A 144,179-nucleotide genomic window follows, 5' to 3' on the forward strand; every position below is an offset into this window, starting at 1 on the left:
TAGACAACTTCTGAATCTTTATAGAGTTTAAGATAACTCCCACTGAAGGAATTATCACCCCAAATATGTCTCCTACTACACCAGCAGCAGTCTCTCTTCTCTGCCTATTTTAATGTAATTCAGACAATTTCGGAAACCTTTTCAAGGCCTCGAAATTGATATATCTTTGGGAAAACTATCCCTAAAAATCATGTCCCATACCATCCCTTTGGAATACGGTAATAAGGATAAAGTCCACATATATAATAGATCCCAGGGATCGCTGGATCCTGTCCATTTAACATGAACGTCCATTTACTCTGAAACAAAAACACATGCTTGCATTCACTCGTTCCCACAAACACATTGACATAATATGACTTTGGTCGTGTTAAGCAAAGCTTCCCTTCGTGGAGTGCATCTAAAGCTAATTTCCATTGTTCCCTAATTGCACTATAACGCTCACTACTAGCAAAAGCTCGCTGCTGCAATCCTTTCTCTAACTTCCCCTTCAAAGCCATCCTTCTATCTTCCGGGTGATCTAAAAAGATTTTCTCTAAAGATGTAAGCAAACATGTCAAATTATTGCGGTGTGCATAAGATGTACTAATTGTTAATGTTGCCTCAAAGAACCCCTTAGCTAATTTGATGCTATGGTACTTAGCTACACTATTCAAATCCTCTATGATAGGCACATAAGAAAACACAAGGTCATGATTGGAATAAAAATATTGAATTTCTTCCTGGTTATAGAATCTTGTTAGTAACAGACTACAGCTAATTCCATGCGTTAAAGACCTCCACACACAGGCATCTCAATAAAATTCAATTGTATTCTGCTAAATGGACCTCCTGTTCTCCCAATGTGGCTCAACTTCACCACGCTCCCTTTCCCCGTATTCATCTGTTGACAGATGATACACCTGTGACAGATCACTTCTGCAGCTTGTCTGAATTTCGGGTTAAACCTGATCATAGGCAACCCCCTCTTGTACCGAAACAAGAATCTGTGTACACACATAACAATCTTTCGCATCCATAATGTCAATATACTCACTCAGCAAGCGATAGAAAACGTTAGTTGATAATTCCCCTTTAGCATTAGTTCCCTCATGCAAATACTTCGTATCTTGTTCAAACCTCTCCCAAGCTGTTAGTGCAGCGGCGGTCTCAGGAATTGTAGCATTGTTAGTTCCACTCTTATCCACAAATGGCATTTCCACAATCACAACTATGATGAATATCAAACATACGACACCAAAACCGACACCCAGGCATTTACAACGCCTACTTCCCCTATTATCCTCTCTAGTGTTAGCCATGATCTGCAAAGAATCAGAAAGTGAAGAATTATTAGTTCAAACAACAACCAACAGAGGATAGTTGAAACTTATTATTAATAATATATATATATTATTTTTTTTTCAAGCAAAAGGCTTTCTTCAGCAGTTATTTACAGCTTTCACATTCACTCCCAGGATCCTTGTCAATTCAGGTTAGCAGCTTGTCAAAATCAGTTCTCAAACATCAATTCAGGTTAACAGTGTCACATCCGGTAAGTTATCAGTCTCTTTTCTCAAATTCTCTTAATACAATTTAGTATCAACACAGTCTCTCGGGCCAGACTCAGGTACAAAAGTACTGACCTGGGACTTCTTGATCAAAACAGAATGCTAAGAACTCCTGTTGCCATTCAGCTGACATTGCGTATGCCCATTCAGGACCTGCGTACCTTCTGTTTGCTATACTCTTTCTTTTAAACTTGCGATCACCTTGCAACTCTCCTTCACTCAGATCTTCTCTCCTTGTTGTATCGACCTCCTCCTCTATTGTATCTTCGACAACCACTTTTCCCTTATTCACTTGCAGTTCTGGCTACTTATCTACTTTCAGTGTCTCTTTGGTTTTTGATCTTCCTTGTGGCAACACTCTATGGTGTTTTCTCTTGATGGACCTGCAATTTGCTCAGGAGGAGTCTGGACACTCTGACTCCCTTGTGCTTCAACTCCTTCGTCTTCTGGGTCTGTCAGGGGCTCTAGTCCTTGTCCATATTCGTCTACTTCTGGGAGAACCTCCTTCTGACTCGGTCCTCCAGGTGCCTCAGTTGAGATAGGCTCACCGTCGCCTCTCTAAGTCTCTTCTCCTTCGTCTCTTATTGGAGTGATGAAGCCGTCCTCAACGGGCTCTCCTTCAGTCTCAGTTTCCCTTTGATTACTCTCTGGCCCTGAGACTTCCTTCTCTGTTGTTGGTACTTTCGACAATTCCACTTCCTCATCAGCTGGACACGTCACCTTTTTTGTATGACTGGCATGGATCCAGTTTGGAATTCCCACACAATTCACAGCAGTAGCAGTTGTCAGTATTACTTGATATGGCCCCTTGTCAGTATTACTTGATATGGCCCCTTCCAACGTGGCTCCAAACACGACTTCCTCAAATGTTTCTTGATGACAACCCAGTCACCAACTTTCAGGTCGTGACCTGGGTAACTTATCGGTGGCAGTGTGGTAGCTTCCACCTGGTGAGACAAAGAGCGGACCACATCAGCCAGACCCTTGCAGTAGTCCAACACCATATCATCTGTGATATTCACAAGAGCAGTCGCAGGCACTGCGGGCAGTCTCATAGCTCGGCCCATGCGAATTTCATGAGGAGACAATCCTGTTTTCTTGTTAGGTGTATTTCTCATTGACATTAGCACCAAAGGCAATGCATTGGGCCATTTCAAATCTATGGCTGCACACATCTTTGCCATGCTCGACTTCAGAGTACCATTCATCTGCTCCACTAGTCCTGATGCTTCAGGGCGGTAGCTACAATGCAACTTCTGTTCAATGTTCAATGCTGCACACAATAGCTTAACCACCTCATTGTTGAAGTGACTTCCCCTATCTGATTCTAAAGAGATCGGAATCCCGAAACGTGGTATCAATTCCCAAAGCAGCAGCTTCGCTACTGTGAGACTATCATTCCTACGTGTAGGGTAAGCTTCAATCCAGTGACTAAACATACACACAATCACCAACACGTATCTCAGACCTCCACACACAGGCATGTCAATAAAATCCAATTGTATTCTGCTAAATGGACCTCCTGCTCTCCCAATGTGGCTCAAATTCACCACGCTCCCTTTCCCCGCATTTATCTGTTGACAGATGATACACCTGTGACAGATCACTTCTGCAGCTTGTCTGAATTTCGGGTTAAACCTGATCATGGCATCTCTCCCAATATGTGCTTGCCCATAGTAAAACCTTGCAAACTATGACAGGAGACTGTTCGGTAAAACCATGTTCCCCTCATCTGAGACCCACAAGTCATCTGGTCTTTGTACACATTGCATCTTAACACAAGAATGCTTCTCGTCCTTGCAACAATCTCAATTCCTCCAACGTGTCAACCACCCTAAAAGCGTAACCTGTGCATGTCTCATTTTCTGTTTCAGGTAACAATTCCCACTGATCCTTAAACGATATACAGTTCAATGCACAAAACCTTGCGACTTGATCTGCATATCCATTTCCCATTGAAACAAAGTCTTGCGATTTCAAATGACCACTGCATTTCACCACAACAATTTCATGAGGTAACTGAATCGCCTGCAACAACTCCTTAATTCTTTCACCGTTTTTCACTGGGGAACCAGAAGAGGTCAGGAAACCCCTCTGTGACCATAGTTGGCCAAAATCATGGACAATTCCAAATCGGTATCTGCTATCAGTATAGATAGTCCCTCTCAACTGGGCAGCAGCATGGCAAGCTCTAGTGAGAGCAACCAATTCAGTCACTTGAGCAGAATATACTCTCTCAAGCCAAGAGGCTTCCAGGATACCAGAGATAGTACATACAGCGTATCCGGCTCTCAGCACTCCTACTGAGACTCTTAAACATGAGCCATCAACAAAGATGATTTTGTCATTTTCTTCCAATTGGGTATCTTTAATATCAGGCCTCGGTTTGGTGCACATTTCTGTTACCTCAAGACAATCATGTTCTACATCTTCAGCATCTTCAACTTCTGTGTTTTCATTTGGAAGCAAAGTTGCCGGGTTCAGCACTGTACATTTTTTCAACATTACATTTGGCGACGCCAACATAACCGTTTCATATTTTGTCAGTCTTGCATTTGTCATGTGCTGCATTTTTGTACGGGTTAACAAGATCTCAACTGAGTGTGGGACCATAACTGTTAAAGGATGTCCCATCACTATGCCTTCACATTGTGCAAGGCTTTGACCAACCTCTGCTACTGCACGCAAACAACCCGGTAGGGCTGCTGCAACTGGGTCCAAAGTAGCTGAAGAATATGCTACTGGTCGGTTTACACCTCAATGGACCTGTGTCAGGACAGACAAAGAACATGCATCACGTTCATGACAAAACAGAACAAAAGGCTTTGTGTAATCAGGCATACCTAAAGCTGGAGCCCTGCACATACACTCCCTTAGCTCAGTAATTGCCTTCATTTCTTTCTCTGACAAAGTTATGACATCTGGCCCATCCTCAACCGTCAGTCTCACCAATGTCTTGGAGATGACTGAGAAATTTGGGATCCAATGTCAACAGTAGCCCACCATTCCCAGAAACATCCTAACGTCTCTATGTGTCGTTGGGGGATTCATCTGCAACAGGGCAGTCACCCTCTCCCTGGATAACTTCCTCGACCCTTTCTCAATTTGATGACCTAAGTATTTCACCTCCTTCTGGCAGTATTGTAGCTTCTTTGGGGACACCTTATGCCCGTTCTTTCCCAAGTGGTTCAGTAAGGCAATCAAATCATACTTGCAGTCATCCTTTGTCTTGCAAGTGATCAACAAATTATCAATGTACTGCACTGGAGTTGATTGAAAAGGCAATTCCAGTGACTCCAAATCCTTCTTCAGTATCTGATTGAAAATGGAAGGTGATTCCGAAAACCCTTGAGGAATTCAACACCAATTCTAAACCTTACTCAGGAATTTGAAACTGAAGAGAAATTGGATGTCCTCATGAAGAGGCACAGAAAAGAACGCTTGGGACAAATCTACTACTGTGAACCACTCTGCATCACATGGAACCTAGAACATAATCACAGCTGGATTTGGCACCACTGGGCAACATTTCAGCACTATGACATTGATCTTTCTCAAGTCTTGGACGATTCGAACCTTCCCACAAGGCTTTCTCAATCCCATTATTGGTGAATTACATTGACTGCTTTCAAAACTCCCTGCTTCACAAAGTTGGTAATTAATTACGCCACCTTGATAAGGACATCTTGCGCCATGTGGTACTGTGGTACCTGGGGAACACATCATTTGGCTTCACACTGACTTTGACTGGTTCTACTCCTTTTATCAGTCCTACTTCCTTTCCTGTCAAGTCTCACACTTTCTCTTTGACTGGCCCCTGCTAGTCTGCTTGCAGATCAGTCACTGTGAACATTGGGAAGAAGTTAATCAGAGGATACTCCTCATCTGTCGTCTCAGTTTCAGGCTCTGAAACCTGCCCTTCATCTCCTTTATCGTCACTGTTTGTCTGAACCTCAATCCCCTCATTCGAACAGGTGATCGAACACCTTGTCTTGCACTGTTAGTATCTTCCCAGTAGGGACACAGGACTTGAATCGCAAACTACAAACCTGTGCAACCCCTGGAAAGTGCCAAGCTCAACCTGAACCAGATCTGTGATCGGGTTAGTCAAGAGCTGATTTGCCACTCCTACTACCTTGACTGTACGTCCAGAAAGGGGCAATTTCGGAACCTCTGCACTTCTAATTGTAGAGTGTGTAGCTCCTGTGTCAACCAAAAATGAGACCTTGTGACCCATGTTCCCTTGCACATAGGGCCCTCTCTGATCTACTTCTAGGGACGCTGCAAGCCTGCACTCCTCACTATCTGAACTCTCATCCGACCATTCATCGTTTATTCCATTCTCACCACGTAATGGGAACTGTTGTACTGTGTTATTTTGACTCATTCTTTGACCTGTGACCTGTTGAGGAAGCATCACCTGTTGCTGTTCCATTGGTGCTAAGGGCAACTGCATTTGCTGTCTAGGTACCACAGGAACCTGCTGTTGCATTTGCTACATCTGCACCGGTTGTACACGTGGCATCTGCACTTGTTGCATGGGCTGGACACCCTGCATCTGAACCATGTTATTCTGAAAGTTTGGATTAGGACCTCTCAACCTTGGCCCTTTAACATTTTGGAATGCATTAACATCATTGCTTGGTTGAACAACACCCTCCTGCACCATAAGCGGGCACTCCCGCTTCCAGTGTCCAACGCCCCCGCAAGCATGACAAGGTAACACTTTCTTCATCCCCTGCACATCATTTTGAACCACTACAGTATTCAGATCTGGACCACAGTTCACAAAACCTCCTCGACCTCTGCCTCTCACTTGTGCCTGAAACATCGTGTTTCCTTGCGGCTGTTGCAGCATCTGCTGTACGCAACCTACCTGCAACCCTGAGTGTGCCTCTTTAATTTGCATCACCATCACTTTCTCCTTCAACTTTCTCTGTTTCAACTCAATTTCATCACTACAGTACTTCGCATACTGCAACATCTCGTCAATCGGCTTCACTTGCCAACAGATCAAATGATTCTTAATCATCTGACTAATCTCAGGTCTCAATCCTTCAACAAATCTGAACACAAGGTGATTCATGTCCTTCGCCACTATAACCTCTGTACCACTGTAGTGCTTGAACACCTTAACAACCCCTCATAGTAGGCATGTATCAACTCCTTGGCCTCCTGCGCTGTTCGATCAATCTTTTGCCAATCAATATTCTGCAGCGATACCCTTTGTTTCAAGAACCCAATCACCTTATAGTAGTACTTCATCACCTCAGGCGATGGTGCTCCTGTGACTCTATCCCATGCTGGTTCCACAGCCGGCCAATCCACACTCCTCTTGCACTCAAGCCACAAATCAGCTTGAACTATGATCTCAAAAAGAGTATTCAGGTCTTCCCAAAGACACTTCGCAAGCTTCACAAACCTGTCCGTCTGCTGATACCACTCTATTGGCTTCTCCCTCAGCCTGGGGAAATCATTTGTGAATGACAGAATATCACCTCTGGTCCACGGTACATGGACAAGAACCCCTCCGGCCGTTTCTCTCATTGGTAACATCTGTATTGTACCGGTATCCGGCACGGCTTTCGCCTGCTGCTCTATGCCATCACTCTTCCTTTTATCTCTTTTCTTCGCCTATCTGCCTTCCCACTTCTCTAATGCTCCCAAAACTTGTGCACTCTGCAGTATCTCTTTGAGGTGTGCCTTCATCGCAGTAGACCTCATGTGTTCAAAATCTTTGGGCTCAAAATCTAACCTATAACTTCTCTTCAGATGTTTGGTATTTTCTAAATCTATTCCATATTTATCTGCCAGGTTCGCCAACCTCTGGTGCACCCTTCTCACTTCTTTGGTTATTTTGGGGCACAAATACCTCAATTCTGCTTCAGTGTAAGACTCTCGCCTGCTCACTCCCATGCTCCCTTCAACTAGTTCATTTGCCTCCATGCCCAACCTCACAAAATTCAGGTACTCTTCTCTTTCCGACCGCTCTGTTGTCGCAGGAGTGGTCTGTGGTGAATTTAACTTGTCTAACCATTCATTCAGTTGTTGCGCAGTTAGACCTTGCAATGAGATATTTCCGGCCTGCACTATTGGTGTTTGCGGTACATTCACACTTGAGATCTGTGGAGTCAGCAGTCCCAAACCTGATTGTCTCATGGTATCTGGATGAATCCCAATCGGACTGAAGTCTAACAAGGATCTAGATCTTTCGAATGTCGGTTCCACTGGAGATAATCCCTTGAGAGCTCCCTACGAACCCTCCTCTTGTCATTTCTTGGGTCATTATTCCCTGTTCACATACACTAGGCTTCACCTGTGCATACAATGGTACTGGTGGACCCACTGTAATAGGCAAGGATATGGCGGCTGGCATCTGCCTGCTTCCCAAAACCTGTGGAGCATTAACTCCCATATTCTGATTCATTCCTGATGCTATGGCTGACTGCGGTCCTGTGACCGAAGTGTAATTCGGAATCATCTGTTGCTGCACCTGAGGCAGTAAAAGTGGAGTTGGCTCAGTCTGTATCAGCTTTGGTGTCGTATATGCCGGATCTGACGGCACCATCAAATTCATAGTTGTCTCTAGTACTGGGACATCAGAGTAAAGCCTCTGAACCTGTGGTGGCTGTAACTGATGTTGCATCTCTGGAGCAGTGGACATACTAATACTATTCTGCACCGGGACTGGTGTCGAAACAGTATTAACCTGTACCGTATTTGTTGTTCCCTTATTTTGAGTCAAATCTATAGGACCTGCGCTAGTACTTGGTCTATTGTCATCTAGGGTGTATGGCAGTGGTCGATCATTTAGCAACTGATTAAGGAACTCATCATCATCTGAGTCATCTGCCTCTGCCCAGGACTTCTTAGTCTCCTTTTCTTTGCTAGAACCCTTGTCAGTATTACAAGTGGCTTTCCGTCCTTGGGTTTCGCCTTCTTGAGTTATTGCTGGAAACATCCTAACTCCGTCTATTGTTTCTCTTCTCCAAACCCTCTGTGCGCTATCCCACCTAGCCTCTGCTAGTGTCTTTTCTGCTTTCCTCATTCTCCTCTCAAATTTCTGTTGCTGTTGTCGTGTTGCTATCAGTTCCCAAATTGCTAGCGCCTCAAACTGTGCTGACCTCAGAGGTGGCTTTAGCTCATTCAACACCCTCCGCAAATTTTCCAAAATCCTTATATTGAACATTCCGTACTCCGGAAACGCCAAACACCCTTCTTTCTCTGTCACTTTGCACCATTGTTTTAGCCAAAGACATGGCGCGACTCCCCTCTCCTCCATTACGGCATAAGCCAGTGTATCCTCTGGCGGTGTAGGTTCACCTACACTCGCAGTAATGTACACATCTCCCCTCAAAGCGCTCTTTAAAGCCTTGAAAAACTTCATTTTTGCGTCTTTTATTTTGTTAACAATCGAATCAGGAAGTGACTTTGATTCCCAGAACTCTCTTCGCTCACCTTCTCAACCAATTGCCTCTCACAGATGGCTGCCAATCTGTGCGCGACCCTTTTCACTAACCGACCTATCCCAGCGCGGCTCCAATGAAGTCACACTCACACACACTGCGGCTGACAACGTCTTGCGGCTTATCTTCCTCACTCTCGATTCACACAAAAACTAAGGCAGTGTATTGCGAGCACTATCAAAACTCAAATTTGACGGTTTACTACAGGAAAGGGTAACACAGTCGCTTCAGAACTTTACAGAGATTTTGCTTAGTCTCGTCCGCTACTCTCTCCTTCTCAGATCGCACACTCGCAAGCAAAATTTGACCCGCAAATTTTACTCTCGACTTATCAATGGGTTGTCCTAGTGCACTTTAGGATTCACCAAATCTCCATTGAAGCTTTCATTCACTCACTTTGACTCAAACTCGACTCGTCAACCATGCCCGATTGACCTACTAAACCGCGCAAATTACAACATAAACCAAGTGCCTCATACACTTATCAGTATACTCCGGAGTCTTAGACCACGCAGGGTCCGTACATCATCAACAACCATGTGGACAATTTTTTAGCACAAAGTGCCACAGTCACATGAAGTTCGCTGACTTCCCTACTCTCATAATGCGGAGTACGCACACTCCTACTAAAACATTACCTGGCCTAAAATTCTTACAAACCTCACAATTCACCTGTGGTATGCATAAGCTGTACAAGTGCAAACCCTATTTTACTCACACTATCACTAGGACGCCGAGAACATACCCAACTCACTTCAGCAAGGTCTGAGATTCCGGGAAAGTCATTCAGGACTTAGGGGCACATCGTCCCTCCAACTTGCATCATGCACCAAAACTGATAACGCGTCGGAACCTTGATAAGTAAACTTACAAGGAGACACGTCTAGGCCAATGAACCTTTTGACCACGTTTGGAGACTTCCCAGAACGAGATATCTGTTTAGCATTGCAATCAATATGTCAATACCTCCTTCAATATTCACAATAACTAATCTTTAATCTAATCAACAATATTCAATATAGATCAATACAGCGAACGCACCATGACCTTTCAGCCATGAATAACCACTCACATCTAATTATAAGTTAGGATATTTATTCCCTATTAGTTACAGTCTAATATCATGTTTATTAGTTTCAACAACAACAAGCACATCAAAACCACTATAACTTGGCAATCAGAGCAAAACTTTATCAAAGCATAGATCATGAACATTAAAGTGAAGCACAACGTCAACATGAATGAACTTTAGCAGATTAGCATTAGTACATTATTCAACAAAGCAAGAATACAGTCATTTGTCTATTTGCATCCGATATTGGTGAATTCCTTAACTAACTTCGAATTAGCATCAGCATGTTGGGCTTCATGCAAAACAATTCGGCAAACACATATTTAGAAAAACATCAAACTATGACCTCTATCAAAAGAGCAGTTGGTACCTAGAAAGAAAAGGCAAACAGACAATTACAATTATCATCAGATAGTTACCCCTCCAACGTATCAGCAATCAGCGTCAGTGTTCGTCCTCAGGATATCAGTCGATTCACCATCAGCAAAGATAGGACGGGACAAGTCTCAGTATGGCATAGTTTAGAATAGGCTCTTCCCTCATAAGGAGGAGAAGTCAGTATCAGGTAAGGATTCAAAAGAGGATGGTTAAGATATCAGAACAGCGGTTGAGTGGCAAGGGGCAGTGAAGAATGGCGTGGAATGTCCCAATAATAATGGCTGGCTTCTCCTTGAGGTATGAGATTATATTAAAACAGTCAAACTAGTCCTTAATTTCTCATTGGATCAATTTTGGTGCATCATTATCTCTGTCCAATAATTCTCCACGCACCTTACTAGAATTTTCCACAAAACACAGTTCTCATTCAGTCGATTGGCTCCTGTGATTGAAGCCTTCAACGGGTGGAATGTCAGGTAAGAAAAGTTACACTTTACGCTCCAGTCAGTAGTCCCATTGTCTTCTCCTAGTCCAGGCGGCCTTGCACCTGTTCCAAATTACACTGTTGCATTCGGCAAGAATGTCTCCTTGAGCGAGTCGGGTCCCATGAGACAGAATTTACTACGGCTACACACATATCTCTAGCTTCTGGAAAAGTACAGCTTTGTGTCCTTAAGGAAAGCAGCACATTGCACGTTAGAAAAACACAATTAAGATGAGACCAGGCAGCTAGGTCCAGACCCTTGCTAACTAAGGCCTAGTGATTAATTTAGCAAAACCCCTAATACATAACTCTTAATGCTAATATAAAGTCATATATTAGTACATTGTTAATTCATCATTAGTCAGTTTCATTAATCATCGTATACATTGGCAGCCACTCCCCGTGGGCACATCTCAAACGTGTACATTATCTTCTATGTTAACATATTTTCTATGCAGCTTCATTACAGAATATATTGCAAGCTTTTCATGTTTATATTAATTTTGAAGGTCACACTCCAATAAGGGTGGTCTGGGTTCCTATTATTCATGAGCAACATTACAGTTTATTAAACCAAACACAGGAGAAGGTTTTGCGAGGCGTACATCCTAAAGTCATGTATTTTCAATGTGATAGTATATGTGAGAATTTAAAAAAGTGGGAAAGTATAATAAAACAATTGCCTAGGATCACGCAACTTGGTAAAGTGAGGAGGCTGGGACTGAACCCAGGTTTTCTGATTTCACATGTTGCAATTCAACCACCAGATGCTTTGATTGCCCCATACCCACCTTACCAAAGACTACCACCCTGCTGGCAATACTGTGGCCCACACCACATCACAGACCAAACTTTGGGGTCCCTGGGAAAATGTTTGGTAGTACCCATGCAATAAAGTTTCATTATAAATGAAACTAGATATCAGAAACAGGGGATATTGAATTCTTTATTGACTCACCAGCCATCTCTTCTACCAACTGCAAACCTTGCCCATGTAAAGTACTCTACTAGTAGGGGCGAAGCTAAGGCTTCCAGGAAAGCTCTTTTCCTAGTTCACTTGAAATCTCCATGTTCAAATGTTCCAGAATGGCGTGCAGATGGATTGGGGCAGGTTGGGAGGTATGATGTGGCACTCTAGGCTTTACCACATCCACTTAAAAAAGCATTTCCATCCCCACTATAAAATACCCAAGAAGACACCGGGTCTGAGTGCGACAACAGAGAAAGAGTGCCCAGCTGGAAGGAAAAGCTACCTGATGCCACTACAAGGAAGGACTGAAGCGACCTCTGACCTGTTTTTGGTCTAGAGCTCGCCCCCCACGTCCGCAGCACCACCTTGCTGTCTCGTGCTTCTGACCCCTGCCCACGCTGCTGCTAGCATGTTCGAGGCACTCCTCCACCCGCAGGCATCCTCCTGCGCCTCATCCCTGGTGTCTAGTGGGCTCCGGTAAGCTTCGCTAGACCCGTGTGCTCTCTGCCGCTTTTCGCCGTATCTGTAAGTGTTTTCTACTTTTCAGCGCCTTGCCTCCTTGCGCTCTTGCCCCCATTTTTGCCCCCTCTGATTGCTGTATTCCGATTGTATTTTGTGCCATTTACCGTATTTTGTGACTGTTTTTGACATGTGCCTTATTTTTGTCATTTTGTGCCTTGTTTAACCTGGTTTCGCCCCTTAGGCGCTCCCCCTTGCCGCTTCCCCTGCCGCTGCCTCCCTGTGGCCCCGCCCCCCTCGCACCCCCATTCGCCGCTCCCTCCTGCCTCCCAGCTGCTCCTCCCTCCCCCCTCCCTTCTTAATGGCTGGCGCTGCGCGTCGCGGGTGAGCGACCTCTGACCTGTTTTTGGTCTAGAGCTCGCCCCCCTACGTCCGCAGCACCACCTTGCTGTCTCGTGCCCCTGACCCCAGCCCACGCTGCTGCTAGCGTGTTCGAGGCCCTCCTCCACCCGCAGGCATCCTCCTGCGCCTCATCCCTGGTGTCTAGTGGGCTCTGGTAAGCTTCGCTAGACACGTGTGCTCTCTGCCGCTTTTCGCCGTATCTGTAAGTGTTTTCTACTTTTCAGCGCCTTGCCTCCTTGCGCTCTTGCCCCCATTTGTGCCCCCTCTGATTGCTGTATTCCGATTGTATTTTGTGCCATTTACCGTATTCTGTGACTGTTTTTGACTTGTGCCTTATTTTTGTCATTTTGTGCCTTGTTTAACCTGGTTTCGCCCCTTAGGCGCTCCCCCTTGCCGCTTCCCCTGCCACTGCCTCCCTGCAGCCCCGCCCCCCTCGCGCCCCCATTCGCCGCTCCCTCCCGCCTCCCAGCTGCTCCCCCCTCCCTTCTTAATGGCTGGCACTGCGCGTCGCGGGTGAGCGACCTCTGACCTATTTTTGGTCTAGAGCTCGCCCCCACGTCCGCAGCACCACCTTGCTGTTTCGTGCCCCTGACCCCCGCCCACGCTGCTGCTAGCGTGTTCGAGGCCCTCCTCCACCCGCAGGCATCCTCCTGCGCCTCATCCCTGGTGTCTAGTGGGCTCTGGTAAGCTTCGCTAGACCCGTGTGCTCTCTGCTGCTTTTTGCCATATCTGTAAGTGTTTTCTACTTTTCAGCGCCTTGCCTCCTTGCGCTCTTGCCCCCATTTGTGCCCCCTCTGATTGCTGTATTCCGATTGTATTTTGTGCCATTTACCCTATTTTGTGACTGTTTTTGACTTGTGCCTTATTTTTGTCATTTTGTGCCTTGTTTAACCTGGTTTCGCCCCTTAGGCGCTCCCCCTTGCTGCTTCCCCTGCCGCTGCCTCCCTGCGGCCCCACCCCCCTCGCGCCCCCATTCGCCGCTCCCTCCCGCCTCCCAGCTGCTCCTCCCTCCCCCCTCCCTTCTTAATGGCTGGCGCTGTGCGTCGCAGCAGGCGCACCAGAGGCAAGCCCGTCTGCGCCCGTCCGCGCCTGGACCGCTTCCAGCACCATCCCTCCTGGCCCACACGTCCCCCGCACCACCAGCCTTCGCTACTCGGCCAGCGAACTCCTCGCCCTTAACCCTGGCTCCTCCACAGCCTGCTTCCAGGCCATGCCGAAGCACACCAAAGGACCCTTCTCCTGCCGCACCTGCAACTTCACCTGCAACAGAACAAGGAAGCCTGCAACTACCAACACCAACCACCTCCACTGCATCCTCATCAACACACGCTCCGCACGAAAGCACGCCATCGAGCTCTGGGACCTGCTCGACACCACCGCATCACCGACCACCAACCTCTCCAACCTCAGACTCAGACAAATGGTCAACACACCCACCCACATCGCAGGTCACACCCTAGACCCACTCTTCACTGCAAGCAACCACATCTCCTTCAGCCACACCACCGAACTCCACTGGACCGACCACCACTGCGTCCACCTCACATTCAAGAAAAACACCGAACACTACCGCACCCCACTACTGCCGCACCGCCGCTGGGGCAAAGTCACTGAGGACCAACTAACCAGCACCCTCGCCAAGAACCCACCGACCGACCCTACCGACCCGGACTCCGCCGCCATCAACCTCCAACAGTGGATCCTCAACTGCGCCAACTCCCTCGCACCACTCAAGAGGCCCACCGTCAACCAAGAAAATAAAAAAGCAGCCTGGTTCACAGACAAACTGATAACCTCCAAACGCACCTGCCAGAAACTTAAGAAAAATGACTTCTCAAGCGCACACCCGACAGCCTGGCAACCCACAAGGAAGCCACCCGCAAGCACCACCAACTTATCCGACTCGCCAAACGCTCCCACTTCACAGAACGCCTAAACAACAACGCACACGAAAGCAAGGAGCTCTTCTGCATCGTGAAGGAGCTCTCCAACCCCAGCGCCAACGTCAACGACGTCCCACCATCCCAGAAACTCTGCGACGCACTCTCCACCTTCTTTTACCAGAAAATCGCCGCCATCCATAACAGCCTCAACACCACACCTCCGTCAGACCCCACCCCGACAACTCCTCCTACGCCGACCGCCTCACCACCTGGACCCACGTAGATGACGCCGAAACCCGAAAGACCATGAACTCCATCCACTCAGCATCCCCCTCAGACCCCTGCCCACACCACGTCTACAACAAAGCCGACTCCACCATCGCCCCCCAACTTCGTAAGATCATCAACCTATCCTTCGATACTGCGACCTTCCCGGACAGCTGGAAGCACGCCGATATCCAAGCCCTCCTCAAGAAACCCAAGGCTGACCTCAACGACCTCAAAAACTTCCGCCCGATCTCCCTCGTCCCCTTCCCAGCGAAGGTCATCGAGAAGATCGTCAACGCCCAGCTCACATACTACCTCGAAGACAACTCCATCCTAGACCCCTCACAATCCGGATTCAGCCACAATCACAGCACCGAGACTGCGCTCCTCGCCGCCACAGATGACATCAGACAGCAAATGGACAACAGCGAAACTTCAGCCCTCATCCTCCTAGACCTCTCTGCTGCCTTCGATACGGTCTGCCACCGCACCCTACTAACTCGTCTCCACGAAGCCGGAATACAAGACAAAGCCCTCAACTGGATCTCCTCATTCCTCTCCGGCAGAACCCAGAGAGTCTGACTCTCACCCTTCCGCTCCGAAGCCACCAACCTCATCTGCGGCGTCCCCCAAGGCTCCTCACTAAGCCCAACACTGTTCAACGTCTACATGGCCCCCCTCGCACAACTGGCCCGTCAGCACAACCTCAGCATCCTCTCCTACGCCGACAACACCCAGCTCACCCTCTCCCTCACCAATGACCAACACACCGCCAAAGCCAACCTCCACGAGGGATTGAAATCCATCGCCGAGTGGATGAGAAACAGCCGCCTGAAATTAAACTCCGACAAGACGGAAGTCCTCATCCTCGGACACACCCCCTCGGCCTGGGACGACTCCTGGTGGCCCACCGCGCTGGGACCCCCCCTTACTCCAGCCAACCACACACGCAACCTCGGCTTCATCCTCGACTCCGCCCTCACCATGTCCAAACAGGTCAACGCAGTCTCCTCCTCCTGCTTCAACACCCTCCACATGCTCCGTAGAATCTACAAGTGGATCCCGACGGAAACCAGAAAAACGGTGACCCAGGCCCTCGTCAATAGCAGACTTGACTACGGCAACGCACTCTACACAGGCATCCCAGCAAAAGGCATCCAATGACTCCAACGCATCCAGAACGCATCCGCCCGCCTGATCCTCGACATACCCCGCCGATGCAACATCTCCCACCACCTGAAGGACCTCCACTGGCTCCCCGTGGACAAGAGGATCACCTTTAAACTCCTCACCCACGCGCACAAAGCACTACACAACGCCGGACCCTCCTACCTGAACAACAGACTCAACTTCTACATCCCCTCCCGCCAACTCCGCTCTGTCAACCTCTCCCTCGCCATCGTTCCCCGATTCCAACGCAAGACCTCCGGCGGCAGATCCTTCTCCTACCTCACCGCCAAGACCTGGAACTCCCTCCCGACCCCCCTGCGCCAGACCCAGGACCTCCTCACCTTTAGGAGACTCCTCAAGACCTGGCTCTTCGACCAATAGCAGCTGCCCCCCCCCCTCAGCGCCTTGAAACCCTAACGGGTACATAGCGCGCTTTATAAATTTAATGATTGATTGATTGATTGAAGCCTTTAACTTCAGCTGGCACCCAGGACTAGGATGGGTCTATCTCTCTCTCTAGTACCAGTGATGCTGGCTCCCCTTGTAGTGGATCCTATTTAATTTGAATAGGAATCAAGAGTTTAGCTTAGCCTTTGGCTTGTAGGCCTGTTGCCCCGTCACCTAGTGACTTTTAATCTACATAGCTTGCTCTAATTTAGCACATTTATTTAATTATTTATTCCAAGATGGCTGCCATGTGTCTAGGTAGGAAGATATTTTAGTTTCACATTATCAGTGCCACTCTGTAAAGGCTTCACTATCAGCATCAAAGATACATGAGATACGTAGATATTTACATCATGTACTTTTCCACTTTTGTGTGACAGTAACATAATGTACCTCTTCAGGGAACTGTTCATATAATTGCCACCCCAAGCATGTTTTATTATCTATTGTTTGGGAACATACCTGTGTCAGAGGTCCTACAAGATGAGGTACTGCTTGTGAGCAGGGAGGGTTGGGCCGACTGTTGCGATATGTTGTAGGATTGGCCTAGTCGCCTACAAACAAAAGTACTGTCCTCCTTAAGCAGTCTTGCCTAAAACAAGAGTCAAACTACAACATGGCGCCACCAACGATGGTGTTTAGGCACTAATTTACAGATAGCCTGACTATCACTAGCTCACATACAACAGGTACCCTAAGTACCATTACACAGAGACGTCCGTGGGCTCGGGGAAAATCCTCCTCAGCTGAACAAGGAGCACCTAATTAGGCTGTAGGTTGTTTGAGCTCGAACTATTAAAAGGTGTTTCATCTCTTTGCCCATTACATAATCTGGCTAACGCCATAGACATTTCTGAGAATACCAGACAAGCCTTAACACTACACCTAGTAGTGCATGGCTTAACAGATGAGGGTGGGGATGTCACATTCATAGTAGAAGCTAATGAAGCTTACCAAAGAGAAACATTTCATTCATGGGTCACCTTTCCTCAGGAAGACCAAAGATCATATACATTCCACACATACAGAATTGCAAAAGTACCACAACAGTACCACGCATACCAGTATCTTGAAATACAGATTACCTATCAAGAGGTTTAATGGTGCCCTACCATACGTAATACAACCTGTGAGATTATGGCCCTCATTACAACCCTGGCGGTAAAGTCCGCTAAGCACTGTGCGGACAGCTGGCAACTGTTACGGTGGGACGGTGATAGAAGGACTCTAAGACTCAGGTAAGTGATAAGGTGTATTTATTTAAAAGGTTCTTATAGGTGTCACAGTATCTCGGTGTTCTCTTAATCTGTATTCTCTCTGTGTCCTTTTCACAGCTCCCTGCTTGACTGGCAGAGGTCTTCTGATGCGTCTCCCGACGTACCGGAAAAGAATGAAAGGGAAGGTAAGTCGGGGTAGGTATTTATAGGGAGCATATGAAACAATAGGGAATAGGGACAGAAAGGAGGGAGAGAGAGAGAGAGAGAGAGAAAGAGAGAGAGAGAGAGAGAGAGCGGGGACAGGAATGAATGTTAGATCGTGATGGTAGTCACCCTCAGTGGTGATTCAGATCCGTATTAATACGTAAGGTCTCTGTATTGTTATTACAGACAGTATAGCTGTTCTTCTATTTTAGTAACTCTTTTGTTCCTCACCTCCCAGCCCGTTCCCACTGCTCCCCTCTCCAACCCCCTCCCTCACCTCTCTACCCTCTCTCCTCCTGCCGCCCTTTTCCCGTTTGAACAACTGGCTATCCCTCAGAAGGGACCGTACCTTGGTGAGCCACGCCCCTCCTGGGACGTGGCGGGTTCTTAGTGTATCCTCGCTCGGTTCCTGGTTCCTCAGGCCTTCCGCTGTCTTCACGCTGTCAGGATTCTCCGTTTTCGCTCTGGGCTGCTCCTGGTCGTTCCTCTCGGTATCCGGGGTTCCGATCAGTTTCAAAGCTTCTGCGTCCGTCTCCCTCGCGCCCTCCTCCCGTCCGTCTTCTCTTTTTTAATTCCCCCGAACCCGGAAGTCCGGGTGCGCGTCACTGACGCCGGCCCCCCAGTCGTCATGGTAATGAGAGATGCTGTTCGCACGGCCACGCAAACATCGCCATTTTGTTGCGGGAGCCACGTCGCCGGACAGCCGGTTACACCAACATACCGTGTCCGCGGTGGAAATCCGCTATGGGTATTATGACTCACACTTAGAAATCCTCCACAATACAGACACCCACAAAAGTCCGCCACACCAAAGGTCTGTGATAAATTGGTGATACCAAAACCCACACCGTTACACCAACAGGAATATGCCCACACTATCATGACCCACGAATCAACGCGGCGGTCATTCAACTGTGGTAAACCATTGGTGGTACACACTGCCGCGCTCAAAATACACACACACACGCTTACAAAACAGAACCACATTGGACAATTCAAAATACACACACCTGACACACATACACACACCACACCCACACACCCAATCCAATATAAAACACACACCCACATTACCCACAACCCCTTACAATGATATTTTTGGAAGAAGCAGAGAGAAAGAAAAGCAAAGACCACACCAGCATCCAGAGGCACACAACACCATCACTCATATACCATCCACGCACAAAACACCACACACCCCAAAAAATCACCCCACATATCACCTCACACCACATCATGGCACCTCAAAGACACCCCAGGTTTTCTGAGGAGGAGCTCAGGGTCATTGTGGAGGAAATCATTTGGGTAAACCCGCAGCTATTCGGATCACAAGTGCAGCAGACATCCATTGCTAGGAAGATGGAGCTATGGCAGAGAAGTGTCGACAGGGTCAACGCAGTGGGACAGCATCCAAGAGCACGGGATAACATCAGGAAGAGGTGGAACGACCTACGGGGGAAGGTACGTTCCCTGGTATCCAGACACCAGGTAGCCGTACAGAGGACTGGTGGTGGACCACCAGTCTTGGCGATCTTGCATTCTGAGGGCCTCGCAGGAGTAGCAGGAGGACTGGACTCTGGTAAGGCAAATCTTTACTACTATATCCCCCACCCTACCTGCATGCCACCACAAACACCTACCCCAACCCTCACACCCATCACTCCACCACCTCACATATACCCCACTATCACAACCCACCCATCCCAATACCAAGCCCTGCATGCAACAACAATGCATGGGCACCTATCACAGACCTGCATGGACACCCATCACCAAAGCATGTCCAAGGGAGAGACTCACCAAGGGCACACAATCACCACTCACACAAGGGCCAAGGCGATATTGCAAGCACAGTAGTAGAGGGAAACACACCCATTTCACAAAATGGCACACACAAATACAATAACAATGCATTTACACCCCAACAGGACCCCTATACAACGTCACCGGACAGGAGTCCCCCCACAGAAGAGGTCCATAGTGACGACAGCAGCTCTGCACGTCTGGATCAAGATGACCAGCCCGGCCCATCAGGGACCTCTGGACAGTTGGTTCCCCTGCCACAGTCCCAACCCACCACAGAACCTCCCCCCTCAGGAAACACCACCACAGCACCCACCCAGCGGGCCCATGCCACTGTCCCCAGGACATGTCAATTAGCAGTGTGTCCACCACTACAGGGAACCCAGGCAAACCCACTAACCCAAGCAAATCAGGGACCTGGGGTCAGTGGCAGTGGGCACATGGTTCAGGGGACAGAGGCACAGGATAACAGGGGAGCTGGGAGGGCTGCTGTGTCACAGGGGGAGGAAAGGCCCAGGGAACCGACCTTCCATAAGGCACTATCAAACATCATGGGAGCATACCACCATTCCCAGGATACCATGGGCACGGTACCGCCCAAGTTTCAGGAGACCCAGCGGCCGCAGGAGGGACAGTGCCTGGGGATCATGGAGGACTTGTAGTCCATTAATACCACCCTGGTCACCATTGCAGGGGTGCTGGCAGACATGGCCAACACCATGAGGGAGACAGTAGCATACCACCGGGCACCTGACACCAGCCCGAACGATGAACAGCCTTCCACGCCCGCCGGTGCTAGTGGACAGGAGGTCCCGCCACAGGACCAACAGGCCACCAGCCCTCCAACCCCTGCAGAAGGAGAACCACCCCACAAACAGTCCCTGTGATCCAGGCAGAAGACAGAGAACATTGCCAAGACCCCGCCAGGAAATAAGACTCTCCTGATTGTCACCCTTCTGTCCCACTCTGTCACCCTTTCAAACTTTAACTGACATTGCTCCACTTCCTATGCCCCATTGGACAATGCACCTGTGATACCGAGAGACTGGATTCTACTATGGACCTTCCTCCACCATCACCCCAGCCCCTTACACATACCCCTATACACATTAGCCCATAAATAAACACCCTTGAATAACAAACCAATCTGGAGTCAGTCTGTACTTTCACAAATGTATAATTACAACTTCTTCCACAAATATCAATGTAAATGTTCATTTGCACATACCAATGTATGACAGTTGTTGGGCAGCAGTAAATATAGCAGAATGAGGTACCCAGATCTGTGAAATGGAAAGCCAAAGTGAACTGTTAGTGTCCATACACAGAGGTTAAGAGGCTGACTTATAAAATGTCCTACAGTAGTCAGATATGAGATGAGCAGTGCCAGTCTCTTACCTGTGTCTCACTGGAAGTACTGCATGATGATGTTGTTTCGGTTGTCAACATAGTCTTCCTCTGCCTCCTCTTCCTCACTGTTCATGGGCTTCACAGCTGCCACAATACCATCATCAGGCCCATCCTGCAGAAAAGGCAACTAGCGTCGCAATGCCTAGTTGTGCAACATGCAGCATGCCACGATTATCTGACACACCTTCTTCGGTGAGTAGTATAGGGAGCCACCTGTTAGATGGAGTCACCGGAATCTGGCTTTCAGGAGGCCGAAAGTCCACTCAATAATACGCCTAGTTCACCCATGTTCTTGATTGTAGTGTTCCTCTGCCCTTGTCCTGGCATTCCTCACTGGGGTCAGTAGCCATGAGAGGCTGGGGTAACCGGAGTCACCTGCAAATGTCGAGGGAAATCTGTTAGACACACACACTAACCCTTAGTGACTACCCCATGCCCAGACACCTATTCATACTGTGTGGGGACCTTGGGCTCACCTATTAGCCACACCCGGTGTCTCTGGAGTTGGCCCATCACACATGGGATGCAGCTATTCCTCAAAATGTAAGCGTCATGCACAGAGCCAGGATACTTTGCATTCACATGAGAGATGTACTGGTCTGCCAAACACACACACCATCTGCACATTCATAGAATGGTAGCTTTTTTTATTTCTGTACAACTGTTCATTTCTGCGGGCGGGGGGACAAATGCCACATGTGTACCATCAATGGCATCAATTATGTTGGGGATATGTCCCAGGGCATAGAAGTCAGCTTTCACTAAGGGCAAATCCTGGAGGAATACAATGTAGCTGCGCATGTGTTTCAGCAGGGCTGACAACACTCTGGTCAACACGTTAGAAAACATTGGCTGTGACATCCCTGATGCCATGTCCACTGTAGTTTGAAAGGAGCCACTTGCCAGGAAATGGAGCACTGACAGGACCTGCACTAGAGGGGGTATTTCTGTGGGATAGCGGAGAGCTGACATCAGGTCTGGCTCCAATTGGGCACACAGTCCTTGGATTGTGGCACAATCAAGTCTGTAGGCGATAATGATGTGTCTGTCTTTCATTGTCGAGTGGTCCACCAGGGGTCTGTACACCGGAGGATGATGCCATCTCATCAGGTGCCCCAGCAGATGCGCCCTATGGAGGAGAATTGTGAGCAGAGGGTGATGTACCACATAGGTTGCACAAGTGTTTTTGCTGTAATGTGAGTAAATCCGTGTGTGGCGTACTTTGTTCGTATTTCTGCCAAAATGTGCTGTGATGCAGTTAGGTGCCATGCCATGTGCCCCTCTGGCATGGTAGCTGCCTGACCTGTAAGGAGGGACAAGGGGAAATGAGGTAACAGAGCTGGCGTTGTGCAGCGTCGGGTAAGGTGGTCGAAGATTTTCTATCTGTTCACTCACTTGATACCTGACCTTCAACAGGAGAGGACATACACTGCAAGTGCTGCTGTAACCTCAGTCTGTAAGCGACAATGACTCATGTGCCTGGGGAAAGGGCCCCTGCCTTCATCACAGAGGAGTTGGGCAAGCTAGTGGATGGGGTCCTCCCCCAGTACACGCTACTCTACGGTCCTCCAAACAAACAGGTGAGTACACTGTGAGCATGATGCGTGGGAAATGTCTGTTTTGAGTGGTGTGGATGGAAGATACATGTGGGGGGGGCTGAGGACTGCAAGTGAGGATGGTGAGTGTATGTGCGTCAGGGCATGGGTGGGAACTGGTGGGCAATGAGTATGATGGTTCGGACGGATGAGTAATTCCATTTCCTCCTGTACCTTTCCTCTAGGTCAGCGCCCACCAGAAGAAGGTTATTTGGCGTGCCATCGCCAAGGAAGTGCGGACCCTGGGGGGGTCTATCATAGACGGAGCACCCACTGCCGCAAGAGATGGGAGGACCTCTGCCGCTGGAGCAAGAAGATGGCGGAGGCCCAGCTGGGGATGGCCTTCCAATGTGGAAGGTGTGCCCATCGCACCATGACCCCCCTGATGTTCCGGATCCTCGCAGTGGCATATCCTGAGTTGGATGGTGCTTGAGGGCATCACAGCAGCCACAAGGGGGTGAGTACAGTCTCATTCAGCTGACTCTGGGCGATTTACGAGGTGTCTGGGTGGGGGATGTGGGCTGTGGGCTGTGGGTTTCCCTAGGCCAGGGTGAACTTGGTAGGGTAGGTCCATTGTTAGGCAGGCTCTGAGGCACTCCAACCCCAATAGTGGTGGTGGGCATCTACAACTAGTCAGGCTCCTGTGGGTTCCAGGTGTGCAGAAAATGGTGTTGGGCATAGTCACCCCATGGGCAGGTGATTTTCATGCTAACTGCTAGTGCATGGCCTAGTGCAAAGGTCTGCTCCCTGTGTGTTGTGTCGGCCAACAGTAGTGGTGTTGCTGGCATTGACCATGTGTCTCCTCTGTCTTTCCCCCCTTCTTGTTTTGTCACCCTGTCCTTGTGTGCATTAGCATCATCTGGCGGAGGACCAGAGGCACCGGAGACGGAGGGAGCTGCATCCCACATGGCCCAGGAGGGTGACTCCACGGAGGGTGAAGGCACCAGTGGACAGGACGGCGAGGGGAGCTCCACGACAGGGACAGGAGGGGACACCAGCGACATTGACTCCTCCTCTGATGGGAGGTCCTTTGCAGTGGCGGGTACCTCTGTGCACACCACAACAACAGGTACAGCCGCCACCCCCTCTACCAGCACCGCCGTCTCAGCTGCCCCCCAGCGTGTTTCCCATGCCTACCCACCCAGGAGGGTGGGCATCTCCTTCGCCCAGGCACCTCAGGCCCTGCCCCAATCAGCCCGGCTGCCCTCAGTGAGGAGGCTATTGACCTCCTGAGATCCCTCACTGTTGGGCAGTCAACCATTCTGAATGCCATCCAGGGTATCGAGAGGCATTTGCAGCAAACAAATGCATACCTGGAGGGCATTCATTCTGGCGTGGCGGCCCAACAGAGAGCATTTCAGGATCTGGTCTCAGCACTGATGGCAGCCATTGTCCCTGTGTCCAGCCTTCCCCCTCCAACTTACACTATCCAGACCCAATCCCCTCTACCTCAGCCAATCCCAAGCACAGCATCAGGCCAGATGCACACACATTAACACAAAAAAGTGGCTCAGGTAAACATAAGCACCACACATCCCACAGGCACTCACACAAGCACCACACCCATGCAGACACACCAACATCCACTGCCTTCACTGTGTCCCCTTCCTCCACGTCCTCCACCTCCCTCCCAGTCTCGTCTCTACTCACACCTGCATGCACTACACCCTCAGCCACTACCTCCATCACCTGCACGTCCATCACTACACACCGCTCACTTGCAATCACCACCCCCACTACCATTCACAGTGTGTCTGTGAGCCCTCCTCCCAAAGTACACAAACGCAGGCACACACCCACTCAACAGCCATTCACCTCACAACAGCCTCCAACCCATGCACCTTCACCCACACTCAGCAGACGTACACCTCCTACAACCACTACCTCTTCCTCCACTCCCAAACCCCCTCCATCTTCCCGTCCAGTGTGTCCCAAAACATTTACCTAGCTAACGTGGAGCTCTTCCCTACACCACCCCCCCGTCCTTCTCCTAGGGCCAGGATGTCTAGATCCCAGTCCAGCACCTCAGCCACCAAATCTGCATCCGCTGTGGTCCCTGCTACTCCAGTACGGTCAAAGGGGGAACCCATCGGAGCTGCCAGGGTTCCACAGACAGAAAAGAAGTACCACCCTATTCCACCACCTGCAAAGCTCAAAAAGGGACCGGCTTCAAGCAGGGGACAGTCACACTACCCACCCAGCAAGGCCTCGCACAGACTCAGAGTGGACTGTGCCAGAGTGAGGGTCTGCCTCCATGGAGTATCATGCTACCTGTTCCGGGTACATTGCGTGGCTGTGACACCCAGGTGAGACGAAGTCAACATGCCACACCCCAGGTGCAGCATCACTGGGCACAAAGCCCCCTCCAGAACCAGTGGAGAAAAGCATCCACTAACACAGTCCTTGGCAGGATGAAGCACCCTGGGCACAAAGCCCCCTCCAGAACCAGAGGAGAAAAACATCCATTAACACAGTCCTTGGCAGGATGAAGCACTCTGGGCACAAAGCCCCCTCCAGAACCAGTGGAACATGTTACCGACTTGAGAGACTGTGGCTTTGCACTCCCCAGGACCAAGCAGTTGGCAGTGCACCCACTTGAGAGACTTGAGAGACTGTGGCTTTGCATCCCCCAGGACCAAGTCGTGGGCAAACCACCCACTTGAGAGACTGTGGCTTTGCACTCCCCAGGAGCAAGCAGTGGACATGGAGCCCCCTCGAGGAGCAGTGGTGTCGTACCAACATCTGGCTGACGTGCCCCCCTCCCTTTCCCCCTGAGGTGCCTGTTTTTTTTCAACCTGATGCCCCTGCAATGTTCTCTCCGTTTTGTGGCAGGTGTCATGTGTGGGCTTCACCCATGCTTTTTGGGACTGCTGGTCCACGGACATTTCATGGGACAGTATACAGACTTGTGTACTTGCTGAAAATATTTGTGTATACTGATTATTTACTGTTCTCTTGGGCTATCTGATAGTTAGAATATTACACTAGTTAAACTCATTTTGTTTGGTCCTTGCGTTCTTCCAGGGGGTGACGGGGTGTATTTGATATGTTATTGGATATGTGTGTGTGTGTGCTGTTGGGGGGTGGGGGTGTTGCTTTTTGTGTGTGTGTGTCACTCTCTTTTCCCTCCTCCCCTCCCCTGTGTGCTAGGTGCAGTACTCATTGTGGTCGTCACCGCCGCCACCTTCTTTCCACTTCGTGGTGTATTAAGAGATACAGCAACATGTGCAGAACCTGTAGTTCGGGCTCCATGTCATCCTGGTTCTTCGTTGAGTGTGTGACGTGAGTGGTTTCCCTTCCAAAGACTGTTTCTGCCGTGCTTTTGATGGTGTTGGTGCCGCCCCGGAAAAGCTGGCGGATTGGTGCCTTGTAATAGTGTGGGCGGTACATTGTGTTCCACCTGTCTGTTGGCGGTGTCCACCGAGGTGTTTGTTGCTACCGCCGTGGCGGTCAGAGTGTTAAAGTGGCTGTCTGTGTTGGCGGTTTCCGCCATGGTCGTGATTCCATTTTTTTGACCGCCGACCTGTTGGCGGTATTACCGCCGCTTTATCACCGACCGCCAGGGTTGTAATGAGGGCCTATGTCCCTTAGGCAACGAAGGAGCTCATTAACTTCAGAAACACCACCTCAGCTTGGGACGACTCCTGGTGGCCCACATCCCTCAGCGCCCCCCACTGAACTGACCGAACACGCCCGAAACTTAGGAATCATCCCTGACTCTTCCCTATCCATGAAATGCCAGGTAAAATGAGTCGCCTCCTCCTGCTGGCACACAGTCCGCGAACTTCAAAAGATCTTCAGATGGATCCCAGCAGTCTGTCGTAAGACAGTCACCCATGCCCTAGTCATTAGCAAGCTCAACTACGGCAACGTCCTCTATGCCGGCACCTCAATTAAGAACATCAGAAAACTTCAACTCATCCAGAACGCTGCCGCAAGGCTCATTCTGGACATCCCTCGCCAAGAACACATCTCCCAACACCTGAGGACCCTCCACTGGCTACCGTTCGAGAAGCGAATCACCTTCAAGCTTCTCACCCACAGGTACAAGGTCATACACAATGCAGGACCTGCCTACCTGACCACTGCAAAGCAGACACTGAAAATCGCGACGGGTGCCACTGCACCCGTCGCACACCAGCAACTCCATTCGGAGCCGGCTTCATCGTTGCTGGGGCTTTCCCGCTGGGCCGGCGGGCGGCCTTTTGGCGGTCGCCCGCCGGCCCAGCGGGAAAGCCAGAATGGCCGGTGCGGTCATTCGGCGGTGACCGCATGGCGGAATGACCGCCATAGAGCGCACCATTAGTGTGATATTCTGGGATGAACTTAGTTGTGATATCCTGCTGGCTGACAGGGATTAGCCACCCGAGCACGTCTGTAAGCTCCCACATGGGGAAGATGTCATTTTGCCTTCTTTCTCTGATCTTGTTCAAGAGGTGATAAAACAAGCCTACACTGTCAAGTGAGCTTTAGCACAGGCACCTGAGCTATACTGCAATGATGTAGGTTGGGACTAGGATTCACCTTGCTATGTAGTACCTATTAGGTCTACACCCCAGCCTCAGCCACAATATCCTGTTAAACACGAAGCAAAAGCTCCAGTGAGGGAGATTCTCACTCAGCTTAAGTATCAGGGAGTAATTGAGCCCTGTCTCTCAGCAACGAATAACCTGTTATTCCCCATTGCAAAACCCGACCATTCATACTGAATAGTCTTAGATTACAGACACCTGATAAATAGTTATTCACGCACATACGCAAGACAAAATTCACACAGTGCAGCACTAATAAACATATAGGGGCATATTTATACTTTTTGATGCAAAACTGCGCTAACGCAGTTTTGCTTCAAAAAGTATATTGCCAGCTTGCACCATTCTACAGTGCCAGCCAGGCACCATATTTAAGGAATGGCGGAAACCGCTACTAAGCTTGGGCTAGCGTCAAAATAAAAGACGTCAGCCGGGTGGGGTGGCAGTAGAGAAGATGGAAGTTGAGCATCAAACAATGGCTCTAGCTGGTGAGAGCCAAAAAAATGCATCTAACCAGCCTAGCATCATTTCCTGATGCACAACCATCCATAACACATGACTCCTATCTTATAAAAGACAGGAGTCATGCCCACCACCCCAGTGGCCGGCACATGGGAGCAGTGTCCCCTGGGCATAGCCATTTCACCCAGTGCCATGCAGCAGGCCCCATGTCAGGGCCGCCAATGGCACTTACAATTTGTTTACAAATACTTACCTACACTTAACCTACTTACCTGTGATGGGGTCCCCATCCTCTATGCCCCTCTGGTGAGGATGTGAGTGTTCCTGTGGGCCCATTCAATGGTGTTAAGCGATGGAAATGGGTCTACATGTCCCCTAATGCCTGGTCTGACCTAGGCGTTAAATAATGGCGCTAAGCAAGCTTAACGCCATTTTTTGGTTCAGCCTCCCACCCGTGCGTAATTTTAGCACGGGAATAAATATGGCACTATGGGTATAGTGTCATTTTTTCATGGGAAATCCTACCTTGCATCTCATTGATGCAAGGTGAGTTCATGCATCCAAAAAATGATGATAACTCCAATATTTTGACGCTCGAAGGGCCTAGCGTCAAAATATAAATATGGAATTAAGTTTGCACCGTTTGTGCGCCAAAAAACATGACACACAGATGGCAGAGAGTATAAATATTCCCCATAGTGTGTAAAAAAAAAAACAACGTTGAATATCTCCAATGTTTTTTTTGCCAGAACATAGCACATGAAAGTCGTGACCTGAGTGCATTCTCATTTGGCTCACAAAAACTCTTCTGCCATTTGCCCCAGGGCTGTTCTCAGCCCATGTAATATCAATATTGCATGATACTGATCCTGAGGCGTTGTCCTATGTGGATGACATCTATATCACAGATGACGACCTCAGCATTCATCTTGCCAGGGTCGATCAGATCATTCTAGGATTTGCAGCCCTTAGTTACATATTAAATTTTAGGAAATCTAAAATAGCCTTTCTCAGCGTACTGTTCCCGGGATATGAGCTATCAAACGCGTTCTAGAGCAATGTGCTCAGCTCCAGAAACCAAACACAATCAAGAAACTTCAGGCTTTACTTGGTTTCTTTAACTTTGGCAGAACTTACATTCCTGACTATTCACAATGTATCAAGCCACGCTATGACTTAATACCCTCTAATTGTTTTAGCAGACACTGGACAGTAGAACACACACACATCCTTAGATGACTGCAGCAGAACATGCTAGAAGCAAAACACTGACACACCCATGGCAACAAAATAAAATTTGGTCATCAGAATAATTTCTTAGGTGCCATTGGGTTCACTTATGTGACACAGTGCCCATTGCAAATAAATCACATTTATACTACAATGCAGAACGTTTTGCACCCACTAAAAAAATTCTAACTGCAGTTCAAATAGCTGTCATTTAGGAGAGGCCACTTGCCCAAGGGAAACCCATCATTGTTGTTACTCCGGTGCCAGCCTTGAAGGCCGTCGCCAAAGCAAGCGTTCCTAACGCTAAAGTATTGCATCCATATTGGATTCAGTGGGCAACTTCCCTGACTGCCACTGATGTTGATTACATCTTTGATCCAAACCTTCAGACACAATAAATTCTCCAATATGAACAGGAGTACCCCTCTCATCTAGACATTTTGCCCCTTGACAGATACCATACTGTCATTTATACTGATGGTTCAGCTCAACCAGCTGTGGGTACCAAGCATCAATATTCAGCCGCTTGCGCAGTCGTGAGTGGAGTGATAAACAATGGTGTATTCCATCCTCACAATACCTGGGGGACTGCAAAGCTCAACTGGCAGAACCTAAAGCACTTATCTTAGCTCTAGAACATAAGGGCCCAGGACAACTCACTTTGATTGTCTGTGACTCACTAATGTGTCCAGTCCTACAATGATTATCTTAATCATTGGCGATTGAACGGGTTCAGAGACTCCAAAGGGATCACCATAAAACACAGAACTCTGTTGGGGAGGGTGGCTGATCTTGAGGATAAGCTACTGAGTTATTGGCAATAACCTGGCTAATGAAGCAGCCAAATCTGCAGGAGCTACAGCTTCTGTGGCTGCAGTGACTCGTTCTCAGATGAGACTGTATAATGACATTTTGGCTGCTGTGAAAGCTTCTGCTGACGGCAAGTCTCTCCCAAAAGCATACCCTACAAAATACTCATACAACATCAGTGCAGAGAATGTTGCCTATGCAACACTCCCTGGGGTTGGAGATCGAGTGATCTCCAACCAAGACCAGACATTAGATCTAATAAAAGCAGCGCATGAGGGTGTCATTTCTGCACATGCTGGTATTGCAACCCCAATAACACTCCTAAGGAAATGCTTCTGGTGGCCAGGCCTCTACAAACAGACCAAGCATTATGTCCTCTGTTGTGACATTTACCAGAAGATGAAGGGCTCAAACATCAAACACCCTCTGCAGACATCCCTCTTGGTGTCCAACAGGCTACAACAATGTGTGTACCTGGACCATTGTGGTCCCCTACAATCTGATGGTGCATACAAATACATCTTACTCACTGTACATTCTTGTTCTAGATTCCTGTGGGTATAGCCTCAGTGACTGGCTGACGCTCAAAGTGCTATAAAAGACTTGTTGACCTTTATCGGTACATATGAGGTTTCAGCATTCCATTCGGACCAGGACCCTGCCTTTGCCTGTAAGGCATTCAGGGACACCATGGGACGATGGATGTTGAACTCCGTTACTCATCACCCTGCCATCCCAAGGGAAATTCGGTTGTGGAGAGGAGTAATTGAGATCCAAAGCAGTCCTTAACAGCTGGAGGTTTAGGTTCTAGCCGCAGCTGGCTTCATCACCTATGTGGGGTCCAGAGAGCACTGAATAATCTGCCACGAAGGTCCGTAGGGGGACACACTCCCTATGAGGTTCTCTTTGGGATACCTATTTATGTCCAAGATTTAGATGTATCTGTTTTGGTGGCAGCAGATACACCTTTTGACATAAATGAACGTCTCACTGTTTTACAGGAGCTTCAGCACTTTTGTGATGATAAATCATCCGCCAGTGCTGCCAGCTTACGAAAAAGATTTGCCAACAACTTTTACTGGCTGGATTCCTAAAGTTGGGGATCTGGTTTGTGAGAAGATTGCTGTGAAGAGGGAGTTTGGCCCATCGTACAGAGCGCTGGTCCAAGTCCTGGGAATACAAAGTACCAGAACTGTCATCCTACCACTGCTGCCTGGTTCCAAAGCAAACAGATATGTATCCATTGACAAACTCAAACTCCATCATGTGGCTGATCCTGCACAGTAGACACAGAGATTCTCTGGGTAGTTTCTGGTTCCCTCTCACTACCCAACAGGACATACCTCTTCAAAGAAGGAACAACTACACTTCTAACTACACTAACATGTCCAAGGATACTACAAACGCCTCCTTGAGCATGGGGAGGTCAGAAAATGAGCTCTTGCTGATTCCTGTTACCCCTTCAATGACAACATTTGTCCAAGATGTGGCTGTCTTCTATTCCAACACCACACAAACTGATGACATCGTCCACTATGAGCCTCCACGTGAAGTGGATCCATCCACCATTAATGCACCAGCTCCTGTGTTTGCAGAGACTGCTTCTGGTTATTTCATCGACATTGATGAATTTTCTTCAACTTCATCCGCACCTGCTATTGAAACTATCTCAAAAACATGTAAGCTGTACATATGGCTGAAAAATAACGATTTAATTTACCCATGGAACTATCTGTGTTTGTTTCTGACATTGCTTGTATTTTTTCTTTACATTGGTTTTGGGAGTGTTTTCTTCCTGCTTATAAATGGTCATTACATTCCTGAATGCTCTTCTGTTGAGCCTGTGGATGAAGTCCTAACTCCATAGCTTTCCTTGTTTAAGGTCCAAAGAGACTTGTCCCTTGTGAACATTTCAGCAGTACCTGACGGGATTGTGTAGTATAAAGTTCCATTTGATATATACGGGCCTTCTGAGGTCATTCAAATTTCATATGTTTTAAAAATTTCAATGACTGAAATAATTACACCTGGTGTTGTATCTGATTACTGGGATGTCCAAAAAGTTGATTCCATGTTAGACAGAATGAAGAATTATGCTGTATATGAAAGTGATGATATGTACACTAACACAAAGAATTATGGGGAAATGTTCTGCTATAACAACTGGGGACATTACTACCTGCATCATGCAACTAGACACAGATCAGTATTTAATTACACACAGTGGGTACACTGTTCAACTCCACCTGTGGGGAGCCCTAAGCATTATTCAGACAAATTCATATATTTTTCTGGGCATGACATTAAGAATGCAGAGTCATACTATTTCAAATTACCACCTTCTAAAATTAGAAACATTTTGCTAAGCAACACAAAATGTATTTCGTCAGAGTCCTTTGTTTCCCAACTTGCAGTTGAAGGCTATGAATAATGGAAGAACACTATTGATGTGAAGAGTGCATGGGGAACACAAGATTGGCAAATTCAGTGGAGGGAGGCTTTATTTAGAGCGTGCCTTATTCCTGTGCAAATGACCTTTTGAAATGACACAATTCAACAGACATCCTGTCTAGGGTTAGCAAGGATAAAGGAAATGAATGAGACCAGTATCCCCACACCAGTGAACTTCATCAATTGGCAGTCCTTCCTGAACATAACCGAGGAAGAGCTAGATGCAAAGGTTCAGGCTGGTTCCTATAATTCTTCACTTTCCACTCCTGGTGGGTTGTTATTGTGGCCAGTGGACACGAATGAGTGTCAGGCACGTTTTGTGAATTCCTCAGTAGATTTCAAGATTAGAAGGCCTGACCCTCGCTTTGTCGCAGGTCAACACTCTGGTATAGTTATTATATACAGTGTGGGTAAATTGTGGCAAGAGTAGTTACAGACTAACACCTAGCAGCAGTTAAGGAACATCTTAATACTCTTTCTGAAGATATAGACTTACAGGACTTCTTGTTAGGTCTAAGAAAGCCACGCTCTAGAAGATTCATCTACGTCACCTACAATGAGATCTGGAAGCTTTCTCAAATAGAAGCTGCTGCTCATTGAAGGCAGATAGATAAAGAGAATTTGGAAAAGGCTGTTGTTGATAATGCCATGAACACTCCGTCCAACAGGATTTACTCACTTAATAACATTGTGTCATCCACGATTAACATCATTCAGAATGACATGTCCTTTTTACACCATGGACAAAGTCAGCTGCGTTCCATCATGCAGTTAGTTTGGACCCTACAGTTTCTGAAAAACGGCCGCATTCCATGGAAGTATATTAACAGTAGTGACTTGTATGCTGCTTTCTAATTTATCCAGGGAACAACAGACACTGGCTAAAAGGGAAGCAAGTTTCACCATGCTTCATATAGAGAAGTTAGAAAATTTGCCTTTCACAGTTGCAGAGAGTCCGTCGACAGTTTGGTTCATACATGGTATTACAAATCTGCCCATTTCCACTCTCCGTTTTTCGAAATGCTTGAGACATCTTGCTGTAGGCAGATACGGGCAGCTAGGCGATAGCTGTATTAAAGAAGAGTGGGAGTTACAATTTGAATATAAGTGAAACAAAGGCATTTCTTAGCAGAAGCGAATGTGAGACTACTGTTAGTCATTCAATAATTTTCAAACAGGCGTCCCTTCACGGCCTTTGCAATATGGGGGTCACAAACTTAGCCTGTTTTCTGTAGGGTACTTCAGTCTCTTTGATTCATCCTGCATTTCATGTACTTTCAAATGGAAGTTATGTGGTGCCAAATGACCAAAGCTGTTGCAGTATGCGACCAGGAATTGCCAATGCAATTTCAGTCTCTAAGATCGTAACATGTAGCGGATATGTTTCCCCCCCACACACACAAGAGATTAAATAGCAGAAATGTGGCCTCACATTGATACTACTAATGTAAATTATGACAAGCTGAGCAAACTAAAGGCACTACTGTTCCAGTAAAAGTTGCATTTACATCGGCTAGTGAGACGTATGCTCTCCGGATATCATGATCATCAGCCGTGATACCATCCCTATTAAATACCAACTTGCCCAAGCATTTTGGAGAGCTGGTATCCAGAATATTTACTGCTTCAAGCACTACAGGGATTGTGCATTTCTTTAAGACTGTCAGGTCTGGATTTGTGTCCATCTTCCAGACTTCGGAGTCATTCCTTTAGCCATCCATTCACTCTTTTCCAGTGTGTTTGGCGGGTTCCCTGTTACTTTGGCACTGATCGGCGGGATACTGTTGCTGTTGTTCCTGATATGCAGTAGTTGTCCCTTCCCAGCTAAGCAGAGTGATAAAGCTACTACCACCAGCCCAGGTGTGCCGTGATCGCATGGTACAGTTCTTTGGTGCTCCGGTGCTGGAAGAATTGGAGCATGATTTGTCACTGTCATTCCGACCAGTCCTTTGGTGTTATGTTATGTTATGTTATTTGTACTTATAAAGCACCTGACTACCCGGGGGCCTCACAGTGCTTGTGTGCAACACGTCTTTCATTGCACCTGGTCCCTCTTAGAACATCTACCATCAGTGTGCCTTGCTGTTCCGCCAGTGCCTCCTGTGGAAAAAGAACTGCTGATGTTCCAGATGAGGGTTCATTCAAGGTCGTGCCTCCTGAGACTAAGGCTGATTAGCGCGGCCACTTACAAGCCGCCTTTGGTGGACTGTCTGGCTCCTGTGGGCACTTTGGATGGTGCTGCTGTCACAGGACATCCTGCATCTGAGTCTGTTGCTCACTACTGCTCCGTGGACCCATCTGCCCCATCTGCCAATCCTGTCAATGATCTAACATCTGATGATGTGGCTTCTTTCCTGCATGCCTTTCCTTTTGATGGCTTCGAAGACATTATTCAAGATCATGACTACTGCTAGATAAATGTGACCATTGGTCTATTCTAAAGTTTTAAAGTTTGCCAACATTGCTTTAACTTTGGCCTGCTGTGCTTGTCCTGGTTGACATTGTGTCTTTTAGTATGTTTTAGCTATTTTTAACAAGTTTTTAATTATATTTTAATATGATTTTAGCTTGTTTTTAGTCCAGAGCAATTTTTGCTTGGGTTCATTCACTTTCTCTGGCATCTTCATGATGGTGTCATACTTGATCCAGCAATGGGGAGTGTGTTGTGGATCCTATTTAATTTTAGTGGGAATCAGGAGTTTAGCTTAGCCTTTGGCTTGCAAGCCTGTGCCCTGTCACCTAGTGACTTTTAACCTACTTAGCTTGCTCTGTTTTAGCACATTTATTTAATTATTTCTTCCAAGATGGCTGCCATGTGTATAGTCAGGAAGATGTCTTGTTACACGTTATCAGTGCCACTCTGTAAAGGAATCACTATCAGCATCAAAGATATATGAGATACGTGGGTATATACATCATGTACTTTCCCACTTTCCTGTGACAGTAACATAATGTACCTTTTCAGGGAATTGTTTATATAATTGCCGCCCCAAGCATGCTTTCTTATTTATTGTTTGGGAACGTACCGGAGTCAGGGGCCCTAGAAGATCTGTATGAATACATCTCACACAGACAAGATAATCAGAGTGATTCTTACCAGTATATTGCAGTTTTGTTAATAAAACCTATTGAAAAATGTACTGCATATCTTTCATTGCCCGTGTATGACTGAGACATATTGCTCATGTGAGAAAACGGTAATCTCCGTTTAATCACGCCCTCCCTGAGATGTTGCACTTTTGAGTCCATGCATAAAGGCTGCCACAAATCATCTTTTACTCTTTTGGGTTTTTGGTGAAGTACTGCTTATGAGCCGGTAGTGTTGGGTCGACTGTTGTGATTGGTTGTAGGATTGGCCTAGTCGCCTACAAACAAAAGTGCTGTCATCCCTAAACCAGCAGTCTTGCCTAGAACAAGAATCAAACTATGACACCGTGTGGCCCCAGAGGAACAGCTGGGGGCATAGACCTGCTGTGCGACTCTGGATGGATCCCTTGAGACGTTTGTGGGCCAGCCCTTAATTCCACTGACACACAGGTGTCCTTCAAGTAGGCAGAAGGATGTGGAGCCTGGAGAGTGTGGCCGGGAGGGTGCTTGGCTTGCTGGCTGTGGGGAGGCTGTGGAAGACACCCTCAAGGAAGGAGAGAGCATCTGGAGCTCAGGAAGAGGACAGGTCTGGTAAGGGAGCAGCAAAATCATGCTCCTTGACAAAAATCCTCTTTAGAACCCTGACATACCTGCTTTTAATGGTTAGAGCTCACCACTAGGAGCAACCCAAGACCAGCATTGTTTAAAACAGCAAGCACGGCCAAAGACCCTGGTATTTCAATCTCCATTCCTTGAAGGGACCTGGTGGGAAAACAAGAGTGTAGCACTCCACTACAGTTTTCAAACTTTCCCCCAAGTATGTTCAAACTCTAGAGGTGAGCACATCTTCATTTTGTTAAGTATTATGAAGAAAGGGCATGTATGGAGTCCCCTCTTCAAATCCACTTTTGGTCCTACTCATACAGAATTGTCCTGGGGATCTCATCCCCCTGGGACCAAGATGCAAGGCGGGTGCTCTCGCACCCACTTGTGCCTATGTCTAGAGCAGGAAAGCATACCCTGGAGCCATTCCTGCCCACACTCCTCAAGCAGGTGCAGTGTAGTGTTGGTCGGGCAGAGAGCCAGCCGGGCAGCATGGAAGTGAACTCCCCATTCTGCCCCAACCTGACACTATATGCTGGGTTCCCATTGAAGGGATGGGTCTCCCTGACTCTAAAGAAAAACTGAGAAGTGGAGGTGCGAGGCAGCCTAACTAAAATAAAAGCTTTTTTATCCTTTAGAAGTCTTTAAAAATAGCATATCTTTCCTTGTGGTACCACCACCAAACTTGCTTTTAGGGTGTTTGAATGTGCTGCAGGAAGTCCAGCTGCTTCCCTGAATGTCTCTCAAAAGTCATCCTAACATCTCTTAGGGCACTATAATTGTGGCCCCAGCAGAGGCTTTCCATTGTGTTAAAGCACTCCTGGAGCTGGGGCTTTTGTACCTGGGCTCGGGAACGCGGGGACCCCTGCTGGTCCTAAAGCTGCAACACCATAGTAAATGTAGAAATAAGACTCTGGGACACATGTTTTTTGATATAATACTTTATTGACAATGTTGATGGTTGACAATGTAAAGTTCAGTGTTGAATGTTGGTGCTGTCTTGTTAATGTCATTGGTGTGGCAATTATGGATTATGACATGTTTTCTGCTTTTACTAATGAGGTGAAACCCTGACAAAGTCAGTAGGTTTGCCTTATTGACTATAACACCCCCTTATACTGTGATAATGCTTCTAGTATAGGTAGGGGTATTGTAGTAGGGTTCAGAACCCACCAGGGATGTAACATGTTATGAGGGTGTCACATAAGGTATTTCCATTTAACTGATTCTATATATTTGTAATAATGCATGCATGCAATAGAAAATATTTTCCCTTTTTATAGGAACAAACACTGGCTGGGCAATGATTTACTGAGTGTACCAGTGAAAGGAGAGTACTAGTCCACACTACGTCCCCTAAGTATGCCTTAGATTGCAGTGCTTTGTTACCCTGAGAGAGTCAAGTGCTTCAATGGTGACAAAGTTGCAGATGTATTACTTGTGAAGGAACTATAACCTATTTCTTAGAGGGCATGCTAAGCAGTACCAAAAGGATCCTTCTCCCTGCAGCAACATGGCTACACCCAGCATTGCAATGCTGCCTGCAGTTCCTTCAGCCTCCTCCAAACTTGTGCTCAATCCTCCCAAGCAAAGTGAGCATAGTGATCTGAAAGAAAGGAGGCAGCAGGACTACCCTCATAGGGGTTTGCAGTACAGGCAAAAGGGCATTCACACAGGCAGAGGACACAAACATGTTTAGCCACCTCTGCAGAAAGGTCTGACCCAGGTCTACTCACTACTTATTCCAAAGGAATAGTTAAAAAAAAAAAAAAATGCAACTTGACATATATAATCAGGTATACTCTCTGCTCCATATCATGCAAGATACTTTTCTTTGAAGGCCCATTCTCTACCCTTGATCTAGAATGACAGACCTCTGACAGCTATGGATGTATCACTGATGCTTGCCTTCTCAAGTTCTTGACTCTCTGGATCCCTCTCCCAATGGCATAAAAAAGCAAAATAAATGATAAGCGAAAGAAAAATGGGTACTGTATATAATCCAAAATATTTCAGGTCTTGATGAGCTGAACAGCTTGAAGACCTGGGAAACGAAGGGAAAGTAGATAGTTCACTATATATACAGGTAGTGAGGAGATACAATGATTACTACCTGAAGTCTTCTGCTAGCTAAAGGTGCTTAGACGTATTATTCCTGCCTAGAAACTAGGCAGTCTATGCTGTATATTCTTCATCACCTGACACCAAGCAACATAACGGGCTACAGTCACATTCTGATGCTTCAAATCTTGTGAAGAAGGGCCACCCATTGTGTTAGAAACTGTGTTGATATTTGATGACTGAGGTGTGAGCCCTGATCAAGTATTAACCACAATCCTAGTCAGGGTAAGGCACAAGCAACTCCAAATTAACCTGTGATCAACCCCCTGGTAGCTTGGCACAGAGCAGTCAGGCTTAACTTAAAAAGCATTTATGCAACATTACAAACAGTAAAACAGTAGAACACCACACAAAAAAGACTCTAAACCAAGTTAGAAAAATATTGTAATAAATAATAAATTAAACAAGACCCAGATGACAAAAATACAACAAGCAGAACTTGAGTTATGAATTTGTAAAGAATAAACTATAAAACAGCACTTAGAAACAAGAAGCACCAACCATGGTTGTCTGTAGCACTGGACTGGGACAAAGTCAAAAGTTTAGGCCGACAGATGTCATGAGGCCTTCTTGGACCCACTTTGGTTCTCCGTTTTAGCTTCACATTTTACACGTTTTAAGCTGACATTGTTTTTAGCAGTAATATTTTACATATTTAAGCTTGTACAACACTATTCTGAGAATATATTGTACATGCTCCTTGTTTTTAGTAAGACAATGGCTAAAAGGGAAGAAAGTTTTACCATGCTTCATATAGAGAAGTTAGAAAAGTTGCCTTTCACAGTTGCAAAGAGTCCATTGAATGTTTGGCTCGTACATGGCATTATAAATCTGCCACTTTCCGTTTTTCAAAATGCTTGAGACATCTTGCTGTAGGCAGATACGAGCGGCTAGGCGATAGCTATATTAAAGAAGAGTGGGAGTTACAATTTGAATATAAATGGTTGAACAGTGAAACAAAGGTCTTTCTTAGCAGAAACGAATGTGAGACTACTGTTAGTCATTCAATGATTTGCAAACAGGTGTCCCTTCATGGCCTTTGCAATATGGGGGTCACAAACTTAGCCTGTTTTCTGTAGGGTACTCCAGTCTCTTAGATTCATCCTGAATTTCATGTACTTTCAAATGAAAGTTATGTGGTGCTAAATGACCAAAGCTGTTGCGGTATGCGACCAGGAATTGCCAATGCAATTTCAGTCTCTAAGATCGTAACATGTAGCGGATATGTTCCCCCCCCACACACACAAGAGATTAGAGTAGCAGAAATGTGGCCTCACATTGATACTACTAATGTAAATTATGACAAGCTGAGCAAACTAAAGGCACTACTGTTCCAGAGAAAGTTGCATTGAAATCGGCTAGTGAGACGTATGCTCTCCGGATATCAAGATCATCAGCCGAGATACCATCCCTATTAAATACCAACCTCCCAAAGCATTTTGGATAGCTGGTATCCAGAATATTCAATGCTTCAAGCACTACAGGGATTGAGCATTTCTTTAATACTGTCGGGTCTGGGTTTGTGTCCATCTTCCAGACTTCGGAGTCATTCCCTCAGCCATCCATTCACTCTTTTCCAGTGTGTTTGGCGGGTTCCCTGTTACTTTGGCATTGATTGGTGGGATACTGCTGCTGTTGTTCCTGATACGCAGTGGTTCTCCCTTCCCAGCTAAGCGGAGTGATAAAGCTACTACCACCAGCCCAGGTGTGCCGTGATCGCATGGTACAGTTCTTTGGTGCTCCGTTGCTGGAAGAATTGGAGTATGATTTGTCACTGTCATTCCAACCAGTCCTTTGGTGTTATGTTATGTTATGTTATTTGTACTTATAAAGCGCCTGACTACCCGAGGGCCTCGCAGTGCTAGTGTGCAACCAGTCTTTCATTGCACCTGGGGCCTCTTTGAACATCTATCTTCAGTGTGCCTTGCTGTTCCGCCAGTGGCTCCTGTGGAAAAAGAACTGCTGATGTTCCCGATGAGGGTTAATTCAAGGTCGTGCCCCCTGAGACTAAGGCTGATTAGCGCGGCCACTTACAAGCTGCCCTTGGTGGACTGTCTGGCTCCAGTGGGCACTTGGGATTGTGCTGCTGTTGCGGGACATCCTTAGTCTCAGGTTGCTCACTACTGATCCGTGGACCCATCTGCCAATCTTGTCAATGATCTAACATCTGATGATGTGGCTTCTTTCCTGCATGCCTTTCCTTTTGATGGCTTCAAAGATATTATTCAAGATCATGACCACTGCTAGATAAATGTGACCATTGGTCTATTCTAAAGTTTTAAAGTTTGCCAACATTGCTTTAACTTTGTCCTGCTGTGCTTGTCATGGTTGTCATTGTGTCTTTTAGTATGTTTTAGCTATTTTTAACAAGTTTTGAATTCGATTTTTGTTATATTTGAATATGATTTTAGCTTGTTTTTAGTCCAGAGTATTTTTAGCTTGGGTTCATTCACTTTCTCTAGCTTCTTCATGATGGTGTCATACTTGATCCAGCAATGGGGAGTCTGTTGTGGATCCTATTTAATTTTAGTGGGAATCAGGAGTTTAGCTTAGCCTTTGGCTTGCAAGCCTGTGCCCCGTCACCTAGTGTCTTTTAACCTACTTAGCTTACTCTGTTTTAGCACATTTATTTAATTATTTCTGCCAAGATGGCTGCCATGTGTATAGTTAGAAAGATGTCTTGTTTCACGTTATCAGTGCCACTCTGTAAAGAAATCACTATCAGCATCAAAGATACTCGAGATTTGTAAGTATTTACATCATGTACTTTCCCACTTTTGTGTGACAGTAACATAATGTGCCTTTTCAGGGAATTGTTTATATAATTGCTGCCCCAAGCATGCTTTCTTATCTTTTGTTTGGGAACGTACCGGAGTCAGGGGTCTTACAAGATCTGCATGAATACATCTCACACAGACAAGATATTCAGAGTGATTCCTACTAGTATATTGCAGTTTTGTTAATAAAACCTATTGAAGAATTTACAGCATCTCTTTCATTGCCCGTGTATGACTGAGACATGTTGCTCATGTGAGAAAACGGTAATCTCTGTTTAACCACGCCCTCCCTGAGATGTCGCACTTTTGAGTCCATGCATAAAGGCTGCCACAAATCATCTTTTACTATTTTGGGTTTTTGGTGAGGTACTGCTTGTGAGCCGGGAGTGTTGGCCCGATTATTGCGATTTGTTGTAGGATTGGCCTAGTCGCCTACAAACAAAAGTTCTGTCATCCCTAAACCAGCAGTCTTGCCTAGAACAAGAATCAAACTACGACACTGTGTGGCCCCAGAGGAACAGCTGGGGGCATAGACCTGCTGTGCGACCCTGGATGGATCCCTTGAGACGTTTGTGGGCCAGCCCTTAATTCCACTGACACACAGGTGTCCTTCAAGTAGGAAGAAGGATGTGGAGCCTGGAGAGTGTGGCCGGGAAGGTGCTTGGCTTGCTGGCTCTGGGGAGGCTGTGGAAGACACCCTCCAGGAAGGAGAGAGCATCTGGAGCTCAGGAAGAGGACAGGTCTGGTAAGGGAGCAGCAAAATCATGCTCCTTGACAAAAATCCTCTTTAGAACCCTGACATACCTGCTTTTAATGGTTAGAGCTCACCACTAGGAGCAACCCAAGACCAACATTGCTTAAAACAGCAAGCACGGCCAAAGACCCTGGTATTTCAATCTCCATTCCTTGAAGGGACCAGGTGGGAAAACGAGTGTGAAGCACTCCACTACAGTTTTCAAATTTTCCCCCAAGTATGTTCAAACTCTAGAGGTGAGCACATCTTCATTTTGTTAAGTATTAAGAAGAAAGAGCATGTATGGAGTCCCCTCCTCAAATCCACTTTTGGTCCTACTCATACAGAATTGTCCTGGGGACCAAGATGCAAGGCAGGTGCTCTCGCACCCACTTGTGCCTATGTCTAGAGCAGGAAAGCATACCCTGGAGCCATTCCTGCCCACACTCCCCAAGCAGGTGCAGTGTAGTGTTGGCCAGGCAGAGAGCCAGCTGGGCAGCATGGAAGTGAACTCCCCGTTCTGCCCCAACCTGACACTATATGCTGGGTTCCCATTGAAGGGATGGGGCTCCCAGACTCTAAAGAAAAACTGAGAAGTGGAGGTGTGAGGCAGCCTACCTAAAGTAAATGCTTGTTTATCCTCTAGAAGTCTTTAAAAATAGCATATCTTTCCTTGTGGTACCACCACCAAAGTTGCTTCTAGGGAGTTTGAGGGTGCTGCAAAAGTCACCCTAATATCTCTTAGGGCACCATAATTGTGACCCCAGTAGAGGCTTCCCATTGTGTTAAAGCACTCCTGGAGCTGGTGCTTTTGTACCTGGGCTCAGGAACGCCGGGACTCCTGCTGGTCCTAAAGCTGCAACACCATAGTAAATGTAGAAATAAGACTCTGGGACACATGTTTTTCTATATAAAACTTTATTGACAATGTTGATGGTTGACAATGTAAAGTTCAGTGTTGAATGTTGGTACTGTCCTGTTAATGTCATTGGTGTTGCAATGATGGATTATGACATGTTTTCTGCTTTTACTAATGAGGTGAAACCCTGACAAAGTCAGTAGGCGTGCCTTATTGACTATAACACCCCCTTATACTGTGATAATACTTCTAGTATAGGTAGGGGTATTGTAGTAGGGTTCAGAACCCACTAGGGATGTAACGTGTTATTAGGGTGTCACATAAGGTATTTCCATTTAACCGATTCTATATACTTGTAATAATGCATGCATGCGTTAGAAAATATTTTCCATTTTTATAGGAAAAAACACTGACTGGGCAATGATTTACTGATTGTACCAGTGAAAGGAGAGTACTAGTCCAAATTACGTCCCCTGAGTATGCCTTGGATTGCACTGCTTTGTTACCCTGAGAAAGTCAAGTGCTTCAGTGGTGACGTTGCAGATGTATTACTTGTGAAGGAACTATAACCTATTTCTTAGAGGGCATGCTAAGCGGTACCAAACGGATCCTTCTCCCTGCAGCAACATGGCTACACCAAGCATTGCAATGCTGCCTGCAGTTCCTTCAGCCTCCTCCAAACTTGTGCTCAATCCTCCCAAGCAAAGTGAGCATAGAGAACTGAAAGAAAGAAGGCAGCAGGACTACCCTCATAGGGGTTTGCAGTACAGGCAAAAGGGCATTCACATAGGCAGAGGACACAAACATGTTTAGCTGCCTCTTCAGAAAGGTCTGACCAAGGTCTACTCACTACTTATTCCAAAGGAATAGTTCTTAAAAAAAAAATTAAATATGCAACTTGACATATATAATCAGGTATACTCTCTGCCCCATATCCTGCAAGATACGTTTCCTTGAAAGCCCATTCTCTACCCTTGATCTACAATGACAGACCCCTGATAGCTATGGATGTATCACTTATGCATGCCTTCTCAAGCTCTTGACTCTCTGGATCCCTCTCCTAATGGCAAAAAAATGCAAAAAAGTGATGAGCGAAAGAAAAATGGGTACTGTATATAATCCAAAATATTTCAGGTCTTGATGAGCTGAACAGCTTGAAGGCCTGGGAAACAAAGGGAAAGTAGATAGTTCACTATATATATACAGGTAGTGAGGAGATACAATGATTACTACCTGAAGTCTTCTGCTAGCTAAAGGTGCTTAGACTTATTATTCCTGCCTTGAAACTAGGCCGTCTATGCTGTATATTCTTCACCACCTGAAACCAAGCAACATAACTGGCTAATGTTACATTCTGATGCTTGAGATCTTGTGAAGAAGGGTCACCCATTGTGTTAGTAACTGTGCTGATATTTGATGACTGTGGTGTGAACCCTGATGAAGTATTAACCACAATCCTAGTCAGGGTAAGGCACAAGCAACCCCAAATTAACCTGTGTTCATCCCCCTGGTAGCTTGACACAGAGCAGGCAGGCTTAACTTAGAGGAAATGTAAAAAACATTTATGCAGCATTGCAAACAGTAAAACAGTAGAACACCACACAAAAAGACTCTAAACCAAGTTAGAACATTTTTGCAATAAATAATAAATTAAACAAGACCAAGATGACAAAAATACAACAAGCAGAAATCGAGTTATGAATTTTTAAAGAATAAACTATAAAACAGCTCTTAGAAACAAGAAGCACCAACCATGGTTGTTTGTCACACTGAACTGGGACAAAGTCAAAAGTTTAGGCTGACAGATGTCATGAGCGCTTCTTGGACCCACTTTGGTTCTCCGTTTTAGCTTCACATTTTACATGTTTTAGGCTGACATTGTTTTCAGCAATAATATGTTACATATTTAAGCTTGTACAACTCTATTCTGAGAATATATTGCACATGCTCCTTCTTTTTAGTAAGACTTTCTTGTCATGTAATCTGTATAGTCTGTTCAAGGCTAGGAATATAGAACAAGATATCTTAATGCCTTCGTTGTCCATTTGGAGACAGCTCTTAAATCTTAGACATGTCATTGCATCACAGCTGTGCCTAACACAGTGTGGTTTTGATTATATGAACGGTGTCCTGCCCTACACGGGTCAGAGGAGCACTCCAGGCTTGATTGGCTTGGAACATGTTCTGTGTTCATTATGTAGCTCTGCTGATGCTGAACTTTTCATCCTGCAGAGAAGGATTGCCAAATTAATCTGAGATCTGCGCCCTGGCCCAGCTATCCAGGTATGGGGGGATCAGAGTGTCCTTCAAGGTCTGGCAGAGGGTACACCTGCTAGTCTTTCAGAAAGTAGGTAGTGATAGCTAGCGATATATAGAAATAAGATTGTCATTGTTGGATTATTTTGTTCACCATGTTAGTAATGCTGGTCACAATGCTTTCTTTCATCTTTCACTGAAAATTTTTATTTGCATCTTTATTGTGTTTACCCTCGGCATGCATGATTAAACAACAAAATGTTAAGATCTGTTACAAAGATTGCTTGGGGATCAGAGTGACCATGTTTGAGGTTGTCAAAATCATCTGTTACCCTGGGAAGGTTAGGGGTTCACGTGAGGAAATCTGAGCTAGCTAGGAATTGGGCCAACATTTCTTGATGATGTCTACGGAGCCAGTCCCTGCATTCTGAAGTTTCTGTCATCCTAATATGCAGTCCCATCTTTTAGTGGGAGCTGTATCACACCTGGATGGAGTGTGGGTCGCCTACAGGGACCCAGTGAGGTCCTCTGAACCTAGATATCCTAAATCCTGGTTGCAGAGCATATCATCAGTTCTGAACCACGCAGTAGAGGTGATGTGTACATTTTCTCCATGCAAACGCAGCAATGTGTCAGCTGTGAGATGTGGCAGATTAAGAGGGCAAAGTCCTGCTGTGTCCATGTTGAGTATTCTGGAAGCTTGGAAGGTGAACACTGGTGTTGAGGATTTGCTGTGCAGTCAAGGTGATGGATCTGTTCTGATGAGTGCAGAGGCCACAATGTGGAGATTCAGCCTCACCGTTGAGGCTGCCATTGATAGGAATGCAAGGACCTTGCACTGGGAAAAGTGTTGCAATTGCACCTCTGATGGTGATGTGCCGGTTCCATTCCACACAACAGCGGCAATGCATCGATTTTGCTCCTGCATCAGAGGATGTATCAGTTCCGCTGGACCAAATACCTTAGTCCCACTTCCAAGGATCCAGGACTGGGGTGGCACTACTTTGCAGGGTAGAATCACAAATGGCAGAGATCAGGTGCAGGAGCAGGGTGGTTGGAAGTCTTTCATGTCCCTGAGATTTCAGATAAAGAGGACATCCAACTAGCCCTTAAAGTCACTCTGGTTCTGGGTTGGAGAGTTGCAGTTCCAGTCCTTCTCACTCGCTGATAAGAAGGCAGCTGGCATAGATCAGCGGAGCAAAGTGGCATGCTTTCAACAGCACAGGAGTCCTTCCTAGCAGAGTATCCACAGGTTCAGAAGTGTACTGAAGTGATGGTGCCTGAAGTCCAGTATTTATACCTTGGTGTCCTGACTATGGAAGAGGGAGAAACCTCTATACAGTCACTTTGAAGTGCAAGGAATTCATTTCTTACCCTGCTCTGGCTCCAAGCTAGCTGGTGTGATACTACAGGGTCATTAAGCTTTTTGTGTGTGGACAGGACACAGCCTATTCAGGTGTAATTGATACTGTGTCCAGCTTCTCCCTCCCATCCTACCCAAAATGACCCATTAACCCCTTTGCTGCCAGGCCTTTTCCTCCTCCTGTGCCAGGCCTTTTTTTGCCTATTTGGAATAATTCTCGCTTAGGCCCTCATAACTTTTTGTCCACATAAGCTACCCACCCCAAATTTGTGTCCTTTTTTTCAACATCCTAGGGATTCTAGAGGTACCCAGACTATGTGGGTTCCCATGAAGGAGACCACGAAATTAGCCAAAATACATTGAAAAGTTAGTTTTTTAAAATCAAATTGGAAAAAAAGGGCTGCAGAAGAAGGCTTGTGGTTTTTTTCCCTGAAATTGGCATCAACAAAGGGTTTGTAGTGCTAAAATCACCGGCTTCCCAGCTTTCAGGAACAGGCAGACTTGAATCAGAAGACCCAATTTTTCAACACAATTCTGGCATTTTACTGGGACATACCCCATTTTTACGATTTTTTGTGCTTTCAGCCTCCTTCCAGTCAGTGACAGAAATGGGTGTGAAACCAATGCTGGATCCCAGAAACCTAAACATTTATGAAAATTAGACAACATTCTGAATCTGAATTCAGCATTGGGAGATTTGTGTAGATCCTACAAGGGTTTCCTACAGAAAATAACAACTGAAATAAAAAAATATTGAAATTGAGGTGAAAAAAACAGCCATTTTTCTCTACGTAACTTTTTCCTGCGATGTCATATTTTTGAAAGCAATATAACGTTACATCTGGACTCTTCTGGTTGCATGGATATATGGGGCTTGTAGGTTCATCGATAATCCTAGGTACCCAGAGCCAATAAATGAGCTGCACCTTGCAGTGGGTTTTCATTCTATACCGGGTAGACAGCAATTCATTTGCTCAAATATAAAGAGTCAAAAATAGGTATCAAGAAAACCTTTGTATTTCCAAAATGGGCATAGGATAAGGTGTTGAGGAGCAGTGGTTATTTGCTGATCTCTGAAAGCTGGGGTGCCCATACTAGCATGTGAATTACAGGGCATTTCTCAAATAGACGTCTTTTTTACACACTGTCTTATATTTGGAAGGAAAAAATGTAGAGAAAGACAAGGGGCAATAACACTTGTTCTGCTATTCTATGTTCCCCCAAGTCTCCCGATAAAAATGGTACCTCACTTGTGTGGGTAGGCCTTGTGCTCGCAACAGGAAGTGCCCCAAAACACTATCTGGACACATCAAAATTATCAAATAGAAAACTACCTGTTTTTGCGGGGGCACCTGCGTTTTTGGTCCTGGGCTCAGCAGCCATCTAGGGAAACCTACCATACCCAGACATTTCTGAAAACTAGACACCCAAGGGAGTCAAGGGAGGTGAGACTTGCGTGGATTCCCCAATATTTTCTTACTCAGAAAGCTCAGCAAACCGCAAACTTAGCTAATAAAATCAAAATGTTTGTTCCTCTCAGTCTCCCGTTCCTCTCAGTCTCCCGGTAAAAATGATACCTCACTTGTGTAGGTGGGCCAATTGTTTGTGACAGGGAAAAGCCAAAAACACGTCAAAATTGAGGGGGAACCAAAGTGGGTCCAAAAGGGCAGTTTGAAAAAAAAACGTTTTTAGGCTGACAAGTGCAGCAGAAATTTTATCGGTATAGATGAGCCAATGCTGGGTGGTAGGAATTTAGTGGATTACTGCAGATTTCGGAAGGTTCCATCACAAAAATGTGGGAAAAATGTGTACTTTCCAGCAAAGTTGTAGGTTTGCAGGGCATTGTGGGTAAGGAAATGGTGCGGGTGCATGTGAAGCACACCACCCTGGAATCAACTAGATGTTTAGATTTCAGATGTGCCTACATGGCAGCGTCCCAAAGTAAAAATAATTGCAGCCCTCACCATTCCAAGTGGGACGATTTGAGAGTTACCAAAATGTAAAACAAAAACAAAAAATAATCAAATGTCCTCTTGCTTGCCATGGGGATAAGATGTTTTAGTGTGCGGGGGAGAGTTGAAAACACTGTTAGCCCCTTCAGTGCGGGTGGGGGCATAACCAGGCCTATGCTGGTTGGTAGCCACCACCCCACTATTGTCTTTAATTTGTTTTATTCCCTGGCATCTAGTAGACTTTCTGTCTCCCCGGGGTGTGGATCGGGGGTAATTGCCCAATCTGCCCACCGGTGGGCAGAACAACTTTGGCCCCATTTATTTGGGGTGGGGGTATGGCCATACCACCAACCTCTTATTTTGAAAAAAAATCTTCCCTGGTCTCTGGTGGGCTTTCTGCCCCCCTTGGGGGCAGATGGGCCTTCCAAAATAGGCCAGTCTGCCCCCAAGGTGGGCACTTATGGCCAACAGTAATGTGCTCCCATGGGGAGAGACCCTTGCCCAAGGGGCTGCCCCCTCCAAACAAAACACACACATACACACACACCATTCCATGGTGTCTAGAGGTTTCTGTTCCCCCCCCCCGTGGGCAGAAAAGGCCTAAAAATATTTTGCCCCCCCCCCCCGGGGAGTGGCCCTTGCGAAAGGGGCCACTCCCCTTATGCGTTAGTATTAAAAAAAAAAAAAAGCCTTGGTGTCTTGTGGTTTCTGCCGCCCTGGGGGCAGAAATGGCCTAATAATAATTTGCCCAACCCGGGAGCGACCCTTGCCTAAGGGGTCGCTCCCCAAACATAAAAAAATAAAAGGAAACAAAAAAAATTATCCCTGGTGTCTAGTGGTTTTCTGCACCCCCGGGGGCAGATCGGCCTAATAATATTAGGCCAATATGCCCCCGGGGGGGGCAGAAATGGCCTAGAAATAATTTGCCCCACGAGGAGCGGCCCTTGCCCAAGGGGCCGCTCCCCTTACTTGAAATAGCTCACACAAAAAATATTTTCTGGTGTCTAGTGGTTTCTACCCCCCATGGGGCAGATCGCAAGGGCAATCTGCCCCAGGGGGTGCAGAAATGGCCTAATAATGATTTGCCCCCCTTCCCCTGGAGTGACCCTTGCCCAAGGGGTCGCTCCCCAAACATAAAAAAATAAAAGTAAGCAAAAAATATTATCCCTGGTGTCTAGTGGTTTTCTGCCCCCACCCCCTGGGGACAGAAATGGCCTAGACATGATTTGCTCCCCGAGGAGTGGCCCTTGCCCAAGGGGCCACTCCCCTTACTTGAAATAGCCCACACAAAAAAATATTCCTTGGTGTCTTGTGGTTTCTGCCCCCCTGGGGGCAGAAATGGCCTAATAATAATTTGCCCCACCCGGGAGCGACCCTTGCCTAAGGGGTCGCTCCCCAAACATAAAAAAATAAAAGAAAACAAAAAAAATTATCCCTGGTGTCCAGTGGTTTTCTGCACCCCCCCCCCCCGGGGGCAGATCGGTCTAATAATATTAGGCCAATATGCCCGGGGGGGGGCAGAAATGGCCTAGAAATAATTTGCCCCCGAGGAGCGGCCCTTGCCCAAGGGGCCGCTCCCCTTACTTGAAATAGCCCACATAAAAAAATATTCCCTGGTGTCTAGTGGTTTCTGCCCCCCTGGGGGCAGATCGCAAGGCCAATCTGCCGCCAGGTGGTGCAGAAATGGCCTAATAATGGTTTACCCCCCCCCCCCGGAGTGACCCTTGCCCAAGGGGTCACTCCCCAAACATTAAAAAATGTCAAAAACAATAAAACAAATTATCCCTGGTGTCTAGTGGATTTCTGCCCCAAGGGGGGGGCAGAAAAGGCCTAGAAATGATTTGCTCCCAGAGGAGCGGCCCTTGCCCAAGGGGCCGCTCCCCTTACTTGAAATAGCCCACACAAAAAATATATTCCCTGGTGTCCAGTGGTTTCTGCCCCCCCCAGGGGCAGATTGCAAGATCGATCTGCCCCCAGGGGGGCAGAAATGGCCTAATAATAATTTGTCCCCCCGAGTTACTCTTGCCCAAGGGGTCGCTTCCCAAACATAAAAAAAGAACAATAAATAACATGTTCCCTGGTGTCTAGTGGATCGGCCTAATAATTTTATTAGGGGGGAGCAGAAATGCACAGAAATAAATTGCCCCCCCCAAGGAGCGGCCCTTGCCCAAGGGGCCGCTCCCCTTATTTGAAATAACAAAAAAAAAAATCCCTGGTGTCTAGTGCCATTTCTGCTGCCTGATCGCATCGCAATCGGGCAGCAGAAATGCTCAGAGAAGCCTGAAAGGAGAGGAAATACGTTTCCTCTCCTTTCAGGCTTCTCTGCCCCCTCCACGTGATCGGAGGAGAAATGCTTTGCATTTCTCCTACGATCGGGCGCTGGAAGCTGAGCTTCCAGCGCTGAGGGGAGCTGACATCATCAGACGCCACAGGGGGATCACGGGGGGAGAGGGGGTGAAAGGGGAAGCGATTCCCCTTCCATCCCTGCCCAGGGGAGGGGTGTGCCTGGCCATAGGGGCAGGGGTGTGCCTGGCCATAGGGGGGGAGCGCTAGCGCTCCCCCCGGGGGCCCATAGCAGGACGAGGTGGTCTCGTCCTCGGCACTGGTTCGAGATCACCTCGTCCACGGCACACAAGGGGTTAATTCACGCCTAAGCTCCCATTGTGTGTAGCTATCAAGGTAGAATATACAAAGCCCAGCTGCCATCTGCACCCAGTTGTGTGACCAGAGGCAGGCTGCAGGCACCAAATGTCTAGGGCAAGAAAATGCTAACTTTCTAAAAGTGCATTTTAAGAATTCCAATTTAAAATCCGACGCCACCATAAGTTAGGATTTTAATTTGTGATTCCAGAGACGCCAAACTTGAACTGTGCATCTCTTCCCATTTGGAAGTTACACATAAGTGGGACCACAGATTGCAGCTACCAAAGACTGTGCAAGTGCTTCGCGTATCAAGTAGTTTTAGATGCTGGTTGCATTACTTGTGCATACGTGGCTGGTGGTTTGGGTGCAGAAACAATTTCTTGGTCTGTCTCATCACATCCGTCATGTTCTCACTCGATAAAGAAATGGCCTTCTTATCTGAAGTGGTTTTTACTAATCACATGATCAAATCTATTTTAATGGTGAAGGTCTATAATAACTCACTTGTTATGATTTGTGCAGGGGATTGTTATGTACTACCATTCAGGTCATAATTCTGAACAGGTGTTCCAGTCCACCAGATCAAAAGCTTCCTCTGCATTGTGGGACAGGATAACATTTTCCTAGGTGTCATTGTGTACCTGCGCAGCAGTGTTCTTAGATTGGTTCTCGGAGACCTTCCAGACACAAAGTCAACTTGGTGCTGCTAGAGCAGGAGTTTTTAACAGAATTATTAATGAATATTCATGTATCCTGAGTGTTGAATGTGCGTAGAAAATATAATAACTTAGGAAAAATAATGCATGCATTTGAAAGTACGACCACGATGAATGTCAGCCAATGTTCACGAAATATACTTATCAATGGCTTATTAATATGAAATGTTGAGCACATGTTTGATTAATGTAGTAATATGCCATATTTAGGGCTATGCATTATGTATTAGCTTCATTAATTGAAAGCCTTAACTTAGCGTAGGTCTTGGCCTACTTGCACGGCTTCAATGTCAAGCTGCAATTCTTCTGCATTTAATGAAATGTCTGCTTAGAGAATTAAACTGTGTTTTCCACTGTGCTGACCTAATGTGCTCGTAGCTAAAAGTCTTTCTCATGAGAACTGCTTGCTAGAAGATGTTGTTACTGTGGAATGTAAAATTGTAAATGTAACATTTGTAAGACAGACTTTCTCAGGAGAAGAACAGTGACCATACTGACTGGAGTACAAGCTACAACAATATTGTTACATGATGAGCCGGATGAATGAGAAGACTATGGAAGGAGCCAATCATCGACATGTGAACCGTGTACTAACGGAAATGTAGATTTGATGTTTTAGTTCTATTGGACAAAGTGTGAACTTGCTAACCCTTGACCAATAGGGATTTGGGAAGTAATTTTAGGAAATCTAACTTAGCGGGACTGCACCAAGAGGAGAGAGCCCATTCTCTCTATTCTTTAGGAGATACCGCCATTATTTTCTTGGGCTGAGATGTGCTTAATTTTAATGCTTAAAGACTTTGCCTATTCTGAACTCTGCCTGATGCCTTGCTGACCAGACAGATGTCCTGAGGACGAAGACTGACACTGCTTGCTGATCCATACTGAGGATAGGTATACTACTTGTTATGATGTTTGTTATGTCTATTTGCTTTTGTTTCTAGGTACCAACTGCAGTATTTTGAGAGAGCCATAGATAGATGTTTTCCAAATTTGTGTTGACTAAATTGCATAAAGCCCCACATGCTAATTCTAATCTGATGTTATTTAGGGAGTTCACTAATGAAGTTCGCTATATGGAATAACATTTGAGGTCCTTTCTTTCCTTAAACTAAATATATGTGATATCGTTTGTGCAGTTATTCTTACTATTAATTTGCATTGTAATACTGGAATGTGTAGTAGCTCAAGCTTTGATTAGATTAAGTTTCTTTCACCGTTTTGGCCAGCCAGTGTTGTTTCTGTATGTTTATGATTTGATTTTGAGATTCATTTATGTGACATTAGCCTTGTTAATAGATGGAAATAAATATTCTAAATTTTACACAGAGGTGTGGTTATTAATGACTGCAAGGTCATGGTGTGTCAATTACTGACTCCTATTGATTATAGTTGATACTTGATGTTAATATTTGACAATTAGTTATTGATCGACATGGGTGCATGGCATGTGTGGTGGGAAGATCTCAAGCGTTGGTCAAAGGTTTATCTACCTATTCGCGTCCCCTTGTAAGTTTACTTATTAAGGTCTGACACGCCAACAAGTACTTATGGATGAGTGATGGAATTATGTTTTTCAAGTGGTTAGCAAGAAACTTTGCCAGGACTTTTATGTCACAATTCAGAAGCAAGTTTGTGACTTGTGGAATGTCCTACCTGGCTATAGAAAGTAAAGTTATATAGGTTTTTTTGAATTCTGGGAGTCATGCTTGTTTCAGCTGCTTCCTTCAAAACCTTAGTAAGCAGGGATGTTGTGGTCACTGATGTAATTTTGTTAAAGTTCAGCAGGAAGCTTCTTCCGCCAGGATCCTTCCCAGAAGGTAATGACTGGATGACCTTAGACCCTTCTTTAGATGTAATTTCTCAGTTTAAGGCATGTTTTAAAGCAGCTTCTAGCCTTGGGGTCGGAAGAGTGTCCATGAATGCTGTTTCACCTTGGATGGTGTTCGGCGTATCAGACGCATATAAATGAGAGTAGTATGAAGAAAATGTATTGGTAATCTCTAAAGGTTGGGTCAGCAATGCACCCTATGCATTACATATGGCAGGGATTGCTGAACTAGCTTGATACTCTTTGAGTTGTGATCCAGGCAGGCTGCCAGTCTTCTTGCTGTGTTCATAACAAGTGTGTTTGAATTGGGTAGGCCTTTCTCTGCCAGTGAGGTACACATGATATTTTGATCATATTATTTCTCTTTCAAGGATAGAAGGCATACATTAATGTGCAAGTTCCTGCAGGTCAGTTGTAATTTCATGGTTTCTGTCTTCTGTGCATCTTTCTGGGATCGGAGAGTTGCCCATCCATCATCAGCTAGCCTCTGATGTAAGCCTTCTCTGCAGCCCATTGGCTTTGTGGCAAAGACACTGAGCCTTTGTTCCCAAACAAGGTAATCTGGCCACGCACAACTGGGTCCCATTCGAATGTTGCAGCCAACTGCAAGCTACTGCCAGTCGGATACAGGGACCATGATTGTCCCAGTGGAAAGTCTACTTTCTGACTTAAAAGATTTTCTGGAGAAAATTACTCATTTACAGGTTGCTGACAGGTCATATTGCAAGCTGAATCCAAAGAAGGGTTTTATGACAGCAGCCTAGTGAAATGCAGGTCCCTAGTGTGAGCCTCAGCTCTAGTGGAAAACTTTGGTAGAGTCCACGGTGGATAAGCTCTATGCGGGCAAACCCAGGGCCCTTGCCCAGGAAGGTTTCATCAGAGGTCGGATGCTGTTAGACGTCACCCCAGTGAAGCCCCTTTGTGTGGGGATATAGAAACTTTTCTGTAAGTTGAAATCCAGTTGGAACTGTTGAGCTAGGCTCTTGGAAAATATAGACTTTGTCCAACTTTTGTGGCACTGTAGCTTAACAGGAGGACAGCCAACTGACCCCTGAAGTTCACTTCCATGTCCTTGGGACAAATTGGAGCAGGTCCAGCCCTTGGAATCTCTCTTCACAGGTTCAATAGTAGATGTGTCCTGAAGATGATATCTAGGGGAGCCTTATTTATGTTTGGCACTAGCTTGTGGGTGGTTGAGACTCCATAATCAATAGGGAAATCTTTCCCAGGGGCAACCCTACCCACTTTGACATAATTTCCTGAGAGATTGGCTCTAAAGAATCCCAAGGTGCAATGTTCTTCCAAATTCCAACATGGATGAGCTCTGGGTACACCCCTGGGCTATGTCTAAGGAAATCAGAATCTCCCTCTGTAAACCAGTTCTGAAACAGGTTTACTCCACAGGGACATGTGCCAGCCTGACTCTGTGAATAATGGAAAGGGAAGGCCTAGGAACTAGCTACATCTGCAAATGACAGGGAATACCTCTTTAAAGCTTCTGCAGGCAGTGGGCACAACCCTCAGGTCACCATTTCAGGAGGAGTTCACACTTACTCCAACCTAATGCCCTTTTCTTCTCTTTCCTGTGAGCTATTCACATCTCCTTCAGAAGGCCAGCAGGCTACCAGGTGACAGTTAGGGATTTTCTCTGAAAAGGTTATCATAGGATGGAGCAGAAAAATAGTGGCTTTCTAAAGTCACAGTTTCTGAATTAGACACAATTTATGTTTAGCCTTGGGCTGAATTTTGTTTAATTATAAAAATGAGTGAAGAATTTATTAGCTAGTGCCAATCTGAAGTTAACCTCATTAAGGGCAATAAAGTATTCCAGTGTTTTTAATGGTACAGTCAGCTTTGCTATAGTGACAATGTGGCTTGTGGCCTTTCCACACAAAGGATATGTAATAACATTAAATACACATGCCCTACTTTTTAATTCTATGCACCCTACCTTAGGGCTTGTAAGGCCTTCTGTGGGGTTGACTTACTATGTAAAATAGTGGTTTATGCCTGATAAAAAGCGTATTTTAACACGCTGAAATTACAGTTTCAGTATTGCCTAAGTAGGCTGCTGTGGTAGGCAGAATCATGTTTTACCTTGTCACTCCTGTTGTGGCACAATAAACACTTCAGTCCACTAGTGACTTTTCACTTACAGGCCCTGGGTACATAGGGCACCATATTGTACTCACTTACAGGTAACTTAAATATACAAATCAGGGATCAGCCAATTGTACACCTGAATTAGGGGCCTGAACACATGCCCTGGGCCCTATGCAACAGAGTAAAAGAAGAATAGCGTCAGCCCGGAAACCGGGGGGACGATCAGGCACAAACATGCATTTCTTTACACCTATAATTTTGCAAATTTTGGGATAAAAAAATAACTTGACATGCAAGTCTGCAATTTCAGACTATATTTTATAGCAAGGCGTCCTTCTATTTTGTAAAAATAAAAATAGCACAAAACATGCAACTGCTGTGAAGAACATCTGCTTGCATTCTAGCTGTTTGCATTGTTCCCACAGTATAATTTTGCCACAAACTTCTGAGTTATAGTGTGGTTTGGCACAACTGCATGATTTGGGGAACATTGCATAGCAAATGTAGTGCAGAATTCCTGAAATTAAACAAACCATGCCAGAGTAATTCAGATTTCACTCAAACCGAATCAGGAGACTTCTCAGTTTGCAGGGATTCGCCTTAGTTTTATAGGTTCTCTGAGGTCCCACTGGTTCACTATTATGCTGAGCACAGTTTTAAAGTATATCTATATTCAAAGAGTTCTTGGTGCTGTTTTACATAACATGATATATAAAACTGCCAAAAATAGCAATTGTGCCGTTATACGTGGCTCATTAGAAAAATGCATTCTCTCAACTTTTTACAGGTATCTTTGAGGTTGTCTTTTATCTTTAAGATAAACAATAAACACTCATCTTTCATGTAAAGTGTCTCCTATTTTTTTCACAAAAGCCAGATGTGCTCATAACAAGCACATCAGTGCATATTTTCAACAGATTGGCATAGAGCAGCACTGCAAGTCTTTTTGCTGTGCTGCCCTATGCAAATGTGGAAGGGCAGGAGTTCACTGTATTCATTGTGCATGGGTGTCGGTGTTCCATGCAGTATTGTTTTTGTGCAGAAAGGGGCACATATCTGCACAAAAACAACTCTAAGTGGCGTGTCCACTTTCCATGTGTGCTGCAGAAACAGGAAAAAACTAGAATTTAAAATATTTCTTCTCATTACTCCACCCCTGGGAAGGTGCAAGATTTTAGCGCTGTCCCAGGTTTATATCATTTAGTAAATCTGTGGAAGCATCACAATCCACGGGTGTTGGATAGGAAAACCCACCACAACGCCGATGTAATGCCCCCCTGACGCCTTGCCATACGCCATATCAGTGAGGCCATGAAAAGCCACACAAAGTGGCGTTGCATGGCCTCAAAGATATGGTTCTGCAGCCTTCCCCGCCAGAGTGTAAAAAAAAGTTACACTCCAGCAGTGCATGGGGCTTGTAAATATGCCCCATCGTTTAAGACACCGGACAGTGGACCATGTAATACCTTCACTAGAATTTCTTAAAATATTTTGGTTTTAAAATTGTCTACCCACCATTTAATTTGATTACTACAAATATGCTATGTATGCCCTGCACATTTCCATTTTTTTTTTTTGGGCAAATGCAAAAACTAAGCCTACCATCTGAATTTGAATCAGTCATATTGGACATGACATTTGCGAGCCTTAAATTTTGATTCAATCAGCAAACATACCCCAACCTTGCAAACAGTGCTATAGGCATCAGCCATGCTCTCCTGAGAGCCCACAATATTTAATCACATTTCCTAGGTGTTATCTCATGTGCACTGGCCATTACCAGCCTATATCAATGTATTATAGCAAGTCTTGCCTATGAGAAGGATCTCTGGAAGTATGCAGCATGGCTGACAAAATTATGTGGCAATAAAAAACAGATTATGTGGCATAATGTAACAAATTCTATGAATGTGTTATTTTGCTATGTTGCTGTAAGGACATTTATTTAGTGGGGCTAAAGGGTATCCCGGGTTTTCTGGGCTTCAGCTGTGACAGATCATGGTGCCTCTGGGTCCCTGTACCATTATCACCTCAAACTGATAAACAAGCATCCCTCTTCAGCACTTGACTTTCAAGGTAGTGATGGCAGAGAAATCCAAGGCTCACTCAGGTAGGTGATTTAGGTTTGGATGTGGTCTGGAGCGCCTACCTACTCATGAACTATGGCTCTGCAAACCCAGTGTCTCACAGGTAATGACTGAACTTTTGGCTCTTCTCCCACCTTTAACTGGGGAAGCTGGTAATTTATAGAGCAATAGCACTCATGTACTGCTGGATCTACATAATTACTGGCTTCCTGGGGCTTAAAGTAAATCCCTCTTGGTATTTTCTTGCTGCTACAGGTCCCCTGATGCCTGTCATGGCTTTCCAAATTGCAACACACAAATGGCTCAATTGTTGGAGGTTTTTAGAGGTTTTCTTTGGACACCAATTTGCACAAAGTTTTCAACTGCTTGCTTCTGGTGGTGGAACTTAACCACCACTACCACCCTCCAGAGTTCTCCTCACCCCAAGAATTGGCTGATTAATTTTTTACCATTCAAATAAATTAGGACACTTCTTTTCTAGGCATGTCCTCCTGCAGGGCATTCTGGCAGCTACCATTTTCCACAGTGAGTTGGACTCTATTCTCAAGGAAGATGCAGCTTCTCCAGCAAGATTAGGACCCAAGTCCCTTCTGTTGCCTCTTTGTCACCATGCAACTGGCTTGATGGCTTTGCAGTGCAGGATTGACGACTGAAGGTCCCATACAGGGGGTAGGAAATCCCACTGGACACCAGAGATCATTTTTTTTTATTTTTTAAAGTTTGTGGGTCTACCCTGGCATTGGACTATGCTTCCTCCCATAACAGTGGCAGTAGTCTCTCTGTCCCCCCAGTGGGGAAGATTGGGGATTTGTTCCTAAACTTTCCCCTAAATGGGGAGGGATAAAAACTATTTGACACCAGGGGAAAAATGGATACCCAGGTACTGACTGTGCCCCCACCCCAGAACAGGCCAATCAGGTTTTATGGTCCCCAGGGGGGAAATTGGGATGGTTTAGCCATAATTGTCCCCTAAGGGGTAAAAAGGCAACAAAAGAGAAAACTTATTAAAAAAATAAAAAAAATTATACAAGTGACCCTCCCAGACAATGGATTGTGACACCCTCTGCAGAATGGCCTCAACAGACTTCCTGGGCCCCCTGTTGTGGGCAGAAAGACTACTATACACCAGGGATTTTTCTCTTTTAGGTAGAAATATTTGGTGGGTCATCTCATCCAGACATAGGGCCTATGGTCCACCCCTAATGCCCCAACAGTCTTTCTGCCTCCCTCGGGCCTGAAACATTCTAATATGAAGCGAGAAGAAATATAAATTCTTTTGGGCGTAGTTTTGGTTTTTGGGCCACCAGAGGGGTACGCCTGAATTCTCTCTCACTTGGTGGTGGTGAATGGCCACACTGAAAATGTTGTGAGATCCATGAAAGTAACACCTCCCTGAACTCCTCTGTGAGTTTAACTTTGAGGAATATCTGGGTTTGATCGGTTTTCCTGGGATGTGGCTGAGCCCAGACCCAAATTCAGCAGCTGCTCACATTGCAAAATGGGTCATTTTTTAAGGGGACAATTCCATGCTTCAACATTGTGCTTTGGGGCCTTTCCTGTCACCGGTAATAGATCACCAAAAATAGGGTATCGTTTTTATGAGAAGTGTGAGAACAGAGCAGTAGAGCATTTGTTATCAATAGAATTATATTCCAGTTGTTTGGCTTCCAAATTTAAGCCGATGTGCAAGAAAGAACAGATTTTGCAAAATGCCTCCTGGATCACATGATAGCATCTACAAAACCAAATTTAGAGGTTGACAAATAACCACTGTTACTAAACTCTGTATGTAGGACACGTTTAAAAAAATGCCTAAGGTTACCTCATACCCATTTTTCATTCATTAGACTTTACCATTTGAATCGGAGCATAGCTAGTACACAATAAAAATGCATAAGCTGCAGCTTAGTTGGCTCTGCCTATCACTTGTTTTTGGACAACCTAAAAACACTTTTGGGCCTATTGAGAACCTGCATTTTGTAGTGAGTTTTGTAGTACCACAAAAAGTACTGCAAAATGTGATTCACAAACCTATGTGTGAAGGTTATGCCTCTGTCTCTACTGTCTTTTTTTCTCTACAGAGATCTCTACAGTGAGTGTGTAGTCACTGCACATATAAGTGTACATTTTAATAAGGGTGTGGCCAAACTGGTCATCATGGTGGACACAATCTGAAACTGCTCATTCCTCCGGCCTGCACAATTTACAGTTATCAGATTGATTGGGCTGGCAAACTTTCCCTGAGCCCATCTGAAAAAGCCAGCATAACCTTTGGCAGTGGCAAGGGACTGTATCGCATGATCGCCGCTACGGTCCGGGTGGAGAATGATGTTGACGGCACCAAATGGACCTCCCACCATCTATGAGGCCTGAGTGTGATCTATCCAGGCGTGACCACAACCCCCTCTGGAGCACTTACCAGGCTGAGCTCCGCTACTCTCCAGCTTTCTACCTTGCCCACTACTCTGATTTTGTGTTGCAAAGCCACTCTCCTCTCCCTGCTGGATGGGCCAGAAGCCTACTGGGCATGGGATACTTCCCAGGTGCAGCGCCGCTGAAGCTCCTGGGCCCAGGGTGTCCTGAGTAGACTTGGAGATTGGAAAGCACAATGGACAGCTACTAGGGCCCGTGGGGGCCCCCCTCTAACCTGCTCTTCCCATCGTCCTCTGAAATACCTATGACTACCGGCGGGGGTGCACTGGTAGAGACGTCCTGGCCTAGGCAGCATTGAGAGTGCTGCTTGAACTCACGCTGACTGGCTTCTGGGGAAAAAAGTGGCCTTAACGGCAGTAATCTGGTCCGCCCCAATTGCCCCAAGGAACCCTCACCCTATGTAGATCCTCCACCTGTCAGATGCCCCCTTCCGGGATTGAGAGGCTCTGCATGGAGCACCCAACATACCGACACTGCAGCTAGGTGCCATCAGCACTGTGGACCCTGGGCCTGACATCGAAGAAGTGACCCTTCAACACCCTGAGGAGTGTGGGAGATACAGGAGACATTTGGTTGAGAGTGCCGGGCCCTGGGAAGTCACATTCTAGTATCATTGACTCACAGTGATTAATTGCATCCCTCTTACTATACTCTCTCCAACCCCCCCAGCAATCAGTGGAGGACTGCACTAGAGGGAAACCATTGGCTCAAATCATTCCCCACACCAGGCCCTGCCAACAGCATTGGAATCTGAACTCTCATGACTTCTGTGCATGCTGTGACATCTGGGGAAGCCCAGAGATGCCCCCTTTGTCAGATCTTCTACAAGACTTCCCCCAACTTCTTCAGCCACTGTCTTGGAGCCTGCATTGGGGTGAACACGGACCCCCTCAGTGGATCAACACCACTGGAGACCCTCGAAATGAAGGACTTGTGAGTGGCTCCGAAACCTATACTTACCCATGCAGCCTCCACTGAAAGCATGCCTAGGCATGGGAATGACTTGGAGAATAGTGCTGCATTGACTTGGTACCGAAGGGGAGTCCTCTCTCTCTGATCTCACAGTTCCTCCTTACTGGGGATATTCCCGGTGGTCCCTCCTTCCTTCTACACCACCCACCTGTTTTGATGCCTCCTTGGGAGCCCACAATGGGTTGTCTACGTTGAGACATACCAGCCCCACCCTCAGCCACCAGTCCTCCTTCCTCCATTGTGCCAGATACTCCAGCTCCAAGTCCTTCCTTATTGTTATCCATGTCTGATGAGTTAGACCAAGTAATTGTGGTCATCAAACTCTCTAGAGTATCTATGGAGACCTTGGTGGCTGCGCGTGCCAGCGATGACCACTGTAAGTCAGTAGACAAGTTCTCTGATAGCAAAAAGACACTGACCACTATACAACCTTTAATAATCAACAACCAAACGGTGATCCGTGATTTGCAATCCAGGGTACAACAATTTGAAAAACAAGAAGATGACACAGAGGGACTCTCCCAGAGGAGCAATATACTCATACTGGGCCTGCTGGAGGGAGTTGAGGGACAGGATCCTCTCTCCTGCCTCAAGGGTTGGTTTAAGACTTTGATCATTGACCTCACCCACTTTTACACACTGGAAAGAGCCCACAAACAAACTATTGCACTACCGGGATACCATCCTGCAAATCGCCCAGCAGGCAGGGCCACTACAGTTTGAGGATAAACCAGTCATGCTCTTCCGGGACTAAATACACACAGTGCAGAAAAGGTAGTCCTCTATATTGGTAGTTAAGCACCCACCTCCTCCAACTGGGGAGTCAATATTATTGATTTTCCCTGCTCACTTGTAGGTCATCTCAAATGGCATGACAACCTTTTTTACTGACCCCCAAGGAGGCTTGGGACTGGGCAGACAATACAAAGGAGGTAAAGCGTGTGTGTGACCACCTATTCCGTAAAGGGAAGACACCACGTGTAGATGCCATACTGACGATCTTCACAAACCGCAACTTCTCCCTCTTACTATTTTTTGTGTTGTTGGTGCATGTGTTGGTAGGCAGTATGAGGGTGTCAACCTACATTTCTCTCCCGTTTGTGTATGAAGACTCTTCCCCTTATGAACACTTCTCCAAACCTCACGCAAATAATTGAAGATCATAGGAAGGCCTTGGAAGTGGCAGCCAGCTTGGGTTACACAGCAGCGGAAGAGGGGGATACTGGTCATCATATTTTCACATCTGAAGAAGACTCAACTGCCTCTGACAATACCCGCCTGGGTTCCTAGTCACTTCCATTAGTGACCTTACAAACAGCGGACAATATTTTTTAACTGCCAAGCATCATTTACCAGTCCTGTTCATGCTAATATTGGTAACAACCATGTATTCCACTACCCCAACTGTTCACATGTGCATGCACTTGCCACACCTGTTGCAACCATGTAACTCTCCTGATGGTCCCAGAGGCCGAATATCAGACCCATCTCATTGAGGAGATCCCATCCACTTCTCTGATCCTTCAGGCCTGGCACTCCTCTCCACTTGTCACACAGCCACTCTTTGCACGTGCCACACCTCCAGCTAACCATAAAGAACACCTACTATGGCCAGTTTGGGTGCACCTCCTGCTGCGGCGTGCTCTACTAGTTGTTTCCCTGAAGTTCTATTACATGTATTTCCTATTCCCCCTATTACCATCCATTTGATTACGGCAGTCAAGCTTAACACACAAGTCATAGGTAAGGATGGGAGCACCCTTCTTTCTTTATCTTCCCTGAGCCGTCCCCTCATCTGACACAATGCTGATATTATATTCCTCACTCTCAATGTTAGGGGATGGATAAGGCTAGGAAGCTCTTTGCTGTCTACTTCTATGCGGGACGCAATCTGGCACACATAATCCTCCTTCAGGAATCGCACACAATGGCTTAAGAACTTGGGAAACTATGCAAGAGATGGCAAAGTGCACTGCCCACTACCACCAACTTGGCCTATGCATGAGGCTCCATAATATGAGTTAGACCTGGTGTCTGCTTTCAGGAACAGGGCATCACAGCATCAAAGAGGGCAGATATGTACTATTGGAAGGCCGTCTACACGGAAAACATATTTTGATCTGCAGCATTTATGTGCCCAGGGTGGAACAAGGCCCCCTTTGGGGATACCCTTTCAGCTGACCTAGCCCACATAACTCAACATTTGCATGTTGGACACTGCACTAGACAGATTCCTCCCTCCCTTGCCATGATCTCACAGACTGTACAAGTAACCTAATTTCACAGTTGGGTTCAACACCGGTCTCTCTCAGATGCCTGGAGGTTCCAACACCCTACCACCAAGTTATATTCATTCTATTCTATCTCACTGACCTATTTGTCTGTTCAGTTTGTTTTCTTTCCTCGAACTCCCTCACTTGGACTATTTGGGACAGATAGTCTACGATCATGACACCCATATAATGGATCTGGCATGGATGCCTCCACGACTCCCGACCCCAATGTGACATTTTCCTCGCAACATCTTGGTGGACCCCGTCTTCCGGGAGTCACAGAAGACACATATTTGGCACTTCTTCACAGAGAACCATAACACGGCCACTATTAGAACTATAGAGTGGGATGCACTTATAAAGGTCATTAGAAGTGCTTGCATAGAGGACCCTAGAACGAGAAATTGTAGACACCGAGGCCCGACTTGCTAATATGGGAAACAAGGCGAACCAAGACCCTGCTACTGTCCTGCTTTACAAGGAGGCGAAGACAACCTATGCCACCCTCCTCGAGTGCCTACGTCACTTTAAGTTCACCGCTCATGCAACCAAAATCCCCAGAGATGGGGACAAGGCTGGGCGAATACTTGACTGGCTTGTCAAACAAGATGCAACTACTAGCCCTGTCCTGGAAATCCGAACTGCACATCAACAATATTTCATGGAGTTTTGCTCTTTTTATGTGTGCTGCAGAATGCAGGACACATAGAAAAAGCAAAAGCAACGAAAAATAAAAGTATTTCTGCTCATTACACCATGCTAATGTCGGCTTTGGCGCTGCCACGAATTCTTGTTAATCTGGGGCAGCGTCAAAAGCAATGGGTGTTGCTGTGGAACACCCAACACCCACAGCAACACCCATTGCAGGCCCCTCTACAGCAGAAAACTGCTTGGGAGGGGCCCATATTAAGAAGGCGGTGTTAAGCCACAGAAAGTAGCTTAGTGCCACCTTGTAAATATGGAGCAGTGCACAGCGCTCCCGGAGCGTCACAAAAAGTGATTCTCCGGTGGCACTCGGGGCATATAAATATGCCCCTTTGTTTAGTTTCACAGACACATCTGGCTTGCAGGTGAACTAGCCTAAATCAGCAATTTACTCACTCTGTCCCAATCACCCATCACACGACATATATTTTGCAGAGACTCAACTTTACTGGAGACCTGAAGCGATTCACTGCTTGGGGGTTAGACTACACCATGCCCCCTGGACATACATGAAGAGAACCTCCTCAGGGCCTTGACCAGCATCCAATCACAAATTACTGTCTAGCAATCCGTCTATCTTGCCCAAGGTGTCCCTTCCTGCACAAAATCAATCCTGCATGCAACGCAGGCACCCTTGCCTGCATTAGTGCTAGGCAGCCAATGGGGCACCAGTGCAGGGGAAAGGGGCAGAAATGCACCATATTATGTAAATAACGGTGTTTTTGGCCTTTTCCCTGTGGCTTAGGGCAGCGCACCAAGGTTACTTGCTGCCATGCGCCACTTTGTTCTAAATATTCCCCAGTATGTCAGAAATATTACTAATGTCCATGTAAAGTTGCTTTATATGGCCTCATAGATATGGTTGAGAGGTTAGTGCATTGGTTTTGACGCCTTGGTGTTGATGCATGGTTTCTGTCCGACGCTCCCACTGCAATGCATTGCGAAAATGGCTTATGCGTATGTTTTGATTGACGGAACTAGCCTATTTTGTGTGGGAACAGTGTAGTGAATTGTGCAATTCAGGGAAAACACTCCCAAGGTTCACTTTTCTTGCTCATGTTTTCTTACCTAACATGCTTGAAGACTTGGGATGTGTTCCATGTCGATGTTAAAGTGTGCATGTATGTGACTCACTGCATTCATGGTGTAGACATTATGATTGACAATAAATGTATGTGAAAAATGCGTACATATTGTGAACTTTCCATAATTTATATGTAATACAGTTTGTAGTATGCTTGGGTGAATGTAGGTAGCTGCGTAGTAGGCATTTTTTAACATATATTGCAGTCCTATGCAAATTAAATACACATTGTTATGCATGAATATCCACAAGATAAAACATTATACTACCTGTCTGCATTTCTGTTGTAGAATGTGTTATGGACACAATAAACACTCAGTGAACTACATGCACTGGCTGCTTCAGCCAATCTTCAGTGTATTTGGTATCCAGATCACAGATTGACTGTATAAATATGAAAAGTATGGTGTTAGGACAATATGACACCTGCTATTGTGGGGCAGACATCATTTATGGACTAAAATACCCAGCGACCACCATATAATGTTGTAGCACTGACACATCTACTGTATGGGCTTGGTGTCTGGCACAATATGTGTGGCACATGCACAATAACCTGTGTAAAAGTGTTTGCTAAAACTGTTTGCCTATAGTTTGGTTACCACGTATCCAGCTTGAGTAGGCCAGACAACTGTGATGAAACCCAAGTGTCAATATGTTTCACATTTCCATGCAAAACTTTATTCAGCACCAGTGAGGGGTTACCTGAAGTTAGAATGTGTGTTATCATTTACACCAGATACCATATATGTATTTACTGACAGATGACACCACTCTAACCTAGAATGCATCAGTGTGTGCTACCTTGACATGAGTGAAATTAAATTCCATATAGTTAGACCTTGACATCTTATTTTTACTTTGATTTTCTTTGTGTCATGTTCTCTGCAGCACACTTGTAAGGAGCACTAGGACTCTCAGCATTGTTTGTTTAACGGTAGGACACACCAACACGGTCACATCAATTCCTGCATGTAACAGTTGCATCCTTGCTTAATGGGGCAAGTGTGCCTGAATTGGGCCTAGGTAGCCAATCCATCACTGGCACAGCTCAAGAGTCAACATTTATATAGTGTTTGGTAAGATACCATAGTTATCTTGCTATGTGCTAGCAAACATTGATGTAGCATATGGAGACTATCTTGGCTTAACTGTGTGCCCATGCACATTATAATCCTTCTGTTCACAGTCATAGGACAATAAGGTCACTATACTGACCTCCAACATTGTTAGGCAGGAAAAAAGGTCAAGGCAACACACACACTCACTTAATGCATACTCTTTACATCGAAACTCCTATTGCATTGTGGTAGGATGACTGACGGTCAGTACACTGTAGTAGCACACATACTCTCAAACTGTTGTGTAGCTATTTTAGCCATTTTCTGAGCACCCTGACACCCATCACCCCACTCCATCCCACACAGTGCACCACCACAATTGACTAATCTGAATGCCAAGTCCTGCATGCCATACCCACTGCATGAACATCCCTCCCAGCCCCGCATTTACACCCACCACCAATGAATGCACTGCATGGAGAACTAACAATCCCACAAAACATCACCATACACAAACAAAGGTGGTAGGGCAATAGCAATGATATAGGGGAAGCTAGGGATGTAGAAAATGTCACAGACATGTAGCATAATACACCACTTACATCCCCACAGGTACCCCAGCCAATGTCAGTGAGACAGGAGATGCCACAGCTACCCAGTCCCTCAACAGAAGATGCCCCCAGTGATGACAGTGACTCTGGACTTCTGGATCTGGATGAACTTCCTGGCCTATCAGAGACCACTGGTAAGTCGGCTACCCCAGCCCACAACACCACAGAGCCTCCCCCCTCAGTATCCAAAACCACAGCAGACACCCAACGTCTCCACACCTCTGTCCCCAGGACACCTCAATCAGCAGTGTGACCACCTGTACAGTGACCCCAGTTGACACCTCACAGCCAAGACAATCAGGGTCCTGGGGTCAGTGGCAGTGGGCACACCATTCAGGGGACACAGGCACAGGAGGACAGGGACACACAGAGGACAGCTGTGCACTAGGCGGAGGATAGGCCCAGGGAACCGACTGGCCAGGAGGCACTCACCAATGTCCTGGGGGCTTACCAACAATCACAGGACAAGATGGGTTAGATGTTAAACATCATGCAGGCGAACCACCATCAGGAGATCAGGAAAGATTTGAAGGCCCTCAGCACCACCATGGTTTCCGTAGTAGGGGTGCTGGGTGATATGGCCAACATCATGAGGGAGTACACATCACACCAGCGGGCCCCTTCCACTAGCCAGTCAAATGAAGAGCCCTCTACATCTGCTGCAGCTAGTGGACAGGTGGCCCTGCCACAGGACCCTCTGGCCACCAGCACCACTTCCCCTGCAGAAGGTGAACCACCCCGCAAACGTTCCCTGCGAACTAGACAGACGTCAGCGACACTTGCCAAGACCAAGACCACTGCCAGGAAATTAGACCCTCCTGAATGTCCCCCTTGTGTTCCACTCTGTCACCTTGTCCACTTTGAACTGCCATTGTTCCCCTTCCTACGGCCCCTTGGACACTGGACCTGTGCTACAAACAGACTGGACCAATACCCTGGACTTACCTCCACTATCACCCCATTCCATTGCACTATTGCTTCTATATTTGTCACTACAATAAACACCCTTGGACACAACTTGAGTGATAGTGCTTTATGTGATGAAAATGTGCAATAATATTAACAGTTTCATCTTGTGCAATTGTCCTGAACTATGTGATTGCATACAAATAATGGCCTGTAGCTGTCTGTAGTCATCACATCAGTACACAGTTGTAACCACAGCAACATCTGCAAAATGAGAAGGCATAGGTGACAGTCAGTTGAGATGGTAAGGCAGTGACTGCCATCATGCTACAGCCACAATGAAAAGACAAATAATCAGAGGAATGGTCAGTTCCACTGTCTTACCTGTGTGTTATTGGAAGTACTGCCGTATGACTGATGTCCTGTTGTCCATGTCCTCATCCTCTGCCTCCTCATCCTCACTGTCCTGACTGTCCACTGCTGCCACAGGACCATTTTCACCCTCCTCCTCCTCCTGCAGATAGGGCACATGTCATCAGATAGCCAGGTTGTGTAACATGCAGCATACAACAATTATCTGGCAGACCTTCTCAGGGGAGTAGCAGAGGGATCCACCTGTCAGATGGAGGCATCTGAACCTGGCCTTCAGGAGGCCAAAGGTCCGCTTAATTATTCTCTTGGTTCGCCCGTGATCATCATTATACCTATTCTCAGCCCCTGTCCTGGCATTCCTTACAGGGGTCAATAGCCATGACAGGTTTGGGTAGCCAGAGTCACCTGCAAGAATTGAGGAATAAACATTAGCCTTGCACAATTGTATGGGGGATGACTCCTGAAGGTATACACTGACACGCATTGGGTGGGGACTCAGGCTCACCTATTAGCCACACCCTGTACCTCTGTAGCTGTGCCATCACATTTGGGATGCTGCTATTCCTCAAAACAAAGGAGTCATGCACTGACCCAGGATACTTGGCAGTGACGTGGGAGATGTACTGGTCAGCCAGGCATACCATTTGCACATTGACTGAGTGGAAACTCTTCCGATTCCTGAACACCTGTTCATTGTGCTGGGGGGGGACAAATGCTATATGTGTTCCATCAATGGCCCCAATTATATTTGGAATAGGTCCCATTGCATAGAATACAGCCTTCACAGTGGCCAAATCTTCCACTTGGGGGAAAGCGATGTAGCTGCATATGTGTTTGAGCAAGGCAGACAAAACCCTTACCAACACTATTGAGACCATTGGCTGTGACATTCCTGCTGCCAAGCCCACTGTCACTTGGAAAGAGCAAGTTGCCAGGAAATGGAGCACAGATAGAACCTGCACAAGAGGGGGGATCCCAGTGCGATGACGGATATCAGATATCAGATCAGGCTCCAATTGAGTACACAGCTCTGTGATTGTGGCCACGTCCTGTCTATAGGTGAGTATTATGTGCCTGTCCTTCAGTGTAGCAAAGTCCACAAGGGGTCTGTACAAGGGGGATTTCCTCCTCCTCTTATTCATCCACAGTGGTGGGTACCTAAGGGACACAAGAGTGAGAAGGGAGTGACAAACTGAACAATGGAACCACCACCTCAGTGTACAGTGAGCTTGTAGGTAATTGGACTATGTAAATGGCAATGTATGTGCAATTGACTGCAATGACGCAGTTTTCAATCTCAGAATGTTGACTAGCACCATGTAATGGCGACCGCCTGTTCTGTATGTAGGGACAGGTGGAAGTGACGTAACTCTGCCAGCGTTGGGCATCATAGCAGAAGGCGGTCTTGCACTGCCGTGCTTGGCTAAAATGGGGCTCTATAGAGGACAGTGTCCAATGAGGATCACCGGCGGCGGTGACGGTGTACACTGCCGTGGACGTGACTGACATTTTCTGTCTTTGTTGTCACTTGATTCCTGACTTTCCTCAGAACAACACATCCACTGCGTGTGCTGCTGTGACCTGAGTCTGGAACCTGCCTTGGCCCGTGTGATAGGTGAAACAGCACCTGCCTTCACTTCAGAGGAGTTGGAGCGCCTGGTGGATGGGGTCCTACCACTGTAAAGACAGCTGTATTGGCCTCCAGACCAACAGGTGAGTACACCCTGGGGATGATGCATGCAACAAGGTTGTATGGAGATGTGTGTATGCTGGCAGTGTGTAATTTGGGTGGGGGGTATGGCTGGTGGTAGTGTACATGCAGGGCTCCAGGTGATGTGTGTGCCATTTGAGGGGAAATGGTATTTGTGGGCCATATGTGTGACAGCCAGGATTGTATGGTTAATGGTGTCCTCCTGTGTGTATTTCTTCTGCAGGTCAGCGCCCATCAGAAGAAGTGATTTTGGCGTGCCATCGCCAAGAACGTGCAGACCCTGGGGGTCTATAGCAGGCGGAGCACCCACTGCAGGAAACAGTGGGAGGACCTGAGACGCTGGGCCCAGAAGACCGCGGAGGCCCAGCTGAGGATGGCCTCCCATTGAGGGAGGGGTGCCCGTTGGAACTTGACCCCCTGATGGTCTGCATACTGGTGGTGGCCTACACAGAGCTGGATGGGCACATGAGGGCAGCACAGCAGCCACAAGGCGGTGAGTACTGTGTGTGTAACAACCATCTTTGATGCCTGGCATGGGATCCTGGTGGTGGGTTTCAGTTAGTGGGTGCCCTTAAGGCCAGCTCTGACATTGCTGCGTGGTCCAGCTCAGGGTAAATGGGTGAATGGCAAAATCTTGTTAACTAGCTAGGTGGCGTTCCATGTCAGACAGGGCTCAGTAGGTCCCAGAAGGGGTGCAGATGGCGGTGGTTGGCTCTCATCTTGCTGTGGTACCTAGCCAATGAAATGCCAGTGTGGTGCATAGTTATCAATCTTGATCCCTGTGTGTGATGGTAATGTGTATGCCATCTGTGGTGTTGGTACTGTAATTGACCCAGTGCTCCCTTTCTCTTTCTCCCCCCTATTTTCTTCTGTCATCCTGTCCATGTGTGCATTAGAATCATCTGGTGGAGGAGCAGGGGCACCGGCTCCTGAGGGAGCAACAGCCCACGGGACCCAGGAGGCAGAGTTCATCAATGCAGAGGGTACTAGTGGGACGAGTGAAGCACCACGGGAGGAGAGGAGGTGATAACACTGACTCTGAAACATCCTCTGATGAAAGCTCCTTGGTGGTGGCGGAAGCCTCTGGAACCACCCCAGCTACAGGTACAGCAACCACACCCGTACCAGCACCAACCTCCCAGTAGCCCTCCACCCAGTTGCCCGTGCCCGCTCACCCAGGAGGGTGAGCATCTCCTTTCGCCCCAGGCACTTCAGGCCCTGCCACAGTGAGTCCTGCTGCCCTCAGTGAGGAGGCTATAGATCTCTTGAGATCCATCTCTGTAGGGCAGTCAACCACAGTGAATGCCATCCAGGGGCTGGCATCCCAGATGCAGCAATGCAATGCTTACTTGGAGGGCATCCACAGTGGGTTGTCGGCCCTACAGAGATCGTTTCAGGCTCTGGCCTTCTCTCTGATGACAGCCAGTGTCCCTGGTCCTACTGTCCCCCCTCCAACTACCACTTCCCAGTCCCAGTCTCCTCAACCCCAACCCATCCCATGCACACATACAGACAACCATGCACACAAAACATCACACAAGTGTGGAACAGACAAACACAGGCAGCGCACTTCAAGCCCCAAGCACTCACACAAACAACAGACAGTTGCACCCACAACAACATCCACTGTCTCCCCATTCTCCTCCTCCTCCCTCACAGTCACATCCGCACTCACACCTGCATGCACTGCATCAACAGCCACCACCACCACCATCACCACATCATGCAGCACACACACCTCACTTGCAGACACCTTCACCACATCCATCCACACGTCCTGTTTGTCCTCTCCCACCCTGTCTGCTCCCCTCCTAAGAGACACAAATGCTCCCACTCATACACCCAACAGCCATCCACCTCACACACGCACACTGTCCATGCACTTGCACCCAAGTCCAGCAGACTTACACCTCCTACAGCCACTCCCTCCACCTCCACTCCCATCCCTCCTTCCACATCCTGCCCAAACATCCCTAAGAAGCTTTTCCTTGCCCAGCTTGACCTCTTCTCTCCCCCTCCTAGGCACTTAAATAGTCACACAAAAACATATGCTATGCAAAACGCACATAGTACAGCATTAATGAACAACATTGTGTGAAAAAAATACAAAACAACCATAAATATATCCAACAGGTTTTTCTGCCAAAACATAGGGGGTCATTATGACCCCGGCGGTCAGCGCTAATGTGGCGGTAGTACTGCCAACAGGCTGGTGGCACTTACCGCCACATTATGACATTGGCGGGTTGGCTCAAGCCAACCCGCCAATGTACTACTCCGACCGCCATGGCGGTAGCAGCTGCCGAGCTCGAGATAACCATCTACAGCCCGGCGGCCGCCATTGTGCCGCCAGCGGTATTATGTCCCTGCCTACCGCCATGGTTTTCGTGGCATTCATAACACCATGAAAACCATGGCGGTAGGCCCTATCAGTGACAGTGAGTTCTTTCCCTGTCACTGATAGGAGGCCTCCTCCCCCATATCTCTCCAAACACCCTTCCACCTCCCCTACATCCAAAAATCCCCATTCACACACACATACATGCAGACACACACTCATTCACACATACATACATGCATGCATTCATCCATTCACGCACACATCCGCACAGACATCAAAACGTACATGCAGACACGCATTCCAATTTCCAGACATACACACATCCAGACATACACGCACTCACCCTTCCATACATACACGCACTCACACTTCCATACATACACGCACGCAAACAACACTAAACACACACTTGCTTTCACACCCCCACACACAACACTCCCTCCCCTGTCGGAGACCTGACTTACCTGGATCCAGGGGGTCTTCCGGCAGGAGACAGGATGGGGAGCTGCTACATCCAGCAGCGCCCGCCAGGAGCACACCGCTAGGCTGTATTATTTTTCATAATACAGATGGCGGCGGTCTACTTGGGTGGCGCTGTTGGTGGTAGCAGTGCCACCTTACCGCCATCCGCCACTATGGCAACAGCCGGATTGCTGCCCTTCTTGTGGTGGAAATCCGGCTGTGGTCATAATATGGCGGACGGATGGTAGCTGCAACAATGTCATAAGGAGGGCCATATCGCCTGAAAGTAGGCACTTAACAAGTTTCATCACTTTAAGCTCCCAGAAGAAAAATTTGCTGAGTCCCACAAGGCTATAAGAACAGCCACGTCCTGTTCTCAGCTCGTGAGACATCAATATTACACAACAAACACCCTGAGGCATTGGCCTCTGTGGATATTTACCTTACGGATGATGACATCATACAACATTTATGACAGGTAACCCGCATTGTTGAAGGATTCGCCCAAATGGGCTACAAATTTCACTTTAAAAAAAAAAACAATAGCCTTTCTCAGTGTCCTGTTTCTGGGATATGAGTTGTGGGAGAAAGGCAAGAGCCTGACACCCCAATTTTAGAAAAATGTGTACAACTACAACCACCCAATACAATAAAAAAATCTCCAGTCAGTATTGGGATTCATTAATTTTGGCAGAACATATATTATAGACTATGCACAATGCATTAAACCATTTTATGACCTGATACGTCCTGACTTTACCAGCAAACACTGGGCAGTCAAACACACACGCATTCTCAAAGCACCACAAAAAGATACTTGAAGCTAAACATCTACATACAAGGGACAATAAAAAACATTTGGTCATCAGAGTAATTGATGGTGCCATTGGTTTCGCCTATGTGACTTTCAATGAGGGTGAAACCGTCCCAATTGCATATAAATCACACTTATATTCTACAGCTGAACAATGATTTGCTCCCACTGAGAAAATTCTCACTGCTGTTCAGATGGCGGTCCATAAAGAGAGACCTCTAGCCCAAGGGAAATGCATCATTGTAGTATCCCCAGTCCCAGCCCTCGAGGCTGTTACCAAAGCAAGCATTCCGAATGCTAAAGTATTACATCCACGTTGGATTCAATGGGCAACGTCTCTGACGGCCACTGATGTTGATTATGTGTTTGATTGCAAATTACAGACCCAAGAATTTCTACAAAACAAACTAGCAAATACTCTCCCTATTGAACAATACAAAACAATCTTGTATACTGATGGTCCAGCACAACCTGCTATAGTCACCAAACACCAAAACTCAGCTGCTTGCGCAGTCGTGAGTGGGTATATGAAGGGTGTCAAGTTCCATCCAGAAAAAACATACACACAGACTTTAGGGGACTGTACGGCACAACTTGCAGTGCTTAGGGCTCTGGTGATGGCACTAAAACAAACGGATCCTGAGCAGATGACTCTGTTTTTCTGTGATTTGCACTACTGTGTCCAGTCCTTCAATGAATACCTGCATTATTGGCGACAAAATGGGTTCAGAGGTTCAAGAAGTAATACCAGAAAACACAGACTTCTGTGGGGGAAGGTAGCGATCTGAAGGAAAAACTGAATGTCCATATTGTACATACACTAGGACACCAACGTGTTGGAATACACATTGAAGGCAACACTTCTGCTGAGGAAGCAGCAAAGTCTGCAGTAGCAATGGCTTCTGTCGCAGCAGTAACACGCTCTAGAACTAGAGTGGATGATGAAACATTAGCAGCTATAGGAGAAACGGCAGAGGGCACACCTATGCCCAAAGCTTATCCCACTAAATATTCCTTCCGGGTGGGAGGCATGTTTGACATAGAAGTAAATATTCCAGGCGTGGGAGTCTGAGTGATTCCCAATAAAGACCTGAGACCAGAGTTAGTAAAAACAGCACATGAGGGAGTTGTATGTGCACGCTATTGGTGTCCAGTTCTCAGTATGTCCTTTGCTGTGACGTCTGCAAACAAATAAAAGGCTCCAGCGTTAAGCACCCACCACAGACACTTCTCTTCATTTCCAACAAACCTTTACAATGTGTGTACTTGGACCAATGTGGTCCACTGATACCAGACAGTGCATACAAATACATTAGACTGTAGGCTCATGCTCCAGATGTCTAAGGGTTTGGCCACAACGCTCGGCTGACACTCGAACTGTTAAGAAGGAAGCAACATATATTATGTTGAGAATAGAGAAATTAGAAAAGTTGCCTTTTACTGTGGCTGAGGTACCTTCCGCTGAATGGTTAATACATGGGTTATTAATCTTCCTATTTCAACACTTCAATTCTCCTCCTGCTTCAAACACATTCCGGTAGGAAGATATGAAAAGCTGGGAGATAACTACATACATGAGGTGTGGGAGCTTCCCTTTTCGCACAAATGTTTCAATGGCATGAAAGAGGTCTTTCTTAGTGGTAGCGAATGCAATATTTTTGTGAGCCATTCAATGGTTTCTAAACAGCCGTCCTTGCACGGGGCATGGGGCGTTTGTGGCGAATTTAACCTGTTATCTAAAGGAAGTCCCAATATCCTTAATTAGACCTGCGTTCCAGGTGCTCTCCAATGGCAGCTATGTGCTCCTCAACATCGAGAGCTGTTGTGAAATGCAAACTGTAATACCTTATGTCGTTTCCCGCTCCAAAATTTGTTACATGTTGCGGGAATGTCCTTTTCCCCCCGCACAGTTCAAAGGAGTAACAGACATCTGGCCCCATATTGCTACTTCTGATGTTAATTTTGACAAGTTGAGAAGACCAAAGGCCTTATTGTTCCAAAAAATTGTGGCATTTACATCAGCCCGTCATACCTATGTGCTTCAAGTTGCGAGGTCATCTGCGGAGATTCAGTCCTTTTTAAATACTAACTTTCTGAGACATTTTGGTGAACTCGTGGGACGAATATTCAGTGCATCTAGTACTAGTGGAATCGCCCACTTTTTCAAGGCTGTTGGTTCTGGTTTCATTAACACCTTCTCTTCTATGTTTGGTTTAATACCTTCAGCCATACATTCACTTTGTTTGAGTGTTTTGGGGGAATTCCCGATCACTTTGGCTTTAATTGGTGGCATTCTGCTGTTGCTACTTTTTCTGAGCAATGGCTGTCCCTTCACAGCAAGGAGGACTGCAAGCGCTACCACCAGCGCAACTGTGTCATGAACACATGATGCAGTATTTTGGAGCACCTCTCCAGCAACAGCTGTAGTGTGACTGGTCTTTGTCACTGACCAGTTTTGGATTGTGTGCAGGCTCTGTTTCGATGCCTCTGGTGCCACTTTGAATGTGCACTGGAAGTCTGTCTTTCTACGCAGCATTTACTTTCATTGGATGCTGATCTGTTGATGTTCTCGATGAGGGCTCATCATCAGACTTGCTCGTTGAGGGTGCGTTTGCTACGGGAAGCCGTGTATGAGTTGCCCTTTGTGGATTCGGCGAATCTTAATTCTACAGTGGGCATGACACGACATGGTGCTACCTTAGTTAAAGCTCAGACCCTGGAACGCGAGTGCTCTGTGGTCTTCCCTGGACATGATTTGGATATTTTGTCACCTGCCGAAGTGGACCAGCTCCTGGCTTCCATTGTCCTGGATACGATTGGCAATGTCCAAAATGACTTTTACTTTAGAAATTTGGTTCTGTAGTGTTTTTTTTAATTGTCCTTTCCTATGGCTTGTGTTTCCTGAACTTGTTGTAATTAACTCCTTGGTTGCTTAAGTTTAGGGTGTATGCTGCATTTTCGCATTAACTTTCAACCACCGTTGACCGGCAAGGAGAGGGTCTTGTGTAGCTATTTTAGCCATGTTCTGAGCACGTTGTTTTAGCTAACTAGGCCTGCAGCTGTGTGCTTTATCCGTTTCCATTATATTCAGCATTGCTTTATTTTTCTAGCAATAGCTTAATTTGTGGTGCTGTTTTATTTCTCTCTATCTTATTGTTCATTGGCTTGCCTGAAGATTTAGGCATCATGAGCACTCCCATGGTATTTGGCCAGGACATTTGTAAACATCTCCAGATGGTCCACAATTACCTGCACGTTGATGGAGTATGTGTGCTTTCTATTGCAGTACAGGTGTGATGATGCAGCAGGTGGAACCTGTTGCACATGTATTCAGTCCATAGCCCCAAAGACATGTGAAAAGCCAACTATGGCATATAAGCATTGCTTAGGGTCCAGCTGTTCTTGTTGTGTCTTGGGGAAAATGTGATGCTGGGATGTCTCTTTCTAAAACTCTTAAAAATCGACGGAAAACCGTTACAATTTACGTAGAAATGCCTACCTTCCATATTTAAGGATGTGCATGGCGCAGCCAGTTCTGGGGCAGGTATTTTCCGATGCAGGCCTACAAAAAGTGATGGATTGGCATAAATGTATTGCCTTGTAAACATGGAGTACTGAAGGTGCCGCCAGAGCATCCAAAATAATGATGCAACAGCAGAGCAAACTGCTCGTACATTTGCCCCCAAGTGTTCATAATTCAGACAAACTCTATAACGCTGGATGATTAACCGGTTCCATTTGTTGATTACATTGGCTAGGACGCCACACTTGTACTGCGTTGGGGCATATGTACAAATAATTGGTGTAGGGCAGTGCAGCAAGTCTTTTCGCTGTGCTGCCCTATGGAAATTTGAAAGGGCAGGAATGCACCATATTTACGGGATACAGTGAATTCCTGTCCTTTTGGCCGGTGCACAATTGGGGGCCTAGCACCAACGCACGCACCCTTTCATCATGGCGCAAAGATGTCTCCATTGTATGCAGGATTGTCTTTGTGCAGGAAGGTGCACCTACACAGTAACAATCCATGGAGTCTTTTTCCTCTATGTGTGCTGCAGCACGCAGCACAGATAGAAAGAGTTAAAAACGTGGACAAATAAACATATTTCTTCGTGTTCGGTTTTGAAGCATTCCCAGGTTTACACATCTTTGTAAATCTGTGAATGCATAAAAACCCATAGGTGTTGCATGGGAAAACACACCACAATGCTCATGGAACCACCACCCCCCCCCCCCCAACACAGTGTAAAACAACGTAAAGTGGCTTTGCGTGGCCTCCTAGATGTGGGTCTGCACTCTACCCCGCCGTCAAAAAAAAGTGACGCACTGGCGGCGCAAGGGGCTTGTATATATGCCCCTTTGGAAGTCACATAAACTCCTTTATTAGGTGGTTCTAGAATAGCATTTGCCTTTATAGAGCGATATGTATTCCTGACGCGACGCTGAAGTACCATCAGTGAATGATGCTCTAATCTGACAAAGAAGAATGCATGGTTTTCAAAGCTTTATCGGTGTTATCTAGCAGGCATTTTTTTATATTCAAATCAAAATTCTGCTTATACACGTTAAAGTTGTATTCCTTGTCCTAGGTAAACGCTTAATTAATGATCTAAAATTGCAAAAAAGGAATTATCACCTCATCGCCCAAAGGGTGAACATTACTCCGGTGTGTTGAATAGCCGCTTAATTTTCTTTAATATGGAAGCTGTTCTGAAAGGGAAGCGTGGTGACATAAAGGCCTTTTGTCATAACTCGATGCAGTGCTGCTTCATTCATTAATCACCACTAAATGAAAAAGCCGGCTCACTTGAAAGGCACCCCTTAGATATCATTACTAAGCACTTTGCCATAGTTTATTGAATTAATGGAACTAATTAAACAACAGGCAGCGACAGGCCCGTGGGCTAAGTAACTCAGAATGAAGTGCTCACACGTGTATATAAATTGCGTAACGGAAAGCGAGATCATTAGTCATCAGCAGAGTAGGGCAGTTTCAAAACGGCAATGCTCCTCACTGGAAATCAGGCGGCAATATGATCATTCAATGCCATTCCAAAATTAAGTCAAGGTTTGAGGATAAGAGGGGACATAAAATGAATAGATACATACATAAATATATCCTACCGTGAGGTCCGTGACACCACAGCAAGCACTTTTAAACCCACTCTGGACCTTCTACATGGTTCGCTGACCTAGGAAAGGGTTGAGGCAGTCTCAGAAGGTCTTTTAATGCTTCATAAGCCCTTGCTGGGGATCCACAAAACTAGACTAGGGTCCGCAAACTCAAAAAGAGAGGGGAAAAGGCGGCCTGTCTCTACGTGGCCAGCCAAAGGTCATGCACAGCAGGGGCTGGCCACCTATCGCCCATAGTTGTTTGGGCACAGGGCCTGCTGAAGGCTGTTTGCAAGGGGTTCGCCCCACATCGAGGAGTGGGGAACCCACCTCAAATGCTCTGCTTATCATCTTACAAAATGTATACCAATGAGTAGCAACACTTAAAAGCACAGCATATTTAAACATTTCACACCTCTCCTTTGCTGAGACATGTTTTGATATTTGGGGCAGTTCACTCTTACACCCATACCTGTTAGTGTTAATAAAACACAGAGTATGTATATACTTTAAACTAATCGTTGCAGTACCTAATACAGAACTCACTAAATATGTAAAAAAAAATCACACTATGTATTCATTTGTGTCTTTGTCAAATACATTAGATATCTTTATCTTTAATTCACAATCAGTTTGTACATATACACAGACAGGCATTCAAGTGTTTTCCTGGACAAGGTACTTACATTTGTTCGTGCAGATGATTCCCTGTTCAAGGGCCTCCTTGCTAACCCTCATAATTGTATACGTCACCTTTTTTAATGGGTCCCTTGGACCCAATAAAGATATGACTAACTGTGCGATATCCAATATAGTCTATCTCATCCGTTGCTGATGTGGCTTAGGGTATGTGGGTGGCCCAGGGCGTGATTTCCACATTAGGCACAGTGGCCCTTATTTATGAGGTTTTGGCGCAGTGCAGCACCGCAAGGATTCTTGCTTTGCTGCCCTGCGTCAAAAGAAAAGGGCAGGAATGCCCATATCTATGAGTTACAGTGTATTCCTGTCCTTTTCCCCTGCACTGGCGCACAACGAGCTGCCATGCACCAACGCAGGCACCCTTGTCTGTGTTACATGGATGATTGTTTTTGTGCAGGAAGTTTTCCCTTCCTCCACAAAAACAATCATGAGAAGGTTTTTCCTCTTTCCATGTGTGCTGCAGTATGCAAAAGTATGAGCCATAGTGTACATTAAGAGGAAGCTGTTTTGCACATGGCTGTATAGCATTTTTACTTAGGAAATGCTTTTTGCAAATTACTTTGTTGTGGATTTTAGCCCTTGGAAAGCTATCCCTCATTGTTGATGACCATCAAGTAACCTTTAGCAATATAGCCACCCTGTCAATACCACAAAAACCCAGACAATGCAGTAGTATACACTTTCTGTTAGAGACCCTGAAGATGGATGCCTATGAGGAAGTCTTATAGTCATACATTGATTATTCATTCTTCTTAGTGAGTAGGACAATGTTCCCACTCCTATACATACTGGGGCATATTTACAACAACTCATGCATTGCTGTGGTAAGGCAGCAAAGTATCAGAACAAATTGTGCTGCAGTACGACAGTTTCTAATGCCATGGATGTGCCATATCTATAGTACAGCACACCATGGCAAGGGTTACAAGCTGCATCCCAAAAAATTAAGCATTCACAGCAGTGGCGGCCCATCCTTTAGGGCGGAGGGGCCACGCCCCCCCCACCCCATGAAGAGTGTCTGTCAGGCTGAACAAAGGTCAGCCTGACAGACACTCTTCATGCTCAGGTCAGGCAGCCAGGAGCAGACATGCACGATTTGCGCAGACTCCTGGCTGCCTGAGCTGAACTTTGCTGGGCTGAGGAGATCACAGCTCCTATGGGCGTGACCTCCTCGGCCCAGCAAAGGTGCCTCGAGGCCCTCCCCTTGGTGACGAGGAAAGCGTCACCAATTGACACTCTCCCTGGGCGCTTCAGTTTAAGCCCTGAAGCGCCCAGGGCGAGTGTCAATCAGTGACACTTCGTCACAGAGTGGGGTGGGGTCAGCAGTCTCACTGACCCCATCCCACTCTGTGACGAGGCTGGGACTGCTGCCTTCCCTCATTGGCTGACCTCAGGTCAGCCAATGAGGGAAGGCAGCAGTCCCAACCCTCTTGGGACCTGGAGGCTAAAGGTAAGTGTGTGTGTGTGTGTGTGTGTATGTGTGTGTGTTGTTTTACATTGAATGTTTGGAGCGCGTGCATGTTTGAGTGTTACGAGTGTTGTTAATGGATGTGCGTGCGCGTGTGTGTAAGAATTAATGTGTGTGATCTTGTAAAATGAATGTTTGGTGCGTGCGTGCATGTTTGAATGGAATGAGTGTTGTTAATGGATGTGCGTGCGTGAAAGAATGAATGTGTGTGATCTTGTAAAATGAATGTTTGGTGCGTGCGTGCATGTTTGAATGGAAAGGAGTGTTGTTAATGAATGAGCGTGCGTGTCTGCGTGTGAAAGAATGAATCTGTGTGTGTGTGTGTTTGTGTGTGTGTGGGTGTGTGTGTGCCCCGCCCGCCCCCCTCCCAAAGCTGCCGGCCGCCACTGATTCACAGGATGTCTGCCACAGAGAAAACTGATGTATGTGCAGTAAAAGTGATGTAGGGCTGCTTTGCAGCACGTAAAACAACTCAATTCAGCCTTGTTTCACATTGGAGTGCATCATGCATCAAAAAAACATTAAAAAGTGGCACATTTGAATCAACAACAATTTCCCATACCTGAAAAGGGAGGGATGGATCAAGCAACAGATGGCAGTACCAATCAGGCCAACAACCCCAGCACCAGCCAGGATGTCCAGACAGACCCCCGTGGAAGAGGAAGAATAATTTTAGTGAGGAGAAGAATCAAATACTAATTTCAGAGGTGTTTAACACCAACTTCTTCTCACCTCCAAATTGCCAGTAGGAATGAAAGAGGCCATTTGGCCGACCATAGTGGATACAATTAATAGTGTTGGGCAAGCTGAAAGGACAGGGCCTGAGTGCAAGAAGTGCTGGCACGATTTCAATTGTAAAACAAAAGAGAAACTGCCCGGCAACCTGAAGGTAGCCATGCGGCTGGAGGAGGATGACCCGAGGACCCAGTCGATTTGATGCTCTTTGAGGAGACTGCATTCCCCGACACAGCCATATGTAATGGGACACACTCAACTTACATTTCACCTTTGGGTAGATAGTATATTTGTGATCAGCTCAAATATGCACTTGGACACTCTGGTCATAGGTGGACAACTCTTGCCATGCTAAGATTAGTTCACACATAGTCCCACCTGACTATATGCAATGAGTTGTGTGTATGCCCAGGGATATAACCTTTTCAATTTGTTAGTGCTCTGGCCATTTACACACTCTACAATGTTTTCTGATCATGTTGTATTTTTACAGCCCTTTGGTCCTCATTTCATTGCTGAGCAATGCATTGCAAAAGTGTCTTTCATCTACTGTACCATGATGAAGTATATGTGACATTGTAGCCAGGAACTAGTTCTTTGTTTTGTTTTGAGGTAAGCAACATATGCATGTATGCGTTCTTTCACATCTACTACGTTTACATGTTTTCATGATAATAGGCCTTTGTCCATGACAACTGTCACTCCTGATCTCTGATGGTATCTACTGCAACATGAGTTACAGCAAAACACGCTTAATCTGCATGGTGACACATTGGTGAGACACACTGCAATATGAGGTTATTCTTATGTATGGGAGTGTGTGGTTTGCATTCCTAGCCTCACTGTGTATCATCTGTTGTGCACCTAGTTGTTGCACAACACAGCAAGACTGCTAGCTGTGCAGCTCTTCACTACTCAAGTGCAAGGGCAGTGTAATGATAAATTAGCATCTTTAAATGGGCATGGCAGGCCTGTCCCTTTAATGCAGTATACTGCTTCATATAGCACCTCTGTATGTGTGCATATGATAGATGTGAGGCATGGCACAATGTTGGCCAACAGGTCTGGTGACAGGACAGTCCATGTCCCATGGGCCAGTTGTCCTTACACAGGATGGCAGAGACTAATATGATCTTGAGGACCCTAGGGGGGAGTAGAGCAATCTACCCCCCTGAGATGTCCAGGCATATGAACCTGGAATTGAACACACCAAAGCTTCCCTCCACGATGTTGCTGGTCTTGATCAGTGCCTGGTTGTAATTTCATTCTGGTTCAGTCTGGGGATGCACGATTGTGGTCATGACCCATGACTGGAACCCATATCCTTGTCAGCTGAAAGTTAAACAGAAATTACATGGTCAAGTGCTTTTTCTCTCTGTTATATCTACATTCCTGTCCATGTCTGCCATGTGTACTGAATTACTCATACACTTTTCTTATGGTATTTCAGAATATGTGTTACTTATACAGTTTCCCATAGGTTTCCACATGTCTGTTCCAGTTCTATGTGTATTAGCAAATTATGAGCATTGCCTGATACATTGTACACTTCAACATCCAGATTTCCAAGTGGATACAGTAGCTTACTGAGATGTGCCTGGTTGCTCTATGTTCTGTGCACTAGCAACATGTAAGAAGTGACAGATTGTTGAACAGAAATGTGGCTAGTTGTTCCTCTCATGATAGGTTGTGACACTGACAGCATGTTTTACACTGAAACATACATATGTCCATGCTGAACCACAGATTTTGTTGGTGGCCTACATGACATTGGCACAGCCATTTCTTTGTTCATTAACTTTGCCATTTGATTTTAATGTATCAGTTAGGTGCAGATCAAACATGGCACAGGTATTGTAATGCTATTTATTGTTAGCATTCAACCATTGAAATTTGGCAGAATTGTTATCATGGTGCACATTGATACACACATATGTTTTTAAATGTCTGCCATCTTTATGTGGAACACACTGATGTTAAAAAGAGCTGTGTATTCCATGTAGACACATTACATACGTTTTCTCACATGTATTTGCATTACTCCTACTTGTAGGGTATTGTGTAGTTCTATTCTGAATCTAAGGCAGTGACTGATGTCTGACAAGTTTGGCAGCATTGTGTTTGACTTAGAGAGTTTTGCATTGCTGCATTTATGTGCTTTATATTTGGCCTAATTACTCCACAGAACAGGTGGGCCATCACATTGGTTACAATAGTCAATGCAGCTGCCAAGTTACGTATATATTTGTAAATACACTGTCAGTATTGCAGAGATATATGTGTGTTTTGTATTGTTGGTGTCAAAATGTTATCCAAGATTGACATTCACACATCTCTGGGGCCTACATTTATATTGCATGCCACACATGGCCTTTCAACATACTTCTTCCTGTGATAGTCCTGAAACTTAGGGCAACATGCAAGTTTACAACAAAGAGTGATACATTTGCTCATTTGCCCAGTATTTGTTCTCACAACACTGACCTTGTACAACTTTCATTGAAAGCAGGTGTTTGTACGCCATTGAGGAAAAACTCACCTCATTATCTGTGTTTGTTGCCTTTTTACTCATAATTGCCTTGTCTGTACTACCACATGCTTTCATTCATTTCATGTGGCTCCATCCATCCACATATATTGAAATGACACATTGCTTCTCACAGACGTTCTGTTGCTCCTGCCATTGACAGATTAGTAAGTGCATTTCAATGTGTGACATCATTGTCTCTGAATCGCAGTGCATAGTTGCCACTATGTACAGATGACACAAGGACTCAGATGTTGGGGAGCTTGGCGCTGTGCAGTGCTGCAAGTCATCAGCGCCTCAGAGCAAGGACAGTAGTGCACAGTATTTAGGCCACATAGCACATCCCTGACCTCTCCCCCTACACTGGTACACAAGGAGGTATATTTATGATAGGCTTGCCTGGACGGAGCATCACTTTTTTGTGCACTCTGGTAGTGCAAACCGCTCAACCATATTTATAAGCCACACAGGATCTCCTCCCTTGCACACAGTGATGCTGCACTGCATTTTGGTCAGCGTTGCATTGCTCTGTACTTTTATGCCATTCAAAGGCACATAAAGTGTGACTTGGGGGTTTGCATTGCACATGTACCATGATGCATGGTGCATGTATAAGGCACACCTGTCAGACATATGTCTTTATCTTCGTCAACATACACAGAGATGGCTATTATGTCATATATTTGTTAATATTAGTAGGCTTGTAATGTACTTCAGCGTTGCTTACCTAAAAGTAGGCCATTCACATACTGCCCATTCTGGAATGGGGCATTTATGATGGAGTGCCTGAAGATGTGTGCATCATGCACACTTCATGGGTATCTTGCCAGTACATTTGTGAAGATCCCCGATGGGCCAAGTTGGCCTGTACATTGATTGAGTATGTGTGCTTGGGGTTACTGTACAGATGTGAGGTTGCAGGAAAGGGAACCAGTTGCACTTGTGTGCAGTCCATAGCCCCTAAGACATGTGGAAACCCAGCAATGGCATAGAAATCTTGCTTGGTGTCCAGCTGTTGTAATTGTGGCTTGGGGAACAAGAGATACTGGGGTGTGAGGCTGATGATTGTATCCAGGACAGTGTGGATGAATGCAGAGAAAAATGGCTGTGATAGTCCTGCCACAACCAGAGTGGTATTCTTGCCGTGATATGTGGAGGACTGCCATCAGCTTGACCTGCGAAGGGATGTTGGTGGACCTGTCATTTGGTGGCTTCAGCCTTGGCGCAATCTGGTTCAGCAGGCATATTATGGACTCAATCCTGAGTCTCTAATATGTGATCACCTCATCCTCCCTGAGGTCAATGAGGGAAATCCTCTGGCGGTAGACACGATCCCTTCTGCACTGCCTACATGATGCTGGTGGCGGTCTCCTCGCTACTCAGAGCTGAAATGTTTTATGCTCCGTGGCATAGTTGAGCTTGCCAAACTGTTTTGTGTGTGTTGTCTTTATATACCAGTGCCACTGCATCATTTCTTATGTCTCGGTTGCCCATGTATAACATTTTGATGCATTCCAGGATCTGCACACCACTAGCTGCTGATGTGTCACATTTTCTAAAACCTGTAAATATCACTGTGTCAGTTTTACGTTGAAAGTTACATGGGAACGCCTACCTTGCATATTGTAAGATCTGTGTGCCATAGTTAGTTCTGGTGCAGGTATTTTCCAGCGCAGGCCTACAAAAAATTACACATAGGCCAAAATGCATCGCCTTGTAAAAATAGGGCCACAAGGAAAGGGAAGAAATGCACCATATTTACAAGATTCAGTGCTGGTGCACAATTTGCTGCCTCGTGCACACACAGACACCCATGCACCATGGTGCTGGGGTGCCTGCTTTGAATGCAGGATTGTTTTTGTGCAGGAAGAGGCACCATGAGGCGTTTTCCGCTTTCTATGTGTGCTACAGAATGCAGCACACATATTAAGAGACAAAAACGAGGAGAAATAAAGACATTTCTCCTCGTTACACCTGCCCCGGGGAGGCATAAGATTTTGATGCATTCCCAGGTTTACAGGTCCTCGTAAATCTGTGAATGCATAAAAATCCATGGGAGTTGCACAGGAAAACCCACCTCAATGCCCATGGATTGCCTCCCTTGTGCAGAGTAAGGCGTCAAAATGATTTGCGCCCGTTGCGTTACTCAAGAATTATGAGGAATTTTTTCCTATTACCACTTTGAGCCTTTTTTCTATTATCGCAATGTCTTTGTTTATATCACTAGTTCCACTCCTATTGTGAACATTGTGAATAATTAAGTTGTTTTTTTAAGGAAATTGCACTGCTGGTTTCGCAGTATTGCACTGAACACTCGTCGGCACACCACAGGAGGTTTAGCAGACATACTAAGACCAAGATTCACAAAGCTTTTGCATCAGGTTTGCATTACTTTTATAACACAAACCTGATAAAAAACCTTTATTTGGGATTTACAGACCAATGCAAATTGGTATTTGCGTTGGTTTGTAAAGAAAAGTAACACAGAACATTGCAAAGTGCTGCTTTGTGTTACTGAGCATCAACGGGGTGTTACATGGGTGCTACATAGGCATTCCCATGCTATAACCCATGGTTTTTGACACAAAACCTTATCTACTAACATTAGTAGATGGGGTCCTCATTCACTAGGAAATGACACAGCATGGCACTGCAAGCCAGCTTGCTGCGCCACACTGCATAATTTCAAAAGTGCAGGGAATGCATTGTATTTAGAGAAATACGGCACATCCCTGTACTTTCCTCTGCACTGGCGCACAAACTGCTGCCTAGTGCCAACGCAGGCACCCTTGCGCCTTGGTACAAGGTGGCTGTGTTGCAGGGATGATTGTTTATGTTCAGAAAACCACACCTTTTTGCACTTAAACAATCATTAAGGGTGTTTTCCCCTAGAAAGAGGAACAATGGTGAGAAATAATGGTATTTCTCCCCGTTGCCCTACTTGAACGCCACCTCTGAGGTGGCATAGGAATCTGACACATTCCCAGCCTTGTAAATCTGGGAATGTGTCATATTCCATCTGGTTCCATGGATATTGCATGGGAACACCCACAGCAACACCCATTGAACCCCCCTTTCATGCACAGTTAGGAGTGAAAAGGGGCCATATTTACAAGGCCATGAAATGCTACAAAAGGTTGCTTTGCATGGCCTTGTAAATATGGGACAGCACACTGGATCACCAAAGCATAAAAAAAAGAAAATGACGACCCAGTGGTGCAGTGTGCCTCTAGGGCTTTGTAAAAGCGGCCCAGTGTTTTGCACCAAAAATAACACCTTTTGAAACCAGGTGATAAAAGAAGAAATGTTTTTATTTCTCCTTTTTTCCGATTTTGCATATGTGCTGAACTGTTCGGCACACATAGAAAATTGGAAAGGTTTTAAATTGAGGGCCCCATTTACAAGGTTTTGGCAGGGCAGCGCCATAAGGATTCTTGCTGCGCTGCCCTGCACCAAAAGAAATGGGCAAGTATGCACCTTATCTATGAGATACAGTGTATTCCTGTCCTTTCCCCATGCATTGGTGCCCAATTGGCTTTCAAGCGCTAATGCTGGCACTCTTGCATCGTGGTGTGAGGGTGTCTGCCTTGTAGGAATTATTGTTTTTGTGCAGGGGGGTATATCATCCTGCACAAAAACAATCACTTGAGGCGATTTCCTCTTTCTATGTTTGCTGCAGAATGCAAGGGTGCCTGCGTTGGCACATGGCAGCCCATTGTGCACCAGCACAGGGGAGAAGGACTTGCAGCACTGCCCTGGGTCAAAAGATTGTAAATATTGACTTCTATATTGACTCAATTTCCCACTATCCACAAGTCTAAGAAATTGAGGTGCTTATTTACAAGCCCATTGTGCTGCTGAAATGTCACTTTTAATGATGGTCTGGTGGTGCACACTGCAGAGCCAGATCTACAAGGCACGTAAAGGCACCCTGCGTGGCTTTTCATGGCCTTTTAAATGTAGAGTGACTGCGATAGGGAGGCGTGCCATGGACGTTATGATGGGGTTTCTGCAGCACATATCGTAAGAGGAAATCATCTCCATTTATTGTTATAGTGCAGGGATGTGTCCCTTCCTGCACAAAACGAATCACCCCTACAACACAGACACCCTTGCACAATGGTGCAAGGGTGCCTGCGTTGTCCTACTACAGCCAAGTGTGTGCCAGCGCTGTGAAAGAGGTCAGGAATGTGCCGTATCTTATATATTCGTATATATTCTTTCCCTTTTCTTTTGACGCAGGGCAGCGCAGCAAGAAGGCTTGCAGCGCTGCCCTGCGCCAAAACATTGTAAATGAGGCCCTGATTTTCTTAGTATCACAGGTCATGGTAAACTTAAGATCAGGTGTACTCTGATTTAGCCACTCATGGAAGGCTGTCAAACTGGATTCGATGTATCGAAACAAACCACTGTGTGATGTGTGTTTGAAAGGGGTTTGCATTGTTGTAGACCCATTTCTTTACAAAACAGTCCATAAACAATTTAGCTACCTCAGCTGCGAAGCTGCAGCCCATCGCCCACTCCTTCGATCTGTAAGTACAAGTTTTCTTTACATGTGAAAAAATGTTTATCAGACAAAGGGTGACCAGAACTACTAGTTAATCAGTTGGAATACTGCGCCTCCTTTACAAGGCCCAGCAGCACACTGAGCCACTGGAGCATTATTTTTTTCATGCTCTGTTGGCGCATTGTGCCCGCCCATATTTACAAGGCTTTTCATGGCCTTGTAAATATGGACCCCTTTCACGCATAACACTACTTGAAAGGGGCATTCCATGTGTGTTGCGTGGAGTGTTCCCATGCAACACTCATGAAACCCAAAGTAATGTGAAGCATTCCCAGATTTACAAGACTGAGAATGCATCAGATTCCCACACCTCCTTAGGGGTGGCGTAAGAATGATGCAACAGGGAGAAATATCTTTATTTCTCCCCATTATTTTCTCTATCAATGTGTCCTGCACTCTGCAGCACACATAGAAAGAGGAAACCACCTCTTGTGATTTTGTTTTGTGCAAAAGGTGTCCCTTCTCCACAAAAACAGGCATCCCCACAATGCAGGAACCCTTTCACCATGATTCAAGATTGCCTGTGTTGGCGCTAGGCAGCAATTTGTGCACCGGCAGAGGGGGAGAGGACAGAATTGCATTGTATCTTGTAGATACTCCACATTTCTACCCTTTCCTGGTGACATAGAGTGGCGCAGCAAGGTAATTGCTGCGCCACCCTGCCCCACGGGCCTCGTAAATGAGGTCCATTGTGTGGAGTAGGCCTGGTCTCTAAGGTTGCTCTAATCTCTTCTATTGCCTCATCCTGTGGTATGTTTGTATAACGGGCGTCTATGGCAAAAGTTACCATTTCTTGTTATTGTTCTTCAAAAGTCGACCCTTTCACTTTGTTAATATTATCCATAGAATCGCTAACATAAGCCTGTGTGTTAATCACAAATGGCTTGCGGAAAACATCTATGTATTTTGCAAGAGGTTACAGCATAGAGACTCATGCAGAGATAGTTAGTCTCTCGTGAGGACTAGTCAGACCCTTTTAGGGTACCACCCATCATCATCCAAGCTAAATTGCATCCAGTGGCGCAGTGAGCACGGACCAATGTCTGGTCATACCCTTCCCACTTAGGGCAACAAAAGCAAAAACAACAGATGATGGACAAAATGCTGAACAATGCAAACATTCATCCCCAGTTACAAAGATCTGGGTTTAATCTTTGTTTTGTCCTCACCACACCACACGAGTTTGGACCAAGCCATTTGCAAATCAGTCTTGACACAGCTCCCCCTAGGAACAGTCAAGCCGGAACAGCCAGGCCAGGTCCTCCCTGGACCAGAATCAAGCATCCTGGGACTGGTTTCCAAGTAGCAACCTACATTAGCCAGGCTAGCTTGAATTCAGTGGTTCTTTGAGAACGGGGTCCACATCCGACCATCCTCAGCACACTCAGGGCAATAAATACAAAAAAACTGATAATGGATAGAATGCTTATCAGTGTCAAACACTCAAGCCCAGTCAGAAATCTGGGCCCAAATCCATTGTATTTTTTACTATAATGGAACTCCAATTTGCACCCAGCCATATGCAAATCAGTATTGACCCTCCCTGGGCATAGTCCAGCCAGAATTCACAGGCCAGGTCTTCCCTGGATCAGAAACAAGCATCCTGGGACCAGTTTCAGGGTATCACCCATCACCTGTCAGGCTAGCTTGAATCCAGTGCCACAGTGAGCCCTGCACCCACGTATGAGAATACCATTCCCCCTTAGGCCACAAAAGCCAAAAGGACAGATGATGGACAGAATGCTTAACAATGCAAACCTTCACCCTAGTCACAAAGATCTGGTTTTAATCCATTGTTTTTTGCCTACCCCGTCCCAGATTGGACCCAGTTATTTTTGTATTTGTCCCCCTAGACAGGAAACAAGCATCCTGGGACTCATCTCACAAATAGGCAAACCTGGTGCCCTTAGGGTGACTCATGCAAAAAGAACTTGACAGACAGAATGCTGGACAGTTTTAACACTCACTCCCAGACAGATATATGGACCTAAATCCATTGTTTTATTTGCCCACAAAACCACCCCAGTTTGAATCTAACCATATGCAAATCTGTCTTGACCCTGCTCCCCATGCAAACAGTTCAGCCCTAACTACCAGGCCAGGTCCTCCCTGGACCGAAAACAAGCATCTTGTGACTGGTTTCAGAGTATCATCCCCTCATCAGCTTCGCTAGTTTAAATCCACTGGCACAGTGAGCCTGGGACCCACTTCTGGGCACACCCGGTGCACAAATGCAAAAAGAATAGATGATAGATGGAATGCTGAACTATGTGAAACACTCAAGTCCAGTCAGAGATTTGGGCCCAAATCCATCATATTTATGTCCACCAGGCCACCCCAGTTTGGACTCAGCCATATGCAAATCAGTCTTGACCCCCTTCACATGGGAACAGTCCTGCCAGACCTGTCAGTTCATGTCCTCCCCAGGCGCGAAACATGCATTCTGAGATAATCAGACCGGATCATCCTGAGTATCTAGAATCCAGTGGCACAGTAAGCCCGGGACCAATGTATGGGCATCCTCATTGCACTTGGGGTGACAAATTCAAAAATAACATGATGAACAGAATGCTGAGCAATGTCAAACACTCACCCCCAGTCAGAGATATGGGCCTAAATCCATCATTTTTGCCCCATACCACCCCAGTTTGGACCCGGCCATGTTCAAACCAGTTTTAACGCTTCTTCTCATGGGAACAGTCCAGCCCAAACTGCCAGGCCATGTCCTCCCTGACCAGAAACAAGCATCCTAAGACTGGTCTCCAGTTATCACCCATCATCTGCCAGGGTAGTTTGAATCCAGTGGTACAGTGAGTCTGGGACCCATTTTGGGGAATACCCGGTGCACTTTGAGGGGGCAAATGTAAAAAGAACAGTTGATGGACGGAATGCTGAACAATGTCAAACATTCACCCGCATTCAGAGATGTAGGCCTAAATGCCAACCCACCATGGACCCAGACATATGTAAATTAGTCTTGATCTTGTTCCTTAGGGAACATTCCAGCCAGAACTGACAGACTAGAACTTCCCTTTACCAGAAACAAGTTTTTTTTTTAAAAGTTTCAAAAACATTTATTCAAGTAAAGGGCAGAATACATATTAGACAATCCATATTTCAGATGGCAGGACATTTGACCAGGTGAAAACCTCACACAATGCCAAGTTCAATACCAGGTTTACATCTAGATGGCATAGTATTCTGAAACTGAAAGCAAAAATATTAAAACATATGGAATAAAATTAATAAGCCAAAAAAGTAAACCGAATAAACACATTAACTCATGTCTTTGAAAAAAAATAAAAAACATAAAAAACAACCATCACCTGTTATCATACCAATACCATTCCAAGTAAGTTGTCACCCTGCCCTTCTGCAATATATCTTTGCAGATAAAATCTTGGACCAAAGCATGTCCTGGATCATAGACCACTTGTGGGGACAGATCAACAAAGCAAGAGATTCCTGGTTCTCAACAGAACATCTTTCAAGCAATTCACAACAATCTACAATTCCTGAAATGGGGAGCGGGATCTGATAATACCAAATACCACAACCTGTTTAGTCAACACCACTTCAGAATTTAGAGACAATACCCATACTTCTGCTAAAGCCCACATATTTTGTGTCATAGGGAAGTAACAAAAAGGTGATCGCAGGATTCTTCTGACAAACAACCCTTCCTGCCACAAAATGGGGTTCTAGAACCTCTTCTCCTATGTGTCCTATACAAAAAAGATGGAGAGGCTGGCAACCATGTACTCTGGACCATAACAGGTCACAATGGATATTAAGCAGGCACAATACAGAAATATTTCCCCAAATTGCCTTTAAAATCTGATCTGAAAATCCAATGAATGTACCTGTAGCTGTTCCCCAGTGACAGATTTGTGAATGAGCTTAAGTGAGATCATGCCAAAAGGAATCCCTTGTAAATTGTGTTTCCTGATAGATTTCCTGGCATAAATGTAAGCAAAAAGGCAGGATTCTGAATGAGGCATGCTGTTAAATGCTACCATACCCAATTCTCTGCATACCAGAAAATGTAACCAAAAACTGGGAAAAATGACCATTTCGCTTTTTCCTTGTCCTGACAAATGCTCCCTTTTATCATGTTGCAAAAAAACCAAGGATTGTAAAGTGAGGGCAATGTTTGGCACTTTCTTGCCATCCAAAACCACAGGTTTAAACATGGTCACATGAGCCATTTGTTCTTGCTTCCCTCCCCGAATAAACTGAAAAACCCACCTTTATAGTAGTGCCACGCAATTTCTGAAGATGAGGTAAACCACTGCAACATACAGAAGGCTTATTAGAAATTCTGCCTTTGCAACAAGAATTTTACCAGTCATAGTAAGTGACCTAAGACCCCAAAGTACAATCTTATGCTTGACCTTGGACTTGCATTCTGACCAGCTCTGCAAAGTAAAACCGTCTCCAAGAAATAGACAAGACCTTTGATGCAATCTTGCACCACTTTAAGTTCCCAATCTATCTTGTCTTCTTTCCAGTTCACATTCAGAAACTCACTCTTTGGGAGGTTCATTCTTGATGAGGATGCGAAGTAAAAACTACTGCAATACCACAAAACCTGTTAGATGGAAATGTTATCTGAACAAAAAACAAATATATCATCCAGAGAAGCCGAAGCAGTGACAGAGCACCCCATTCCTCCTGAGACAGATATCCCTTTAGTCAGCTTATCAGCCCTCAGAGTAGACAGAAAGGATTTGATGACCAAAATGAACAAGAGGGGGGACAAAGTCACCCTGTCTTACTCTTGACAAAGTAGGAAAAGAGACAGTGATTGTGCCATTGACTATGGCCGTGTTGTAACAATGTGAATTAAATAAAGCAATCCATGACCTGAAATTTTGACCAAAATTCATATGTTGTAAAACCTTGAACTTAAAGAGTGGTTTAACCTATCAAAGGCCTTTTCCTGATCCAAGTTGAGTAAACACACAGATACCCAAGGGGGAAGCAGCCTAAACAACGAAGCGAGAACAACAACAATCGTTGTCCACAAAAGCGGGACAATGCTTTCCTGAACACTGACTCTGTTTTCCTCTGCCTTAACCGAACATGTGCGGATACATGGCACTCCACAAGATCCGGCAGGAATTGAGATGCACTCACTAGAAGATTACACCCAGCAAGAAGTTAATTATATTATAGACCAATTCAAGCAGAGATCTGGGGAAATATTACTTACATGGATGGTGCGATTATTTGACACAGGAGCCTCTGGAGTGAAGTTAGATATGGGAGACACTCCTAAGTTTTATAATCCTAGCACAGACCCCATAACACAGGATCAGTTAAGTGGTTATCAGGGTAACCAACAGATCACCCTACTGCAGCTACCAGTTGGGTGTGTAACTATAAGTATCCTACAGAATCAGATTGGCCACAAGATGACAACACCTGATACACCTTAAAAGATGCAATGCCGAGAATTAAGGAGGAGGGAATGAAACCTGCTGGGTGATGCTCATTGTCTGTCAGACGGACAGCTCTCTGTGTCAGTGCAAAATAAAATTATTCGCCTTGCAGCTTACAAGCAGGTAATAATGACTGTCATAATTAACCAGACAGGACAGGCACTGAAAGATGTACTGGAGGCAGTTCGCAAGTTAGGACATCTCGGAGACTGGACAAAAGCGAGAGAGCCTTGAGGTGTGAGGGTCGCATAGATAATAAATGAGTACCTAGGAGAGACATGTTTATGACATTACTGAAGGATGGTGTCAACAAGGAGCAGATTGATGGATAGATACCAAAAGCTTGAGGGAGATGTACTGTAAGAGAAGGCTGGACAGGACGGAAGGCAGCAGGAAAGTTAACAAGCAAGATAATAAACAAGTGAATCAGGGGCAGCCACAGATTTAGAAAGACAGAAAAGAGAGGGAGAAAAATGTTACTTCACAAGAGAAAGAGGAGAAAGGTTTGGACAGTGAGTGGTTAACTGCAGGGAAAAGGGAAGAAGAGGAATCTGCTTGTAGATATGAAAACATAAATCCAGACCTGACTTGGGCAAAAATTGGCAGGTTTAAATCAGATTAGGCAACAGGCCAAGCTCCGGTACAGAGATGGGCTTGTAAAGATAACAAACCCGAAGTGGTGATTTAGAAATACACAGGAAGCACAAAAATGTTCAAAGGGTCCAGGCATTAGTCGACACAGGAGCGGAGGCCTCTTTAATTTGTGGAAATCCCAAAAAGTTTAACGGTCAGCACTACACCATCACATTGTTGGGTGGAAAACAAACCACTGCAGTGCAGACTACTATTCAAATGAAAATAAGAAGAATACCAAAAAGAGAATATGCTGTTTTGATTGTGCCCCTCCTAGAGTATATACTGGGAATTGACATTCAAAAAGATACATTTCAGTGGCAACAATGAAGGTGGGTCATCTGAAGATACTCCCAGTGAAGGTGCCCCCAGCAACCAATGTGGTTTGTTTGAAACAATATCGAATTTCAGGAGGCCATGAGGAAAAAAGTGAGACTAGACAGGAGTTGATGGAGGCTAGTGTGGGGGCTCCAGTCACCACTGAATGAAATAATTCTCTGTGGCCAGTGCACAAACCAGATGAGCGCGATAGAATGACTGTTGATAACCGCAAATTGAATAAATATACACCACGCCTTGACTGCTGCGGCCCCTGGCACCATCACTTTGATTGAAAGAATACAGAAACATAAAGGGACCTGGTATGAAACCTTTGATATTGCTAATGCTTTATTTTCTATACCATTGGCCCCCGAGAGGCAAGAGCAATTTGCTTTCTTACACAGCAGCAGACAATTCTGAATGCTAAGGCTCCCCCAAGGTTATCTACATTGTCCCACCATATGTCATTGGCTGGTGGCAGAACACCTAGATGAAGTATTGTCATTCCAGGGGTGTAATTGACCCATTATATTTTGATGTGATGATTCAGTGAGAGACACAAGAACAGGTGGAGACTCAGTTGAATCTGGTTGTGGAACTCTTGTAGAGCAAAGGGTGAATGAATAATCCAGATAAGATACAAGGGCCCTCTCAAAATGTGAAGTTTCTAGGAATTCAGTGAAATCAGGGACATAGAGAGGAGTTACTGCCGGCAAAACAAAAGATTTTAGAATTTACCACTCCCTGCACTAAGCAGGAGACTCAGATATTCATTGGATTGTTTGGTTTTTGGAGTCTAATGTTGGCCCCTTTGTACAAAGTGACAAGAAAGAAACATGAGTTTCAATGGGGGAGCAGCAGCAATTCGCTTTTGACCTGGCAAAGGAGGCGATTCAACAGGCTTTAGACTTATGGCCAGCAGAGGAAGGTGACATTGAGTTACATGTAACCATACAGGGGTAAAATGCAAATGCAAGCATGTCTCACTGGAACGATGGTTTAATTCCCTTGCAGGCAACAAAGATAACATTTCAGAGTCAGAAGTTGTGACACAGGATTCTGACTTGGTGGGGATGGCTAAGTGGGCACACCAAAAATGTAGACATCTGTGAGAGAAGGCCACTAGCAGGTGGGCAGAGATTAGAGGGATGCACATTCCTCCCTCTAGATTTGGTAAAAACTGTGACCATGCAGTGTCTTATTTGTCAACACACACAACAGAGATCTGACCCATAAACAGTCAAAGGTCGGTTGGGGAGAGGGAAGTTGCCAGGCAGATATGGCAAATTGATTACATTGGGCAACTACCGACTAGTTGCGGGTGTCAATGCGCTTGAACTGTAGTGGACACTTATTTTGGTTACCTGATTGCTGTCCCTTGCAAACGTGCCACTCAGTATAATACTATCAAGACTCTGGACTCCAAGTCCAGAGTGACAACGGGTCACATTTCAAAGAAAAAGTGTCACAAGATTATAGATCACAACACAATATTGAGTGGATTTATCATACTCCATATTATCCACAGGCTGCTGGACTAATTGAGAGAATAAATGGCTTGTTGAAAACCCAATTATGAAAACTATCAAATGGAACTTTGAGAAACTGGAGAAAGCATTTAAATGAAGCCCTCCAAATTTTGAATAACAGACCATTGACAAATGCAGAGACCCCTTTAACGCAAATGTTAACCCCAGCATTACACATACAACCCCATGTTGCGACTGACACCATCATGTATTTGGGAATTAATTCCGTAGCTTTAGCTCCTTACCAAGCCACACCAGAATCTTTAGGTCTTGATCTACATGCTTAAAAATTCTACACATTGAAACCAAGAGACGTGGCACTTTTTGAAACAGGTTTTGGAACACCGGTTCCCCCGGAGCATTTCAAATTGATTTCTTCCAGATCCGGGTTGGCATTCAAAGGTATTCAGGTCTTGAGGGGAATGATTGATGCAGACTATCAAGGAGAAATCAAAACCATTCTCTTGAATAGTGGAGACACTAACTTGATAATACAATCTGGAGATATAATTGCCCAACTTGTAATCATCCCAGTTTACGGAGGAATGGTGAAAAAGGGGTCTGGCCCAGCCCTTCTTACAGTGCATTGGGAGGGAAGGTTTGGCTCAACTGATAAAAACCCTGGTGCTAAGATGTGGGAAGAATTTTTCAACGCACGTTTTCCTTGTTAACGTGTTTTAACTTTTCCCACCAGGGAAGGGAACACAACATGGGGATGCAACATTGATAAGACTGTACAAGGATGATAATGTTTATGGCAGAGGAAGGTACAGCTCGGTCTTGGAAAAACACCTTGGGACCTGGCCAATCTCTTGTGTGTTTTTGCAACAATGACCGAGTACGGCCAGCGCTTGAATTTCACAACTTACTCAAGGAGAGGAGGGTTTCTAGAACCTTCCTCTTAAGTTTGTTTAAGGTATAAAAGGTGGGGAAGCTTGACACTGAGGGTAGACGCATTGCTCAAAATAATCCAGTTAGGGAAGTTTCTCCTGTCTCAGCTGTCACAGATTCCACAGCTTGACATTGGCAGTCAAGGATGATGTTAGATTCGATCCCCATGGTGATGCATTTTTAATTCATAATATCTAGCTTTACTATTGTTGATATATTGCATTTTCTATGATTATTATTATCCAGTTGCTGTGATTATTTTAGTAGCTGCACGTGTGTTGCTGCATTCAAATTAAGTACTTACCTTATTATTTACGCATATTTGTATTTGAGACCTGGGAAGTGCTTTAATCAAGACATTACTCAGATTAAGAGTGCTGCATTCTTTACATTTTTTAGTTTTGTACCCTCTGTCTGAAGCAAAGCAGAACAGTATACGAATCTTTATGTCCTCCTACCACTCACAGATGGAGGGGAAAAGAATTTTCAGTGAATGCCAATTCTGGTAGTGTTCTCTAAACTTTTCATGGGTGGCCTTGTCTTTGAATAAAACATTATTTACTTTCCACAGTCCTTTCTCTCTAAGAGGTATCTCAGTTATGGACACACTCACCCTCAGCCAGAGAAATGGGCCTAAATCCATCATTTTTTTGCCCACCGAGCCACTGCAGTTTTGACCTAACCTTACGTAAATCAGTTTGACACTGCTCCCCATGCTATCAGTCCAGCCTGAACTGCCAGGTCATGGCCCCCCCGGGCTGGAAACGAACTTCCTGGAACTGGTTTTGGGGAAATATCCCCTCATCTGCCAGTCTAGCTTGAATCCAGTGGCACAGTGACCCCAAGTCACACGTCTGGGCATAACCAGCACAGTTAGGGCAGCAAATGCAAAAAGAACAAGATGGACAGAACACTGAACAATGTAAAAACACCCCATTGGTCAGAGATGTGGGCCTAAAACCATTGTTTTTTTGCTCAGCAAACCACCACAGTTTGGGCCTAACCATACGTAAATCAGTTTAACCCTGCTCTCCATGCGATCAATCGAACCCGAACTGCCAGGTCATGAACTATATGGACCAGAAACAAGCTTCCTGGGACTAGTTTTGGGGAATCACCCCCTCATCAGCCAACCTAGTGTGAATCCAGTTGTACAGTGAGCCCTGGGATCAACGTCTGGGCATACCGAGTGCACTTTGGGTGACCAATGCAAAAAGAACATATGATGGACAGAATGCTGTACAATGCCTAACACTCACCCCCAGTTAGAGATGTGGCCGAAATCCATTGTAGTTTTGCCTATAATGGCACTCCAATTTGGACCAAGTCATATGCAAATAAGTATTGAACCTCCTCCCCCTGGGAACAGTTCAGCCTGAACTGCCAGGTCAAGCCCTCCCTGGACAGGAGCAAAAAGAACAGATAATGGACAGAATGTTGTACAATACAAACATTCACCTCCAGTCACAAATATCTGGGATTAATCCATTGTTTTTTGCCCACCACACCACCACAATTTGGACCAAACCATAAGCAAGTCAGTCTTGACCCCGCTCCCCATAGGAACTGTCCAGTCTGAACTATCAGGCAAGGTCTTCCCTGGCACAAAAACAAGAATCCTAGAACAGATTATGGTATATCATCCATAACCAACCAGGCTAGCTTGAATCTAGTGGTACAGTGAGCCTGGGACCCACATCTGGGCATACCAGGCACACTTAGAGTGACAAATGCAAAAAGAACAGATGGTGGACAGAATGCTGAACAATGTCAAATTCTCAAGGCCAGTTAAAGAGCTGGGACCAAATCCATTGTATGTTTGACAACCATGCCACCCCAGTTTGGATTCAGTCATATGTAAATCAGTCTCAACTCTGCTCCCTATGGGAACAGTGCAGCCCGAACTGCTATGCAAGGTCTTCCCTGGAGCGGAAACAAACAGCCTGGGACTGGTTTCTGGGTATCACCCCTCATTAGCCCGGCTAGTTTGAATCCAGTAGAACAGTGACCCCAGGACCTAAATCTGGCCATATCCGGCACACTTAGGTTGACAAATCCAGAAAAGCATGATGGACGGAATGCTGCACAATGACAAACATTTACCACCAGTCAGAGATGTGGGTCTAAATCCATTGTTTTTATGTCCACTATGCCACCCCCTGAGCCAGAAAAAACCCATCTTGAGATCAGTTTCAGAGTATAACCTCTCGTTAGCCAGGATAGCTTGAATCAAGTGGCACTGTGAGCCTGGGACCTATGTCTGGGCCTACCCAGCGTACTTAGGGTGACAAATGGAAAATGAACAAATAGTGGGTGGAACGCTGACACTGTCTAACACTCTCCAGTCAAAGGTTTGGGCCTAAATCCATTGATTTTTTTCCCACCATACCACCCCAGTTTGGACCCTGCCATATGCAAATCAGTCTTGACCCTGCTCTCCATGGTCTGTTTACCCTTGTGAATTGGGCCCTGGGTGTAAGGCAACATGGCACAAGTCACTGCGTTGCCTTACACTGCATCAGGGAGGCATTCCATGGATGTTATGTTGTGTGTTTTCATACAACACTCATGGTTTTTTGACGCATTGGTATATTTACAACAATCTGTTAACCTGGGAATGCATCAACATCTTACATCTCCTTAGGGGAGGCACCACAAGGAGAAATCTCTTTATTTCTCTTTGTTCTTTCCTTTTTCTATGTGTGCTATATCCTGCACCAGCCATAGAAAGAGAAAAAAAACTCCCTGGATTGTTTTTGTGCAGGAAGATGTTCCTTCTGGCGTAGACACAATCCTGTCTGTGACACAAGTATCCTTGCTCCACGGTGCAAGGGGGCCCTCTTCAGCGCCAGGCAGCCCATTGTGTGCCATGAAGGTGGAGAGAACAGAAATGCCAGTTTGGACCCAACCATATGCAAATCAGTCAGAGATATGGGCCTACATCCCTTGTTTTTTTTCACTATACCACCTCCGTTTTGACCTAGCCAGATGCAACTCAGATTTGACCTTGCTCCCTCTGGAAACAGTCCCGATCGAATTACCAGGCCAGGTCCTCCCTGTACTAGACACAAGTATCCTGAGACTGTTTTCTTGGTATTACTCCTAATGAGCCAGGCTAGCTTGAATGCAAAGGCACAGTGATCCTGTGACCCAGGAATGGGCATACCCGGGATACTAAATGCAACGAATGCAAAAAAACAGCTGCTGGATGGAATGCTCAACAATGTCACACTCTCACTACCAGTCAGAGATCTGGGTCTAAAACCATAATTTTGCCCAACATGCCACCCCAGGTTTGACCCAGCTACATGCAAATCAATATTAACCCTGCTGCCCATAGGATCGCTATAGCCCGCAATACCAGGCCAGGTCCTCCCTGGACAGATCAATCTTGGGAAAGGTGGCGGGAATCATTTCTCATCAGCCAGGTTAGCTTGAATCAAGTGGCACAGTGACCTAGTGCACTTAAATGCAAAAAACAGATGATGGATGGAATGCTGAACAATGTCAAAGATTCACTTCAACCAGAGATCCGGAGCTAAATCCTACACTTTTGCCTACCATTCCACTCCAGTTAGCACAAATCAGTCTTGACACTGCTCTTCAGGAAAACAACCCAGCCTGAACTGCCAATCCAGGTTCTTTCTGGAACAGAAACAAGCATCATGGGAACAGTTTTGGGATGTCAATTCTCATCAGTCAAGCTAACTTGAATCTACTAGCACAGTAAGCCCAGGGCCCACTTCTGGGCATTCCCTGTGCACTTAGGGTGACAAATGCAAAAAGAACAGCTGATAGATGGAATGCTGAACAGTATCAAACATTGACCTAGGCCCAAACCCATCATTTATTTGCCCACTTTGCCACACCATGTTGGACCTAGCAATAAGTAAATCAGTCTTCAGCCCATACTGCTAGGCCAAGCATTCTCTAGATCAGAAACAAACATACTGGGATCATTTTTGGGACATCTCCCTTATCAGCCAGGCTAACTTGACTCCAATAGCACATTGGGTCCAGGATCCATGTTTGGGTGTAACCAGTGCATATACAGCGAGAAATTCTAAAAGTACAAATGATGGACAGAATGCTAAACAATGCCAAACATTAAACCACACTCAGAGATCTGAGCATAAATCCATTGTTTTTAACCCACCATGTCACACCAGTTTAGACCAGCCTTGTGCAAATCAGTCTTGACCTTACCCCTCATGGAAACAGTCCAGACTTAACTTTGATGTCAGACCCTCCTTGTATGAGAAAAACGAATACTGGGATTGGGTTCAGGGTATCACCCCTCATCACCTATGCTATCTTGAATCCAGTGGCACGGTGAACCTGGGACCCAAGTCTGGGCATACACGTCACACTTAGAGCAATAAATGAAAAAGGAAATGAAAGAATGCTCAACAATGGTAAACACTCACCTCAATCAAAGACCTGTGCCATAATTTTTTTTAACTCACCAATGCTGTCTCAGTTTGGACCCATAAATATGCAAATACGTCTTGAACCTGCCCCCTGGAAAAAGTCCAGCCCAAACTGCCAGGCCAGGTCCCCCCTGATCCACAAACAAGAATTGTAGGACCAGATTAAGTGTATCACCCCTCATGAGGCACATCCAATTGGCTCTTTGAGCCTATGACCGACATCTTGGCATACCTAGCGCACTTAGGACAACAAATGAAAAAGAACGAATGATGGACGAAATGCTGAACAATGTCAAACACTCACCCCCAGTCAAAGATCTGGGCTTAAATCCTTCATTTTTTTTGCCCACCAAGCCACTCAGTTTGGAGCCAGCCATATGCAAATCAGACTTGGCCATGCTCCCCATGGGAACAGTATAGCCCAAACTGTCATTCCAGATCTTCTCCAGACCAGAAAAATGAATTCTGGGACCAGTTTCAGAACTTCACTCCTCATCAGCCAGCCTAGCTTGAATCAAGTGGCACAGCGAACCAGGGGCTCATGTGTGGGCATACCCAGCGCATTTCGGGCAACAAATGCAAAAGGAACAGATGATGGACGAAAAACTGAATTATATCAAACACTCATCGCCAGTCAGAGACCTTTGCCTAAATACATAGGGGGTCATTACAACATTGGCGGTAAAAGCCGCTTACTGCCGTGCAGAAGACCGCCAATACACCGCAGCGGAATTCCGCCACAGCTATTATGACACACATCTCGGAATCCACCGAAATTCAGACACCCGCACAACTCCGCCACACCAAAGGTCAGTGTTAAACTGGCGAAAACAAAACCTCCACCTCCACGCAAACAGAAACACGCCCATGCTATTACGACCCACGAATCCACGCGGCGGTCTTTCAACCGCGGTATTCCATTGCCGGTACACACCGCCGCGCTCAAAATACACACACAGCTCCAAAACACCGCCACATTGGACAATTCCAAATACACACACCAGATACACATACAAACACCACTCCCACACACCCATTACAATATAAAACACACACCCACATCACCCACAAACCCCTACGACAAAAAATTAGTCACGAAGGCCAGAGAGACAGCACTGATTAGACAATCCCACCACACAGAGGCACACAACACCATCACCCACACACCATCCACGCACAAAACACCACACACCACTACACATCACTACACTCATCACCACATACACCACCCCACACATCACACACACCACCCCATGGCACTCCAAAGACACCCCCGCTTTTCCGAGGAGCAGCTCAGGGTCATGGTGGAGGAAATTGTACGTGTAGAGCCACAGCTATTTGGCTCACAGGTGCAGCACACATCCATAGCCAGGAAGATGGAGCTATGGCGCAGAATAGTCGACAGGGTCAACGCAGTGGGACAGCACCCAAGAAATCGGGAGGACATCAGGAAGAGGTGGAACGACCTACGGGGGAAGGTGCATTCAACGGTCTCCAGGCACAACATCGCGGTACAGCGGACTGGTGGCGGACCCCCACCTCCTCCCCCACAACTAACAACATGGGAGGAGCAAGTCTTGACCATCATGCATCCAGAGGGCCTCGGAGGAGTCGGTGGAGGAATGGACACTGGTAAGTCAAATCTTAACTATCAGATCCCCCACCCTACCTGCATGCTATCACACACCCCACCCTCACCCCCTCACCTATCACTCCAACTCCTCACTAATGTACTAAGAACACAAACCACCCATCCCAACACCAAGCCCTGCATGACACAACTAAGCATGGTCACCCCTCACCAAAGCATGCTCACTGCACATACCCAGAACAACCCCTTAACCATCATCACACAAGCCCCCACACAGGAATGCTAGCACTGGGGTACACGCTCACCCACCCATTGCACACCATGACACACACAGATGCAATAATCATGCTCTTATGCCCCGCCAGGATCATGAAGGACCGTCACCACACCGGAGGGTCCAGACATCTCCACTCCACCCACAGAAGAGACCCACAGTGACGATAGCAGCTCTGCCCTACTGGAGCCTGATGACCAGCCCGGACCATCGTGGGCCTCGGGACAGTCGGTTCTCCTTGCACAGGCACAGCCCAACATTGACCTTCCACCCTCTGGTAACACCAGTACAGCACCCACCCAGCGGGCCCAAACCTCCGTACCCAGGACAGGTCAATCAGCTGTGTGTCCACCACTACAGGGAACCCAGGATAACCCACCACCCCAACAACAGGGACCTGGGGGCAGTGGTAGTGGGCACACGGTCCAGGGGACAGAGGCACTGGAACACAGGGGAACTGGGAGGGCTGCTGTGCGACAGGGGACGGACAGACCAAGGGAACCCACTCTCCACAAGGCCCTCTGCTCCATCATGGGAGCATACCACCACTCCCAGGAGACGATGGCGACGGTCCTGGTCAAGTTTCAGGAGACCCAGCGCCTGCAGGAGGAACAGTATTTGGGCTTCAGGGAGGAGCTCAGGACCATCAGCTCCGCCTTGGGCACCATCGTAGGGGTGCTGAAGGACATACAAAAAACCATGAGGGACACCGTGGCACTCCAAGGGGCCCCTGACACTAGCATGAACGATGAACTGCCCACCACCTCCGCCGGCGCTAGTGGACAGGACGCCCCGCCACAGGACCACCACATCAGCACCCCACCCCCTGCAGACAGACAACCACCACGCAAGCGGTCCCTGAGATCCAGGAACAGGACAGAGCAATATGGCAAGACCCCGACCAGGAAATTAGACCACCCTGATTGTCCCCCCACTGTCCCACTTTGTTACCCTGTCCATACTTTAACTACCCCAGCTCTACTTCCTAAGCCCATATGGGCAGTGCACCTGTGAGACTAATAGACTGGACTCTGCCATGGACATTCCTCCACCATCACCCATCACCATTTTACAACCCCCTCCATTTTTGAGCACTGAAATAAACACCCTTGAACCACAAAACAATCTGGAGTCAGTCTATGATTTGGTAAAATGTATTATCAATGACAGTGTCAAAATGCGTTTTTAGTTGTAAAGGCAACATACCAATGTCACACATCACAAGTCCTTGAAGGATGCATGCAGATGACACACGTTGGTAACCACACCTGTGAAACCGTAATGGAAAGGAACAACTCAGTTACCAAATAGTCCCATTAAATCACACACACGATAGAGTAAGACGTGTGACAGTGAATGAAATGGTAAAAATGAAAATGTTCTCACCTGTGTGTCACTGGAAATATTGCTGTATGACTGACTCCCTGTTGTCGTTTTCTTCTTCCTCAGCTTCCTCCTCATCACTGACCACAGGCTCCACAGCTGGCACAACACCGTCATCTGGACCATCCTCCTGCAGAAAAGGCACCTGACGTCGCAAAGCAAGATTGTGAAGCATCGAGCAGGCGATGATGATCTGGCACACCTTCTTCGGTGAGTGGAATAGGGAACCACCTGTCATATGGAGGCACCTGAACCTGGCCTTAAGGAGGCCGAAGGTGCGTTCGATCACCCTCCTAGTCCGCCCATGGGCCTCATTGTAGCGTTCTTCTGCCCTGGTCCTGGGATTCCTCACTGGGGTCAATATCCAGGACAGGTTGGGGTAACCAGAGTCCCCTAATAGCCACACACAGTGCCCCTAGAGTTGACCCATCATATCAGGGATGCTGCTATTCCGCAGGATGTAGGCGTCATGCACTGAGCCAGGGAACATAGCATTAACCTGGTAGATGTACTGTTCTGCCAAACAGACCATCTGTAAATTCATGGAATGATAACTTTTCTGGTTCCTGTACACCTGTTCACTCCTGTGGGGGGGGACCAGAGCTACATAGGTGCCATCAATAGCACCGATGATGTTGGGGATATGTCCAAGGGCATAGAAGTCACCTTTCACTGTAGCCAAATCTTCCACCTCAGGGAAAATGATGAATCTCCTTACGTGTTTCAGCAGGGCAGACAACACTCTGGACAGCACGTTAGAAAACATAGGCTGGGACATCCCTGATGCCATGGCCACTGTTGTCTGAAACGATCCACTTGCAAGGAAATGGAGCACTGACAGCACCTGCACGTCAGGGGGGATTCCAGTCGGATGGCGGATTGGTGACATCAGGTCTGGCTCCAACTGGGTACATAGTTCCAGGATTGTGGCACGGTCAAACCTGTAGGTGACGATTAAATGTCCCTCCTCCATTGTCAACAGGTCCACCAGCGTTCGGTACATCGGAGGATTCCGCCATCTTCTCAAATGTCCCAGCTGACAGTGCCTAGGAAGGACAACAGCGAGGATCGAGTCAACTTTTTTCCAGGTCCGTACCCACAGTTACACAGAAGACGACACCAAACACAAAACCCTTCCTGTATATGTGTTGAGTGTAGGCCTAGCTATGTGTGACGCAGAAGTAAATGAAGCCATGTGGGCCCCTGAAATGGCGGCTGCCTGACCTCTAAACTGGGACAATGGGATTGTGGGGTAACTGCGTTTCCGTTGCACACCGTCCCCGGTAGGCGGTCATAGACCGCGGCGCAATGCTCCATTGGTTAACATTGGACCCTATGGGTCGCAGGAGCCAATGAGGAAGTGCGCCGGCGGTGATGATAGGCACCGCCGCGGACGTCACCGCCATTTTCTATCTGTTCAATCACTAGATACCTGATCTTTGACAGGAGAGGACCTACACTGCAAGTGCTGCTGTGACCTCGGTCTGGAAGCGACGATGGCTGCTGCATCTGGGGAAAGGGCCCCTGCCTTCACTGCTCAGGAGTTGGAGAAACTGGTAGACGGGGTCCTCCCTCGGTACACGCTAATCTACGGTCCTCCAAACCAACAGGTTAGTACACAGGTAGCACGTTGTATGGGCTAGGCCTGGGTGGAGAGGGCTGGTTGGAAGAGGGAAGGGGGCAGAGTTCAGGGAACATTAATGCATGTGAATGAATGTGCCACATGGCTAGGGTAGGGAGGGGGGCCACGCACATCGACGGTGCTGTTGTCAATGACTTCGCTTCTTCCCTTGTGCATGTCATGTAGGTCAGTGCCCACCAGAAGAAGGACATTTGGCGTGCCATCGCCAAGGACGTCCGGACCCTGGGGGTCCACCAGAGACGGGGCACCCACTGCCGGAAAAGATGGAAGGACATTTGCTGCTGGAGCAAGAAGACGGCGGAGGCTCAGCTGGGGATGGCCTCCCAACGTGGGAGGGGTGCCCGTCGCCCCATGACCCCCCTGATGTTCAGGATCCTGGTGGTGGCCTACCCTGAGTTGGATGGGCGCTTGAGGGCATCACAGCAGACACAAGGGGGTGAGTACTCTCTCATTGTGCGGACTTTGCGCGCAGTGGAGGGGTCTGGGTGGGGGAGGAGGCCTGTGTGTGTACCTAGGTCAGGCAGAAATAGGTAGACCAGGCCCTCCATAATGCAGGCCATGTGGCACTCTACACCACCGCAGTAGAGTGCCAAGTACAGGTATAGATGCCCCTGTGGCATCCATGTGTGCAGATGTCCACCATAGCCATGTAGGCCAGATCCCAGAAGTTGCATCTGCAGAGGCCAGGAGCACGGCGTAGTGCAGGGGGCTGCTGTGTCTGTATTGTCCGCCAACGGTAGCTGTATGCCATGCACTCAACCTGTCTTTCTTCTGTTCCCCCCCCCCCTTTTTGTGCTCTCCCTGTTCTTTTGTGCATCAGCATCATCAGGCAGAGGTACAGTGGCACCGGAGCACGAGGGAGCTGCATCCCACATGGCCATGGAGGGCCACACCACGGACTCAGAATGCATCAGTGGGACGGAGGGCGAGGGGAGCTTCACGTCGGCCACCGGATCACCAACCAGCGACACGGACTCGTCCGCCCATGGGAGCTCCCTTGTGGTGGCGGCACCATCCGTGCGCCCCACTTCTGCAGGTACAGCCGCCACCTTCCCTACCAGCGCTGCCCTCCCAGCAGCCCCACAGCGTTTGCCCCGTGCCCGCTCACCCAGGAGGGTGGGCATCACCTTCGCCCCAGGCACCTCAGGCCCTGCCCCAGTCACCCCTGCTGCCCTCAGTGAGGAGGCCATTGACCTCCTCAGGTCACTCACTGTTGGGCAGTCTGCCATTGTGAATGCCATCCAGGGTGTAGAAAGGGAGTTGCAACACGGTAATGCATTCCTGGAGGGCATTCATTCTGGTCAGACTGTCCTTTAGTGAACCCTGCAATCTCTGGCCTCAGCACTGATGGCAGCCATTGTCCCTGTGTCTAGCCTCCCCCCTCCAACCTCCTCCACCCAGACCCAATCCCCTGTACCCCAGCCTATCCCAAGCACACCTACAGACCAGCACGCACACATGTCAACACACAAGGGAAGCTCAGGCAAACATAGGCACCACACAACCCACAGGCACACACACAAGCATCACCCACCTGCAGACACAGCAACATCCACTGCCTCCACTGTGTCCCCCTCCTCGTCATCTCCCTCCTCCCTCCCAGTCTCGTCTACACTCTCACCTGCATGCACTACAACTACAGGCATTAGGAGTCGCGCCAGAACACCCAGCACCACACCCGCTCACCTGCAATCACCACCTCCACTCCCATTTACACGTCCCCTGTGTCCTCTCCCAGTGTGTCTGTGACAGCCCCTCCCAAAGTACACAAACGTGGGCACCCACAAACCCAACATCCATCCACCTCACAACAGCCTCCAGTACCTGCTCCTGCACCCAAAACACCTAAAGTGACACCTCCTACAACCACCTCCTCTTCCTCCACTCCCAGACCCCCTCCAACTACCCATCCCAGTGTTCGTCAGAAACTGTCCCTCTGTAAAGTTGAACTTTTTGCCCCCACCCCCCCTCCAATTCATCAGTCCCGTCGTAGCGCCTCAGCCAAAAAGCCTCCAATACCAGTGGTGCCTGTTCAAGGTGTGTGGTGTGCACTGGCCACCAGGGCAGGCAGTGTGACCCGGAGCCAAGGCACTGGCAGCCCACCCCCTGTAAACGCTCTGAAATTGGAAAGTGGGCGACGGGACCCTCTGAAGACTCCTGGAGGCAAAACAACTCAAAGGGATTCCAGGGGGATTGCAGAGTCAGCTGTGACTCCTCCAAAGGTGGGGAAGGGCCAGAGGAAGTCTGCAAAGCCTAGTGTGAGCAGCACGGTGGAGAAGGGTGCATCCTTCCCGGCGGTCGGGACGCCACGGCCAGCACCGTCGTCACTGGTCCGGAGACCACCGCCGGAGTCAGTTCCCAGGAGTGCCCGAGTATCGTCACTGGTCAGGAGACCACCGCCGGAGTCATTGCCCAGGAGAGGTTCCAAGTATCGTCACTGGTCAGGAGACCAACCGCCAGAGTCATTGCCCGGGAGGGCCCAAGTATCGTCACTGGTCAGGAGACCACCGCCACCGCCGGAGTTATTGCCCAGGAGGGGCCAAGTATTGTCACTGGTCAGGAGACCACCGCCAGAGTCATTGCCCAGGAGGGCCCAAGTATCGTGACTGGTCAGGAGACCACCGCCAGAGTCATTGCCCAGGAGCGCCCAAGTATCGTCACTGGTCAGGAGACCACCGCCAGAGTCATTGCCCAGGGGGGGCCAAGTATCGTCACTGGTCAGGAGACCACCGCCAGAGTCATTGCCCAGGAGGGCCCAAGTATCGTCACTGGTCAGGAGACCACCGCCAGAGTCATTGCCCAGGAGGGCCCAAGTATCGTCACTGGTCAGGAGACCACCGCCACCACCGGAGTCAGTGCCCAGGAGGGCCCGAGTATCGTCACTGGTCAGGAGACCACTGCCACCACCGGAGTCAGTGCCCAGGAGGGCCCCGGCTGCCACAGCCCCGCTGGGCAATGAGGGAACGTCATGCCACACACCAATGCCCAGTCCAGAGAACGTCATGCCACACACCAATGCCCAGTCCAGAGAACGTCATGCCACACACCAATGCCCAGTCCAGAAACGCCATGGCAAAGCACCGCTGAACAGTGCAGAACCGCCATGGCAAAGCACCGCTGAACAGTCCAGAACCGCCATGGCAAAGCACCGCTAAACAGTCCGGAGACCGCCATGGCAAAGCACTGCTGAACAGTCCAGAGACCGCCATGGCAAAGCACCGCTGAACAGTCCAGAGACCGCCATGGCAAAGCACCGCTGAACAGTCCAGAGACCGCCATGGCAAAGCACCGCTGAACAGTCCAGAGACCGCCATGGCAAAGCACCGCTGAACAGTCCAGAACCGCCATGGCAAAGCACCGCTGAACAGTCCAGAGACCGCCATGGCAAAGCACCGCTGAACAGTCCAGAACTGCCATGGCAAAGCACCGCTGAACAGGGCATGCACCGGGGAAGAATGAAAAGGCCACCACATCAAGCATCGTTATCCCATGTGCAGGTGGGACAGTGACGGGACAGGAACTTCGACGGGGAGCCTAATCCAGTCTGGGCACCAGTCCCCCTCCAGAACCAGTGGAGGCTGTTATCTACTTTGGAAACTGTGGCTTTGCACTCCCCAGGATGGAACAGTGGGCAACCCACCCACTGTAGAGACTTGAGAGACTGTGGCTTTGCACTCCCCAGGATGGTACAGTGGGCAACCCACCCACTGTAGAGACTTGAGAGACTGTGGCTTTGCACTCCCCAGGATGGTACAGTGGGCAACCCACCCACTGTAGAGACTTGAGAGACTGTGGCTTTGCACTCCCCAGGATGGTACAGTGGGCAAACCACCCACTATAGAGACTTGAGAGTCTGTGGCTTTGCACTCCCCAGTATGGTACAGTGGGCAACCCACCCACTGTAGAGACTTCAGAGACTGTGGCTTTGCACTCCCCAGGATGGTACAGTGGGCAACCCACCCACTGTAGAGACTTGAGAGATTGTGGCTTTGCACTCCCCAGGATACATCAATGGGCATGGAGCCCCGTAGTGGATCTGGCTTTGCGCTCATCCGGCTGAGGTGCCCCCCCTTCCCTTCCCCCCGAGGTGCCTGTAGTATTTCAATCTGATGCCCCGGCAGTGTTCTCTCCGTTTGTGGACAGGTATCTTTTGTGGGCCTCGTCCATGCATTTTTTGACTAGTGGTGCACGGACATTGATATGTGCATATCTGCACTACTTCTCGTAATGTATATACTTTTGTGTGATTTTATAATATATCTGTATATTTTTGAGACATGTATATTGAAACATAACAATGTTTGGACTGATTTTGTTTTGTCTTTGCATTCTTCCGGGGGGGTTGTGGGTTGTTACTGTGATTTTTGTGAATGCATTGGTGTGTGTGTTGTAATATGTGAGGGTGGGGGTGTGGGAGTGTTTCGTGTGTGTCCCCCTAACTTTTGCCTCTACTCCCCTATGTCGTAGGTGCAGTACTCACCGTTGTCGTCGCCGGCGTTGCTCTTCGTAGATGAGTAGGAATACAAGGGCCGGTAGGATTTGGAGTTCCGGATCCATGGAGTCCGCCTTCCTCGCGGGATGTGTTCAGGTGAGTGTTTTCCCATTGCAGTAACTGTTTCCGCCATGTTTTTATCCACGGTGAATCCGCCCCGGAAAAGGTGGCAGATTGGTAGGTTGTGATACTATGGGCGGTACATTGTCTTCTGCCTGTCTGTTGGCGGTGACCGCCGCGCTGCTTGTCTGTACCGCCGTGGCGGGCGGTGTGTTAAAGTGGCTGTCTTTGTTGGCGGTTTCCGCCAGGGTCATGATTCCCTTTTTTTGTCCGCTGGCCTGTTTGCGGTATTACCGCACCTATAACACCGTCCGCCAGGGTTGTAATGACCCCCATAGTTTTTTGCCTACGATACTTCCCTAGTTTTGACCCAACCATATGCAAATCAGTCTTGACCCTGCTCCCCACAGGAGTAGTCCAACCCGAACTATTAGTTTCCGGTCCTCCTTAAACCGGAAACAAACATTCTGGGACCAGTATCAAAGTATCACCTTTCATCAGCCAGGCTAGCTTAAATTCAGTGGCACAGTGAGCCCAGGACTCACATCTGGAAAAAAAAACAGCGTACTTAGAGCAACAAATGCAAAAAGAACAGATGATGAACAGAATGCTGATCAATGTGAAAAACTCCCCCCCAGTCAGTGATCTGGGCCTACATCCACTGTTTCTTTTTGCCCAACATGCCACTACAGTTTGGACCCAGCCATATAAAAATCAGCCTTATCCTGCTCCCCATTAGAACTGCCCAGACAGAACGGCCAGGCCAAAACCTCCGTGGACCAGCAACAAGCATGCTGGGACCAGATGCAAGGTATCACCTTTCTTCAGCCAGGCTAGTTGGCACAGTGAGTCTGAGACCCACGTCGTGGCATCCTCAGTGGACTTAGAGCAACAATTGCAAAACGAATATGATGGACAGAATGCTCAACAATGTCAAACACTTACCCCAAGTCAAAGATCTGAGTCTATATCCATTGATTTTTTACCCAACATGCTATGCTAGTTTGGACCCAGTCACATGAAAATTGCTCTTGTTCCTTCTCCAAACAGAAATGTTCCCGCCAGAACTTTCAGGCCAGATGCTCTCTTGACCAGAAACGAGCATCTGGGGACTTGTTTCAGAAAATCACCCCTCATCAGCCAGGCTAAATTAACTCCTTTGGCAGAGCGAGCTTGAGACACATGTCTGGGCATACATCACACACGTAGGGTGATAAATGCAAAAGAACAGATAATGGATGGAATATTGAATGCTGTCAAACACTCACCCTGGTCGAATATGTAGACCTAAATCCATCTTTTCTTTATACCCTCTGCCAACACAGTTTGGACCTTGCATAAACAAATCAGTTTGGATCCCACTCTCCATGGGAACAGTTCAGCCCAAACTGCCAGGCCAAGTACTCCATGAACCAGAAACAAGAATCCTGGGATCAGTTTTGGGGTGTCAACTCTCATCAGCCAGGCTAGCTTGAATCCAGTGGCACAGCAACCCCAGACCCACATCTGGGCAAACCTGGGGCACTTAGGACGACAAATATAAAAAGAGCTGAGGATGGATGGAATGCTGAACAATGTCAAACACTCGCCCCCAGTCAGAGATCGGGGTCTCAATCCACTGTTTTTTTGCTCACCATGCCACCCCTGTTTGGACCCAGCCATATGCAAATCAGCCTTGACCCTACGACCCATGAGAACAGTCCAGCTGTAACTGGCAGGTCAGGTCCTCCTTGAACCAGAAACAAGAATCCTAGGAGTAGCTTTAGGGTATCACCCCTCTTCAACCAGGCTAGCTTGAATCCAGTGGCACAGTAGTCCCAGGGCCTACTTCTGGGTATACCCGGTACACTGAGGGCAACAATTGAAAAAAAACATATGATGGGTGGAATGCTGAACAATATCAAACACTCACCCCCAGTCAAAGATCTGGACTTAAACCCATCATTTTTGCCCACTGTATGACCTTATTTAGAAGCAGCTGCATATAAAGCAGTGTTGACACTGCTCCTAATGGAAACAGTCCAGACATAACTGCCAGAACATGTCATTCCAGGACAAGAAACAAACATCCTAGGACAGGTTTCATGGTACCACCCTTCACCAGCTAGTCTGGCTTGAATTTGGTGTTACAGTGAGCCCACGATCCACATCTGGGCATACCCAGCACACTTAGGGCGGCAAATGCAAAAAGAACAGATTATGGATGGAATGCTGAGCAATGTCAAAACTCACTCCTAGTCAGAGATCTGGGTCTAAATCCATTATTTTTTGCTCCCCATGACACCCGAGTTTGGACCAAGCCATATGCAAATCAGCCTTGACACTACTACCCATGGAAATAGTCCAGCCCAGATTGGAAGACCAGGTCCTCCCTGGACAGGAAACAAAAATTCTAGAACAACTTTCAGGGTATCATCACTCATCAGCCAGGCTAGCTGATTCCAGTGGCACCCCCGTCTGGGCACACCTGGTGCACTCAGGGATCTGAGCCTACAGCCATCATTTTTTGCTCATCATTCCACCATTGTTTGTTTGCAGGATGCAAAGTGGCGAACTCGACTGGGATGTGAGGCAGTGTGCTCCCAACCCGCCTTCCTGTTTAAAAGGCTCCCTTGAGCCATTGAGCTGACGAGCTCTGGAGATGCACCTGTAAGCCTGTGAGTGGTACCAGACCTGAGACGATTTTGTCAGCATTTCCAGTAACCCCAGATATTTTTCGATGTTTTCTACTCTCTACTGATGAAGGGCAATAATCCAGAAACACGTATATAGAGATGAGCAGCAATGACTGCACTAACTTTAGTGAAAAACTATGGACACTTTCAAGTAAGCGTTAAATTTGAACTGCATTTACCAGGATGCAAAGGGGCGAACTCGACTGGGATGTGAGGCAGTGTGCTCCCAACCCGCCTTCCTGTTTAAAAGGCTCCCTTGAGCCATTGAGCTGACGAGCTCTGGAGATGCACCTGTGAGCCTATGAGTGGTACTAGACCTGAGACGATTTTGGCAGCATTTCAAGCAACCCCAGATATTTTTCGATGTTTTCTACTCTCTCCTGATGAAGGGCAATAACCCAGAAACACGTGTATAGAGATGAACAGCAATGACTGCTCTAACTTTAGTGAAAAACTACGGACACTTTCAAGTAAGCGTTAAATTTTAACTGCATTTACCAGGATGCAAAGGGGCGAACTTGACTGGGATGTGAGGCAGTGTGCTCCCAACCCGCATTCCTGTTTAAAAGGCTCCCTTGAGCCATTGAGCCATTGAGCTGATGAGCTCTGGAGATGCACCTGTGAGCCTGTGAGTGGTACTATACCTGAGACGATTTTGGCAGCATTTCCAGCAACCCCAGATATTTTTCGATGTTTTCTACTCTCTACTGATGAAGGGCAATAACCCAGAAACACATGTATAGAGCTGAACAGCAATGACTTCACTAACTTTAGTGAAAAACTACGGACACTTTCAAGTAAGCGTTAATTTTGAACTGCATTTACCAGGATGCACAGGGGCGAACTCGACTGGGATGTGAGGCAGTGTGCTCCCAACCCGCCTTCCTGTTTAAAAGGCTCCCTTGAGCCATTGAGCTGATGAGCTCTGGAGATGCACGTGTGAGCCTGTGAGTGGTACTAGACCTGAGACGATTTTAGCAGCATTTCCAGCAACTCCAGATACTTTTCGATGTTTTCTACTCTACTAATGAAGGGCAATAACCCAGAAACACGTGTATAGAGATGAACAGCAATGACTGCACTAACTTTAGTGAAAAACTATGGACACTTTCAAGTAAGCGTTAAATTTGAACTGCATTTACCAGGATGCAAAGGGGCGAACTCGACTGGGATGTGAGGCAGTGTGCTCCCAACCCGCCTTCCTTTTTAAAAGGCTCCCTTGAGCCATTGAGCTGACGAGCTCTGGAGATGCACCTGTGAGCCTGTGAGTGGTACTAGACCTGAGACGATTTTGGCAACATTTCCAGCAACACCAGATATTTTTCGATGTTTTCTACTCTCTACTGATGAAGGGCAATAACCCAGAAACACGTGTATAGAGATGAACAGCAATGACTGCTCTAACTTTAGTGAAAAACTACGGACACTTTCAAGTAAGCGTTAAATTTGAACTGCATTTACCAGGATGCAAAGGGGCGAACTCGACTGGGATGTGAGGCAGTGTGCTCCCAACGCACCTTCCTATTTAAAAGGCTCCCTTGAGCCATTGAGCTGACGAGCTCTGGAGATGCACCTGTGAGCCTGTGAGTGGTACTAGACCTGAGACGATTTTGGCGGCATTTCCAGCAACCCCAGATATTTTTCGATGTTTTCTACTCTCTACTGATGAAGGGCAATAACCCAGAAACACGTGTATAGAGATGAACAGCAATGACTGCACTAACTTTAGTGAAAAACTACAGACACTTTCAAGTAAGCGTTAAATTTAACTGCATTTACCAGGATGCAAAGGGGCGAACTCGACTGAGATGTGAGGCAGTGTGCTCCCAACCCCGCCTTCCAATAATATAGTGACCCCAGGTCCCATTTCTAGACATACCTGGTGCACTTAGAGCAACAAATGCAAAATGATGGATGAAATGCTGGACACTGTCAAACACCCACCCCCAATCAGAGACATGGGCCTAAATCCATCATTTATTTCCCACCATGCCACCCCAGGTTTAACCAAGCCGTATGCAAACCAGTCTTGACCCTGTTCCACATGGGAACAGTCCAGCTGATATTGCCAGGCCAAGTCCTCCATGGACTGGACACAAGCTTCCATGAATTGGTGTCAGGATGTCACCCCTCACACTCACTCTAGCTTGAATCCAGTGGCCTGCAGATTCAAGGTAGCCTGGTTGATGAGGGGTGATAACTCGAAACAGGTCGGAAGGGTAAAGGCTGATTTGCATATGGCTGGGTCCAAATTGGATGGGGGTAGTGAGCAAAATAACACAATGGATTAAGGCCTAGAACTTTGACTGAGGGTAGATGTTTGACACTGTTCAGCAATTCATCCATCATCTATTCTTTATGCACTTTTAGAAAGCTGCAATTTTCTTGTCTTCACCATTTGAAGCCTGTTCCTTGGTCACATGACTGTGTGTGGCTTGCAGTTGGCCTTTGTGTTTTCCTCCGAGACAGCCACACAATAGAGAGACTAAGTGAGTCCACATGGGCCATGTGAGACAGAATGTGGAGCCTAAGCTGTACACAGCCTCACTTGCATTTCAAGACACTGTGCCCTGCTTTTACACAAAGAAATTCACACTAGCCTATAGTGTCTGTAGACAGACTGTGACCAGAGAAGAAAGGCAAGACATTCCAGACACATCTATGAGAAGATTCCTCCAGAAGTTTCTCCGACTTCAAAAGAGAAAACACATATAAAAATATGACTCCTCTAAGCCACTTTTCAGTTCACCTATGGAGAAACAATCAATAGACTTCCTGCTGCTGTGGATTGCTGTGTTTTTCAAAAGTACTGATTTGCTACACTTGCTCTGCTGCCTGAAACATGCTCTGTGGCCCCAGAGATTTGCCCTTCTGCTGAGCCCTGCTCTTTTTGCCTTGAACCCCAGAGTGGCTACAAGGGCTAGTTGGCTGGCCTCCTAATCAGAGTCTCAGGGACAGAAAAGTCTTAAACCATGTTATACTCACACCTGGACCTTGCCTGAGTTAGTCCTGATTGTACACAAAGTAGCGGAACCCTTTTATTTTTTATCTTTGTATCCTCAATAAATCAAAAAAACATAAATGATCACCCAAAAAATTCTCTCCAATATATGCAGCACAAGTACTGGTCAACAAGGGCCAGGGGTTGAGCTGGAAAGATATCTGTTGGACCTGGCCCTTTTTGCAGGGTCATCCCCAAACTTTTTGCCTCCTTCCTCCTATTTTCCTGACCTGTTTTTGTTGGCTTTAGGATTCTGGGCACTTTACCACTGCTAACCAGTGCTAAAGTGGCATATTTGATTTACTAGTAAGTCCCTAGTAAAGTGCAATAGCGGTGCCCAGGGCCTGTAAATCAAATGCTACTAGTGGGCCTGCAGCACTGGTTGTGCCCCCACATAAGTAGCCCTGCCACTGCAGTGTCTTTGTGAAGTTTTAAACTGTAAATTCTACTTGGCAAGTGTACCCACTTGCCAGGCCTAACCCTTCCCTTTTCCTACATATAGGACACCCCTAAGTTAGGCCCTAGGTAGCCCCATGGGCAGGATGCAGTGGTAAAATTTGTACATACGAGCATAGCAGTAAGGTTGCGGATGGCTGTAGCAGCTACATGTTGATGGATGTTGATGACTTGATTCATAGTGATGCTGATGGTGGAGGTAGAAAAGGGGGTGATTGTAGTGTTGGTGAAGGAGAAAGTGATAGAACTCCCTTTTACATGAAAGATTATGTAAGTTATGTAAGATAAAGTTTCTATATAAGTTGTTATTGTAGTATGGAATAGTGCTCCAAAGCACCTAATGGTGGCTTCTTAGACTAGTGTCCAGAAGCAAATTATTATCCTCATGGTTGTTTCATAATATTATGCCTTCACTTTTTTTTTTTTTTTTTTTTTTTTTATATATATATGTTTTTTTCTTTTTAGCAAAGAAAAACAAAAATATAAGTGTTTACTCAATTGTAGTCCTTCTGCTGTTCACTGTTTTCCATCAACGTTGTTTAAGTGTCGTGAAACTTTCCTGTCCACTTTCTATGTCAATGCTGAACCATGACAAATGGTTTAGTCCTTTTACAATTTTCCTTAGCTCCTTCGTTTCGCCGATACAAGTTTTTTTTTTACAAATGCGCAGCTCAGCGCGCATCGAATGGTGTTACCGTAACCCTGGCAAGACAACGCAGGTATGAATGCTGCACTCCTAAAATAACCTTGCCTGTCGTTTGGTAAATGCCGCAAACACAACTTGAAATGCCGATAGCGTAAATGCCTTAAACGGCAGAAACGGCAAGACTTCTATTGCCACGTTGAAGACTTAGAGGTAAAACAGTCACACGTAGGTTAACGGCACGCGCTGTACCTTTAGGCCAGTGATTCGTCGCCAAGATAAATGTTGTGAAGCAGTCGTGGGATGAAATCAGCACACAAAATATCGGGTGAAAGAACTCGAAGTTTAATGTCTTCTGGAACAGCAACGTGCGGCTCCCACTCCACCGGCCAGCTCCGTAACTGTCACGGCAGGGAACGCCACACACACCCCGCATTCCACATTCTGCATTCCTTTCCAACATTACCCAATACAACAGTATTGTTAAGGTAAGACATATAGTAATGTGTTTTATATGTCCTCACCGTAAAATAGTGCTACATTCGTTTTTCACTGTTGCAAGGCCTGTCCCTCTCATAGGTTAAAATGGGCGCTACCTTTAAATATGATTAAAGTGTAGATTCCCTTTGGGAGCGGAGGGATATGTGGAGTTTGGGGTCTCTGAGCTCACAATTTAAAGATAAACCTTTTTATTAAATTTGATTTTAAGATTGTGTGTTTGAAAATGACACTTTTAGAAAGTGGGCATTTTCCTGCTTAAATAATTTCAGTGACTCTGCCTGTTTGTAGATTCCCTGTCTGGGTCAGTTTGACTGTTGGGCTGTTTGCACCTCTCACTAGACAGTGACACAAAGGGAGCTGGGGTGTAGTCTGCATTTCCTGATGAGCCATCTGTGCTAGGAGGGTGGAGGGGAGTGATCACTTACACCTGAAAGGGCTGTGCCTGCCCTCACTCAATGCAGTCTCCAACCCCCTGGTGTGTGTCTGGGGCCTGGCCTCGGCAAGGCAGGATTTCACAATCAAGAAAGACTTTCCTCTGAAGTAAGTCTACTTCAAAGGGTAAAATGGGTATAAGAAGGGCACCCAAAACCACAGACTTTACAACACTTCTGGAAACCAAGAGGAACCTCTGCCTGGAGAAGAGCTGAACAGCTGAGGAAGAAGAGCTGCCCTGCCTGTGACTTTGCTTTGCAGAGCCCTCCTGCAGTTGCTGCTTCTGTCTGTGCTAGAGGGAAAAGACTTGACTTTGTGTTGTCTTCCTTCTTGTGAAGATCTCCAAGGGCTTGATTTAGAGCTTGCCTCCTGTTGTTTGAAGTCTCAGGGACAGCAAAGACTTATCTCTTCCAGCACCTGGAGCCTCTGGAGAGACTACTACTCTGCCAAGTGGTGCCTATCCAGTTCCTGGGACCCTGAAAAGAAAAGCTGGCAGCCCAAGAGTGAGAAATCCACGCACCAACTGCCGCACGGGGAAAAGATCGACGCAACTGCGATCTGTGACTGAAAAATCGACGCGCCGCCGGTTTCGTAGCTGAAAATCGACGCTCGCCTGCAATGTGACTGGAAGATCGATTCCCGCGGCTGGAGAAATGACTCGCAGCATCGCTGACGGTGGCTGGTGAGATCGCAACCCACGCTGCGTGGTTTTTGGATCATCGTGCGGCTGGATTTCTGACTCAAACACTGCTGGGTGCAAAGCGATGCAAGGCCTGCCTGAGAGTGCTGACCGAATCAATGCATCGCTCTCCTGCGGAGAGAAGAAACGACGCAGGCCGACCCGACTGAAAGAGAAACAACACAAGGTTTCCTTTGTGAGTGATATCGACGCATCACAAGCCCTATTTGACGCACACTTGCCCATGCAGGGTTATTTTTGACGCGCCCAAGGTACATTTTCACACTAACAGCGTTAGCGTTGTGTTTAAAATTACATGAAGACTCTTTTTGCATTTTTACTGATAACTTGACTTGTGTATTGTGGATTTTTGTTGTTTTGGTCTTGTTCTGTTTAGATAAATATGTTCCATTTTTCTAAACCTGTGTTGTGTCATTTTGTAGTGTTTTCATTGAATTACTGTGTGTGTTGGTTCAAATACTTTACACCTAGCACTAGTTAAGCCTGCCTGCTCGTGCCAAGCTACGAAAGGGGTGAGCAGTGGTTAGGTGAGGTTGATTCTCTTTTACCCCGACTAGAGTGAGGGTCCTTGCTTGGACAGGGGGTAACCTGACTGCCAACCAATGACCCCTATTCTAACATGCACTATTCTTAAGTTTATGTATAAATGATAACTTATAGGGCATTGTTGCAGATCCACTAAAAGTAGTTAATTTACAGGCCTCGGGGACATGCAGTTCCAATTTACAAGAGCTTATAAGTAATTAAATGTGCCAGTTGGGAGTAAGCCAATATTACCATGCTTTAGGGAGAGATCACATGCACTTCAGCACTGGTTAGCAGTGGTAAAGTGCATAAAGTCCTAAGCCCAATGAAAATGAGATCAGCAAAATGGAGGAGTAAGGCTAATACTTTGGGGAAGACCAGGTCTAACACATGCCCTCCAGCTGCTAGTGGTGAGAACTACTTAAACTCCTGGGAGCACTCATCACTAAGGCGGAAGAACGTGGCTAGACCATCCACATTGGTGTGGTCTGACCCTGGATGGTGTTTTACCATAATGTCCATTTCCTGTAGGAAGATGAACAACCTCAACAGCTTGAGATTTTTTAACCCCTCATTTGCATGAGCCATCTGTGGTCTGTCTGAACCTTGAAGTGAGTCCCAAATAGGAATTCTCTCAGCCCCCCTCTCAATAGCACTCCACCTCTGTTCCCAGTAGGTAACCTCCTGCTAATGAAGGCTCACATTTGATCTAGGCCCCCCTCATTTAACTGTGCTAGGACAGCCCGTACGCCATGCTCTGAAGTGTCCATCTGCACAATGAACTCCTTGAAGAAGTCTAGAGCCTTGAGTATGAGTGCTCTACACATGGCCTCCTTGAGAGTGGCAAAGGCTTTCTGACAGACTTCTGTCCAGATCATCTTTATGAGCGGCTTCTTGGAAGTCAGCCCAGCTAAGGGGGAAACAATGGTGCCATATCCCTCAATAAAACTCTAAGAATATTGTCACAACTCCCTATTTGCGACTTGCAGACCCTTTTTGCGATTCAATAAATAGATTACCAATTTGCAAAATTGGGTTTGTCTATTGGGAAATGCTTTATTCTTGCCACAAACGGACCGATACTGTGAATCGGCCCATTTGCAACAAGAAAAATGCTTTCTACATCTGGCCCTGAACTCTTTGGCAAGCCCCTTCCCAGACCATTAGAACATTCTGGTACTGTTGTTCAGTTCGTTTTTTGGTTTGCACACTTACGAGGAATAGACGTGTTTTCTGTTTATTGGCTCCAACTGCCATGATCTATTGCTTCCACCTGCTAGCATTAATTGATTCCACCTGCCTTAGTTTATTGATTCCAACTACCATCACCTATTGACTCCACCTGCTAATGTTAATTGATTCTATCTGCTTTCATTAGAGGTCAAAACCATTTGGCTGACAGGTGTTCTCTCCCAGGGCCTGTTGGAACCATCCTGTCTCCCATGTGAGCCATGTGCCTTTCACGAGTCATCCACACCTGAGAATATTTAAACAGCACCCAAAACTCGAGTCGGTGCTTGACATGGTTCCTGTCCTGAGCAAGCATCATCCCTGCACTCACCTCCTGATTTCACCAGATTCCACCAGCACTCTAGTCTTCTTCAGTCTAAATCTCCCTGCAGCTCCTATGGTCCTGACTCCGTTGACGCTGCTGTCATCTTTCCTTCCAGTACGGGGATTTCTCTTCAATTCACGCGCTACAGCTACAAAGACTTCCTTTGGATTCCACTTTTAAGTAGTAGAGACAAGGCAAAGTACTGTATCACAAGTTAGTGCATACTAAACCTTAGATTAAGCCTAAGACTATCCATAAAACTGAGTTTGGAATAAAGCTCACTTTCCATAAATCGTATACTACCTTTGTTTCAATAGCTCTACTGCTTTGAACTCCTTTACAGAGTGGGCGCTCCGGACTTGAATTTTTTTAGAACTGAAATCTACCCACCAGTAATTCTTGACAAAAAAGAGAATTACATATGTATGCACACCTGTACAGTGAACTGAATGTAAAATGATTCCTGGGAGTGCCAGAAACCCCGGCCTTAAATATTGATTTGTACCTGCTTTCATGCAGTACTTGTGGGGAAGCCTGTAAGTGTACAATATGGTGAATAACTAGGTAATCTATGTATGCTGAGAACTGTTGGTTAACTATTCTTCTTGTTATTTCTAGTGCACTATATCCACAGCAAAACAAAATATCCAGGGAGTGCAGAACCTCTTAAGGAGTGTCATAATTCAGCAAAGCAGGACCAGTGCCACAAGTCTATCTTTCCTTGGTTTGTGCCAACCCCCTTTCCACTCAAGGGCAGTGTATGATTTAAGGGTTTAGGGTTCCTTGATCGTGGGCTACCCTCTGGGGACTAGGAGGTTCAGCATCGCCTCCACGGTTGGAACCTGGTGAGGGAGTGACAAATATCCTGTGAGCCAAAGGAAGACCCTCAATTCAAGTCTGAGTTTTGAAGGTTTGCCAGGCCAGGACTGTCTTAACCTTGGGATGGAGAGGCTGTACCTTGCCCCACCCAACATATGGCCCAGACATACTACAGTACCCTGCCATATCTGGCACGTCTTGGCCTTGATAATCAGGCTGTGTGCTGCAGGGCCTGAAGCACCTCCTGGAAGTATAACAGAAGTTCCTCCTGCCTGAAACTAAAACAGATTATGGCATGTAGGTAACAGCACAGAATGGCTCCTTCTCAGCCAGGAACCTGATCACCAGACTCTGAAAGGTGGCTGGGGTATTCCTCAAACCAAAGGGCATCAATCAAAACTGAAAGAGGTCCGCTGGGGTCGAGAATGCAGGCCTCTCTTTTGCCCCTTCATCCAGAGCAATATGCCAGTACTTTGATGTAAGATCAAAGATGCTGTGGAACATGGCCGTGCCCAGCCAGTCTATGAACTCAATGTTTGTTTGTGGTTTGCAGTAAGCGTCAGTCTCAGTGACTAAATGAAGTCCCTTGTTGTCGGGCCTGCTGGAAGTATGCAGTAGAAGTAGGCCAAATTATATTTCAGGATTGACTAAAATATGCAGCAAGAGAAGACAAGTTATGCTGCTTAATGCAACACATTTTGTGATAGCATTATCTCATTCTTTTGTCATTTTTCTACCCGGTAACATTGGCTAGAAAAAGAATTCACCTTATTGGTACCAATTTAGTATGCTGAAGCAAATGAAAGATGAACAGTCAACCTTTGTAGATGGCCTTCTGGTACGCAGGAGCACGGGTTGTCACGTTTTTGTAACTTTTGATTCATTTGAGCTAGAACTAAGGACCATATTTATACTTTTTGACGCAAACCTGCATTAGTGCAGGTTTGCATCAAAAAGTATAGCACCAGCTAGCGCCATTCCAAGATGGGGCCCATATTTATGGAATGGTGCTAGCTGCCGCTTATGACCTGTTAGCGTCCTTGGAAACAACGCTAACAGGGCTGGGGAGGAGTAGGGGGAACCTGGGCTAGTGCACCACATTATGGTGCTACACTGTTTAGAGGCAAAACAATTGCCTCTAAGCAGTGTAGCGCCATTTTATGGCACACAACCCCCATGGACATGGCTTCTGTTTTTGCATATTGGGGCCAGCGCCATGCAGGGGGGCCCAAGTTAGGGACCCCGAGCGGTGTTGTGGACAAAATAAAATATTCACCTGGACTTACCTGGGATGGGTCTCCCATCCTTAGGTGTCCTCCTGGTGTGGCTAGGGGAGTCCCTGGGGCCAGTGGAGGGCACCTGTGGGCAATTTCCATGGTCTCCGACCGTAGAAATATGCCTACAGTTTCCCTTATGCCTGCCCAGACCCAGGCGTTAAATAATGGCACTAAGCAAAATTAGCGCCATTATTTAAGGCCCCTGTCCCCCGTGCTGGACTTTAGCACGGGGGGGTAAGTACGGCACAAAGGCTATATTGTCCTTTTTATTGGCGCAAGGTAGGTTTCCCCTCCAGAAAATGGCGTAAACTCCATCACTTTGGCGCTATACGTGTCTAGCGCCAAAGTATAAGTATGGAGTAAGGTTTGAGCTGAATTAGCGTTAAAAAAAATGACGCTAATTCAGTGCAAACAAAGTATAAATATGGGCCTACGTTTTTTTGTTAACATCAGCTGATTATGCAGCAGGGGATGGATTATGTGGTTAATGTATTAAATACATAATTATGCAAAAAGTGTTGCAGCCGTCGAATCACATACTTCCAGTGGCCATGCCTATAGTCCATATGCAACCTCAATTCTGGGGTAGTGCCTGGTGGGCTGGCCTTGGGTACCAACACAACAGGGCTGGCCAGGGACCGCTGGAGGGCTTATGCACCCCTAATGCCAAAATTTTGGAGACCTAGATACTGACTCAGCTGGTTCAACTGTAAATTTAGGGCCATATTTATACTTTTTGACGCAAAACTGCGCTAACGCTAAACTAAAATTAGTGCCGGCTAACGCCATTCTGAAGCGCCATGCGGGCGCCGTATTTATTGAATGGCGTTAGCCGGCGTTAGCCGACCGGCGCTGCCTGGTGTGCGTGAAAAAAAACCACATACACCAGGCAGCGCCGGCGTAGGGAAAAATGGCGTTTGGGCGTCCAAAAATGGGGCAAGTCAGGCTGAGGCAAAAAAATCGTCTTAACCCGATTTGCGCCATTTTTTTTTGGCGCCCAGACGCCATTGAAATGACTCCTGTCTTAGCAAAGACAGGAGTCATGCCCCCTTGCCAAATGGCCATGCCCAGGGGACTTCTGTCCCCTGGGCATGGTCATTGGGCATAGTGGCATGTAGGGGGGCACAAATCAGGCCCCCCTATGCCACAAAATGTTTTTTTTTTTTAAACTTACCACAACTTACCTTTTCTTCCCTGGGATGGGTCCCTCCAGCCTTGGGTGTCCTCCTGGGGTGGGCAAGGGTGGCAGGGGGTGTCCCTGGGGGCTTGGGAGGGCACCTGTGGGTCCCTTAACGCCTGCCCTGACCCAGGCGCTAAAATCCGGCGCAAATGCGGGTTTTTTAGTCCCGCCCACTCCCGTGCGTCATTTTTGCCCGGGAGTATAAATCCGACGCAATAGCATCGGAGTCATTTTTTAAGACGGGAACGCCTACCTTGCATATCATTAACGCAAGGAAGGTGTTCACGCAAAAAAATGACGCTAACTCCATGAACTTTGGCGCTAGACGCGTCTAACGCCAAAGTATAAATATGGAGTTAGTTTTGCGTCGAATTTGCGTCGAAAAAAACGACGCAAATTCGGCGCAAACAGAGTATAAATATGCCCCTTAGTTTTTAACAGGCAAACTGTTTCCAGTATCTTTATCATGGGTTGTCAACACCAGAGCAGTACGCGCTCTATAGGCGACTAAAATGCAAAAACCCAGCACTCTCAAAACAAATTAATTTATGCATTATGCTGATATATTATGGTTTAACCTTTTGCAGTGCAGAGTTCAATCCTGAAAACTTATTTTTAATGTGCTTACAAATACTGTTCCTTTGCAATGTATTGCTGCAGGTTTTCAGAGTGTGTTAGGGTGTGGCCCCTTTCCAGGGCCTTCCAGAGACTTTCCCTGCAACATGCCTGGGCATGGTTGTGGGCTGGGCCAAGACTCTATAAAAGAGAGCCAGCCCAACTCCCAGTGCTCACTATTCAGAGGTCCCGGTGCAGAGCAGCAGCTTCTTCCTGAGCTCCTGTCCTGGCGGCCTATTTGGATCTCCCAGTCTTCTGCCCTTCATCCTTCATTGGTGATCATTGTTCCAGACGGTAAAACGGTGGTTGGACTGTCCCGACACCGTTATCGAGAATTTTCATATTCTTGGTTTAATTCTTAAATGAGTAACAGATTACTTGCGCGCTACCATTTCTTGACATTTATATGGTAGTTTACAAATAGGCAAGACGCGTGATTTGTTTCATAAAGGTTTGACTTTGTTATTAATTGCGTGCTACCATTTCTTGACATTTGCTTAAGAATCGGCAAGACGCGCGATTCGTTTTATGGTGTTTAAACATTGTTGTCCATTGCGCGCTACTATTTCTTGACATTTACATGGTGGCTTAAGAATCTGCAAAAGAAGCGCGATTCGTTTCATTGTACTTTGATCTTGTTATTCATTGTGAGCTGGTATTTCTTGCCATTTACATCGTGTTTTACAAATCGGCAAGACACGCGATTCGTTTAATGATGATTTGACTTTGATATTCATTGCGTGCTAACATTTCTTGGTATTTTACATGGTGACACTCGAATCGGACGCACGATTCTCTCCTCGAGTTTAATTCATGTTGTTTATTGTATGCCACTATTCTAAGATATTTATTATGTAATATTCGAGTTGAAAAGTTATGTGATTTGTTTCCTGAATTCATATTGTGTTATTCATGGTGCACAATCCTTTTATGGTGTTTACTATATATACATATATCTGCAATATGCGCAATTTGTGTTGAAACATTTTAAGAGTACACAGAAGGCCAGAGTTTCTAGATGCAATATTGTATGGTCCCAGTATACATTCTCAAAACAGGATTTATATGACTGGTTTAAAATTTAGTCAGAATGTTTTTTCTGATTCTCATGTAAAGGAAAGTACTTGAATAAGAAAGTTTTCATTTAATTCATCTTGATTCCCTTACAGGTATCCGGCCATCTTGAAACTTAGGGGGTCATTACAACCCTGGCGGACGGTGTTAAAGGTGCGGTAATACCGCAAACAGGCCGGCGGACAAAAAAATGGAATTACGACCCTGGCGGAAACCGCCAACAAAGACAGCCACTTTAACACACCGCCCGCCACGGCGGTACAGACAAGCAGCGCGGCAGTTACCGCCAACAGACAGGCGGAAGACAGTGTACCGCCCACACTATTACAACCTGCCAATCCGCCACCTTTTCCGGGGCGGATTCACTGTGGATAAAAACACGGCGGAAACAGTTTCTGCAATGGGAAAACGCTCACCTGAACACATCCCACGAGGAACGAGGACACCATGGAGCCGGAATTACAAATACTCCCTGCCCTTGTCTTTCTGCTCCTTTACGACCAACAGCTACATAGGCGCAGAAGATACCGGTGAGTACTGCATCTATGACACGGGGGAGGGGGGAGGCAAAAGTCAGTTGGACACCCACCAAACACCCCCACCCTCGCATTATACAACATACACACCAATGTAGTCACAAAAATCACATTAACAACCCACAATCCCCCTGGAAGAATGCAAAGACAATGCGAATTTCGGGCAAACATTGTAATGTGCCAATATACATGTCATACAAAAATATACAGATATATATCTCAAAATCACTCTTATTTACACATACAATCCGAGAAGTAGTGCAGATATGTACACAACAATGTCCGTGCACCAACAGTCCAAAAATGCATGGGCGAGGCCCACAATAGATACCTGACCAAAATCGGATAGAACACTGCCGGGGCATCAGATAGAAACACTACAGGCACCTCAGGGGGAAGGGGAGGGGTGGTACCTCGGCCACATGAATGCGAAGCCAGATCCACAACGGGGCTCCATGCCCATTGATGTATCCTGGGGAGTGCAAAGCCACAGTCTCTCAAGTCTCTACAGTGGGTGGGTTGCCCACTGTGCCATCCTGGGGAGTGAAAAGCCAGTCTCTCAAGTCTATACAGTGGGTGGGTTGTCCACTGTGCCATCCTGGGGAGTGCAAAGCCACAGTCTCTCAAGTCTCTACAGTGGGTGGCTTGCCCACTGTGCCATCCTGGGGAGTGCAAAGCCACAGTCTCTCAAGTCTATACAGTGGGTGGGTTGCCCACTCTGCCATCCTGGGGAGTGCAAAGCCACAGTCTCTCAAGTCTCTACAGTGGGTGCTTTGCCCACTGTGCCATCCTGGGGAGTGCAAAGCCACAGTCTCTCAAGTCTCTACAGTGGGTGGTTTGCCCACTGCTTTATCCTGGGGAGTGCAAAGCCTCAGTCTCTCAAGTCTCTACAGTGGGTGGTTTGCCCACTGCTTTATCCTGGGGAGTGCAACGCCACAGTCTCTCAAGTAGATGCAGTTCTCTACTGGTACTGGGTGGGACTGGTGCCCAGACTGGATGAGTCTCCCCCTGAAAGTTCCTGTCCTGTCACTGTCCCAGCTGCACATGGGATAAGGATGCCTGATGTGGTGGCCTATTGATTCCTACACGGTGCTTGCCCTGTTCAACGGTCTTCACCATGGCGGTCTTGGCCCTGTTCAGCGGTGCTTTGCCATGGCAGTCTTTGCCCTGTTCAGAGGTCTTCACCATGGCGGTCTTGGCCCTGTTCAGCGGTGCTTTGCCATGGCAGTCTTTGCCCTGTTCAGCGGTGCTTTGCCATGTCGGTTCAGGACTGTTCAGCGGTGCTTTGCCATGGCGGTCTTTGCCCTGTTCAGCGGTGATTTGCCATGGCGGTTCAGGACTGTTCAGCGGTGCTTTGCCATGGCGGTCTTTGCCCTGTTCAGCGGTGCTTTGACATGGCGGTTCAGGACTGTTCAGCGGTGCTTTGCCATGGCGGTCTTTGCCCTGTTCAGCGGTGCTTTGACATGGCTGTCTTTGCCCTGTTCACCGGTGCTTTGACATGGCGGTCTTTGCCCTGTTCAGCGGTGCTTTGCCATGGCGGTTCAGGACTGTTCAGCGGTGCTTTGCCATGGCGGTCTTTGCCCTGTTCAGCGGTGCTTTGCCATGGCGGTTCTGGACTGTTCAGCGGTGCTTTGCCATGGCGGTCTTTGCCCTGTTCAGCGGTGCTTTGCCATGGCGGTCTTTGCCCTGTTCAGCGGTGCTTTGCCATGGCGGTCTTTGCCCTGTTCAGCGGTGCTTTGCCATGGCGGTTCAGGACTGTTCAGCGGTGCTTTGACATGGCGGTTCTGATACGGAGATTGGTGTGTGGCATGACGATCTCCACACTGTACATTGGTGTGTGGAATGACGATCTCCACACTGGACATTGGTGTGTGGCATGACGTTCCATCATTGCCCAGCGGGGCTGTGGCATCCTGGCCCCTCCTGGGCTGTGACTCCGGCAGTGGTTTCTGGACCAGTGACGATACTTGTGCCCTCCTGGGCTGTGACTCCGGCGGTGGTTTCTGGACCAGTGACAATACTTGTGCCCTCCTGGGCTGTGACTCCGGCAGTGGTCTCCTGACCAGTGACGATACTTGTGCCCTCCTGGGCTGTGACTCCGGCGGTGGTCTCCTGACCAGTAATGATACTTGGGCCATCCTGGGCTGTGACTCCGGCGGTGGTTTCTGGACCAGTGACGATACTTCTGCCCTCCTGGGCTGTGACTCCGGCGGTGGTCTCCTGACCGGTGACGATACTTGTGCCCTCCTGGGCTGTGACTCCGGCGGTGGTTTCTGGACGAGTGACGATACTTGTGCCCTCCTGGGCTGTGACTCCGGCGGTGGTTTCTGGACCAGTAACGATACTTGTGCCCTCCTGTGCTGTGACTCCGGCGATGGTTTCTGGACCAGTAACGATACTTGGGCCCTCCTGGGCTGTGACTCTGGCGGTGGTCTCTGGACCAGTGACGATGGTGCTGGCGGTTGTGTCTGGACCGCTGGAAATGATGGCGCACTTCTCCGCCGTGACACTCACAACAGGCTGGGCAGACTTCCTCTGGACCTTCCCCACCTTTTTTGGAGTTACAGCTGACTCACTAATCCCCTTCGATCCCATGTCACTTGTTGTCCCACCAGGAGTCTTTACACGGTCCCGTCGTCCACTCTCCAATTTCAGAGCCTTTACAGGGGGTGGGCTGCCAGTGCCTTGGCTCCGGGTCCTAATGCCTGCCCTGGTGGACGGTGCACTCCAAAAACCTGGAACACGAACCACTGGTACTGGAGGCTTTTTGGCTGAGGCGCTACGACGGGACTGATGAATTGGAGGGGGGGTGGGGTCAAAAAGGTCAATTTGACATAGGGACAGTTACTGACGGACACTGGGTTGGGTAGCTGGAGGGGGTCTGGGAGTGGGGGAAGAGGAGGTGGTTGTAGGAGGTGTTACTTTAGGTGTTTTGGGTGCAGGTGCAGGTGCTGTAGGCTGTCGTGAGGTGGATGGATGTTGGGTGAGTGATTGCCGGTGTTTGTGTACTTTGGGAGGGGGCGTCACAGACACACTGGGAGAGGACACAGGGAACGTGTAAATGGCAGTGGAGGTGGTGAGTGCAGGTGAGCAGCTTGTGGTGCTGGGTGTCCTGGTGCGAGTCCTAGTGCCTGTAGATGTGGTGCATGCAGGTGTGTGTGTAGACGAGACTGGGAGGGAGGAGGGAGAAGAGGAGGAGGGGGACACAGTGGAGACAGTGGATGTTGCTGTGTCTGTATGTGGGTGAGGCTTGCGTGAGTGCCTGTGGTGTGTGTGGTGCCTATGTTTGCTTGAGCTACTTGTGTGTGTTGACTTGTGTGCATGCTGGTCTGTAGGTGTGCTTGGGATGGGCTGGGGGTACAGGGGATTGCGTCTGGGTGGAGGAAGTTGGAGGGGGGAGGCTGTACACAGGGACAATGGCTGCCATCAGTGCTGAGGCCAGAGATTGCAGGGTTCGCTGAAGGGCAGCCTGACCAGAATGAATGCCCTCCAGGAATGCATTACTGTGTTGTAACTCTCGTTCTACACCCTGGATGGCATTCACAATGGTAGACTGCCCAACAGTGAGTGACCTGAGGAGGTCAATGGCCTCCTCACTGAGGGCAGCAGGGGTGACAGGGATAGGGCCTGAGGTGCCTGGGGCGAAGGTGATGCCCACCCTCCTGGGTGAGCGGGCACGGGTCGAACGCTGAGGGGCTGCTGGGAGGGCGGTGCTGGTAGGGGAGGTGGCGGCTGTACCTGTAGAAGTGGGGCGCACAGATGGTGCCGCCACCACAGGGGAGCTCCCATCGACAGACGAGTCCGTGTCGCTGGTTGGTGATCTGGTGGCCGACGTGAAGCTCCCCTCGCCCTCCGTCCCACTGGTGCATTCAGAGTCTGTGGTGTGGCCCTCCATGGCCATGTGGGATGCAGCTCCCTCGTGCTCCGGTGCCACTGTACCTCCGCCTGATGATGCTGATGTACAAAAGGTCAGGGGGAGCAGTAAAAGGGGGGAGACAGAACAAAGAGAGTTTTAGTGCATGGCATACCGCTACCGTTGGCGGACAAGACAGACGCAGCAGATCCATGCATTACGCCGTGCTCCTGACCTCTGCACATGCAATTTCTGGGATCTGGCCTACATGGCAATGGTGGAAATCTGCGCACATGGATGCCACAGGGGCAACTATACCTCAACTTGGCACTCTGCTGAGGTGGGGTTGAGTGCCACATGGCCTACATAACGGAGGGGCCTTGCCTACCTAACTCGCCCTGGCCTAGGGACACCCACAGCCCACCTCCCCCACCCAGACCCCTCCACTGCACGCAAAGTCCACAGAATGAGGTTGTATTCACCCCCTTGTGTCTGCTGTGATGTCCTCAAACGCCCATCCAACTCCGGGTAGGCCACCGCCAGGATCCGGAACATCAGGGGGGTCATGGTGCAACGGGCACCCCTCCCACGTTGGGAGGCCATCCCCATCTGAGCCTCCGCCGTCTTCTTGCTGCAGTGGCGAATGTCCTCCCATCTCTTACGGCAGTGGGTGCCCCGTCTCAGGTGGGCCCCCAGGGTCCGGACCTCCTTGGCGATGGCACGCCAAATGTCCCTCTTCTGGTGGGCGATGATCTACATGACATGCACAAGGGAAGAGGAACAGTCATTACCAACTGCACCGTCGTTTTGAGTGGCCCCCTCCCTACTCTGACCATGTGGCCATTCATTCCCATGCATTAATGTACTATGAACTCTGGCCCCTTCCCTCTTCCACCCAGCTATCCCATCCCAGGCCTAGCCCATACAACGTGCTCCCTGTGTACTAACCTGTTGTTCTGGAGGACCGTAGAGTAGCGTGTACTGGGGGAGGACCCCATCCACAAGTTTCTCCAACTCCTGTGCAGTGAAGGCAGGGGCCCTTTCCCCAGACGCAGCAGCCATCGTCGCTTCCAGACCGAGGTCACAGCAGCACTAGCAGTGTAGGTCCTCTCCTGTCAAAGGTCAGGTATCTAGTGATTGAACAGATAGAAAATGGCGGTGACATCCGCGGCGGTGACGTCCGCGGCGGGGCGCATCATCACCGCCGGCGCACCTATTCATTGGCTCCTGGGACCCATAGGGTCCAATGTTAACCAATGCAGCAGTGCGCCGCGGTGTACGACCGCCTACCGCGACGTGTGCAACGCCAGCGCAGTTACCCCACAATCCCATTGTCCCAGTTTAGAGGTCAGGCAGCCGCCATTTCAGGGGCCCACATGGCTTCAGTTACTACTGCGTCACACATAGCTAGGCCTATACTCAACACACATACAGGAATGGTTTATTGTCTGGTGTAGTCTTGTGTGTAACTGTGGGTACATACCTGGAGGAATAGTGACTGGTTCATCGCTGTTGTCCTTCTTAGGCACCGTCAGCTGGGACATATGAGAAGATGGCGGAATCCTCCGGTGTACCGACCGCTGGTGGACCTGTTGACAATGGAAGAAAGACATGTCATTGTGACCTACAGGTTTGACCGTGCCACAATCCAGGAAGTATGTACCCAGTTGGAGCCAGACCTGATGTCACCTATCCGCCATCCGACTGGAATCGCCCCTGACGTGCAGGTGCTGTCAGTGCTCCATTTCCTTGCAAGTGGGTCTTTTCAGACAACTGTGGCCATGGCATCAGGGATGTCCCAGCCTATGTTTTCCAACGTCTTGTCCAGAGTGTTGTCTGCCCTGCTGAAACACGTAAGGAGATACATCATATTCCCTCAGGTGGAGGATTTGCCTACAGTGAAAGGTGACTTCTATGCCCTTGGACATATCCCCAACATCATAGGTGCCATTGATGGGACCCATGTCGCTCTGGTCCCCCCCCACAGGAGTGAACAGGTGTACAGGAACAGGAAGAGTTATCATTCCATGAATGTCCAGATGGTCTGTTTGGCAGACCAGTACATCTCGCAGGTAAATGCAATGTTCCCTGGCTCTGTGCATGACGCCTACATCCTGTGGAATAGCAGCATCCCTAATATGATGGGTCAACTCCAGCGGCACCGTGTATGGCTATTGGGGGACTCTAGTTACCCCAACCTTTCCTAGCTATTGACCCCAGTGAGGAATCCCAGGACCAGGGCAGAGGAACGGTACAATGATGCCCATGGGCGGACTAGGAGGGTAATCAAACGCACCTTCGGCCTTCTTAAGGCCATGTTCAGGTGCCTCCATATGACAGGTGGATCCCTATTCTACTCACCGAAGAAGGTGTGCGACATCATCGTCGCCTGCTCCATGCTCCATAATTTGGCATTGCGATGCCAGGTGTCTTTTCTGCAGGAGGATGATCCAGATGATGGTGTTGTGGCAGCTGTGGAGCCTGTGGAGCCTGTGGACAGTGATGAGGATGAAGCTGAGGAAGAAGAAAACAACAACAGGGAGTCAGTCATACAGCAATATTTCCAGTGACACACAGGTGAGAACATTTTCTGGTTTAACATTACATTAACTTTCACACGTCTACCTCTATCCTGTACCTACATTTCACTCACTATTTGTTAATTGAGTTGTACCCTTCCATTTCAGTTTCACAAGTGTGGTAACCTACCTGTCAACTGCTTGCATCCTTGAAGGGATTGTGATGTGTGACATAGGTATGTTAGCCTTACAATGGGTAACCCATTATGACACTGTAATTGATAATACAAAGTTCCAAATCATAGACTGACTCCAGATTTTTTGGTGTTTCAAGGGTGTTTATTTAAGTGCTCAAAAAATGAAGGGGGGTTGTAAAATGGGGATGGGTGATGGTGGAGGAATGTCCATGGCAGAGTCCAGTCTATTAGTCTCACAGGTGCACTGCCCATCTGGGCATTGGAAGTGGAGCTGGGGCAGTTCCAATCTGGACAGGGTGACAAAGTGGGACAGTGGGGGGACAATCAGGGTGGTCTCATTTCCTGGCGGGGGTCTTGCCATCTTGCCATCTTGCTCTGTCCTGTTCCTGGATCTCAGGGCCCGCTTGCCTGGTGGTTGTCCGTCTGCAGGGGGTGGGGTGCTGGTGTGGTGGTCCTGTGGCGGGCGTCCTGTCCACTAGCGCCGGCAGAGGTGGTGGGCAGTTCGTCGTCCTGGCTAGTGTCAGGGGCCCCTTGGACTGCCACGGTGTCCTTCAAGGTCTTTTGAATGTCCGTCAGCACCCCTACGATGGTGCCCAGGGCGGTTCCGATGGTCCTGAGCTCCTCCCTGAACCCCAAATACTGCTCCTCCTGCCGACGCAGGGTCTCCTGCAACTTGTCCAGGACTGTTGCCATCGTCTCCTGGGAGTGGTGGTATGCTCCCATGATGGAGGAGAGGGCCTCGTGGAGAGTGGGTTCCCTTGGCCTGTCCTCCCTCTGTCGCACAGCAGCCCTCCCAGTTCCCCTGTGTTCCTGTGCCTCCGTCCCCTGGACCGTGTGCCCACTACCACTGCCCCCAGGTCCCTGTTCTTGTTGGGATGGTGGGTTATCTTGTGTGCCCTGTAGTGGTGGACACACCGCTGATTGACCTGTCCTGGGTAGGGAGGTTTGGGCCCGCTGGGTGGGTGCTGTGCTGATGTTACCAGAGGGTGGAAGCTCGGTGTTGGGCTGTGGCTGGCCAAGGGGAACCAACTGTCCTGAGGCCCACGATGGTCCGGGCTGGTCATCAAGATCAAGTGTGGGGCAGAGCTGCTATCGTCACTGTGGGCCTCTTCTGGGGGTGGAGTGGTGTTGTCTGGACCCTCTGGTGTGGTGACGTTCCTTCGGGTTCCTGCAGGGGTATGAGAACATGATTATTGCATGTGTGTGTTTCATGGTGTCCAATGGGCGGGTGTTGGTGAACCCCAGTGCAGGCATTCCTGTGTGGGTGCTTGTGTGATGATGGTTGGGGGGGTGTTCTGGGTATGTGCAGTGAGCATGCTTTGGTGAGGGGTGAGCATGCTTAGTTGTGTTATGCAGAGCTTGGTGTTGGGATGGGTGGTTGGTGTCATGGGTAGATAAGTGAGGATTTGGGGTGATAGGGGAGGGTGTGAGGGTGGGGGTGTGTGATAGCATGCAGGTAGGGTGGGGGATGTATTAGTTAAGATTTGACTTACCAGTGTCCCATCCTCCACCGACTCCTCCGAGGCCCTCAGGATGCATGATGGTCAAGACTTGCTCCTCCCATGTTGTTAGTTGTGGGGGAGGAGGTGGGGGTCCGCCGCCAGTCCGCTGTACCGCGATGTTGAGCCTGAATACCGTTGAATGCTCCTTCCCCCGTAGGTCATTCCACCTCTTCCTGATGTCCTCCCTATTTCTTGAGTGCTGTCCCACGGCGTTCACCATGTCCACTATTCTGCACCATAACTCCATCTTCCTGGCTATTGATGTGTGCTGTACCTGTGAGCCAAATAGCTGTGGCTCTACCCGTAGGATTTCCTCCACCATGACCCTGAGCTCCTCCTCGGAGAAGCGGGGTGTCTTTGGCGTGACATGGGGTGGTGTGTGTGATGTGTGGGGTGGTGTATGTGTTGATGAGTGTTGTGAGTGTAGTGGTATGTGGTGTTTTGTGCGTGGATGTTGTGTGGGTGATGGTGTTGTGTGCCTCTGTGTGATGGGGTTGTCAATAGCTGTGCTCTATATCTCGCCTTCTCTCATAATTATTGGTTGTAGGGGTTTGTGGGTGATGTGGGTGTGTATTTTATATTGTGTTGGGTGTGTGGGAGTGGTGTGTGTATGTGATCAGGTGTATGTATTTGGAATTGTCCAATGTGGCAGTGTTTTGGAGCTGTGTGTGTATTTTGAGCGCGGCGGTGTGAACCGCCAATGGAATACCGCGGTTGAAAGACTGCCGCGTGGATTCGTGGGTCGTAATATTGGCGTGTTTCTGTTGGCGTGGAGGTGGAGGATTTGTTTCCGCATGTTTATCGCTGACCTTTGGTGTGGCGGTGTTGTTTGGGTGTCATAATTTGGGCGGATTCCGTAATGTGTGTCATAATAGCTGTGGCGGTCTACTGCGGCCGCGGCGGTGTATTGGTGGTCTTCTGCACGGCGGTAAGCGCCTTATACCGCCAATGTTGTAATGACCACCTTAGTCATTTTAAACTTAATTCTTAGATTGTTCATGTTTTCAGAATGACTAGGCTTAGAATCATAGTCTAGTATTGATTTCAGGAGATAAAATGTTCATATTGTGTGTTCTAACCTTTTTCTTACTACAGGCCTCCTTCCCAGCTGTACCCTTCCTAATCCCCTCTTCTCCTCTTGAACTCTCTCAGTCTCTGTGATTTATCTATCAGAGTCTTGGAGCTGTTCAGTGGTGGACGTGTTGGGAATGTGCACAGACCCCAAGGATCTGGTGACTCTGACAGTACACCAATGTGTGAGCCCAAGGGGGAGAGTGAACAGGGAAGAAAACTACCCCAGTAACTGGGGACAGTCACTTTGCTGCTCTGGAGTCACCCTCTACTGAATCATCGTTCTCCCAGGTAGAAAGGAAGTCAGGGAGAGGTTGTCAGAGTCTCCAGATCCTCGGGGTCTGCGCACGTTCCCAGCACGTCCACCACAAGACAGCTCCAATACTCTGATTAGAATGTCACAGAGTCTAAGAGAGTCCAAGTGGGGAAAAGGTGATTAGGAAGGGAACAGCGGGGAAGGAGACCGGTGGGAAGCAAAAGATTAAACAACACAATATCAGATTCAAAACCACATTTAGATTCATAAAAACTCTCTGTTGAATCTAAGAGTTTGTAAATGCAATGAAATAGTTGCGCACAATGAATAACATAAATTAAGCACAAGAAATGAATTGCGCGTCTTGCCGATTCGAATGCCACCATGTGAATGCCGTAAAATGGTAGCGCACAATGAATAACATGGATTAGACACAAGAAATGAATTGCGCTTCTTGCCCATTCGAAGGCCACCATGTGAATGCCAAGAGATGGTAGCACACACAATGAATATCATGAATTAGATACAAGAAATGAATTGCGCGTCTTACCGATTCGAAAGTCGCCATGTGAATGCCAAGAAATGGTAGCGTACAATGAGTAACATGAATCAAGCACAGGAAATGAATCGCGCGTCTTGCCAATTCAAATGCAACCTTGTAAATGCCATAAAATGGTTGCGCACAATGAATATCTAGATTTGTACTTGAGTAAAGAAAATAACTCGAAATCCATCGAGAACGGGATCGGGGGCCCAGCCCGACCTCCGTCTTACTGCCCTGATCAAGAATCACCAAGCAAAGTGAAAGGGCGAGGCCTGGAAGATCAAAGTAGGCCTCCGGAACAGGAGCTCAGGAAGTTGCTGCTGCTCTGCACCTGCACCTCTGAATAGTGAGCATGTGGAGCTGGGCTGGCTCGCTTATATAGAGTCTTAGCCCAGCCCACAAACCACACCCAGACATGCTGCAGAGGAAGCTTCTAGAAGGCCCTGGAAAGGGACCACACCCTGACACACTCTGAAAGCCTGCAGCAATACATTGCAAATGAACAGTATTTTAAAGCACCTTGAACTTAAGTCTTCAGGATTAAACTCTGCAATGCAAAAGGTGAAACAACAGCATATCAGAACAATGCATAAATTACGTTATCTTGAAAGTGCTGAGTTTTTGTATTCCAGTCGCCCGTAGAGCACGCACTGCCCAGATGTTGACAGTACTCCCCTCTCCCAAGCGCGCTCTAGGGCCTGGTTTGTCTGGTTTCAGGCGATGAAAATGCCTCACTAATAGTAGAGCATGAATGTCAAAAGCGGAGTCCCATGTGTCTCTCTTAGGACCATGATTTTTCTGAGAGAGCTGCATTTCATAGGTTATTGGATTGCCTTGTTGAAAGACGGTAGAAGGACCGGTGAACTTGGGACTAAACACGTGTCTTTTCTTGAAATCAATATGTTGTGTAGAAAGCCTCATTCTATCATCTGTTTATATTGAGGTCCTTCACAGTGTTTCTTGCTGTGATGCTCTGCATGCTTTTGTCTGTCTTTATTGTGGTGCGATAACACGCCACTACTTGTTCCATATGGAGCACCTGTTTCTCCTGTAACTGGATGGTCAAGATCAGGATGAGTCAAGACTGGGACGGTGGAGAAGTCTTTTTATTCAGCATCCTTGGTTTTGTGGGATTGTTGAGGATCTGTACCACTGGATATCTGGAGACAGTTTTCTGTGGCATAAAACTTTCAGCCCCTTAATGAGTCAGGATAGGAGTACTGGAAAAGACTTCCTTTGAAATCGAAAAGGCTTTCTCGGCTTCTGGGGACCATAAGAAGGGGTCTCCGTTCTTCCTTGCCCCCTCCACACCAGAACATGATACGCTTTGTGAAGGTAATGTCATTTCCTTGGTAGCGACTATAGCTAACGGAGATTCCCTCAGATTGAGAACATTCAAGGTTTTAAGACATCTTGTTTTACAAAGGGATGACTGGAATATTATCTTTCTCTCCTCCCAGTCTATCTAAGGATAATGGTGACTCAACCAAGGCATTCCGAGAATGATTCCATACTAAGAAGCATGAATAACATCAAAGGTTACTGACTCGACGTGTTTAGTGTCATAAGTTTGTCCATCAGAAGTTATTGACAAGGGCAGGGTCTGTAGAGTCACTGGACTTCCAGTCAGGAGTTTGCCATCTGCGGTTTCCATTAACCCCAGTGTTTTCTTTGTCTCACACGGGATCCCCCATGCTTCCACCAATTGAGTTTCTATGAAATTCTCAGTAGCACCTGAGTCCACTAAAGCTTCTCTTAGGTAGGTGTGTCCTTCTACTTGAATTTCTAGATCCAATTTCAAGTACTGTGATTTTCTTAACGGTGGTGTCTCTTTCTGAGAAAGGTCTGAGGTAACTCCCAAGACTAAACCTTCCTTGTACTCTGGGGATTTTAGTTTTGTCTCAACCTTTTTGGCAACAGCCAATCTGCTCTTTGGTTTTACTGGACACTCTTTAACAAAATGACCTTCCTGGCCACAATACAAACATTGACTCCTTTTCCGATGTAGGTCTTTCTCAGCAGTCTTTAAGGACCGTCTGATAGTTCCAATTTCTATTGGTTCCTCATTGTTCTCTTCTTGAACTTGTGATTCTCTCTTATCATGAACACGGCAGGAATATTTCTCAGTTTTTTTGCGTGTTCCCCTTGGTTCTGCTAAACGATGATCCAGTCTCAAAACGAGGTTTATCAGGTCTTGACACTCTTTAGGCTGCAGGTCTATTTGAGCTAGAATATATTTTAGCTCCTCTTTGAGTATCTTGTAGAACAAGGCCGCTTGCTTTTCTTCAGGCCAGGATGTCTCGGCTACCAGTCGATTAAAATTGGCTAAATATTATACTAAATCATGGTTACCTTGTCGCAAGTCTAATAATTCACGATCTGCCGACAATGTCACAGTTCTACAATCAAATACTCGTTCAAACTCACTAACAAAATTTCTCCAATTGTAAAGCAGGGAACTGTCTTTACGCACAAGAGGAATTGCCTAGGTGGCTGTGTCCCCCCTCAGGTATGATAACAAGAAAGCCTCCCTGGATTGGGCATCAGGGAAAACACTTGGTCGACAGGTAAAGTGCAATTCTACTTGCATCAGAAAGGATTGCGCTTTCAAAGGATCACCTGAGAACCGTTCGGGAGGAGCCAGAGGAATGGCTAAGGGAACGTTGAGAGAAAAGTAAGTTGGAGGGTGACCTCTTGTACCTTGAGGAGCAGGACCAGGCCAACCCGCACCCAAAGGACCCTGCTCAATTTTTCCCACTCTTTCCTGCAACTGACTCAATCTCTCAGCTAAGCTGGCTGTAATATCCCTTGATGACATTACCTCTGCTTGGTGCTGCGTAATAAACTTGAATAGCTCGTCTAGTGTAGCCATGTTGAGAACACACGCAAACCAGGAGGATAATAATTTGTGGGCTCACTATTCTGTCAGAGTCTCCAGATCCTCGGGGTCTGCGCACGTTCCCAACACGTCCACCACAAGACAGGTCCAATACTCTGATTAGAATGTGACAGAGTCTAAGAGAGTCCAAGTGGGGAAAAGGGGATTAGGAAGAGAACAGCGGGGAAGGAGACCTGTGGGAAGCAAAAGATTAAACAACACAACATCAGATTCAAAACCACATTTAGATTCATAAAAACTCTCTGTTGAATCTAGGGTTCAATGATACTTGGAACATGAAATAATACTCTATTGAGTCCAGAGTTCTATGACACTTGAAACATGAAATAACACTCTGTTGAATCTAGAGTTCAGAGATACTCAGAACATGAAATAACACTCTATTGAGTCCAGACTTCAGTGATACTCGGAACATGAAATAACACTCTGTTGAGTCTAGAGTTCAGTAATACTCGGAACATGAAATAACTCTCTATTGAATCTAGAGTTATAACACTCTGTTGAGTCTAGAGTTCAGTGATACTCGGAACATGAAATAACACTCTGTTGAGTCTAGAGTTCAGTGATACTCGGAACATGAAATAACACTCTGTTGAGTCTAGAGTTCAGAGATACTCGGAACATGAAATAACACTCTGTTGAGTCTGGAGTTCAGTGATACTCGGAACATGAAATAACACTCTGTTGAGTCTAGAGTTCAGTGATACTCGGAACATGAAATAACACTCTGTTGAGTCTAGAGTTCAGAGATACTCGGAACATGAAATAACACTCTGTTGAGTCTAGAGTTCAGTGATACTCGGAACATGAAATAACACTCTGTTGAGTCTAGAGTTCAGAGATACTCGGAACATGAAATAACACACTGTTGAGTCTAGAGTTCAGTGATACTCGGAACATGAAATAACACTCTGTTGAGTCTAGAGTTCTGAGATACTCGGAACATGAAATAACACTCTGTTGAGTCTAGAGTTCAGTGATACTCGGAACATGAAATAACACTCTGTTGAGTCTAGAGTTCAGTGATACTCGGAACATGAAATAACACTCTGTTGAGTCTAGAGTTCAGAGATACTCGGAACATGAAATAACACTCTGTTGAGTCTAGAGTTCAGTGATACTCGGAACATGAAATAATACTCTGTTGAGTCTAGAGTTCAGAGATACTCGGAACATGAAATAACACACTGTTGAGTCTAGAGTTCAGTGATACTCGGAACATGAAATAACACTCTGTTGAGTCTAGAGTTCAGTGATACTCGGAACATGAAATAACATTCTGTTGAATCTAGAGTTCAGAGATACTCCAAACAGGAAATAACACTCTGTTGAGTCTAGAGTTCAGTGATACTCGGAACTTGAAATAACACTCTGTTGAGTCTAGAGTTCAGTGATACTCAGAACATGAAATAATAGCTAGACTAAGGAAACATGAATGGCCTAGAACTAGACTCTAGTTAGGCCTCACTAAATCTAGGTACCTAGAAAAGAATACAAAATGGTTAGTACAATGTTTCATATGGAATTTTCATGAATTGCAACATACTGTTCTAGGAATACAAGAACCTTCCAGAACAATGTCCCAGAACAAACACGGCCTCATTACATGAGGATAAAGGCCATCCAAACATTCCTTGGAAAACAATAGGAATTGTACTAAACACCTTACATGCACATGGAATATAACATCCAGAATTCTAGCACTTTAGATTCTTAGAATGCAAGAACATGAATTGCGCACACTGCGGATTTCCATAAGAGTTTGTAAATGCCATGAAATAGTTGCGCACAATGAATAACATGAATTAAGCACAAGAAATGAATCGCGTGTCTTGCCGATTCGAATGCCACCATGTGAATGCCGTAAAATGGTAGCGCACAATGAATTTCATGAATTAGACACAAGAAATGAATTGCGCGTCTTGCCGATTCGAAGGCCACCATGTGAATGGCAAGAAATGGTAGAGTACAATGAGTAATATGAATTAAGCACAGGAAACGTATCGCGCGTCTTTCCGATTCAAAGGCCACCATCTGAATGCCAAGAAATGGTAGCGTACAATGAGTAACATGAACTAAGCACAGGAAACGAATTGCGCGTCTTGCAGTTTCAAATGCAACCTTGTAAATGCCATGAAGTGGTTGCGACAATGAATATCTAGATTTGTAATCAGGTAAAGAATCGCGCATCTTGCCGATTCGAATGCAACCTTGTAAATGCCATAAAATGGTTGCCCACAATGAATATCTAGATTTGTACTCGAGTAAAGAATCGCGTGTCTTGCCGATTCGAATGCAACTTTGTAAATGCCATAAAATGGTTGCGCACAATGAATATCAAGATTTGTATACGAGGAAAGAATCGCGCGACTAGCCGATTCGAATGCCAGCAAGTAAGCACCATTAAACATCAAGCGCACTTTCCCACGCACAAGAGCAAAATAGATTTATCATGCTAATTAGGCCCAAGAACTCAAAATCCTTCGAGAACGGGATCGGGGGCCCAGCCCGACCTCCGTCTTACCGCCCTGATCAAGAATCACCAAGCAAAGTGAAAGGGCGAGGCCTGGAAGATCAAAGTAGGCCTCTGGAACAGGAGCTCAGGAAGTTGCTGCTGCTCTGCACCTGGACCTCCGAATAGTGAGCATGTGGAGCTGGGATTGCTCCCTTATATAGAGTCTTGGCCCAGCCCACAAACCACACCCAGGCATGCTGCAGAGGAAGCTTCTAGAAGGCCCTGGAAAGGGACCACACCCTGACACACTCTGAAAGCCTGCAGCAATACATTGCAAATGAACAGTATTTTAAAGCACCTTGAACATAAGTCTTCAGGATTAAACTCTGCAATGCAAAAGGTTAAACAACAGCATATCAGCACAATGCATAAATTACATTATCTTCAGAGTGCTGAGTTTTTGCATTCCAGTCGCCCGTAGAGCGCACACTGCCCAGATGTTGACAGAGGTTCACTTTTTTCCTACACTCTGTCATCTGTCACCAAGACTTTGGTGGCTCCAGATCCCTGAAAGTGATGTTTCAGAAGTTTTATTTGGAGCACCCTTAGCTGGATTCTAGTGTTCTTGAGATCCAGTAGGTAGATGGTCTTTCCCTTCTGCTCCTTCAGCTCAGATGGAATTGTCCAATGATCATGGAAAGCTCTGGCCTCCACTGGTTCCATGAACTACACCTTCTGGCCAGGCTGAGACTCTACTAGAGTGGCCTTCTGGTCATGCCAGACGTTTCATCACTTCGCTAGTAGGTGATTTTCATGTATAGTCATAGCGTTGAATAGCTCCACCCTCCTGCGGGGACCCCTGATCACTTTTTCCAATATGTCTTCCTAGCTGTTGATGTTCACCTTTCTTCAGGAAGGCCTGCTTCGTCACTTAAGAATGTCATTATGCAGCCTAAAGGAATAGGCTACAGTGGCCAAAGTTCTTCATCTTGTTGATATAAAGGGGAAATAAACCAAGGAGACATGCCTTCAAAGCATGAATATTTTGCAAAATAACAGAAAACGTATTTCACAAACCCTTTTGTAATATAAGATAAGGATGAAGGAGCACAGGGCTGTAATGCCCATAGGCTGCCATTATAAAGGAAGAAATAGGAGACTGTGGAGGGTCATTATGACCCGGGCGGTGAGTGGAAATGTGGCGATAGTACCGCCAACATGCTGGCGGTTCATACCACCACATTATGAGATTGGCGGGTTGGCTGCATCCAACCCGCCACTTTTCCACTCAGACCGCCATGGTGGTGTCAGCTGCCAGGGTGGTGATGTGTATCTCCAGCCCAGCCGCCAGCATAGTACCACCGACGGCATTATGAGCCTGCCAACCACCATGGTGTTTGTGGCATTAGGCAACGCCACAAAAACCATGCGGTAGGCCCTACCGGTGACAGGGAATTCCTTCCCTGTCACCAGTAGGTGGCTTTCCCAGCACCACAACACACACCTGACACCCCTCTCCATCCAAACTCCCCCCACCCCCTCTGATCCTCACCCCCACACACCTCCCTCTGATCCTCACACACACACACACCCCCACCCCCTCCGATCCTCACCCCTCCCACCCCCATACACGCACACACTCGCAGACACGCACCACGCATACACCCAATCACTCACACTGGCATACACTAATTCGCACATGCATACTTCCAGACATGCTCACACACATTCTTACAATGATCACATTGACATGCAGACACGCACTCACTTCACCATTCTTACATACATTTTCACACACTCATACAACCATGCAAATATCACAACACACACAGACACATTTACACACACACTCAGACATTCATGCAGACACTCAGACACACACACACAACACCCCCTGCCCTCCCGCCCCCCCTCCTCTGTCGAAAGTCCAACTTACCTTGGGGGAGGAGGTTTTCCGG

Source organism: Pleurodeles waltl, chromosome 4_1 (genome assembly GCF_031143425.1).
Source record: "Pleurodeles waltl isolate 20211129_DDA chromosome 4_1, aPleWal1.hap1.20221129, whole genome shotgun sequence".
Classification (NCBI taxonomy): domain Eukaryota; kingdom Metazoa; phylum Chordata; class Amphibia; order Caudata; family Salamandridae; genus Pleurodeles; species Pleurodeles waltl.